Source organism: Polyodon spathula, chromosome 3 (assembly GCF_017654505.1).
Source record: "Polyodon spathula isolate WHYD16114869_AA chromosome 3, ASM1765450v1, whole genome shotgun sequence".
Taxonomy (NCBI): Eukaryota; Metazoa; Chordata; class Actinopteri; order Acipenseriformes; family Polyodontidae; genus Polyodon; species Polyodon spathula.
This window is the reverse complement of record NC_054536.1, coordinates 44,978,025-45,099,920: the sequence shown is the minus strand read 5'-3', so window position 1 is coordinate 45,099,920 and position 121,896 is coordinate 44,978,025. Positions and strand designations below refer to the sequence as shown.

The 121,896-nt window shown below is 39.6% G+C and overlaps 1 protein-coding gene across 1 annotated transcript; it reads right to left on the bottom strand.

Annotated features, from left to right (window-relative positions):
- Window positions 1–2,546: 2,546 nt before the first annotated feature.
- On the bottom strand, window positions 2,547–100,338 carry dnaaf11 (dynein axonemal assembly factor 11). The gene is made up of 12 exons (XM_041245310.1): window positions 100,264–100,338; window positions 98,944–99,111; window positions 91,555–91,632; window positions 90,119–90,291; window positions 89,653–89,888; window positions 88,947–89,129; window positions 81,119–81,193; window positions 75,729–75,794; window positions 57,205–57,274; window positions 38,719–38,814; window positions 23,793–23,875; window positions 2,547–2,946 (listed from the first exon to the last, which is right to left on the bottom strand). The coding sequence occupies exons 1-12, from the start codon at window positions 100,271–100,273 to the stop codon at window positions 2,757–2,759; spliced, it is 1,428 nt and encodes a 475-aa protein (XP_041101244.1). The 5' UTR covers window positions 100,274–100,338; the 3' UTR covers window positions 2,547–2,756.
- Window positions 100,339–121,896: the final 21,558 nt, after the last annotated feature.

Below are 121,896 nucleotides of genomic sequence, written 5' to 3'. Positions count from 1 at the left end.
CATACCTGATGCTCCTGAGAGAACCTGCCTGTTGTGTGTGATTGCAGGCTGTGGGATCCTAATCAGCAGTTAGGTGTTCCAGCAGGGCGTCAGCTATAAAAAGGTGCCAATTATACACTTCAGGACTGCTGCAAAGCCAAAGCCAACAGGCTGAACATAGTCCATGCTACCCAGACAAAGAGACGTAAACACCTTGCTGAAAGCCTCAGATTGCCATGAGGGTAACCTGGGATCGCAGCCTAAACAAGAAACCGAAACTACCGACAGCTTGACAAGTAGCCAGAGTCAGGGCTTGTTTATTATGGAACATTGAAGATTAGTTCAGGGATTGCAGATTCCCTTAAAAGTACAGTGAGGTGTATAAGTGGGACAAGTTCATTTATTAAGGAGTAGTGCAAGCCGTATTCTCAGCACCTTTAAATTTATAGATTTTTTTTAGTGTTTTGTTTTGCTTTCGTAGATGCCAATATATGTGCTCTGTGAAATACCACTGCTGGTAATGTCACGTGAACAGTGTGTGTGTACAGTGGCTCTCAAAATTATTCACCCCCCCTTGGACTTTTCCACATTTTATTGTGTTACAACATGGAATCAAAATTTATTTAATTAGGAGTTTTTACCACTGATCAACACAAAAAAAGTCCATAATGTCAAAGTGAAAAATAAAATCTACAAATTGTTCTAAATTAATTACAAATATAAAACAAAGTAATTGATTGCATAAGTATTCACCCCCTTTGCTATGACACACCTAAATAAGCTCTGGTACAACCAATTGTCTTTAGAAGTCACATAATTAGTTGAATGGAGTCCATCTGTGTGCAATTAATGTGTTTCACATAATTTCAGGTTAAATACACCTGTCTCTGGGAGGTCCCACAGTTGGTTAGTACATTTCCTAACAAAAACTTCATCATGAAGACGAAGGAAAATTCAAAGCAAATCCTGAAAAAGGTTCTTCAAAAGCACCAATCAGTGGTAGGATATAACAACATTTCCAAGGCATTGAATATCCCCCGGAGCACAGTAAAGTTCATTATTAAGAAATGGAGAGAATATGGCACAACTGTGAATCTGTCTAGAACAGGCCGTCCTCAAAAAACTGAGTCACAGTGAGAGCCACTGTATATCAATAAATCCTTTTTGCCTGTGGGGCATATCAAACTCAACCTTCTGCTCATTTCAAGGCTAGCTTAATTTTAGACTTACATGTATCACATGTCTTTGGGACAGTCTTCAAAGGATTTTGGAAATATAGTACCAAGGGACAGCCTGTTGCTTCATATTTACTATTTAGCAGACTAATCTAATGCTCTCATATTTTTTAACTAAATGTTTTTAGTTCCAGATTTTACAATTTAATGCATTTTACATACTGAGAGAAAAGCTTTAAAGAAGTGTTTTATGGAAACTGCAGGTTGAATGTTCCTATTTTAAGGCAGTTTAAATTACAGTAGAGAAGACAGCATGTATGTCTCACTTTGATCGAGGGCTGATAGGAGGTCTTTTCTGTTTATTACGTGTAAACTTCTGGTTTCTGTTAAAATATTTCTTACAAATACTGTAACAGATGACATTTAAATAGAGACTATCTATCAAAAGGGTCCATTTAAGGGATATTGGAAATCACTTTATTGTAAATTGGTTGAAAAAGTTCCAGTTAAACCTTTTGAATCACAAAACGTATAAAATAAAAATGAAAAACTGCGAGTTGTCCTAGAACACAGAAACATGTATTACTACAAGTCATTTAAAGCGACTGGAACAATGGGATAATTAGCACTGGCAGAACACCACTGAATAAACCAGCAACCTCTCTTCCCCTTCTGTATTCCGGTAATTGGCAGTGCGTTATCATCCTCTGAACCCAATTCCTGGCTTTATTTTGGGGTTTCTTTAAAGAGCTAGGGTTGTCATTGCAAAGTGATGTTTACATTATCATAATCAACTTATGGGTTTGTGTCCTGACTAAGGAAAAAAAAAAAAAAAAAAAACACTAAAGAAATTAATGTAAAAGTAGTGTTGCCTTTAAATTTCTGAAAAACTTGCAGGATATATCAAATTCACCAGATCAGAAGGATCGCAATAACTAAGTGATATGTTTAAAATATGATTCAACAAAATGTAATATTTAAATATTTTATACAATCTGACTTATTAAAAGGCTAATTTATATGGCAAATATAAATATTAGGGATGTGCAAATCCTAGTAATTCCCTTATGTTTTTTTTGTTTTTTTTTTCTTGTCAGGTATTACATAAACTATGTAAAAATGTCTAAATAAGTTAATTCACAACAAGAAAAGATGTCTTTCAGTCATATATTTCCTGATCTATACAATTGATGACACACTGCCGTACCAAGTCATGAAATTAGCAATCCATCATGTAGACAGACCTACCTAATGATTTTATATCAAACAGATAAAAGAAAATTAAGACGTATTATCACAGTTATAATCAGTGGTTATATATAAAACCACACTGTCAGATTGTTATTGGTACTCAGTAATTGTGTAGACAAGTGTAAAAGAGGGAACATTTTGTTTAGTTTTGTCTAATTAACTCATTTATTTATTTTACAACTTAAAACATGTTAAAGAAAATTACTTGGATTTTTAGAATACCTGCTTAGCCCTTATAAATATAGTAGAAAAAATGCACATTGCTTTACAAGTGTAGGGAGAACGAAAGGATTACAATATGGATTGCTGGGTGTCTTCTTGGCAACACCTATAGTGTTTGCTTCAGGTCTGTCATATTAATGGTGGAACATCAGAGTCATCGTCAAAGTCTCCTGTATTGCATGAAGACTCGAACATGGCTGGGCGGTGTAACTTCAGAGGTCCTTGTGCAACTGGCTTCTCCTTTTTTACAATGTTTTCCAAGTTGATGCGTGAATGTTTGCTAGGATCAACTTCCAACCTTTCCATTTGTTTTGTCATTCTGCAACAATAATAATAACAATAAAATAAAAGATTATATGTAAATTGCTTTACATTTTTCAAAACAATGTCAGAGAGCTGCGTTAAAAAAGTTTGGATATGATGTAATGGAGGTACCAGAAAAAAATGAATTCCCCTTACTATAAGCCACTGTGCCTGTTTATTAAGGCACATGTTTAATATAGAAGGTATTTGCCATTCATATCATAGGCAAGCACTATACAACTATTAGGATAACCCTCTAGGGACTAAAGTATAATTTCAGCCTGAAGTGAGCTACTCATCCACAGATATCAACATATTCAAACAGGAATTTCCTGTCACTTTATGGGAAAGATAACGATGACATTAAGCTGATAGTACTACATGTAGAAACATAATGCTCCTTTGAGCCATAATTAGAACTATGTACTTCAAAACTTGCTGTAATTACTTTTTTTTTGTTTTGTTTTACATTTATCATCTCTGCTCTAAATGCCACAGTAATCCAACACAAACTGAATTTATATAGGATACCTTCTCATTTAGGAAACAAGTTTAGCAGAATACAATTTAATAATATGTTCACTACATAGAATTCTGAAACAGTATAGTGATTTCAGGTCAGTAATTTGGGAATATTGTGTGTGTAACTGTTTGTCTGAACAATACATTATATATCTGGACCACTGAATGTTACATAATTTAACAATAGAACATCTGAAAGATTAAAACCATTGGGATTAAAAGTAGGAAAGACCTTCAGCAAAAGAAGCTGCATACAACTGAAACAGAATTTTGTTGACTGAGTAATGCTTTAATTTAATACCCTGAATGATCCTGCCCAACTGTCTGGTGCTGTCCACATTTCATATTGCACTGTGTAAAACTAGAGTTTGTTTCTAACTGCTCAAGCCCCGTGTTTGCAAGACTTTGACAAACTGTGTTGACTAAGAATTTAAAACTACTGTACAAGATAATTCCACACTGTACAACATTAGGTTAAATCTTAACAAAACCTTTCTGAATGACTAGCAGGAAGAGATTAGTTTAGCATTATCTACATCTGTTAATGGTTAGTTTGTTTTTATACTAAACTCTCAAATTCACTCAGAAGAGAGTCTCATAATATATATATATATATATATATATATATATATATATATATATATATATATATATATATATATATATATATATATATAACTTTTTTAAAAGATATTTTTTCAACATATTTTTGACTTGTGAATTAGTCCTGCTAAAAATATCTGAGGGTTAATGTATTATACAGAAAGACAATCTAATACTTCACCTCTGAACTCCAACCCATTTGAAATATTCTGTATGGTTTGCACTTTTCAGTACAAATGAATAAGGGCGTGTCCATGTCCAAATGAGTATTTAATGAGCATGTTCATTTTCTCCTACCGTGAGTTATTTTGCTATTACTTGTTGTTTCAGAGAAGTTTGCATCTTTGTCTATCTCTAGACTTGAGATTGACAGTCGTCACTGCCTTTTTGAAGCATAGGAGCTGATTCAATGTCAAATGAGTATTCCCGTACATTTTTACTCATAAATTACTAGTATTTTGTATGACACTCAATAAAACGATATGTTTGAATCAAAGTCTCTTCTCTAGAAACAGATAGTCGTCACTGCCTTTTTATAGTATATATATATATATATATATTTGACGTCCCATGTGTTAATTTTCCGTATACTTTCTTTTCCATAAAAAATGTACACAAAAGGTTGAAAACATCTTTCTAGGATGTTTTGGGCAAAAGCCTTTCTTCAGCTGTTTAAAAAGAAAAGTAAACACAGTGCAGTAAACTTGTTATTCAACAATTGTAATTGTACAGACATCTGTGGATGGTGGCATGATTATTAGAATATAATGTTCATTCCCAGAGACTTAAAAATTCCCAGTTTGAAGATAAACTCACGTTCCTTTTGCTTCCGAGCAACATTTGTTCCATAGCACTGATTGATCACATAGACTGTGATGTCGTCAGCAGTGTGATTATCACTGTTGAAGTGATGGGCTACTGGAAATGCAGTGGTGTTAATATGAATGCTTTGTAAGTGTTCTACAAACCAGTCTGCTAAACAGCTTTTAGTTTCCCCAATACACAATTTGTTGCATTTCTTGCAGATAATGCAGTAGACTATTCCTTTAGATGTACAGTGCGGTGAAAAAGTATTTGCCCCCGTCTGATTTTCTGCATTTTTGCACATTTTACACCTTGAATTTGGTCAGATCTTTTTATGGGTCGTAGTAGTATATAGAGTGAGTCTGAGAGAAAAAATGACACCAAAGTTTGGTGTTTCTTTCATTTGTTTGGTGTGCAAGGTAATCAAACATGCAATCTTCAGGTGTGAAAAAGTTACTGCCCCCCCTACTTAACTCAACCCAATTAAAGGGTTAGTTAGGGTCAGCTTTTTGAATACTTTTGTTAACAATCAAGCCTGATTTGGGCCAATATAAATTCGACTAACTTTTGCCCTTACCGTCAGAGTGAAGTTGTCAGCACACAGGTTCTAGAAGCACATCATGCTACGATCAAAAGAAATTCCTGAAGACCTCTAGAAAAGTTGCTGACACCTATTAGTCTGGAAAGGGTTACACAGCCATTTCTAAGGCTCTGGGGCTCCAACAAACCACAGTCAGAGCCATATTGTCCAAATCGAGAAAGTTTGGGACAGTAGTGAATCTTCCCTGGAGTGGCCGTCCTGCCAAAATCTCTCCAAGAGCAAGGCGTAAAATCGTCCAGGAAGTCACAAAGAACCCTAGAACAACATCCAGGGATCTGCAGGCCTCTCTCGCCTCAGCTAAGGTCAGTGTTCCTGACTCCACCATCAGTAAGACACTGGGCAAAACTGGTACTCATGGCAGAGTAGCAAGGTGGAAACCACTTCTCACTAAGAAGAACACGAATGCTCGTCTCAAGTTTGCCAGAAAGCACCTGGATGATCCTAAAGAGATCTGGAACAATGTTCTATGGACAGACCAGTCAAAAGTGGAACTTTTTGGCCAACATGGGCCCTGTTATGTCTGGTGAAAACCAAACACTGCATTCCACAATAAGAACCTCATACCAACAGTCAAGCATGGTGGTGATAGGGTCATTATTTCGGGATCAGGACCTCGACGACTTGCCATCACTGAAGGAACCATGAATTCTGCTCTGTATCAGAGAATTCTACAGGAGAATGTCAGGCCATCCGTCCGTGAGCTGAAGCTGAAGCGCAGCTGGGTCATGGAGCAAGACAATGATCCAAAACAATGAAGCAAGTCTACATCAGAATGGTTGAAGAACAAGAAATTTAAAGTTTTAGAATGGCCTAGTCAAAGTCCAGACCTAAACCCCATTGAGATGTTGTGGCAGGACCTGAAATGAGCAGTTTATGCTCAAAAACCCACAAATGTCAATGAGTTGAAGCAGTTCTGCATGAAGAAGTGGGACAAAATTCCTACACGGTGCTGTGACAGACTGATAAATAACTACAATAGGCATCTTTGAGGTCCACCTTGGTGAACCAATTACCTGGCCTGAATTAGGGCAACTTAGCTGTTGCATTTTGAACCTCCTTTGGCTCAGAAAAGGTTGACCTGCCTGAAGTCGAGGATTGGTCTGAGGCCACCATCCCACTTGGGCATGGAGTAGAACACGTCCTCCAACTGGAGGGGATATACCATATGAATAGCCCATTCTTGCAGCACAGCTGCTACCTCCTGAGACACCACAGTGGGTCGTGACTGATGCTGCAGGTATGCCCCGAAAGGATGAAGGACCATGCTTCAACTGAAGTGAGTAGCTTGTCTGAACAGTAGTAAACACCCAGGTGTCTGTGGTGCACTGAAGCCGATACTCCAGATGGCTCCCTGAGAAGGGGCCCTGGACCTGTGGCAGCAAACCCCTAGGGTCTGTACGCTTGGAGAATGCTCACAAAACTCGCAGAAATACGGTTTACCAGTGCCTCCTTGTGTGCTGCTGCCTCATGCAGGAACAGCACCTGCTAGTCCACAGGCAGGCTGGCCATTCATATGTCACAGGGACAAAACCCAGTCATTATGCAAATAGCATGCAATATACCTTAAGAATATACAGTTGTTGCCTCAGCTTGCGAAAAACAGTAACTGGACTGTCAACAAGCCCTGCTTGGTACCAGATTGGGGACTGTAAAACCCTGGTCGGAACCAGGACTGTACAAGGTTAATTTGGCACCGGTTTGGTAGTGTACATTACTGTTGCAGTAACGCCGCTGACAATATGTTACAGGCAAAGTACTGTAAAAACAGATAAAAACAGCACAAACCGAGACTCAAAATCAGTCCGCAAGGGATGGTATCACTGTTTTGTACCACTATACCACGTTTGAACCGAGTCTGAGTGGTGATGAACCGAGGAGACAGCAAAATGAACCGAGATGAAACGATCGGTTCACAGCCGCACGGTGCCTAATCACTAGTGCTGTGCCGTACAGTACCTTGCAAGGTGCTATACTTGGTGGTGGTACACTCGGTACGGTACCATTTGGTGGTGGTACATTCGGTCCGATACCTTTGGTACGTTCCGGTTCCGTGGTACACTTGGTACGGTACGATTTGGGTCACCAGTGCAGTAACCTCATTCGCTGTTTACTACCAGGTTTTGGGTCTTTAGGAGGTAAATACCCATTCGGTAATGGTTACATTTCGTACTTGAAAGGGAATCTGCCCACAAATATAGAGTTGACATACTATCCATAAAAATGAAAATAAGATAGTACCAGCTTATATGGGTGGTACAGGAGTGATAAGTGACTTAGTCACTGTTATTACATGATGGAATGTTTGAACATGGTTTCCATGGTAATGGCGCTCTTGTCAGCGGCACTATATCAGGAATTAGTTGTTGGGTTATATACCAAATATCATGCTCATAAGACAAAGTGCACAAATCCCCTCACATTCTGAGGTTAGCCGCTCCACTATATGTATTGAAAGATGTTTGATGTTCCATAACCTTAAACAGTGGCGCTAACATCATGCTCAATATTGGAAAAGAAAGGGCAAGGCCAAAATGACCTTCAGTTCAAGCAATTTGTAGGTGGCACCAAGGCCAAAAAAAACTTAATAACTTTTTATTTGTACAGCAAATTGTGTTTTTTGGCAAAAGCTGCTTCTGTAGATTTTTTGCTGCTAGATTAACTGCCCTGTGTGTCTACTGGCTTGCTGGCATGTGGGTGACTTTTGTGCCAACATGGTCAGAAAATAAGTTTTTTAGCAAACAGCTTCAGTGTTCTGAGAAACACAGTTATCATTACCGAGACTACACAGAGAGCAATTCAGTGCTTGGCAGACAGGGAGTAGGCGTGTAACGAAATGCAGTGAGATCCCTGACCGGGAAATCAAACCTCCCCAATGGCAATCTGGCCGACTGCATTGCCGCTGGGCGGCCCCACCAGCCCGGCAACCAGCAGCCTAGATTAGATTTATGCCTACGAGGACGTAGCTCCCTGCACTGACGGCATTGGCTTTTACTGCTATGCCATGGGACCATTTTGTTCAGTTTGGATAGAATATATACTACACAATTTATTCGCTAAACTCTGAAATATTGTTCCCGCATGCAACTTACAAAATGCAGACACTGTGTTGCATTTATGGATGAACTGAACAAATATAAACATACTTTTATCATAAGATGGACAAACCATGATAATAAACACTAATACAAATGTAGAAAAGTATTTCCTACCATCTTGGTTTCATTGTGGTAAAAAAAGTTAATTAAAATAAGGTGAAACTGCCATTGAACCATGTTCGAGTGAGTTACAGTAAATCTGTTTTGTTTTTTTTTAATCTGGAAGAAACTTCCAAGTGATTATCTTAAACATTTCTAAATTACTGACTTGAAAAAAATGTGCAAGGTCTTTTTTCTTTTTTGAGATTATTACGTGCAGAAGCAATCCACGTGCTTGTTTGTTGTTTTGCGGCCATAATTGCTGTGAATAGATATATTTTGATGGGCATTGGGGCAATTGAGAAGGGCACCCACGGCAATTGCAACATGGCTGCAGTTAATTTCGAGCTCTGTAATCCCAGCGTTCCCTCTAAGCTTTTTAGGTACTGAGAAACTTACTGGTTTAAGTGAGAAAGGGTAAATTATCAGTGAGAAACCTTTGGCCGTGCATTAACCCTTTTAATATTTACTTTTGTTGCGTTATACAATTTTGAAACAATATTGCCAACACAAGTATCTCAACAATTTGATAATTTGCTTTAAATCTGACTCATCCTGATTATGAAGAGTATATTTAGCCTGTCTGAGATCTTATCATAAATGCAGCCTTGTCAGTTGTTATCATAGATATAAACTGCATGCTTAACTGGTGACCTGCATATAATTGCTTTATACTACTGTATATAACACTGCCATGTGCACTGCCTTCAATTGCAACCATCTTTAGGGCTACTCATTTTTACATTTTTGTGAATAGCAAATTCCATTTTTTCTCCCCATGTTTTACCAAGGATTTAATAATTAAACATGGCATTTGAACATAAATATAATGTTGATAAAATCCTCTACGGTCCAATACTTATGGTCTTTTGCAAACCTCAGCCTTGCTCTTCTTTGCTTCTCATTGATGAAGGGCTTTTTTTCTAGCTTTGCACGACTTCAGCCCTGCCCCTAGGAGCCTGTTTCGAACCGTCCTCGCCATGCACTTCACCCCAGCTGCCGTTTGCCATTCTTTTTGTAGGTCACTTGATGTCATCCTACCGTTGCTGAGTGACATTCGAATGAGTTGGCGGTCATCCTGGTCAATGGAGAGTCATTTTTGCCCTCTGCCGGTCTGTAGCTTTGTTGTCCCCAATGTGTGCTGCTTGACCTTGTTCTTATGAACTGCCGTCTTTGAAATTTTAAGGATGGATGCAACCCGACGCTCACTGTATCCCTCTGCCTGTAAAGCCAGAATTTAACCCTTCTTTTCCTCACTCACACACAAAACTTTCCTTTTCAACTCTTTGGGCATGGTCAATAGTTATTTTTTGATTCCAATTACTTTTGAGGTACTACTAGCACTATTTTGCCATCTAGCTGGTCCTATTGCAAGAGCATAGTGATGACCACCGGAGTGGTTTTTATACTTTTCCTCATTAAATAAGATTTGGTTCAGGTGATCCCCTAATCAGTACCTCATTCAGTAGAATAAGGTGTGCCTGTGTTGGAATTCAACAGACACTGGAATGGAATGGCTGCCATACATATAGAGATGCTGATTTAAGAAAAATTTGCAGTGGTCTCTTAATTTTTTCCAGATCTGTATGTTACATTAGGCGGGCCTATATAATAAACAAATGATAACTTGAAATTTGTTTTCGTAACAGTGCCAGTAGCTGAGAGACTACAAACTCCGGGTGAGATTTTGTGCAAACAACAGACCCCACAAGAAAATAGTTTGAAAACAAAGTAGGCTATAGTAATACAGGGTTTTATTTCATTCACACTTCTCTCATGCAGTGGTCATTTGAAAGGTAGTTTTACTTTAATTTGTAAATTCAGTGATGTGAATACATTTTAATTAAGATGAATATTTGTTCCAGTGCTATAAAGAAAACAATTGTGTTTTGTTCGGTTTTGCCAAGATCATAATATTGCTACTGTATCCATCATATAGATCAGATGCATTTTCTACCACAGAATAGAATAAGTTAAAAAAAAATGCATGAGATAAGTGGCTTATGAACAGTAAGTGCAAAACGTTTTATTATTATATTAAATTATATTAAATTAAGGCTGCCAAATGTTAAATTCATATGTTTTTACATATCATGTATCAAACTGTACCAAGTTTTGTTTTATTTGCTTTTATTAGCTATTCACTGTGTTCTCAGTACAATTGCAGATGTGTAATGTGAAAGGGAAGTGTTCTCGGGCACTTGAAAAGATGGAAGTGAACTCAGTACATTTCCAAGTGTACACATTCAGGCTGAAAGAGAAACGATCCGAGGAGGTTTCCACTGAAAAGCGCCAAGCACACTCGTAAGTGTACCGTACTTGGCACACTTACAAGTGTTCCCAGCGTGAAAAGGCGGTTAGTTCCTTTTCAATTTGAAGACGACCACCAACCAATACTTGGGATATGCCTGCCACAGGTCAGGTATTTAGTGAGCATTTTATGTCAGAGCTGCCGATAGGCCCCCTCGGGGAGTGATGTCCTTGGTCCCGCCCCGCGAGAGAACAGTCACTCCACGGAGCTCACTTCCTCTTTTGCTTCTCACATCAGGTAGGTAAGGTAGGTATACTAACCTCTCCAGTTGCTGTGATTAAGTCTGTGTGAATGAGCTCTCACTCGAGTTTTTCTGGAGTTCCCCTGCAATATTTATATTGTGGAAGTCAGCTTGCCACTCCCCCGGAATCAGAAACTTGGCATTTGTGAACTGAGCTATAAACAATGCGTAACGGCGCTTTGTTAAATATTTCTCTGTCTTTTCAACAGCCTGCATCACTTTGTAATTGTAGTCCGCTTTCTAATGCCGCGGCTCTGTGTATTTTTTCTCCTGCTTGCAGCAAAAAAAAAAAAAAATCTGGCTCTGTCTCTTCCCAATGTTGAGTCGACTCTGCCGGATTTTCTCGGCCTGCCTGCTCGGTGAGCTTGGCTAAAAATAAAAAAAATAAAACAAACATTTTCACAGTTCTCCCATCTGGCATGGTGACTGTTCTACCCCACAGTTTGCTGTTGTATGTGTGTTTTTTTACTTTACTTCTCTTGCGTAAATAAAAAATAAGTCACAAGCAGTACATTCTCTCTACTCTAACACAGCTCTTCAGCCTGTGCTCCACCCCAGTTGTGTATGACTGCACGCGGTCCAAATCATTTGCACATGCTGTGCTTTTCTGTACTGCTCTCCTGTGCCTAACCACAGCCACTCAAGCATGTGTATTCACCTCAGTGTATGCTATGTGTTACTCCGGGTTGTGTGACTGCACGCGGTTAAGGCTAAGCACCTCCACAGTTCCCTCTGTGCTTACGCACTCGGTGCCCTCGGTGCCCCACACCCCAGCACATCGATAACCACCTGCACTCTGTGCCGCAATACTTCAGTCCACCAGTGTTGTATTCCCAGGTTCCTCAGTGCTTGGTGAACTTGGCGCCCTTGCTTCTTCGGTGCATCGGCTTCTTGGTGCCCTAGAGCCTAGCTGCACTCAGTGTCCTCGGTGCTTCTGTACCCTTGGTGCCCATGTGCTTTAATATTTGTTTCTTGCTGCTTGCTGCTTTGGCGCCCCTATACCTCAGTAACGACACCCTGTTTCCATCGTCCCCAACACTCATACTCATGCCGATTTATTATTATTTTTTATTATGAATATTGTTTTTAATAGTGTTCATTATTGGGATTAGAGATGGGAATTTCAAATAGTTTCCTATTTGAATGCACAGGGTGCAATATTTTCATGTATTCGATTACCTGAACTCTGGTCCCTTACGCTAAAAGGCAAATGCATGTGTACAAGCAGACAGCAACAGTGTAAGCCGGTAATGTTTAGCTGGGTTCGCAAAGTGTACAAACAAAATCCAAGAAGAGATTTCTTCGTTCAATATCATATTTCCTTAGGCACAAGTTTTTCCTTTTGTTTACTGAATTAAAATACAGAACTCAATGAGCAGCAACGTCACAGCGCATATCTCTTCCAATTAAAGCAACAGTAGCATAATATTGCGCAAACCACCAAATAATAATTTTTGCTGTAGTGTATTCAGAATAAAATAACACCTATCATATAGCAACTTAAATATTCTACATCTGTTTTAATTCTAACAAATAATATTTATCAAATAATCTTAATAGTGCAAATATTGTAACCTGGCCAAAACAACAGAAAATACATTCCAACATTACAACAGTTTAGCACTTAGTATCTTTTTCAGACACATTATCATCCTCCTTGTTGTATTCCCTCCAGCCCAGTTAAATGAAGCACCAACATCATAATCTTGCATTAAACCCACTTAAAATTGTAGACAAGGAAGTGTAATCAATACATTTACATCATTTAAAGGAGCACTAGCCAAGGCTTTTAAATCATTTTTTTCGTCTCTTATTTTTTCTTGTTCTTTGCTTATACGCTATAGATCAAAAGTTGCAGCAGCTTCCTGGTAACAACAGTAATCACCTTGATGTGTTATAATTCAAACTCACTCCAGTGGCCTAGCTGCAATCAGATCATATGACCTTCAGCAGTTTATCAAAAGTTGTATTTGAAATTGTTTCATATTTTGAATATAAAGAATCTCAGCATAGTAAAATGAGAACCAATAATGTTTGTAAAATCTAAGGATACATTACAGCTCAAGACATAATCAATACTTTTATGTGTCTTCAACTATGCAGAACTATATAATCTGGTCAGGAAATCTGAATCCAGTATTTAAAAGGCGGATGTATTTTAACACTAGGACTGCCATGCGGGTCAGTTTGACCCATTTCACATTTAAAATGTTAATTACTCTTCCGTTGTAAATCATATGTGTATGTCCATTTTTCACTTTTCCTAAATATATGAATTAAATATCCTGACGGTGTTTGATAAACAAAATCGTAAAATGATAACGTTATAAACAATTTTACCTGGAACTGCCACGTGGGTCAATATGACTCAGGCATTACATGTCTTTCTTTTATATAATGTAAGATATTCTATTTTTTTTTGTAAATGCAGCAGACAAGACACGCCTCCTCCTCCTTGAACACGTTTTTATTTTTTTTATCTTTCTTTGTTTGTAGACTGTGAGACAGAGATTGCTATGACTGAAAGCTTAGTTGCTTACTTTTCAATATACCTGGGAGACAATAATCCTTTGTTTTGTTCAAGAACTGCAACTGGGAATATAGCAGAAGGAAATATTTAATCTTGAAAGTAGTCATTTTGATTGGAATACGGCAAGTTGCACTCAGATCCATTCAGCAAAATGAAATGACAGGTAGGATAGATAACAACTTATCTGCCTAATATGAAATGTATGTTATATATACTTTTTTATATATTACTTCTAGAAAAAAAAAAACATGTTGGTTTTGAAGGTTTGTATGTGCCAGTTTACATGTGTTTACACAATAGTGTTCAATGGAACTGTGTCTGCTTACAACTCCTGGATGCAGGCACAGTCAGCTGGCAGACGCGTACGCTCCTCCACAGAGTACAATACAGCCGTCATATCAGAAGTAGTGTTAAATTTTCTTTTTATGTAGTATTAGAAATAATGATTTACCTGTACACGGGTATATGTACATACCCATTTCTTTTGAAATGTGTATTTTATCATATTTTTTCAGTTTGTAGATGTGCTGTATATGCGCTCATTTTAAAAATAAAGCCTTTTATGTTTAATTTGCCATTTAAATACAGTGTTTCTGTGATGCAAATATTATATATGATGTTCATGAATAAAACAGTCGTATCCGACAGTATGCCTTTCATTTTCATAACAAAGCAGTTTAAAAATGTATGAGTCAAAGTGACCCCAAGTGGCGGTTCTAGGTAGTTCGAAAAGCTGGCGGTTCTAGTTAAAGTATGGTTGTGTTCCTGTTTACACGAAGCCTTTCATAACCAGATGTTTTTAGGTGTACACAGGTTCATTGAGTTGTTCCTCACATTTTTTTTTTTTATTTTATGGTGCGTTTACTCTGGCCATTTTTAGGATGGCTTTGGGCAGTCTCAGGTCTTTTTTTTGCAGTGAAAAGCACGCTGCCTACTCGCAGCTGTCCTAAAAAAGGCCAACTAAAAACATGGCTCAGCACCAGCTTGGGTCCATCCGGAAGATAGTGTAAACTCACCCGACTTTAGAACAGCTCACACACGACGTGAGTGCCACTCGGTTTTTCCCACACGGAATCTAAACAGGAATAAGCTGCAGTGTCATTGCAGCTTCACAAAAAAGAGAACGACTTGATACACAAGTGTCCTGAATATCTGAATTTATTAACTGTTTACATTGGGGAGTATCTGTCGTCAAAAGTGTACATACCCCAAATAACCATATATTGAGCTATGAAAACTTTTGACGGTAACTTTTTTACTTTGTTAAACAGGTGCAGACGCCAGTGGATGTCAAAGAAACAAAAGTGTAACATTTGAGTATATCGGTGAGAATTATTTTAAAAAAATGCTATCAAAAATTATTTTATACAAAAACTATCCTGGATTGTGTTTTTCCCAGTTGTTTTATTGTAAAGCACTTAGTTATTGGTTTAGTTTCAAACACGCTTTAACACACTGTCTTTTTGTTGTTTGTTTTTATTGTTATTTAAATAAATATTTTGATTGTACCAATGATTAGCTTAAAACACAGAATATTTTTTGGTGTTTTTTCAAATGTTTTTTGTTTGTTTGTTTCTGACAACCACGGCGTGAACTGGGGAGAGCAAGAAAGCGAGCTGTCATAGCAATGTGACACAAAATAAACACATATACCGAGAAATAAAGATGGTTTTAATAATTTGCGGTCCCTGTCATTTTATTTTTTTTAAAAAGGAACAACATGCTTTGAATAATTACAAACAATTTAGATAGTGTACTTATTAGCAAATATATTATTATTATTATTATTATTATTATTATTATTATTATTATTATTATTATTATTATTAATTTGCAGTAGTATTTGTACAAGGTTAATTTGAAAAAATAAAATGTGTTAACTGCAACTGTATACAGTAAATGGCTGTTTAGCCTATTTTAACTAAAAATAAAGGACTTAAGCATCATACAATTATGTATATACACAATGTGATATAATATTGGTGAAGAAACAGAATAGAGTTATTTTGAAAACAAAAGGGTCTTTATGATTACAGTAAGCACATTTACTTATCCTACTCAAGGGGAAATCCTCCACATACGGGGCAGGAACCGCTATGTTGTCTCAAACACTGTCTAAACGAATAACCATTTTTCTCGTAGACTGCAAGATAAGTATATATATTTTTAAGATGCGTCCCCACAATATGAACACAACACTGTATTGTTTGTTTGTAATAGCACTCTGCCTCTTCCACCTTTGTGGTTTGGGGAGGGGAAAACTCATCACAGATTACTAACGTTTCTTTCTTTCTTTCACAGGTCTCCAGGAAACACCACCGATACCCCCCTCCCACCGGTAAGTACACAGATTTACATATTTTTGCAAAGCATAAGCTATGGTTTAAATGTACAATTACAAATTAAAAGTACAAGCAGTTAGTACAGTTAATGTTTTATTACAGTCCTTTCAACACCGTTCAGTCCTTTTAACCAGTGTAAAATTAAGGTTTTTAGTGAGGGTTGGAATTAACACCTCCCTCACATTTCCCTCCACCTCTGGTTTCTTGCTCTCAGGAATGCGAGAAAGGTAGTCTGCTGTTTTGTTCTGTACTCCAGCCCAATATTGGACTGTAAACTTAAAAGGTTGAATTGACAAGTACTACCATGTGACACGACAGTTGGTATCTCTCATTCTGTCTAGCCACTCTAAAGCCTGATGATCCTTCTCCAGAATAAAGTCACTGCCAAGCAGGTAATCTTTTAAGGAATCTGAAGCCCATTTAATAGCCAAACATTCCTTTTCCACAGTCGAATATCGGCTTTCCCAGGGAAACAACTTTCATTTAACAAAGGCAACAGGTCTTTGCTGACCTGGTTCTCCTTGAAGTAGCACGGCTCCCAGTCCTACGACAGAAGCGTCCGTTTGGACAGTGAACAGCTTCTTAAAGTCTGGGCTCTGCAGCACAGCATCCTGACATAGCACCCCTTTTAGGTAATTCAAATCTTGTTCAAACTGCTCCATCCAGATCTTATTGGTTTTACTCTTCTTTGTTAGATCAGTTAAAACTTCAGCTCAAGCAGAGAAGTCTGGGATGAAGCGGCAATACCATCCTACAAGACCCAAGAATGATCTCACATTCTTCTTGGTCATAGGTTGAGTTTGTGTAAGATGATCAAAGCCATTGGTGCAGATACTTCTACAGGGAAGAACTGCTCTACAGGCTCTTCCTCCTCCTCACCTCAATGGCTCGCACAAACAAGTTAGTATGAAGGGGTTCCACTGGAGGCATCCATTCCTTCAACAAGTTCACATGGAATTAATGCTTTATCTTATTATGATCCGGCAAGGCCACTTCATAGGTGAGAATTCCCATTTTATGGTGGACCTCATGCAGTCTGTCAAATTGCCAGCAGCTTGCTATTTTGAGTTGGCAGAAGTAGCACCATTTTTTGGCCTGGCTCAAAAGTCAGAGATCTGGCAGATCAATCATACCATCTCTTCTGATATTTCTGGGCTTGTTGTAGGTTGTCATGTGCCAGCGCAGTCATCTGTTCCAAATGATCCCTCATCTTTAGCACATGAGCCAAGATGTTGTTATTATTTGTAGTTACTCGTGAGACTGGGTGACTATCAGCTAGTAATTATTAAATTAGCTGACAGTCACACAGGTTTATTAAACTCATGCAAAACTATGGCCAAGGGGTTAACAAGATAATTAATAGCTACTTAATCTCTTGACCATAATATAAAAGACATGCAGCTTTGGCTGCACAGGGAGAGTGTGTTCGGAGGTGGAACAAGGGTTGGGAGGTAAAGCAAAGTAAAGCTTATTAAATATAAACAATTGCTACGATACTTGTCCCAGTCAGTACCAGTCTCATTCACAAACTTTATTAGCATGTTTTTCAGAGTCTTATTGACTCGTTCAGCTAGGCCATCTGTTTGAGGGTGGTACAGGGTGATCTTTAATCCCTAGCAATTTTTAAAGCTGTCTAAAGAGGTTAGGCAAAAAGTTAGTACCTTGGTCTGTAAAAGTCTTGCGTGGTACTCCTACTCTGGAGAATAACTGAATTAGAGCATATGCCACCTGTCTAGCCTCAGGGTAGGGTACACTACTGTGACTGTTAATCACTCTATACTTATATATATATATATTATTCTATTATATATATATATATATATATATATATATATATATATATATATATATATATATATATTCCCTGACTTGCTCCTCTCCAATGGACCTACAACATCCATCCCTATCCTCTCAAAAGGTACATGAATAATGTGCAATGACTGTAAGGGTGCACGGACAGATCTCACACGAAAAGTTAACTGACAACCTGGGCAACTTTTACAAAAATCAGTGAAATTAGTATAACAACCCAGCCAATAAAACCTTTCCTGCCCCTGGTGTCCTGACCAATGTATTAAATGTCCTAAAGACATTCTGGCACAATTAATTGGTCTGTATGTCCATACCTCCGGTAAAAAATGAATCTCTCAAACCTAACCCTTCTGGCTTCTGGTTCTCTCCATCAACCATAATCAGTTTCTCAAACAACAGTTTCAAAGATGTATCATTTCTTTGCAAGCTAGCTATATCTTGAGGCATCTCCCAGTCTACTGGAAGAGGTGTGTCAGGTAATTCCAACTGTTCAACCAATTGTAACTGTACAGGTTTCTGAAATTTATCTCTACTTTCTTAGGCTTCTGGCTCCACTTCTATATTTACCCCTGAAAATGGCATTATCGCTAAACACTCATCATTCTCACTCTGCTGTTTAGCCTGGGCTCTAGTGACTACATTGCAATGTTTACTTTGGGAGAGTAATTCTTGCATGATAGGCATAACCTGGCCTAAAACTACTGGGAGTAAATAAGCCGTCCGTCGAATAACCAAATAAACATCATCAGTCAGGTAATCTTTCACATCCCCATGCGTACATCTAAGATTTAGTTTAGCCTCCTCATTCCATCTTTCCAGAGGCACCAACTGCTCGGGAAGTACCATAATCTAATAAAACTAGCACAGTCTGGCTGTTGTTCACAACACTGATTTGTTGTTCCAAGGCTTGCCTTCCTACCTCTGCATCTCTGGGTACATAACAAAAATTAGTAGCTTTAGTCTTCCTAGCTGGACACCATGGTTTTAGCTGACCTAACTGACCACAATTAAAACATCTCAGTTCACTGACCCACTAGATGGTTTGCTAGGCTAACTAGATACTGAGTTAAACTGACTTGAGATTGACCACAACCATTTTTCCCACTTTGTCACTTTTAGGCTGGTTGGGCGACCATCTGCCTAGTCGATAACTCTTGGCTCCTTTCCAGGCCGTCATGAATATTTCTGCCAATCCCACTGCTTCCTGGGCTGTTGGATTCAGCTTCCTTATCCAGACCTACAACTCAGGGCCGAGAATGCGTAGAAACTGCTTGTGAGAAAGTGCCCGCCCCTGTGTATATTATCTGTTATGTTGCGGGTGGTTTGTTAAATGTTGGTGTATAGTCATTGGTACACAGGATATAAACGGGTCTGTGTAACACGAGTGTTTAAAATGTATATTTGTATTTATGCACGGGATTGTACATCACTTCACATACATTTAAAGTAGTTAATATGTGAGCACGAGGTTGCACATAATTAATTCACGTGCTGGGATTCAAGTGAATAATTAATTAGTAATTGAATCCCAGCACAACAGTATATATAGATACACGTTTTACTCACTCGCGGTTGGGTGTTCGGTGAGTGGAGAATGGGTGAGTAGGAGAGTTTGAATTTCAATTGCTATTATACTTGCACGATACTTGTTTATTTAACTCACCATGTTTGTTTGTCAATCTGCTCACAGTATTTTTGTTTAGTATTAGTCCATTTTTGTTTGTTTGTTTATTTTGGCTACCAGTGCCGTGTCCTGTTGTTTCTGTTTATTTTACAATAAACCAGCGCAAGCAAGCGCCACCATCATTTCATTTCATCCGTCCTGTCTGTGTATTTCATTCCCCTGGTTCTGACGCCACCCACTTCGACCGTCTTTGTGACACTGCTCCATAATGATGACTTCTCCAATCTCCTTCACAATCTTTAACTGGGGTCTCATCCACTTCTCATAAAGGTGCTTCAGCCTAATATAAAGCTCTCTGGGCATCTCTCCTGTGCACTGATAAGCAACTAATTAAATGTGCGGTTGATATTGGTCATGTTCTTGTAGTGTAGATTTCTGCAGTTCTGCACAGAATCGCAGAGATGCGTTCTTCAAGGGCAGCTCTGTGACGTCACTCAACTCCAACCACAGAAATCTGCAGATTCTGTACAGCCCAGCTTTAAAAAGTTGCTGCGGGAGTGAACCAAAGTGATGATGCAGAGATCACGAGTGACCTGCTAATTGTAATGCAGATAACTACTAAATCTACTGCTGGCAAAGCGAACAACATCTTTTTATGCAATGAAGCCGTTAGCAGCCTTGTCAACACTATTGTAGTGTTTCGCAGGCAGCAGACTACAGAGAACAACGATGGTCGTCTGATTGCTTGTCGCTCCCACCTCCACCAGCAGAGGGAGAATACCTGCTGGTTCCACCTCCACCGCCATGGGAGGACTGCTTGTCACTCCTGCCTCTACCAGCAGAGGGAGTATACCTGCTGTTTCCATGCCTGCTGGTTTCCCCACTGCAGCCAGAGGGGGAGGAGCCCCTGCCACCTTTGCTGCCAGAAGGGCAGGAGCTCCTGCCGCCTTTGCCAGGAGCAGAGCAGCAGGAGCTGCCTCTGTCTCCACCACCACCACCACCAGGAGAAGAGGAGCAGGAGCTGCCTCTGTCTCCACCACCACCAGGAGGAGAGCAGCAGGAGCTGGCTCTCCCTTCAGCATTGGAGGGACCAGGGCAGGATGCTGCCGGATCTCAGCAGCCCCTGCATAGGTTGCTGAGGGGAGCACGAGGGAAAACCGCCTGGCTGCAGTGGCTGTGAAGAGGGCCAACCCCAGCACCACAGTTAGGCCTAGCTCTCCTCCCGCCGTCGCCTCCCGAGGGTCCACTGCCGCTGTAGCCTTCCGAGGGACTGGGGCAGCCTGTTGCTCCGCATCGCCTGGGGCTGCCTGTGTCTCTCTTATATCCCCTAAGGTTGCCGAGGGTACCGCTTAGCCTGCGGTTGCCGAGGGTTCCGCTTCGCCTGGGGTTGCCAAGGGTCCCACATCACCTGGGGTTGCCTGTCTCTTGTCTGCTTCTCCTAGAGTTGCTGCTGGTCCTGCTTCGCCTGGGGTTGCTGAGGGCTCTGCTTCGCCTGGGGTTGCTGCCGGCTCTGCTTCGCCTGGGGCCGCTGCCTGGATTGCGCCACCTGGGGCCGTTGCTAGTCCTGCAGGACCGCAGGAAGCACCGAGGCCGGCGCCTCAGAAAAGGTGGCTGTCAGCTACAAAGAAGGTGGGAGAAGTCAGGAGACCAGCTCCCCCAGCCGCACTTTCGTGGCAGGATGTACGGTGGCCGGAGTCCCACAAAGTCATGAAGAAGGGGGGTGGGGGGGGGGGGGCAGGAGACCAGTTCCCCCTGCTACAGTTCAGCTGGAAGCCCAGAAGAGGGAGCTACCAGCCAGGAGAAAACCTTTCAATGGCCGAGTGAGACTGATAGGAGAGGAGAGAAGCTGAAAAAAAGGGGCAGATCTGAGCAATACACATAGTCCCTGCACCACAAACATAACACGGACATAAACAAACAAGATAGCTGCTTCCACATCCGGCACTCAAAGACAATAACGGACATTTGCAGACCTTTTTGAGATGTTATAGTAAAAAAATAATGACTTGGATTGCATTATTGAGGAGTTTGGTGATCAATGTCTATAAAGAGGTATGTGAAAAATACAGCAAACATGGGGTGGGGCTTGGCTGGAGATACAGTACTGAGTGTTTTGTTGCAATTCAATGCCTTTTAAACCTGTTTAACCTGTTTTTAAAAATGTTTTTAACCCTTTGAGTAGTACAAACTTACCAGTACGTCATTGAATTAATGGTCCCCAGGGAGTACGAAAGTACTGGTATGTTCTGCAAATTATGAGCTTTGAACTTGAACTTTGAACTTGAATTACTGAGTCTACAAAACTGCTGACAATCTGATATAGCAACACTAGATGTCTTTTACATCTTGTAGTGGTCTCTTGCGCCATCTGCCAGATATTTATGGAATTACACACAACAAACCCAGTCACAAAATGTCAACAATGTCTGGAAAACGACGAGAAATGCTCTGTGGGAAGTTAGTACTAGAAATTACATTGAATTCCGATTTAAATTCTTCTACTGAGCAACAGAATGCCACAGATGTCTCAAGTTTTGAGGGAGCTTGCAATTGGCATGCTGACTGCAGGAATGTCCACCAGAGCTGTTGCCAGAGAATTGAATGTTCATTTCTCTACCATAAGCTGCCTCCAACGTCGTTGTAGAGAATTTGGTAGTACGTCCAGCTGGCCTCACAACAGCAGACCATGTGTAACCACGCCAGCCCAAGACCTCCACATTCGGCTTCTTCACCTGCGGGATCGTCTGAGACCAGCCATCTGGACAACTGATGAAACTGTGGGTTTGCACAACCGAAGAATTCTGCACAAACTGTCAGAAACTGTCTCAGGGAAGCTCATCTGCATGCTCGTCGTCCTCACCAGGGTCTTGACCTGACTGCAGTTCGGCGGCGTAACCAGCTTCAGTGGGCAAATGTTCACCTTCGATGGCCACTGGCATGCTGGAGAAGTGTGCACTTCACAGATGAATCCCGGTTTCAACTGTACCGGGCAGATGGCAGACAGTGTGTATGGAGTCGTGTGGGACAGTGGTTTGCTGATGTCAACGTTGTGAACAGTGCCCCATGGTCGCGGTGGGGTTATGGTATGGACAGGCATAAGCTACGGACAACAAACACAATTGCATTTTATCGATGGAAATTTGAATGCACAGAGATACCACGACGAGATCCTAAGGCCCATTGTCGTGCCATTCATCTGCTGCCATCACCTCATGTTTCAGCATGATAATGCACGGCCCCATGTCACAAGGATCTCCACACAATTCCTGGAAGCTGAAAATGTCCCAGTTGTTCCATGGCCTGTATACTCACCAGACATGTCACCCATTTAGCATGTCTGGGATGCTCTGGATCAACGTGTACGACAGCGTATTCCAGTTCCCATCAATATCCAGCAACTTCGAAAAGCCATTGAAGAGGAGTGGGACAACATTCCACAGGCCACAATCAACAGCCTGATCAACTTTATGCGAAGGAGATGTGTCACGCTGCATGAGGCAAATGGTGGTCACATCAGATACTGACTGGTTTGCTGATCCATGCCCCTACCTTTTTTTTTTTTTAAGGTATCTGTGACCAACAGATACATATCTGTATTCCCAGTCATGTGAAATCCATAGATTAGGGCCTAATGAATTTATTTCAGTTGACTGATTTCCTTATATGAACTGTTAACTCAATAAAATCTTTTAAAATTGTTGCATGTTGCGTTTATATTTTTGTTCAGTGTATATCGCTGAACAATATGGGACATCATTTTTTTATTTTTTTTTTGGAACCTGAGAGAACAAACATTCATCCCTGAAGTCAAAAATGTACAGCTGAAAATTACTTGTTTGTCTATGCTGTTGTCAAATGGCTGGCTTGAAACAGATTTCCATCTATGTTCTTACACTTTAGAGCCAGCAGACATGCACAGCAACTCAACATAGTAATTCTGTTTGATTTTGTGCTTTGACCCTGTGCACCGCACTATCAATAGTCTGACTCATTGCAAGGGTTAACAGGGCTCATATTCCTAGGGATAAAGGAATACTGTTTCTCCCTTGAGGAGAAAAGTACAAATATTAAAACTGCAAACGCAGAATGCATGCATGTCTAAGTATGAAGCCAATTTCTCAAAGCACTGGGTCTTTACATGTCATCTTGGTTCCTAGGGTGGTGTGATTTTGATAGTTTACAGAACAGTAGAAATTTCGCAAACTGAAATTGTTTAGCAGTTAAAAGTTGTAGAAGTGGACCTCTTCTTACAGAGATACTTAAGGTTGTGATCATTACCTTGTGTTGTCCGTTGGTGCTGTGTCAGGTGCTGATTTCACAGGTCGAGGTAACGTTGACCTTGGCCCAACAAATTCCACAGCCTTAAAAAAAAAAAAACAATAAACAATGAAAACACAAAATAAATAAAATAAATAAATAAATAAATAAATAAATAAATAAAATATTCCAGAATGGGGTACCATCTGTTTTTACCTCTTGCTCCAAGCCACCTTAACCAGTGTAGTCATTTACTGCAGAAGCCTGCCACCCTCTATTTCAGAAATACCACAGACACCAATAGAAAACTTGTTTCCTCCTTTACTGGTAATACATATTCAGGAAAACCAGTGGAATTGTGTTTATTTATTTATTATCCAAGCTTACGGTACTGTTTTTAACTTCTACACCTGGTTCCACAGAACCTGATTAGCTCTTATCATTAAAGGCTGTACCTAAAGTAAAATTTTAGTGTAGTCCAAGATAAGTGCTAATCGGGGTCTTTGAAACCAGCAAGTACACTTCCAGTAAGTATTTGCCATCTGTTCTTCAAATGTAGCACTGTTTTGGAGAACCTGATTTTGGCTGTGCCTGCACTCAAATTACCATCCTACAATTAGGCAATAATGACTGACTGTTAGTCACTGTCACTGGATAAAGAGGCTGTACATCTCCCAGATGAGTCATTTTAGTGAATTTATTTTTCCCTTTAAGTTTCCTACTGCAGCATACCTCAAGTTACCTTGTTTTGTGGTACTTGTGAGTGTTCATATATATATATATATATATATATATATATATATATATATATATATATATATATATATATATATATATATATACACACACACACACACACACACACACACACACACACACAGTACTGTGCAAAAGTTTTAGGCAGGTGTGAAAAAATTGCTGTAAAGTAAGAATGCTTTCAAAAATAGACATGTTAATAGTTTATATTTATCAATTAACAAAATGCAAAGTGAGTGAACAGAAGAAAAATCTATATCAAATCAATATTTGGTGTGACCACCCTTTGCCTTCAAAACAGCATCAATTCTTCTAGGTACACTTGCACACAGTTTTTGAAGGAACTCGGCAGGTAGGTTGGCCCAAACATCTTGGAGAACTAACCACAGTTCTTCTGTGGATTTAGGCAGCCTCAGTTGCTTCTCTCTCTTCATGTAATCCCAGACAGACTCGATGATGTTGAGATCAGGGCTCTGTGGGGGCCATACCATCACTTCCAGGACTCCTTGTTCTTCTTTACGCTGAAGATAGTTCTTAATGACTTTCGCTGTATGTTTGGGGTCATTGTCATGCTGCAGAATAAATTTGGGGCCAATCAGATGCCTCCCTGATGGTATTGCATGATGGATAAGTATCTGCCTGTACTTCTCAGCATTGAGGAGACCATTAATTCTGACCAAATCCCCAACTCCATTTGCAGAAATGCAGCCCCAAACTTGCAAGGAACCTCCACCATGCTTCACTGTTGCCTGCAGACACTCATTCGTGTACCGCTCTCCAGCCCTTCGGCGAACAAACTGCCTTCTGCTACAGCCAAATATTTCAAATTTTGACTCATCAGTCCAGAGCACCTGCTGCCATTTTTCTGCACCCCAGTTCCTGTGTTTTCGTGCATAGTTGAGTCGCTTGGCCTTGTTTCCACGTCGGAGGTATGGCTTTTTGGCCGCAAGTCTTCCATGAAGGCCACTTCTGACCAGACTTCTCCAGACAGTAGATGGGTGTACCAGGGTCCCACTGTTTTCTGCCAATTCTGAGCTGATGGCATTGCTGGACATCTTCCGATTGCGAAGGGAAGTAAGCATGATGTGTCTTTCATCTGCTGCAGTAAGTTTCCTTGGCCGACCACTGCGTCTACGGTCCTCAACGTTGCCTGTTTCTTTGTGCTTCTTCAAAAGAGCTTGGACAGCACATCTGGAAACCCCTGTCTGCCTTGAAATTTCTGCCTGGGAGAGACCTTGCTGATGCAGTATAACTACCTTGTGTCTTGTTGCTGTGCTCAGTCTTGCCATGGTGTATGACTTTTGACAGTAAACTGTCTTCAGCAACCTCACCTTGTTAGCTGAGTTTGGCTGTTCCTCACCCAGTTTTATTCCTCCTACACAGCTGTTTCTGTTTCAGTTAATGATTGTGTTTCAACCTACATATTGAATTGATGATCATTAGCACCTGTTTGGTATAATTGTTTAATCATACACCTGACTATATGCCTACAAAATCCCTGACTTTGTGCAAGTGTACCTAGAAGAATTGATGCTGTTTTGAAGGCAAAGGGTGGTCACACCAAATATTGATTTGATGTAGATTTTTCTTCTGTTCACTCACTTTGCATTTTGTTAATTGATAAATATAATCTATTAACATGTCTATTTTTTAAAGCATTCTTACTTTACAGCATTTTTTCACACCTGCCTAAAACTTTTGCACAGTACTGTATATATATATATATATATATATATATATATATATATATATATATATATATATATATATATATATATATATATATATATATATATATATATTGGATTATCACGTGAGGTAAAATGGACGGGGATCAGGACAGGCGACATGTCCGCTGTACGTTATTTTACATCTAAGTTATAATGTAATGATATAAGTATATATTTATAACGATTACAGTCTAGTATTTGATATATCATATGAGTTTGTTTATCATATAAAATAATGAAGGTCTTTATGTATTCGTATTGTATGTCATAGTATATACAGCCTTTTCTGTATGCACGATATACTGTATGTCCTGTCCGCACCGAGCCGACGTAGACCGTCAGTCGCCGTGCGGCGTCAAAACTTGTGTAAAAGTGTAAACAGTTCGCAGAGTCAAAAGTACGAGAAATTTTAATATTAAACCAAATGTGAAACTTGTCAAGTTATAAACCATACTCCACACTGTTAAGGGGAACAAAAGTTTTTATTGAGAAAAAAATATATATGTTAAAAATACAAAACTGAAAGATCACAATTGGACAAGTCTCCACCCCCTGAGTTAATACTTGGTGGAAGCACCTTTGGCAGCAATTATAGCTGTGAGTCTGTTTGAATAGGTCTCTACCAACTTTGTACACCTAGATTTGGCAATATTTGACCATTCTTCTGTACAAAACTGTTTAAGCTCTACTAAGTTCCTTGGGGAGCGTTGACAGACAGTAATCTTGAAGTCATGCCACAAATTTTCGATTGGATTTAGGCCAGGGCTCTGACTGGGCCACTCAAGGACATTTCTCTTTTTGTTACTTAGCCACTCCAGTGTAGCTTTGGCTGTGTGCTGTGGGTTTCAGCTTTCTTGCAGAGGGCAGCAGGTTTTCCTCAAGGACTTCTCTGTACTTTGCTCCATTCATTTTCTCTTCTATCCTGATAAGTGCCCCAGTCCCTGCCGATGAGAAACATCCCCATAACATGATGCTGCCACAACCATGCTTCACAGTAGGGATGGTGTTCTTTGTAAGATGCACTGTGTTGTGTTTGTGCCAAACAAAACGCTTTGCTTTTAGGCCAAAAAGTTCCATTTTAGTTTCGTTAGACCACAAAACATTTTGCCACATGGCTACAGAATATCCTGAGTGTTTTTTTTTGTTTTTTTTTACATACTTTAAACGGGATTCAAGGTGGGCTTTCTTGAGTAATGGCTTCCTTCTTGCCACCCTACCATACAGGCCAGATTTGTGGAGTGTTTGGGATATTGTTGTCACATGCACACTTTGACCAGTCTTGGCCATAAAAGCTTATAGCTCTTGCAAAGTTGCCATTGGCCTCTCTGATCAGTCACGATCTTCTTGCTCGGTTATCCAGTTTGGAGGGACGGCCTGATCTAGGCAGGGTCTTGGTGGTGCCATACACCTTCCACTTCTTAATAATCATCTTGACAGTGCTCCAAGGGATAGTCAAGGCCTTTGATATTTTTTTATACCCATTCCCTGATCTGTGCCTTTCAACAACTTTGTGCCGGAGTTCTTTTTGAAAGCGCCTTGGTGCTCATGGAGTTTTTGCTTTGAAATGCACTACCCAGCAAAGAGAACCTACAGGAATTGCTGAATTTATCCTGAAATCATGTGAATCACTACAATTTAACATAGGTGGAGGCCACTTAACTTGGTGTTTTTGAAGGCGATTGGATACACCTCAGCTAATTTAGGATTGCTATTACAAGAGGGATGGACACTTATCCAACCAAGCAAGTTCAGTTTTTATTTTTAATTAATCTTCTACAAATTTCTAGAATTTTTTTTTCACTTGGAAGTTGTGGGGCAGGATGTGTAGATGAATGAAAAAAAAAAACTATTTTAATGCATTTAACCTGAAATCATGTGAATGTGAAAACTATTTTAATGCATTTTATCCTGAAATCATATGAATCACTACAGTTTAACACAGGTTACACCTGTGTTCATTTAGAATTATTACAAGGGGGGGTGGACACTTACTTTAATACAAAATTGCTATTACAAGGGCGGTGGACATTAATTTTCTACAAATTTCTAGAATATTTTTTTCAATTGGAAGTTTAGATAAACAGGATGTGTAGATAAATGAAAAATTTTTTAATTCCAGGCTATAAGGCAACAAAAGCTGAAAATTTTGAAAAGTGGTGTAGATATATATACACACACACACACACACACACACAACTGGTCAAAAGCTTTAGAACACCCCAATTTTTCCAGTTTTTATTGAAATTTAAGCAATTCAAGTCCAGTAAATAACCTGAAATGGTGCAAAGGTAAGCGGTAAACTGCCAGAGGTTAAAAAAAAAGTTTAGGTTATCAAAAACTGAAAAATAATGTACATTTCAGAGTTATACAAAAAGGCCTTTTTCAGGGAACAAGTAACGGGTTAACAACTTACAGCTGTTCTGCAGCAATGGAAGTAAATTCAGCTTTGAAAGTTGATGCTAACAATTCCTACAGGTGTCCCAACTTTTGTTGATTACTTACAAACCCTCTGTCTGTATAAAAGCAGTGTTGGAACAGACTGTCTTACTACACCCTCTTAAGCATTATTTGGACAGTACTGTACTGCAGGAAGTAGTATATTGCTATCATAATGGCGAGAAAAGGGAAATTAACAAAGGAAGACAGACAGACCATTATAACCCTTAAAAGTGTAGGTCTTTCCTTTAGAGAAATTGCAAAGAAAGCCAAGGTGTCAGAGTACAATTTCCTACACCATCAAAAGGCACTTAGAAACTGGAGGAAACTGACAGGAAGAGGTCTGGAAGACCCAAAGCCACAACAGAATCAGAAGATAAGTTTCCGAGAGTCAACAGCTTGCGTGATAGGCGGCTCACAGAACAACAGCTTCAAGCACAGCTTAACACTGGTCATAGTAAGCAAGTCTCAGTTTCAACTGTGAAGAGAAGACTTCGAGCTGCAGGTTTGACAGGTCGAGTGGCAGTAAGAAAGCCATTGCTAAGATGGCAAAATAAGAAAAAAGGGCTTGCCCTGGGCCATGAAGCACCGCCAGTGGACTACTGAAGACTGAAAAAAGGTCTGAAATCTTCGGTTCATCATGCAGGGTTTTTGTACGCCGTTGAGTAGGCGAAAGGATGGTTCCTTGGTGTGTGACACCAACTATCAAACATGGAGGAGGAAGCGTGATGGTCTGGGGCTCTTTTGCTGGATCCAGAGTCGCCGATTTTCACAGAGTGAGTGGCACCCTGAACCAAAACGGCTACCACAGCATTTTCCAGCGCCATGCAATACCCTCTGGTACACGCCTAGTTGGTCAGGGGTTCATCCTACAGCAAGATAATGACCCAAAACATACCACAAGGCTATGTCAGAACTACCTTTGAAGAAAAGAACAAGAAGGTAGGCTTCAAATCATGGAATGGCCAGCACAGTCTCCACATTTAAACCAAAAACAAAGCAAACTACAAGTGCAACACATTTATGGGAACTTCTGTAACAGTGTTGGGAAGAACCTTCTGAACAATATTTGATTTCCACTGTAGAAAGAATGCCACAAGTGTGTTCGGCTGTTATATCTGCAAAAGGTGGCTACTTTGATGAGTCAAAAACTTAGATTAAATTTTGTTAAACAAAACGATTCCATGATTTCTTTTTTTATCTCCAACTGTTTATTTGTTCTATGCTTTAATTTAAGAGTACATTGAAACATTAAACTGCGTAAATTTCAATAAAAACTGGAAAACTGAGGTTTTCTAAAACTTAGCTGTGTGTCCAACGTTGGTTGTTTAATCTACCATTACAGCTACGTACTTGGCTTACTGTACTTATGCATCTAGCAGAACCAGAGGCACCGAAGGGATTAAGCCGTTCTGAATGTTGTGAGGGGTACCTGAGAATACTATAGCTATTGACAAGTGATTGCATACCATGCTGTCATAGTCAGAAATCAGAGAAAGTAATTCCACATAATTACCTCTATTTGAGGAATTTGTGCCTTTATCCTGCCCTTCTTGCTAGCCAAGGTAAACAACAGAATCAAATCAAGCATTTAAGAACCTCATGATTTTTTATTACTTGTTCATTATGATGTGTTCTAGCCTTACATTTCTGCTCATCAATCTGGGCTTGTCCAACGGTTTCGAGTGTAATAGTGGCTTGCAAGTGACTGTGGGAATGCTAATGTTTTAGTGCTGACTTCTTTAAGTATCCTAGAGACTGCTTTAGCTAGTACTGTTCCATATCGCCTTTTTTGTACTGAACAAAAACACAGTTCCAGCTGTATGCTTTATTTAACTGACAGCTACTGTTAAGCCATGGATACCTTTCATAATTGGAATTTTGGAAGTGGCGAGTATATCCCTTCCCTTCCTGTGGCAGTTTGGGTATTTGTGGCATAAAAGAGAAACTGAGAAAGTTCTTGTTGAAATGTCTCCATTGTCTGATGACAATTTTTTTTTTTTTTTATTATGTAAAAAGAAATTCTAAATATTACTTCAACATTCTAATATAATTCTCAATAATGGTCTCTATAATAAACAAAATTGCGTGAAATTCTACTATTTTTACACTGTTTACCCTGGCATATTTATATCCTACCTCTGTTCACTAATGATTGGACAGTAGTAAAACCAGAGCAGACCTTTGAATTTCCCATTGGTTAAAGGGTACATCAGCACTACACGAAAAATAAAACAAACTATCCGACCTTGCTGTTCCGAATGTACTTGGTCATTGTATAATAATCTTTATGCGTCCAAACATAGGCATAATGCCACACTGCCAATGTCCAAAATCATTCTTCTGGAGCATCACTTCTGGGCTGAAAAACTTGACTTCCGCGTGTACTGTCAAATGTACTGGTGCATGCTCAATGAAGCGTGTGTAAGCTATATTATCTCAGCGTGGAAACACACTAGTGTGTGACAAACATGGTCCGTCTAAAGGAAGGAACTTCTACTTTCTTTTGTTTTGTGTAGTAGACATCTTTCACACTGTACATGTTTCCTTCGCATGTTGTATTTTGATGTATTAACCCTTTGTGGTCCTATGTCGGACCAGGTCCGACATTACAATTTTTCCTTTCCAGTCCGATATCGGACCTTATCCAACATCATCAAAAAGGCGTCATACACAGGTCCATAGTCGGTTTTTCTCTGGAAAAAGCAGAGAAAAGCTTTCAATGGCTGAGAGAGGCCAATAGAAGCCGAAAAAAAAAAAAAAACTGATCTGAGAAATATGCATAGTCCCTTCACCACAGACATAACATGGACATAAACAAACAAGATATCTGTTCTGCATGCAGCGATTAAAGAAAATCACAGACATTTGCCACACTTTTTGAGATGTTACAGTAATAAAATAATGAATATGCAACATTGTAAATAATAATGTAGCATTATTGAGGAGTTTGGTGATAAATCGAGTGATCAGGAGATGATTTATCGGTATGCACTACTATGAAGAGATATGTGATAAATACAGTGAACAACAATTGGGGCATTTATTTTGATCTAAAATCACAGACATTTTTTTTTTACTGACTGGCCTTAAATGTTGGACGGTTGCCAGCCTTAAGTCAAATGTAGTTTAACGTGGCTTACTTCTTTTCTCAATTGCCAATACAGCAAAGGCAGTGAGCTTTTCTTTACTGTTGATTGAAGCTGGTTTTTGACACTCTTTTTTAAAGAAAATGCTCTTTCTCCAAGTATTTGGCAGCTTGGGGCTTTCAGCACCAATTTGTAAAAATATTTCTAATGCTTCCCTGTGTTGCTTGCATTCTTCTTCCCGTTTCTTGTGTTTATGCTTTGCTGACCCCAAAGGAGACATTGTTTGGTGTATTCAAGCAAAATCCAACTGACTGAACTGGAATGTACTTGTGCCACCTCACAAAAGTGAGTGAGAGTAAGTTCCGGTTCAGACAGTTTGATTTTGTGTGAAACACCAGAGAATGTGACCAGAGCAGAGGATGCCAAAATTCATCTCGCCGCTCTTTCTTTCATTCCACTCCACTACTTGTGATTCCCGCTCTGCTCCCCTGCTCCAGACAAAATAGGCATACCCCACCTCACATTGTATTAAAAAAAAATACAATAATAAAATATAAACTAGCCATTACCCCACCCCACCCCACCCTTTCTGCATCTGTATTTGTCATCTTGTTTTATAACTTTTGAGCAAACTCCATGGCCGACAATGTATTTAAGAAAAATAAAAACCATGGTCAGGTCTTCAGTGTGAGCGGGTCGGAAATGTCCAATCCACTCCCCTACTCCATACAAAATAGGCTCGCTCATTGTTGGACTTTACAATTTCTGACTATACCATAGAAATCTCTAAGGAAATTATTTACCTGTTCTTTTGTAATTAATTTAAAGTCATACTTTTTTCAGAAGCCAGTCATTGTTTTGTGGTATTCATTTATTTTCTATTTTTTTTCTATCACGTCAATGTTACGTTTTTGTACCTCAGCGTGATGGATCAACTTTCTCTTCTTCAGTTTTGGGGGAGCTGCTTTTATGAATTGATGCAGAGTTGCTTTGTAACCATTCTTTAATTGTCATAGGAGCAAACAGTTCAAAAGTGATGTCTTGAGTAAATTCCATGACAGCAGGTGTTTTGAGAGGTGTTTTCTTTGATTTTGCATGGTGCAGTGATACAATAGTTAGAAACAAATGCAGTGATTTGTCTTTGTTCCTAATTGTGACATTGTGCTGGATATTGTAACGGCTTGGAACACTGATGGATCAATCAGCATGCAGCACTCTAACACTCGGTTTTATAATTAATAATAATAATAATCTTTATTTTATATAGCGCCTTTCATCATGGATCATCAGCTGCAGAGTCACTTACAACAACGTCTCACCCCAAAAAAGGAGCACAAGGAGGTTAAGTGACTTGCTCAGGGTCACACAATGAGTCAGTGGCTGAGGATTTGGGATTTGAACCAGAGAACTCCTGGTTACAAGCCTATTTCTTTAACCACTGGACCATACAGCCTTATTAAGCAATAAGGCATGAATGGGCATGGGTTGTGCTGGATACTGTCACTTCTTTGTATGTTGTTAGGTACAATGGCGCAGCTTAGTGCATGCAATCAGCCAAGAAGTGACAATATCCAGCACAACCTATGCCCAATAAGTGCCTTATTGCCTTTATAATAATATATAACAAATGTATAAACATTTTATAAAAAATAAGAAAGGAGAAATATGTTTAACATTTTGAGGATAACCTTCCACAACAGAAAATAGTCCCTGTGAACTAAAAATAATATTCAGGTAAAACATTTTCATTTTTAGTTTTTTGTTTCAGTAAATGTAATTATTATTTTGTTTTGTAATGACTATAAAAACCTTGTTTAGATGTGTTTCAGTTCATTTTTCTGACTTTGAATAACACCTTGCTTTGTTGTATATCTCTCAGGTGCCTGCCTTCCTGCATAGTAACATTGTTGCTGTGTAACTCTTTCCCACTGGCTCTAGCATATACCAAACAGCACAAGAGTTTAAGGTGCTTTGTTGTAAAGAAGATTATTAATTATTAAGTCATTCATTTAAAGTCAGTCATTTAAGCATTTAAGACTAATTTGTTTGTTTTGTGGTATTCATTTCATTTTGAGTTTTTCTAGCAGGTCAATGTTACATTTTTGTACCTGTAAAGACAGTGAGTGCATGGTACTAAAGGAGAAGAGAGATAGAAGGCAAGAGTCGGATGGTTACTAGTACATCGCGTGTAGTAATGTAAATATTGTCAAAATATAAAAATGAATGAAGTCAGTTTCACAAAACAACAGCTGAAACCAGCTAAAGGTGGAAAATAAGAACATCTGACAACTAGATCTGACCAAAGTCAGAGAAAATGACTGGTATATTCTACAAATAAAATACCAAAATAGTGTCTTGTTTAAAATAGTAAACTGATTTGTAGCACAAATTGATACAAACTGTAATATATGAAAAGACACCTTCATATCTTCAGTAGCTACACTGACAGCAGGTATTTTGACAGGTGCTTTCTTTGATTTTGGTGACACAGTGATACGTGGTTAGCACTGGTGGAGTGATTTGACTCTGTTCCCAAGTAGTTCCTAATCGAGACATTGTGCTGGATATTGTAATGGCTTACACCCCGTTCACACTTACTGAGTCGGCCTTGGGCCGTCTCTGGTCCGCCTCAAAATTTCTGTTCACAGTCAGGTTTTAGGAGGCCTAAGTGTGTTCACATATGTGGCTTAAAAAGAAGCCTAAATTACGGCAAAGTGGTTGTCGGGAATGTAAACAGTGACTTAAACACCGCATTCCCAGAAGTCAACATAAGAGATTGAGCTGGAAAATTTGCAGACCTAAATATGTCAATCCTATTTTATGCAACACTGTTGGTACTGTACTTATTGCATAAGATACAATAAAGGCGAGTGTTGACAGTGCAGTCGTTTACTGTGGAAAGAAGCAATCATGTTGGATCATGCGTAAATGCAGCAAACAAGGACGTGTACATTAGACACAATACAGATTATTATATTAATGGTGACTGAATATGCAACATTGTATGCATTATTTACCAATATTGACATTTACAATCTTAGCTACAATCTGAAATGTGTGTGTGTGTGTGTGTGTGTGTGTGTATATATATATATATATATATATATATATATATATATATATATATATATATATATATATATATATATATATATAGACATACAGTGCCTTGCAAAAGTATTCAGACCCCTGACCAATTCTCTCATATTACTGAATTACAAATGGTACATTGAAATTTCGTTCTGTTCGATATTTTTTTTTTAAAAACACACTTAAACTCAAAATCAATTATTGTAAGGTGACATTGGTTTTATGTTGGGAAATATATTTAAGAAAAATAAAAAACTGAAATATCTTGCTTGCATAAGTATTCAACCCCCACACATTAATATTTGGTAGAGCCACCTTTCTTTTGGGGTAAGTATGTACCAGCTTTGCACACAGTGTCGGAGTGATTTTGGCCCATTCTTCTTGGCAGATTTGCTCCAGGTTGTTCAGGTTGGTTGGACGACGCTTGTGGACCACAATTTTCAAATAGTGCCACAGATTCTCAATGGGATTGAGATCAGGACTTTGACTGGGCCACTGTAGGACATTCACCTTTTTGTTCTTGAGCCACTCCAATGTTGCTTTGGCCTTGTGCTTGGGATCATTGTCCTGCTGAAAGGTGAATTTCCTCCCAAGCTTCAGTTTTTTAGCAGACTGAAGCAGATTCTCTTGCAGTATTTTCCTGTATTTTGCTCCATCCATTCTTCCTTCAATTGTAACAAATGCCCAGATGAGGGAAGCATCCCCACAGCATGATGCTGCCACCACCATACTTCACTGTAGGGATGGTGTGTCTTGAGGCATGGGCAGTGTTAGGTTTGCGCCACACATAGCACTTTGAGTTTTGGCCAAAAAGATCTATCTTGGTCTCATCTGACCACAAAACCTTTTCCCACATCGCAGCTGGGTCACTCTCATGCTTTCTGGCAAACTCCAGACGTGCTTTCAGATGGTACTTTTTGAGTAACGGCTTCTTTCTTGCCACCCTCCCATACAGGCCAGTGTTATGCAGAGCTCTTGATATGGTTGACTGGTGCACCATTACTCCACTCCCAGCCACTGAACTCTGTAGCTCCTTCAGAGTGATTGTTGGTCTCTCTGTGGCTTCTCTCACAAGTCTCCTTCTTGTTTGAGCGCTGAGTTTTGAGGGACGGCCTTTTCTTGGCAGTGCCTGGGTGGTGTGATGCAGCTTCCACTTCCTGATTATTGAATTGAACTGTGCTCACTGGGATATCCAAACACTTGGATATTATTTTGTATCCTTTCCCTAATCTACGCATTTGTATTACTTTATCTCGAACTTCTGTAGAATGCTCTTTGGTCTTCATTTTCCTTCAGATTCACAGCCTTACCAATGATCCTTCACCAGTGGGGTTTTTATCCAGAAAATGTGACAGCAACGGTTGTGGTTGGTTCACAGGTGGAGGCCAATGGTAAGGTAATTGTGTCCTCGTTAGGGCAATTTCTTTCATTGGTGCAAACTGGGAGCTTCCACAGCACAGGGGTTGAATACTTATGCAAGCAAGATTTTCAGTTTTTTATTTTTCTTAAAAATATTTCCCAACATAAAACCAATGTCACCTTACAAGAATTGATTTTGAGTTTAAGTGTTTAAAAATAAAATATCAAACAGAATGAAATTTCAATGTACCATTTGTAATTCAGTAATATGAGAGAATTGGTCAGGGGTCTGAATACTTTTGCAAGCCACTCACACACACGTCCTCTCTACAGCGAGCAAAATAAGTTTTTATCGTTTTAATGAAAACTGTAGATGAAGAAATACTTCATGACTGGGTCAGTCATGACATTCATGAATGACCCAGCATCATCATCATCAAAAGTGTCGGTGTATTCAGTGCATTCCCCATTGCTATTTAACGGGTTGGAGATCGCTGTAGGTTCCATAAAATCCAAGATCCGTGGTGGGTGTATTTCTGGCCTGCTGCTCAGTATTTCCCAGAGTTCTCGGACAAACTTGCAGGTTTTCACCAGAGACAACATGGACATGAAGGAGATAGCTGCTTCTGCATCCAGCGCTCAAAGAATATCACGGAAATTTTGAGATATTATATTAATAAAATAATGACTTGGATCACATTATTGAGGAGTTTGGTGATAAAATGAGTGATTGGGAGAGTATCTACATCTATAAAGAGGTATGTGAAAAATACAGCGAACAAGGGGTGGGGTTTGGCTGGAGATGCAGGACTGTCCTTTTGCGATTCAATACCTTTTAAACCTGCTTTACTCTGGGAAAAAAAAATATTTAAAACAGCGTGTGTGAAAATAAATTGGATCTGACACGCCTGACAAGCGATGAATAAATGGACAGCTAAGGGTTAATTTCTGCACTGTCCCAGCAAACTACCCCTTAAAACCGACATTGGTATGAGCTACTAAGCTCGACCTAGTAGGGGAGTGGTTTGAGCTACATCACCGCTCTGACGCGTTAAGGCCGGCCCAGGGCCTGCATTGGGTTCACACATGCAGGCATTGTGGTACTTTAGGCCACATCAAAAACCTGGTCTAAATTTCAACGGCCCAGGGCTGCCTTTTCATTTTTCGAGCATTCACACATGAAATAAGGCGGCCCTGGGCTGGCCTAAACCGCACGTGTGAATGGGGTATTGGACACCGAAGGATCAGTCAGCGTGCAGCATTCTAACACTCCATTTTATAATTAAAATCATGGAATTTAAAGAACTACAAAACGATATCACTTAAGTCTACCGGAAGCCATAATATTAGTACAGTATTTCATGCTTTTGAAATGTCACATTTTTTATCTGGTCAGTTTTTCGTTAAGTATGTAGAAATTACAAAACAGTTTGTAATTCAATATGTTAACATTATTCAGCAGGTTTAATCTGACTTTATGAAGCAAAATGTGTCAAATCTATAGGGTGATACAACACTTTTGGCCATAGCTATTATAAACTCTGTACTACTTTGTTGAGACATAGCTCTGAAGTGGCCTTTTGTTTTTATGTAAAACCTTCCCTAGCAACAAAAACTTTAATATTTAACTTATTTTTCAGTGTCAACAATCATCTGTCTGTAAAGTATCAGATGGTAAAGGAGACCATTACAACATCATTTCTGATTACTCTCGCCAACCCTCTATTTAATATTGATTTTTAAACAAAAAAAGGTACCACATACATTATTTACAGTAATTTAAAATGAGAAGATTTCATTCCAATACCTTGGGTTTGACCTAATTACTACTTCTTAAACTCAGAAATAGTTGTACTGATAATTCAGTAAGAGTAGATGGGCTAAGCTACGCAGTGCAATAAAACCACAAGCCACATCCCTAACTGTCTAAAAATGCAGAAAGCATTGCATAGCCCACTGTAATGTATTTGCTGTTAATCAACTCTCTTGTCTCTAAACCTTATTATTATTAGACAACCTTGGTCTGACTGTTACGGTGTGGTATTCATGAATATTGTCATTAAGTGAAATATTCTGTAATTGCACTGAATAAAAAAATGCAAGATGTATTTTTAGGAAATATATCTTGTAAAAATATTTTGTGCTGAAGGAAAAATCAATATGCTAACTATGATTCAGTTAACATTCAAGAGATATATATGGTTATGTCCTACACAGACTGAAAATTAATTAAAAATGGCTGGCGAATGTATCAAAAAAATATAATGTAAACTCTCCATTACTATATTTAGCGTTTAAAATTGAAATTAATCAAAACTTGTTACAAAGCTGCCTTTGTTTATGTTGCTGTCTTCTAGACCCTGGAATATTCTCCAAATCAGTAATAATGGGCAAAATGTACTCAAGAACGGCTTATCAAAATATCTAAAAAAAAAACATATCCCTGTGCAAGAGTAGTAGCACTAATACAAAGCTAATGTTACACACCTTTGGCATAGTGACGACCAAGTGTCCAGTGATTTGGGACCTTTTAGCGGTACTGCTGTCAGGTTTCACTTCAGTGGGAAGTACAAGCTGGAATGTCTGCAAAAAAAGCAAAACAAACGATTTTAGCAAATACACTTTTTTTCTGTTTTATTTCCGCATTTCATAATAACAATAAAAAAGTGTGTATTTTTAAAAAAAATAAGGCAAAAAATTGTTTTGAAAACTGTCCAAATTGCTTATTTGTGTTGTGCCGGAATTGTCCGAAATTTGAAAACGTCCTTTTGCGCGTCACAGTCCATTCTGTGCTGTGCAGAAATAAAATGTATGCATAGTGCAATATGGGCGGAGCAGCCGACAATATACGCGATCCTGGTATATTCGAAGGTATGTGTCTAGCACAAAACCAGTTTTGCGAGGCACAAAATAACGCTTTTAAAAACCGAGTCTTAACTCGGCGCACATCCCTCCAGCACTGAACTGCAGGAGCTTTCCAAGGTACCACTGTGGAAAACACCATCACATCTACAATAGACATTTATGTAATGATTATAGGACAGGAATTCAAAAGAATGATAGCTGCTTCACTATTTAAAAATACATGTTTAAAAAATAAAAGCAGCAGGAAGCTGCTATCTCGACCGTTCTTTCAGACCGAAACATTAGGCTATTTACTTTCCGATCAAAAAGTAGTATCTCCGTTCGAAACAAAAATATGTGGTTCAGTCCAATCAAAAAAGTAGTACCTCCCTTTATTGCATTGCTATTTGCATTACAACAGCTTCCCAGTAGCAGGGTACTCACGCATCCAGAGGTATTCTTGTCCTCCGATCCGCCAGGCAACTCCACAAGCTGGATTTCAATCAATATAGTTTGCATTTCTGTACCTTGATATTTACATTGATTTTAATATTAGGCTGTGGAAGGGTGGTGGGTAATTCACTGACACAGGAGACAGGCAGGTGAATTTGGCAACACCGCACAGGTGCCCAGTTTTATTTCAGGGTGCTGTTTTTTCTTTAATCCCACAGATGGCGCTGTGGGTCCGTGGTCTGATTTACCAATGATGGTAAACAGAACCACGGGCATACCAAGCGATGGTACACAATACCGGCGCCCTTGCAGGTGCTTCGAAACAATAATTCAAAACAGAAGGCACAAAGAAACAGGGAAAATAAAACAGTAACAAAAACTACAAAGAAAAAGTGCTGCACTTTGCATCGATATCCCAGTCGCCGCTGCCTGTGCGACCCGGATCACCGTCCTACACTGCCGGCTCACTAGCCTGCTCTGATATACTAATCAGGGGTCTGCCCAAGGGTTCCCCGCCCTCAATGTCTCGCTCTGAACCTCCGTTTCTTTCTCTCCCACTGGTTCTCGGTCGTTGACCAGCGCTTCCGCACTCTTGGCGCGTTTAAAAGGACAGACCTGAGGAAACAGCAGAGCGTTATTTTATAGGACCAACAATCTCCCAAGACTAGCCTCTCAGCCATTCAGAGAGGGGGAAAGTCCACACACCCACTTTCCCACCTCCCTGTGTCACTGCCATGACTGACAGGCGGTTGTTGGGAGACTGCCGTCCTCTTCCTGCAGCCCGTGAACACGCCAGCAGAGTCAGCACAGATCTCTCCCTGCTACACAGGCATACAGCAGGCTATATTGATTACTGATTTGGGATTTGTCGGGAGGGGCTTCATTCATTCCACTGCTCATTCAACCCGTTTTATTTGATTCAAATGAATTGCGTTTTATATATATTGATATATATATATATATATATATATATATATATATATATATATATATATACACACACACACACACACACACACTAAATCGGTCAAAAGTTTTAGAACACCTCTATTTTTCCAGTTTTTATTGAAATTTACGCAGTTTAATGTCTCAATGTACTCTAAAATTAAAGCATAGAACAAAAACATTGGAGATAAAAAAAGAAATCATGGAATCGTTTTGTTTAACAAAATTTAATCTAAATTTTTTACTCAAAGTAGCCACCTTTTGCAGATATAACAGCAGAACACACTCGTGGCATTCTTTCTACAATGGAAATCAAATATTGTTCAGAAAGTTATTCCCAACACTGTTGCAGAAGTTCCCACAAATGTGTTGCACTTGTAGTTTGCTTTGCTTTCACCCTTCTGTCCAGTTCATCCCAAACCAGCTCAATGGGGTTTAGGTTTGGAGAATGTGCTGGACATTCCATGCTTTGAAGCCTACAGTTTTGTTCTCCTAAGGTAGTTCTGACATAGCCTGGTGGTATGTCTTGGGTCATTATCTTGCTGTAGGATGAACCACTGACCAACTAGGCGTATACCAGAGGGTACTGCATGGCGCTGCAAAATGTTGTGGTAGCCATTTTGGTTCAGGGTGCCACTCGCCGACTCTGGATCCATGTTTGACAGTTGGTGTCACATACCGAGGAACCATCCTTTCGCCATCCTTAAGCCTCTTTTTCTTATTTTGCCATCTTAGCAATGGCTTTCTTACTGCCACTCGACCTGTCAAACCTGCAGCTCGAAGTTGCTTACTTTGATCAGTGTTAAGCTGTGCTTGAAGCTGTTGTCCTGTGAGCCGCCTACCACGCAAGCTGTTGACTCTCAGAAACTTGTCTTCTGATTCTGTTGTGGCTTTGGGTCTGCCAGACCTCTTCCTGTCAGAGTTTCCCCCAGTTTCAAAGTGCCTTTTGATGATGTAGGAAACTGTACTCACTGACACCTTGGCTTTCTTTGCAATTTCTCGAAAGGAAAGACCTACATTTTTAAGGGTTATAATGGTCCGTCTGTCTTCCTTTGTTAATTGCCTTTTTCTCACCATTATGATAGCAATATACTACTTCCTGCAGTACAATACTGTCCAAATAATGCTTAAGAGGGTGTAGTAATAGTCTGTTCCAGAACTGCTTTTATACAGACAGAGGGTTTGTAAGTAATCAACAAAAGTTGGGACTTGTTAGCATCAACTTTCAAGGCTGCAGAACAGCTGTAAGTTGTTAACCCATTACTTGTTCCCTGAAAAAGGCCTTTTTGTATAACTCTGAAATGTACATTATTTTTCAGTTTTTGTTAACCTAAACTTTTTTTTTAACCTCTGGCAGTTTACCGCTTACCCTTGTACCATTTCAGGTTATTCACTGGACTGCTTAAATTTCAATAAAAACTGGAAAAATGGGGGTGTTCTAAAACTTTTGACCGGTAGTGTATATAAATACAATTCATTTGAATCAAATACAATGGGTTATACTGTGTGTGTGTGTGTGTGTCTGTATATATATATATATATATATATATATATATATATATATATATATATATATATATATATATATATATATATACAGTGCCTTGCAAAAGTATTCAGACCCCTGACCAATTCTCTCATATTACTGAATTACAACTGGTACATTAAATTTCGTTCTGTTTGATATTTTATTTTTAAACACTTAAACTCAAAATCAATTATTGTAAGGTGACATTGGTTTTATGTTGGGAAATATTTTTAAGAAAAATAAAAAACTGAAATATCTTGCTTGCATAAGTATTCAACCCCTGTGCTGTGGAAGCTCCCAGTTTGCACCAATGAAAGAAATTGCCCTAACGAGGACACAATTACCTTACCATTGGCCTCCACCTGTTAACTATTAAAGTTTCTGTCACATTTTCTGGATAAAAACCCCACTGTTGAAGGATCATTGGTAAGGCTGTGAATCTGAAGGAAAATGAAGACCAAAAAGCATTCTACAGAAGTTCGAGATAAAGTAATACAAATGCATAGATTAGGGAAAGGGTACAAAATAATATCCAAGTATTTGGATATCCCAGTGAGCACAGTTGGATCAATAATCAGGAAGTGGAAGTTGCATCACACCACCCAGGCAATGCCAAGAAAAGGCCGTCCTTCAAAACTCAGCGCTCAAACAGGAAGGAGACTTGTGAGAGAAGCCACAGAGAGGCCAACAATTACTCTGAAGGAGCTACAGAGTTCAGTGGCTGGGAGTGGAGTAATGGTGCACCAGTCAACCATATCAAGAGCTCTGCATAACACTGGCCTGTATGGGAGGGTGGCAAGAAAGAAGCCGTTACTCAAAAAGTACCATCTGAAAGCACGTCTGGAGTTTGCCAGAAAGCATGAGAGTGACCCAGCTGCGATGTGGGAAAAAGTTTTGTGGTCAGTTGAGACTAAGATAGAGCTTTTTGGCCAAAACTCAAAGCGCTATGTGTGGCGCAAACCTAACACTGCCCATGCCTCAAGACACACCATCCCTACAGTGAAGTATGCTGGTGAGCATCATGCTGTGGGGATGCTTCTCATCAGCAGGGACTGTTGTTATAATTGAAGGAAGCATGGGAAAATACTGCAAGAGAATCTGCTTCAGCTTGGGAGGAAAGTCATCTTTCAGCAGGACAATGATCCCAAGCGCAAGGCCAAAGCAACATTGGAGTGGCTCAAGAACAAAAACTGAATGTCCTACAGTGGCCCAGTCAAAGTCCTGATCTCAATCCCATTGAGAATCTGTGGCACTATTTGAAAATTGTGGTCCACAAGCGTCATCCAACCAACCTGAACAACCTGGAGCAAATCTGCCAAGAAGAATGGGCCAAAATCACTCCAACACTGTGTGCAAAGCTGGTACATACTTACCCCAAAAGAGAGGTGGCTCTACCAAATATTAATGTGTGGGGGTTGAATACTTATGCAAGCAAGATATTTCAGTTTTTTTATTTTTCTTAAAAATATTTCCCAACATAAAACACACTTATAAAAAGGTGATTCCAGGACTACCATTATTGTTGTTGTTAGGTATATGTGTTTTGTTTTTTTAGCCAACGCTCTTATAGAGGTGTGATTTATAGTTAAAACACACACACACCCACACACACACATCATAAAAATCAATTAACAGCTATTTCAGTTAGACTATAATATTAATCCTAACAAAAACAACAAGCTTCCCAGCTATCAGCATGGAAGCAAAATTAAGTCAAATCAGACTAATAACGACTGCAAAATGGAATGCGTAAATCAGTTTAAGGGAAGTTTAAATAAAAGCAGTTGCAATACATTAATATAGTTATATTTAAGATCAAAGTTGGATACGAGCGAGTAGTAACTGCAGTACAGTATTTAATTATGGATGGACAAAACACGCAGATGGCCACTGGTACATTTTACAGTAAAAAAAAAAAAAAAAAAAAACAGATCGTAACAGAAAACTAAAAAGTAAAAAACACTGCATTGATTAATTGAATAGGTGAAATGTAGCCTACTCATATTTGTGAGACACCTGTCAAAATTAAGAAGACAAAATCAGAGGCATCGTTAATTCACCTCTCTTCTTAGGAAACAGGCTCAGGTAAATCTGTGAAGGCCCTTTAAATATTGCCTACGATAATGATAAACATTAGATACAAATTTATGCATGTGGACAAATGTCATATGCATTTGTGCTAAATGATTTGAATTACGAAAGGATAAATCTGAACGAATATGGCAAAGTTTGCGAGGATCATTAGGGTTTTGCAGTGCGCAGAATGATTCCATAAAATGCGCATATTGCTAAATGCCTATCCTCAGCAACATTAGTTTTGGAAAAGAGCTGTGTAGTTTACATCGCAGTGCTCTCGGGGCTCAACCAAAGGCTCCCTTTACTTTTCAAGCCCCTCACCCAGAAATTCTACAAGATATAAGGACACAGCTGACTGTTGATTTTATTTTTTAATAGTGTTATTTATTTCTTATTAATATCAGAAGTAGTTCTACCGGTGTACATGCTTTATATGCATTCCATGCCATTGCCTGTACTGTGCCATGATATGGGCAGGGGGCATGGTGAGGCAGGGCAGTTGGAAGGGGAAGACTTTCAAGAGGAAAATGATTAAGGGATACATGTGCAGATCGGGGCTTTCAAATGGATGAGTGTTGTCGGCATCGTGGATTTGTTTTACAGGCTATACTTCTATAAATATGTGTACTGTATAGTGTTGACGGCCACGACAGCAGGTTAGTGAAGAGAGACGGGGCACGTTTGTATACAGCGTAATTCTGAGCTACTAAAAAAGCAGACTCCTTCTTGTTGACATATTTTATTAGCAAGTCACTGCAACATATTTAAGTTATATTTTGAATAAATACTGTATTCTAATGCTGCAGTTCGGGGGTGCCAATGCTACTGATATGTGTTGAGGGTTGATTCTGCATTCCGTGTGCAGGTTATTTTTGTGTGGAGAATAGGGTATGACATAATATGAATATTAAGTCTTGTACAATAATGGTAACGGTCTATCGTTCTGCATTCTCGCTTGGCTGTTGTGTGCAGTTGTTATATTGGTAGTGACTGCGCAGACGGTTTTGCGAGGAACAAACAGATTTGCTAATTGCACAAAAAAACTGCTATATTCCAATGTCGAGCAACTGCTTTGTGCTGTATTGGAATATCTCTCTTTTTGTGCAGAGTGGTATTTATTTGCAAAAATTTAGCAAGGAGATTGCACGAAGATCAAAGATTAGACCCAAAGACTATTATATCTGTCCTGGTTGAGGGACTATAAAATGAACAAACGTTAGGTTATTATTCCTGAAATAGAAATGGAACCATTACCTCATTGGTATTCATCGTTTGACACCGTCTAACCCAGTGGTCCTCAAAGTAATTTGGGCACGGGCATAAACTGATCTTACTTTGTGGGCAAGCTGACTATTTCATAGGTTCTTATCTTAAACACTGCCTTCGAGACATACACAAAGTGTGTGTGTAATATATATATATATATATATATCATATATATATATATATATATATATATATATATATATATATATATACACACACACACACACACATACAGTATTGTGCAAAAGTTTTAGGCAGGTGTGAAAAAATGCTGTAAAGTAAGAATGCTTTCAAAAATAGACATGTTATATGTTTAAGTGTGACATGTTTAAGTTTATATTTATCAATTAACTAAATGCAAAGTGAGTGAACAGAAGAAAAATCTAAATCAAATCAATATTTGGTGTGACCACCCTTTGCCTTCAAAACAGCATCAATTCTTCTAGGTACACTTGCACACAGTTTTTGAAGGAAGTCGGCAGGTAGGTTGGTCCAATCTTGGAGAACTAACCACATTTCTTCTGTAGATTTAGGCAGCCTCAGTTGCTTCTCTCTCCTCATGTAATCCCAGACAGACTCGATGACGTTGAGATCAGGGCTCTATGGGGGCCATACCATCACTTCCAGGACTCCTTGTTCTTCTTTACGATGAAGATAGTTCTTAATGACTTTCGCTGTATGTTTGGGGTCATTGTCATGCTGCAGAATAAATTTGGGCCTCCATGATGGATAAGTATCTGCCTGTACTTCTCAGCATTGAGAAGACCATTAATTCTGACCAAATCCCCAACTCCTTATGCAGAAATGCAGCCCCAAACTTGCAAGGAACCTCCATCATGCTTCACTGTTTGCTGCAGACACTCATTTGTGTACCGCTCTCCAGCCCTTCGGCGAACAAACTGCCTTCTGCTACAGCCAAATATTTCAAATTTTGACTCATCAGTCCAGATGCCATTTTTCAGTTCCTGTGTTTTCATGCATAGTTAAGTCGCTTGGCCTTGTTTCCACGTCGGAGGTATGGCTTTTTGGCCGCAAGTCTTTCATGAAGGCCACTTCTGACCAGACTTCTCCGGACAGTAGATGGGTGTACCAGGGTCCCACTGTTTTTATCCAATTCTGAGCTGATGGCACTGCTGGACATCTTCCGATCGCGAAGGGAAGTAAGCATGATGTGTCTTTCATCTGCTGCAGTAAGTTTCCTTGGCCAACCACTGCATCTACGGTCCTCAACGTTGCCCGTTTCTTTGTGCTTCTTCAAAAGAACTTGGACATCTGGAAACCCCTGTCTGCCTTGAAATTTCTGCCTGGGAGAGACCTTGCTGATGCAATATAACCACCTTGTGTCTTATTGCTGTGCTCAGTCTTGCCATGGTGTATGACTTTTGACAGTAAACTGTCTTCAGCAACCTCACCTTGTTAGCTGAGTTTGGCTGCTCCTCACCCAGTTTTATTCCTCCAACACAGCTGTTTCTGTTTCAGTTAATGATTGTGTTTCAACCTACATATTGAATTGATGATCATTAGCGCCTGTCTGTTATAATTGTTTAATCATACACCTGACTATATGCCTACAAAATCCCTGACTTTGTGGAAGTGTACCTAGAAGAATTGATGCTGTTTTGAAGACAAAGGGTGGTCACACCAAATATGGATTTGATTTAGATTTTTCTTCTGTTCACTCACTTTGTATTTAGTTAATTGATAAATATAATCTATTAACATGTCTATTTTTTAAAGCATTCTTACTTTCCAGAATTTTTTCACACCTGCCTAAAACTTTTGCACAGTTCGGTACAGTACAGTACTTTTGCACAGGAGTTATTCTTGGCTCACTCTGATAAGGCCAAGTCTCAGGTAGTAATTGTGCGTGCTGCGCCTATTCTTTAAATAATTTACATAAAATGTGCAATTCAAACATTTTTTAAAAAGCATGTTTACACAGATAACCGTGAATAAACTAAAAAGAGGACAGATAGCATCTTGCTTTGTTTCAATTTGACAAATTTGTCAACACTATTTTAAAGATCGCTCATCTCCAGTACAATTATTCAGAAAAATTCGATTTGTAACTAAATATACTGTGGTGTTTCCCTTGTCTGGTGAAAAAAAATATAAAATACAGAGAGAAAATTAAATTCTACATACTGAAATTTATTAATTTTCTCAATAACAGTTGGCGAAATTAGGTGCTTATCTGGCATATTAATACCCGCCTCTGCTCACGAATGATTGGACAATTGTCAGATCTTTTTCTTTCCCACTGGCTACTGACTCGCCTTCAAATTTCATGCAGAATACCATGAACGGCCTCTGCTTACATATATTTGGACAGCTGAGTAAAACTTGGCAGATATTTAACTCTCCTATTGGTTAAACTTACTGTCAATACCTGTAACTGAAACAGACACAGTTTATGTCCCACCCAACTAACTTATGATTGGGCTACTGCAGAGGCAATGCAGATATTCAATTGGTTGATCGTAACGCAGAAGCCCTTTGGGAAAAAGAAAAAGAAAATGTCAAGTACGTAGAAGCACAGCATAAGTGAGCAGCACTGTCAGGCTGAATGCTACGGTGCTTTTGTTGGAAAACGTGTTAAAGCTTTCTTTATTTTACTAAGCTACTACCCACCAGAAATATGTTCACAACCCATAATTTAAGAACAGCTGCCGCGGGCACGATGGCCTGGCTTCGTGGGCACAAATTTTCCCGCGGGCACCACTTTGAGGACCACTCGTCTAACCAGATGTTCCAAAGCTACATGTAGTGCCCCTGACGCAGTCATGCCCGCCCCCAAGAGCATAAGAGACTGCAGTCACTCAAAACATCACCATTTTTCCCTCAAGACTGCTGCAAGACGCAGCGACCTTGAAGATTAACGGTTATCCTTCTATTTCAGGGAACCAGGGTTATGATAATAACCTAACATTCCCTTTCAAGTAGGAAATGTAACCATTACCTCATGGGTAGTGTGGCAGGCTGGCGAGTGGATAGAGGCCCAGAGACAGTCTGCAGTTCAAAAAAATAACAATTTTATTATAAATTAACAAAAATAAAGTGCACAAGGGCAAAATAACAGATACTCAAACACAAATAAAGCAAAAACAAAACTCACAAAAATAAAGTTTCCAGGCTGGGCAATGCCTTCACTGGATTTAGAAAATTCAAAAACCACAAAACAAACACCAACCTGCTTCCTCAGCTCCCTCCTCCCAAATGAGAAGCAGAGGCCTCCTTTTATATCAGGTGGCTGGGCGCTGATTGATCGTTAATCAACCTAATCAACTAATCAACCCCAGCCACCTGAACATAATAAACCCAGGCAGGCAGGGGAAGTTAACCCCATCCCTGCCAATTTAAAAGGGCAGAGCTTTGCTCTGCCACAGGTAGACATACCAAAGCTGTTGCATCGGATATTGTAGACCAAGTGAAAAGCTACAAGGCCCGGCCAAGGCCACCTTGCGCATTACCATGAGGAACCTAGTACAAGTAACAGGGCTTAAAAAATGTGGGGAGCTCAACTCCAATTTTATGCTGTAAGGGTCAAGCTCGAGGCCGCACTTAACACTACCCAGGTTTTGTGGCTCCACAACATTCAGCCGATAGAACCGCGTAAAAGTGTGGGGCGTAGCCCACACCGCTGCATTGCAAATGTCTTTAACAGTTGCATACTGGAATAAAGCCCATGAAGTTGCCATGCCTCTGGTAGAAAGGGCGATGAGCTCATCTGGAGGGGGCAAACTGGCTTGATCATATGCAGTCTGAACCGTATCTGTGATCCATCTTGACAGCCTCTGTTTAGAGCTTTCCAATGGGACTTAGCCCCATAACAGATAAAAGAACAACTGTTCAGACCTCCTCCAACTTTTGGTCTTGTCCACATAATATGCTAGTGTTCGCATCACATTTGAAACACACTTGTACACACCTAAGTATAGTCGAGTAGGCTGTGTCAACCAGGATAGTGCCTGCAGACAGTGGCGATACACTGTTAGTAGACGGCTGCGGTTCAATGTGGCTTGAAATACCCTGCTGTTGAACCAGCCTTGGAGAGGGCACATGTGCAGAAGACCCAAGGAGATGGTCTGGAAAGCTGCTGCCATCAAGCACAGAAGCCGCTGAAACGTCACTACTGCGAGCTTCTCGCTAGGCTGAAAAAGCTTCAGATAAGCGGCTATTCTCTGCACTCTGTCCTCTGACAGAATGGACAACAGTCCTGGAATCCAGACACACTCCTAAATAGGAGTCTGTGAAGTTGCAAGCTGGCTCTTTGCTTAGTTCACAAACAGACCTAACCGGAACAGGTGATCTGTGACAAGTTTCGTGTGAGCCCCTGGCTGCGCTGGAGATTGAGCACAAATGAGCCAGTCATCCAGGTAACTGAGCACTGTGATGCCCCAGAGTCTCAGTGGGGCCAGAATAGCTTCCATATACTTTGAAAATACACAGGGGGCTAAAGACAGGCTGATTGGTAGAAACTTCCTGTGCCCTGATTTTATTGGGATGTAAGCGTCTTAAATCCACCGTGGTGAACCAGTCGCCTAGCCTTATTGACTGTAACAACTGCTGCATGGTTAATATTTTGAACCTCCTTCAACTCAGATAAGGGTTGACCTGTCTGACATAGAGGATTGGTCCTTCTTCCAAGTGAAGAGGATGAACTGTGCAAATAGCCCACTTCTGCAGCAGGGCTGTCACCTCCTGAGACAATACCAAAGCGTCTCATGGGTCCATGACTAATGTTGTAGTCACGCCCTGAAATGGAGGAGGACCATGTTTGAATTGCAGAACTTATTGAATTTCCCCCTTTGCGCAGCTGCGGATCAGTTGTGAAAACCCCCTCTGGCTGTGCCAGTCTCTGAGGCTGCTGGAACCTTGGTCTCCAGTTTGGCATGGTCTACGTACTGGAGGCAGCATCTTTGGAAGCAGATGCACCAGTTCCTTCGTTGACTTCTGCACCCGATGAGAGCACTAAAGCATGTCATCTACCGCAGGACCAAAAGTCCTGGAGTAATCACCATCTGCAATGCGCGTCTGAGACAGCCAGAGCTGACGTCTTGCAGCTACTAAAATACGGAGCAGGTTCTTAATCACCAGCTGCAGTTCCTCAAGCTGCTGTGGTGTTGGTCTGTGACTCTAAGAAAGAGACATCAACAAACAGCTCTGGTAAGCCACCAAGATGGTGATAAAATTACCCAATCGCACAGAAAAAGAGCCAGTTGAGTAAGCCTTTAAGTATAATTTCAGAAACCCTGCACTGCTTATTTGGGCAGATAGCATCTTTATTAAAAAGCACTAGCTTTGGGACTTGCACCAATAATGCGATAGTGGCATCTACTGGTGGAAAATCAGCCAAGCTGAGTTTTTCTGCCTCACGCAGACTGTACAGCACTCCCAAAGAACGTGAAGCAGCAGGTGCTGTAGCCGGGTCACCTCAGGATGAAAGCACTTCAAATAGGAAATCCGGGTGTACTGGAGGAGACACCAAAGAGAGAAGAGGATCATTCTAAAAAATTGAGCGCTTCATTTGTCATTTTTTATCAGTGGCCAAAGCTCAGCTAATAATGACACATGCGCAACTAGTGTTGCGCCACCTGAGTCACCCTCCTCAGAGGGGAAATCTTGTTCAACTGCCTCCTCAAAAGCAGCGATAGATGTTAAACCAATGTGTGGTTCAGGGGGTGATACTAGGCCCATGCGCCCTATCATCTTCCACCAATTACATCTATTCTATTTAAACCTTAGTCTCCTCCTCCTAGTTGTCTTGCGGTTTTTTGTTCTGGTGTAAATCAAAGAGGACTGCAAAACCCTTTTTTTTTTTGTTAAACTAGCTAAGAACAAAATGGATTACTTACAGCATCTCTCTTCAGATTCAGAGGACTCCCAGGATTTTGTATCTATAGCAGATCATTCCCCTGTGTCTGAAGCATTATGCTGGATACTGCTCAATGCCTACCATGTTCCATTTCTGCTTCACCTGCTTAATGATTTTTTATTGATCTCCCCTCCATCTGATCCCCCAGCGGAAGCAATTACTAAACTCAAGAGTTTGTTTTTAGAAGTTGGCGTCCCGCTCTCAGAGGAAAAAGCAATCGCCCCCTTCATTCTCTGGAATTTCTTGGAATCATTCTGGACACAGAAAAATTCAAAGCCAGCCTCCCTGAGTCCAAACTCAAAATCACATTCGATTTCTTATTCAGAACTTTCAGATTAGTAAAACAATCAGAAAACGTGCTCTGCTTTCATTGCTGGGTCACTTCAATTTTGCAATTCACATTATTCCCCAAGGGAGGACATTTATATCTCGTCTACTTGCTCTTGAATCAACAGCAAAAAATTTGGACTCTTACATTAATATTTCATCAGAAGAGGGGAAAGATATTAAAATCTAGTCTGCTCTTATTCAGCATTGGAACGGCTTATCCATGTTTTATGACAATTTCATCTCAGCACCGCACGACATGGCTTTGTTAACAGACGCATCATCTCTTGGATTCTGAGGTATTTTAAAGAATGATTTTCCAGTATATGGCCCCTGGAAATTGAAAACCTATCTCCACAGCTAAAGTCCACTGCTCTTCTTGAGATTTATCCAATAGTTGCAGCAGTCCAGCTATGGGGTCACCTCTGGTTCAAGAAATCAATCTTATTTTATTGCGATAATGTAGCTACAGTTCATATTATAAATAAAGGCCCTTGCAGTTCCCCTCTTATCATGCTATTACTGCAGCAGCTAGTTTGGATTTCAGTATCCAACAATTTTCTAATACAAGCTCGCTATCTACCGGGCATATGTAATATTGCAGCTGATGCTCTCTCTCGTTTACAGATAGCCAAATTTCACAGATTGATTTCTACAGCTCTGCCATTCCCAGCAGCAACTCCTCAGTTCAACCAGCTAATTTTCAACTGAATCCAACCATCAATAATCTACTTAATTCAGCTCAAGATCACATGGTTTCAGCACTTGCTGCTCCTACCAGATCTTCTTACTCCCTACAGGTTGGGCTTGTTATGTAACCTTCTGCTCTACTCCCTACTCTTTTAATCCTACTTCTTTTAATCAGAATTGGATCATGGCTTTTATAGTTCATGCAAAGGATTATCTGCATCTGGCACCAGTTTCTTTCTGCATTTTTTGGTTTTTGAGATGATCTGAATAAACAGTCCCTTCTATTTCCATTTCTCCCACACTGGGTATTCGCTACTGCGACCTTACTCATATTCTGGATTCTCATTTTATTTTCTTTCTTTGCATTTCAAAAACTGATCAGCTTCGGCAAGGACAATGTATTCAACTTTCAAAAATTGAGTCTCCTCTATGCCCATTTTCTTTCATGCTAAAATACATTACAGAACATAAACCTAAATCTCCTTCCGATTCATCAATGCAAGCGGGTCTGTTGTTTCAAGGTATTGGTTTTCTTCTCAGCTCTCCGCTTTGGTTTCCAGAGCAGGTCTTACCTCGCAATTCTACACTCCACATTCATTCAAAATCAGGGCAGCCACTTCAGCAGCAGGTGCAAAGATTAACCAGCAACATATCACCATCAAAAATATGGGTCGCTGGACCTCATCAGCATTCGAAGCTTACATTCGTTCTTCACCAGCCGAAATAGCATCTGCTCATCAGTCCATTGCTAGTATGTCCGGAGCAGGGACGGCCTTTCTGCCTGGACTGCCGAAGGTTTCCTCTTTTAAAATAAAATAAATTAAAATAATATAAAATTAAATAAAATAAAGGTTTTTTTTCCTTCCCACTGTGCAGAGGGTCTTCACATAGTCAGTAGGGTACAGTTACTAACCCCAGTGTCATGTTAAGCCTTTTTCTTTCTTGTTAAATGTTTTCTTTCTTTTTTCTTTTTATATGCGTTGGTGGTTCTCTTTTTTCTTCCTATAAATGTTTTCAGCGGGGAGCCGGGGGTCCATTTTTTGGGGGGTTAGTGATTCTACTTTCTCCAACCCTTTGTTAAGTGTCGCTTTATTGACCTCATAGAGGAATGTTCGCCGTGAGTCAGAGGGGACCCCCGGCCAAACCCCTTCTTAGCATGCATAATCCTTTGTCTACTTCTCTTTCAGGCTCTGATGCCTCTATTCATGTAGGACCCCAAACGGCGGAACCCCTCCTGTTTGTCGGGTCTGGAACCCCCCTTCTATTATGTTCGGCTTTTGAAGAGGCGGAACACCAGCTCTGTGTGTATTAACATCTTCTAACTTTGTTTTCTTTCCGGTTTGCAAGCCTTTTCGTATGTTGGGTAATCTCAAAGACGGTGCCCTTCTTTGTATGTCGGGTCACCTCTAAGATGGTGGCTCCCCTCCTGTATGTCGGGTATCCTCAGAGACAGAACCCCCCAACTGTATATGTTGCGCCACTGAAGAGTCGGAACCACTTTTATGTGTTAATATTACTAATCAATGTTTTTCTTTCTGGTTCATAAGCCTCTTCGTTTGTCGGGACATCTCATAGACGGTGACCCCCCTCCTGTTTGTCGGGTTTCCTCAATGACGGAACCCCTCTTATATGTGTAGGGCCTCTGAATGACAGAGCCTCTCTTTTATATGTTATTCGTTACTAACTTTGTCCTAAAACATCTCAGCGGGTGGCCATGAAACAGCAGATCCTCTTGCTGCCACTCTGCATGTAGTCCTGTAACTGTAATGGTGCAGAGGGAGCAGGTGTAGCAGTGCGGTCGCGCAACAGCTCAGCTAACATGTTTCCCTGTTGGGAGACCGTCTCCAACAGCTTAACCAGCTGCTCAGAGCTCTCCGATCTATGAGACCTTCCTTTTCTTAAGAAGGGAAACCGGAAGAAGAACCGGGGAAGGATTCTATGAGGAAGACCGTGAAGCCAGCCTCCTACGTGATGGTCTCCTACCTTCCCTAGGCACAGAGTTCTCATGAGAGGATACAGCTCTCTCCTTCTGAGCTAAGGAAGGGGACCCTCGTCCAAGTGGAACGGACAGAGAGCGCTCTCTAGAACTGTGCAAAACTCATTTTTCTAATGTACACATAGAGAAGGATGCACAAAACAATAATTGCTGTCAGTGAGTGCCTCTTTATCGTGCTCCGGACCCAGACAGGCAGCCTATCTGCCATGCCTGTCCTCTGTGGGGAGACCCCTCTTGCATATGTCACAAGAATGAAAACCCAGCATAATGTAGCCGCAGTAGCATGTAATGCAAGCAATCTTTAACTTTAATCGCTATAACAGTACTGCATATATTACTAGTACCAAAAGAGAATGCTGAGCATGTACGCAGCAACGCTGCTATGCAGCTGGCAGTGTGACAACAGTAGTAAATGACTCTAACCAGTGCTGATTAGATCAAAGATGGTACTGTTTGTATCGAATGTTTAACATCCGCACTGTTTACTATAGTACAACGTACGGTACACACAGAACATGTCTATAGTGTACAAGCACAGTACAGTATAGTGCAACAGTATGGTACAGGGTACACACCTCGTTTGCGGAGAGCACATTTAGGCAGCTCTCATGGGCAGCACACGTGGGCAACACGTCTTTTGAAAGTCACGTGGCTGGTTTTGTTGTCCTGACTTCCACCCTATGATTGGTTATTTTGGGTTGTGCCCGAGTCCACATGGGGTGTTTCTCACTGGTTGCTTTCGTTCAGAAACAGCCTATTGTTCTCAATTTGTCCATGGTTTTCGACCCCTAACGGCTCTATTTAAGAGGGGTACTGTTCACTGTCTGAGGTGTCAAAACATACTTAAAATTGTCTGGCTTGGCTTCTGCAAGATACTGCTGGCGCATAAATGATTAATTCAATGATAGGTAAAGCTAAAACACTTGTCCAGCAGTTAGTTTACGATTCTTTATAAAAGCATTCTTTGTCAGTGGGGGACAGGTGTTTACCACTGTTTTCAGTAAAGTCTTCCTCTCATTCTGGCTTAAAGCTGTATACTTGAATTTATTACTTGTGGATGGTTTGCTCAATGTCATTGTCTCCACGAAACGAACAAGCACTTAATTCTAAATTATGAAATTTACTTTCAACTGCACAGCCGCTTTCAGTCGGTGATCGAAATACCCATGTGCCAGCGAGCAGTATCGAAAGTCAACAAGTGACAAAATATCCTTACAGGATTTTCTTTCTCAAAAGAAACAGGAGACAGATAGAACAAGAGCGAAATAGAAGAAAGAATAATTAACATGAATTAACAGAGAACACAAATAATAAGCTTGTGTATTTTTACTTTCTCTTTTGTTTGTTATTCTTTCTTCAGTTCATTTGAGCCGCAAAGTGTACGTCAACCAGCATTTCACCGGGAGCCGCTGTTTGGCCACTTCTGTTAAAGCTGCCACACACTAGTCGCAATGCGATTTTTTAATTGCCGACGAAATACTTTCACAGCGACATGACTACACACACCAGAAGTCACACAGAGGCGATATGACAGGTTTGAAAACTGCCAGATCTATACAACAGTTTAAAATTGCTATTGACAAAACTATGATCAAGACTGGTACATATTCATCAACATGATTTGGAAATTATGAGTGTCTTCTCTGACAGTATTTCAACATATATGGCAATAAATCATACATACCAGGCTTATCCAGTTCCTTCGAAATGGTTGGTTCATTTTGGTTGTATTCATTTTATTGCACCACTGCACAGTTTCACTTGCCACATCTCGTCTGGTGGGTAGCAGCCTTTATAGTGCTACAGCAAGGCGATTTATTATATTTTTTTTGCATTAGTGCAGTATCGGTAAAAATTGGTAATATTATTTTTGCCATCTTGGAAAGGGAGAGCACATGACACTGAGAAAGGAAGATTGACAGAAAGCTCTATCTATTCCTGATTCACTCTCTTTTTTTTAAAATTCTGCTTCAAATTCTCTCACTCTAAATCTAACTGTAATATAGCTTTAAATCCTGCAAACTAACCTATTGTAATCTCATGTTAAATCTTGCAAGCAGAGCCTCCAATAGAAATGTAAGAATTTGCTCCCACTGAGTAGTTGGGGTGGGTTAAAATATTCATAACTAATCAATGAAAGATACGAGTCAGGAAGAAGGGACATTTCCCAACTGCACTGGGAAAGATTTTTTTTTTTGTCGTAGCAGTAGGTTTGTTTTCTTTTTTTAAATTGGAAAAGGGTGAAGTCAACATGGATTGAGTAACCATTTCCAGTGTTTCCAGCCCTATATATATAATGCATTTTAAATTGCTCTAATGCAAAACAACTTTCCAGTGGGGATTAATATATAAGGAATAAACAAACACCTACCAGAACACTGTCAACCATGGTTCGCACTAATTCGACATGATTGGTCATACCGCTACCGCTCGCTGGCACATGGGTATTTCGATCACCAACTGAAAGCGGCTGTGTAGTTGAAAGTAAATTTCATAATTTAGAAATAAGTGCTTGTTCGTTTCGTGGAGACAATGACATTGAGCAAACCATCCACAAGTAATAAATTCAAGTATACAGCTTTAAGCCAGAATGAGAGGAAGACTTGGCTGAAAACATTGGTAAACACCTGTTCCCCACTGACAAATAATGCTTTTATAAAGAGTCGTAAACTAACTGCTGGACAAGTGTTTTAGCTTTACCTATCATTGAATTAATCATTTATGAATATTTCTTCAGGGAAGTCCCCAGTTTCACTTTTTAAACTGTTCTCCGGAATGCATAAAAAAAATTTGATTCTCAAGACCTTCTTAACCATGTGGCCACTATTAATCCTCTATCTGGCCGGCTCCTATATCCACTGTGCATTAGGGAATTGCCACTCTTATTTGTCGTAGAATACATTTAAATAGCACATGATTAATGTGAGGGATAATTAATTTGTACAGTCTGTAAAGCCTGTACAGAGCATATACCTTTCCTTTTACAATTACTCTGATGTATGTTGTTTGCACGTCAACATCTAGTTGAGATGTGTCCAAATGCCTACAGAAAAAAAAAAAAAAAAAAAAAAAGAAGAAATTAGTAAATATAACCTAAACTAGTTATATTTGGAAAGTGGAGAAGTACCTAATATTCAACCTTGACACTTGGTAACCTGGTGATATAAGCATGTTAATCACTTATTTTCACCTGGTATTTATGGATGGTTTCTACAGCAGCAAACATTTAGCTCACATAGAAGGTGGAATAAGATGCAAATGCAACCTACACACAAATGTAGTTAACTTATAAATTAAAAGAAAAAATATGCAAAACATGGATTTATAAGCACATGAACAGTTTTTGTACTGATCAAAAACTGTTCAGTGTCACTCGCTCACAATTCTACACAAAAAAATAGAAAAATATAATATTAATAAAATAACATGGCAGTTATGCAAATAAATGATAAATATAACGAAACAAAGAACTGTTTGGTGTATTAAGTATGCAATGATGATAGAAAATGCACTAAAATCATGCAAGCAAGCACAAAAAAATTAAGCAGAGAGCAGAGCAATGTCTATGATCTGTCTAATGACTACTATTATTTTCTATAAAATAATAATAATAATAACAATAATAATAATAATAATAATAATAATAATAATAATAATAATAATAACAACAATAATAATAATACATTTGCTGGGTGATTATCAAAAATAATATTATACTATTGTGGAAAGCCACACTGAACTTTGTTACTTTCCTGACAGCTCTCCTTGAATAAAGTTGACAATAGGCCATGTTACATGAGCGTTTGACTTTTCACGAGACATATGTTTCTTGTGAAATAAACGTGGACATGGTGCCTTTTTGTGTTTATATGTAAAGCCTCTCATTTCCCTTTGGAATTCCTACTTTTCCCTGAACGCTATGCAAATAAAGGAGAAGGGGTTCAGATTTAAATTAGCCATGCTGTCAGCCCATTTAGATTCTCATGCAGTTAACTGTGAAAGTCCCCAAAATACTGACTTTTCGGGGTTTTATTTTTAATTACTTTTTGAATATTTCTTTAATTGTTCTTTCACATTGAAAGTGTAGATGATGACGTGTAGATCAGTGAAACAAACTCCTACTTTGATGCATTTTGAATTTTATTTTTTAGGCAGTAGAATGTGACAAATGTTCAAGGGTGTGAAGACTTTTTCAAGGCATTGTATATAGTGGCTCTCAAAAGTATTCACCCACCTTGGACTTTTCCACATTTTATTGTGTTACAACATGGAATCAAAATTGATTTAATTAGGATTTTTTGCCACTGATCAACACAAAAAAGTCCATAAGGTCAAAGTGAAAAAGAAAATCTACAAATTGTTATAAATTAATTACAAATACAAAACAGAAAATAATTGATTGCACAAGTATTCACCCCCTTGAATCAATATTTGGTAGAGGCACCTTTGGCAGCAATTACAGCCATGACTATTTGGATAAGTCTCTACCAGCTTTGCACATCTGGATACTGTAATTTTTGCCCATTATTCTTTGCAAAATTGCTCAAGCTCTGTCATGTTGGATGGGGACCTTTAGTGAACAGCAATTTTCAAATCTTTCCACATATTCTCAATTGGATTGAGGTCCAGGCTTTGACTAGGCCACTCCAGACCTTTTTGGTTTTAAGTCACTCCAGTGTGGCTTTGGCTGTATGTTTGGGGTCATTGTCCTGCTGGAAGATTAATCTTCTCCCAAGTCCAAGGTCTCTTGCAGACATCAGCAGGTTTTCCTCCAGGATTTCTCTGTACTTTGCTGCATCCATTTTGCCCTCTATCTTCACAAGCTTTCCAGGCCCTGACGCAGAGAAGAATCCCCATAGCATGATGTTGCCACCACCATGCTTCACGGTAGGGATGGTGTTCTCAGGATGTTGTGTGATGTTAGGCTTGCGCCAAACATAGCGCTTAGCATTGACACCAAAAAGCTCTAGTTTGGTCTCATCAGACCATAGAATCTTCTTCCTCTTGGTCTCTCTACCACATGCCTTCTGGCAAACTCTAGCCGAGATTTGATGTGAGTTTTTTTTTAACAATGGCTTTCATTTTGCCACTCTCCCATAAAAGCCAGTTTTGCGAAGCACCCGGGCTATTGTTGCCATATGCTCAGTGTCTCCCAGCTCAGCCGTGGAGGACTGTAACTCCTTTAGAGATGCCATAGGCCTCTTGGTGGCCTCCAGACTAGTGCCCGTCTCATCCGGCTCTGTTCTAGACAGATTCACAGTTGTGCCATATTCTCTCCAATTTTTAATAATGGACTTTACTGTGCTCCGGGGGATATTCAATGCCTTGGAAATGTTGTTATATCCTACCCTTGATTGGTGCTTTTGAAGAACCTTATTCTAGATTTGCTTTGAATGTTCCTTCGTCTTCATGAAGTAGTTTTTGTTAGGAAATGTACTAACCAACTATGGGACCTCCCAGAGACAGGTGTATTTAACCTGAAATCATGTGAATCACCTTAATTGCACACAGGTGGTCTCCATTCAACTAATTATGTGACTTCTAAAGACAATTGGTTGCACCAGAGCTTATTCAGGTATGTCATAGCAAATGGGGCGAATACTTATGCAATCAATTATTTTCTGTTTTGTATTTGTAATTAATTTAGAACAATTTGTAGATTTTAATTTTTACTTTGACATTATGGACTTTTTTGTGTTGATCAGTGGCAAACACTCCTAATTAAATCGATCCTGATTCCATGTTGTAGCAAAATAAAATGTGGAAAAGTCCAAGGGGGGGTGAATACTTTTGAGAGACACTGTGTGTAATTTATATATACACATACACACACATATACACACACACACACACAAATACAGTACTGTGCAAAAGTTTTAGGCAGGTGTGAAAAAATGCTGTAAAGTAAGAATGCTTTAAAAAAATAGACATGTTAATAGATTATATTTATCAATTAACTAAATGCAAAGTGAGTGAACAGAAGAAAAATCTAAATCAAATCCATATTTGGTGTGACCTCCCTTTGCCTTTGAAACAGCATCAATTCTTGCTTGGTCCAGCAGCTCAGCTTCCGCCAGCTGGCTTGTTTTGTCTTAAAGGGGGCAGCCCGAGGGCACACAGAGCGTAATCTTTATAGGGCCAGCAATCCCCCAAGGCCAGCCTCTCAGCCACTCGGAGAGAGGGACAGCCACACACACCCTCTCTCCCACCTCTCCGTGTCACTGGCATGACTGACAGGCGAATATTGTAAGGCTGCTGCCCTCTTGCTGCAGCACTATGAATGCGCCCGGAGAGTCAGCGCAGGTCTCCCCTGTTACAGAAGGGTTTAGATACAAAATGCGATATACGCTATTTGCACAAAAACTGAGCTAAAAGCAGGATCATTCATTTCACAGTGCCTACTTTCTGATGGTCAATGTCCTTTGTCCTCAAAACACTATATACACCATGTTAAATACAACTGAAATGATCATTTCTTTCCATAACTCGCTATGCGCCAGGCTTCTAATTTAGCAAAATCTGAAATATCCACTGAGCCAATCGGCGTACAATATCACAGTCGTGTGACCCTATTATGACAGCACCCAGTACAGTAGCGGATTTAATCTTGTAAATTGTGATTTTATAATTAAACGATGAATAATTTTGTAACATGTTGTAGCAATGGTGAATAAGCATTTACAAATAATGTTTAGAAAACTGTCACTCGATCGGAACTGTTAAACCTCCCGTCATCTCCCTTGCAATGCCAACCCCACTTAATGGTGTTTTCAGTTTACGTTCTCCTTCTGCTTCAGTTTATCATTTCAATTTACTGAAACGCATTGCATCTTTAGAAATAAGTGTAAAGTCATTTTACAAAAATGTGGAGATTTATACTTGGTTATGACCCTGACTGAAGATGTCACTAGCAAAGGTGGCCGGTTGTACTAATGAGGTCAAACAATAGGTCACGTTTTACTAAACATTTTAAAACTAATAAACAGTGAACATAATAAACACTATTGTAGTATGCTGCATAAAACATAATAACACAATATTCATAATAAAGTTCTTAAACTTAAAGAGTTCTTAATTATAAACAGTAACACATTTAAAGCTTGGGACTCCCTGTCTGTAGCTTGGTGTTGTTTACATTATCTTCAGCATATTTTAAGTGATTGAAAGCTGAAATTACTTTTTTAAAAACACACTTTTCTTATACCAATACAGTATTTAAGCGATAATCAGTTTGTTTGAAAACCAGCCTTTAATCACTGATAATAGGTGCACAGGCGGCAATTCCGTGAGTGTTGCGGGGCTCAAGCACCAATGGGAGAAAATAAGGTCCTGCACAGTGCAAATAAATCACCTGTTCTGTCAAATTATAATGTGGATGCTTCACAAGCAGAACTGTTATTGCAGCATTTAAAAATATTCTACTGGCAGATTCTACTGGACTTGCTGAAGTGGTTTTCTCCCACTGCTAATTAAAAAAGAAATAGCCACCTAGCTATTTCATCCTGAGGGCTCAACCTACGTCATGCCTAATGTAGATGCCTGTAACCAGATCTAGACTGCCGTGCTTGATCGTATGCCTGGAGAGGACATTCACCTTATGGACTGTAACTTTCAGAGAAATGTACTGAAAAAAATGAATTCCTACAAGGCTGACTGCAGTTGTACAGCTGGACTGGAAACTACCATACAAGTCAAAATAGGCTGCAAACTGGTGCTTCGCAAGAACATTGACATTGCCACTGGTCTCATCAATGGGGCAATATGGAAGCTTCTAACTGTTTCCTACTATCTGGAAAACACACGTATGGTCAAAACCATAACCATCTAATTTAAAAATGGAGTGACCCATACCTTTGAACGTTTACACTCAAAGTTTGAAATCATGGACAGAGTCTACATTGTTCGAGAGTAGATCATTCATTGGTGCTCATTCAATCACTATTCACAAATGCCAGGGTAAGACTCTAAAAACAGTTAGGATGGATCTTGGTAACTCCATTTCCTTCTATGTACAACGTTTCATTGCACTTTCCAGAGTTACATCCTTAAGCGGTGTCCATCTTATCAACTTTTTGACCCCACCTGCATTTAGGCACCTCAAACTGCAGTTGCAGAGTACAATAGGCTCAGAGGGATCTATTGCCCTAAGTTGATAAGCTTGAAGGAGACCAACATGCACAAGGGACACAAGGTAAAAGATAGAGTACATTTCATTCATCGAGCCATCACTAATGTTCAGAAAAAGCAAAAGCCTCAATCTTCTAAAAGAACATTTTCAGTTACACTATTATCACAATTATCTATTCACAGGCTTGACCAACCCTAATTTCACTTCATGCTATGCAAATGCAACATTGCAGTTCCTTCTTCACTTGCAGCCTCTGATGGATTCATTAAAACACAGTCAACAAGAGGCTATCAGGAGCTTTCCATCCAGAAGCCAAGTTAGAAGCAACAACTGTGTGAATGTTGGGCCCCAGCACCTTTCCAATTGTGCCTATTTGCTTGATGTTTGACAAGGTTGCCCCCAGTTGCTTCTCTTAACTTGGGCTTTTGTGTTTGATATCATCACTTGTTTTACACTGACATTTTTTACATTGTTATAGACCTAATTTACAACACAAGTGCTTGCTGGTTGAAAACCCCAAAACATGTGACATATGCTGTTTGTATTCAAAGTCTGACAGGATCATCTCAAATGGAAAACTTATTTGGCCATTCCATCTCTTACACACAATGTTGTAAGTAGAAACTTCCATGGCTGAAAAGCAGTTTACACTCAAGGAAAAAGGAGTATTTCCCCCTGCCAGGGGTCTTGGACAGGATAAGATTCAATGCTGGATTGAAGAAGCACAACGTACCTCTACACAGTGTTGTTGGCTATTGTTAAGTGGTGGATACTTCTCCAACAGAAGTTTCTGTGGTGTGCACCCTCAAATGCTCAGGTTATGTCTGGTGAACTGGGCCATGATGATGTTGTGCTTTTTAATGAATAAATGCAGAGATTCATCTGGAAGGACCCAAACATTGTCATCTGGAAGAATTCAAGCATTTTGTGCCTTGCATGGGAGGTTTTCACATACATTGTATCCTACTTGCTGTAATAGGGAAACGCTTTGCAGATGCTGGACTCAGGGACATCTTTCTAGAACTAGAAATCATTAGAACGGGATCTATCAATAAAGTGCTAGAAGGCCGTCATTACAACAGAACAGTTTGCCTACATAAAGTTATGATGGAAGCCCTAATGAGAGTTTAGTAGGAAACATTTAGACAATGGCTTGAGGAATACAACCACGATGACACAGAATTTCAGCCATTAGTAAATGCTATTATGGTCATTCAAGGACAGTTCACAAAGGATACTGCTGGAGTTTTGTTTCAAATGCCCAAGTTTGAAGCTTTGAATAAGTTATTCCTCCAATTCTACAAGATTGACAATGGCCCAATGGCAGAATTCTGGAGCTCAAACATAGAAATGGTAACTCTGCTTTTGTCATTTATTAGGGTGTAACAGGGCGAGCAGCCATGTTCAGTTTGTTTATTTTTAGAACGGGGTTACCCCCATCACCCCTGTGTTATTTTGTATTTGTTAATTATTTATTTATTGTATTGTGTTTATTTTGTATATATAAGACGGCGGAACGCCGTGTGTTTTGTTATTGTTTTGACAGCGGGGCCATATTTTGTTTTTGTATTTATGTTGCAGCGTGGATGGGAAGCCCATCCACATTAATTGAAAAAAACCTTGTGCAGAAGGTGGCCATCTCCCGAATTAAGTGATTAATTTGTTGCTAATCGGGAGATGGTCACCTGCATATAAACCTGCATCTCTCTGCACGCGGGGTGTGGTGTTCAAGAGACCGAACGAGATCGAGGAGCGAGAGAGAGAAATAAAAAAAAAAAAGATATAGGAACAGTGAAGGCAATCGCCCAGCCTGACCTATATTTGTATATAAGTGTTCAAGACTTTCAAGACAGAGTTTTTGTTTGAACTTTTATTTTTGCTTTATCAGCAGTGTTTATTTTTGTTCAAATATTTTATTTATTTTTGTTGTATTTAAATAAACGGCACCACACGTCTCTTGTTGCAACTGCAGTACCTGTGTGCTTCCTCATTCTGGCCTGACGTCACTGCAACGTCATCTTGTCACATAGAGCAACTCAAGAAGGCAACTGGGAAGCATATTTGGACTGTGTGAAAGATATCCTTCCCTGTCACACTCCTACAACAGGAACAATTATGCACGCTACTTGTCTATGTATTGGTCTCAGATGGTGACACTAGAAGACAGCCACCCTGATGCTTACAATCATCTGAAAATTTGTGAATTTCCTGTTCATAGATTTTCTTCAATGCCATTTGCACATGATCTGTTCAATCGCCATTGAACAGACCATCATGCCAGCCTTCTCTTTGTTTGACCATCTTGCCATCAAGCTCTCCTCTACCATGTCCCTTCCCCTTGCTGTTATCTATCGTCCACCTAAGAATAACTTTGCTTTTATTGCTAAGGTCTCGCAATTCCTCTCCCTAATCTGCACTTCAACTGATAAAATTCTACTCCTAGGTGATTTCAACATCCATATCGATCTGCCTTCTTCCCCTTTAGTGACCGACTTTGTCATACTCCTGAAATGTCTTGGACTCTCTCAATCTGTCAACGTTCCTACTCACATCCATGGACACACCTTGGATCTGCTCATCACCAGGGGTCTTGATATTGCCAATCTCTCAGTCTCAGATATCGCTCTCTCTGACAATTTTTTAATCACTGCCAATATTAATCTTCCCACACCTTCAGCTACTACTGATACTGTTATTTCCTTCCATCCCAAAAATCTGCTAAATCCTATAATACTCTCGGAATGTGTTTCTTTTTCCCCTCTGACCGGTACTCTCCACAGTTGCCCCGCTTACAACCAGAACGGTGAAGAAACATTGCAACTGTCCATGGTATACCCTTGAACTTCGATTGCTTAAGTCTGCCTGCCGCAAGTTTGAGCACAAATAGAGGTCGTCTGCTGCCAGGGTGAAGTAAGTCATGGAAATCATATCTATGGGACACAGTAAACCAAATATTCTCTTCAAAACCATTGCTCAAATCCTGCATCCAGCCATCGATAAATCCACCTCCCATTCATCCTCCCCTCTTAGCTGCAATGATTTCTCCTCTTTCTTTCGGAACAAAATCGACACCATTTATTCTAAACTCTCCTGCCACAAGCCCAGCATAGTACTTGACCACCTTGACTCCCATCCGACTGCCCCTCCTGCTCTCTTTCTTCTCCATTACTGATGTCTCCAGTCTCTCTCCATCACTGATGTCTCCAGCCTATTGTTGAAATCAACTACTGTCATGTGGCCCTGGGAATACTGGCCAACAAAACTTGTCCATCTCTGTGCTTCTGACCTTGCTCCTTCCATTACGCACACTCTCAACATGTCCCTGGTTTCTGCTGCCCTCAAGACCTGAGTGTCTTATCTAACTTCCGTCCCATATCCAATCTTCCATTTCTCTCCAAAACTCTTGAAAGGGCTGTAGCCAGCTGATGAAACATTTCACAAATAACAATCTGCTTGAATCTCTGCAGTCTGGCTTCTGGCCGCATCACAGTACCGAAACTGCTCTGGTCCGATTGTAAATGATCTTCTGCTTAATGCTGATGCTGCTGCTCCCTCTTATTGTCCTCCTTGACCAAACTACTGTTTTTGATACCATAGATCATAAGAACATAAGAAAGTTTACAAACGAGAGGAGGCCATTTGGCCCATCTTGCTCGTTTGGTTGTTAGTAGCTTATTGATCCCAAAATCTCATCAAGCAGCTTCTTGAAAGATCCCAGGGTGTCAGCTTCAACAACATTACTGGGGAGTTGATTCCAGACCCTCACAATTCTCTGTGTAAAAAAGTGCCTCCTATTTTCTGTTCTGAATGCCCCTTTGTCTAATCTCCATTTGTGACCCCTGGTCCTTGTTTCTTTTTTCAGGCTGAAAAAGTCCCTTGGGTCGACACTGTCAATACCTTTTAGAATTTTGAATGCTTGAATTAGGTCGCCACGTAGTCTTCTTTGTTCAAGACTGAACAGATTCAATTCTTTTAGCCTGTCTGCATATGACATGCCTTTTAAGCCCAGAATAATTCTGGTCGCTCTTCTTTGCACTCTTTCTAGAGCAGCAATATCTTTTTTATAGCGAGGTGACCAGAACTGAACACAATATTCAAGATGAGGTCTTACTAGTGCATTGTACAGTTTTAACATTACTTCCCTTGATTTAAATTCAACACTTTTCACAATGTATCCGAGCATCTTGTTAGCCTTTTGATAGCTTCCCCACATTGTCTAGATGAACACATTTCTGAGTCAACAAAAACTCCTAGGTCTTTTTCATAGATTCCTTCTCCAATTTCAGGATCTCCCATATGATATTTATAATGTACATTTTTATTTCCTGCATGCAGTACCTTACACTTTTCTCTATTAAATGTCATTTGCCATGTGTCTGCCCAGTTCTGAATCTTGTCTAGATCATTTTGAATGATCTTTGCTGCTGCAACAGTGTTTGCCACTCCTAGCATTCTTCTTGACCGCCTTCAAAAGTATGCTGGGATCTCTGGAACCTGTCTCTCCTCTTACCTATCTGGACGCATGCAGTCTGTTTTCTATGATGGAAGCACTGCTGATGCAAACCTGGTCAATTGTGGTGTCCCTCAAGAGTCTGTTCTTGCTCTTCTTCTCTTCAACATCTACATACTTCCCTTAGGTCACCTCATCTGCCAACATAGCCTCATGTTTCACTACAAGGCAGAAGACACCCAGCTCTACCTAAAAAACTAGACCCTGGATGTCCCTCTGCTATGGTCCAGCTCTCAGCTTCCATCCAAGACATCGAGGCCTGGATGTCAGCCAACTTCCTTCAGCTCAACACTAATAAAACTGAACTTCTAGTAGGGTCAAAAATTCAACTCAAGAATCTCAATATTGCTACCTTGAACATCGGAAATTGTCTGCTGCTGCCTTCTACTCTACAAAGCCTTGGTGTATTTCTGGATAGTAACCTCTCCTTTAATGCCCAATTCTCCTCCTACCACCTTTGAAACATCTCAAAGGTCTGTTCCTACCTTTCCTTCCTGGATGCGGAGATACTCTTTCATGCATTCATCTCCTCTCGACTACTACAACTCTGTCTATGGTCGTCTTCCGTCACGCGCCATAAACAGATTACAGCTGGTTCAAAATGCAGCTGATAGGATCTTTACCAAACATGACCACATTACCCCCTGTCTTGCCCATCTGCACTGGATACCTGTAAAGTTCAGGATAACTTTCAAAATTCTCCTGCTTGCCTACAAAACCCTTCATCACACAGGTCCAGAGTATCTCTCCAATCTGCTGACCGGCTATGTCCCTGCACGCAAGCGGAGGTCCTCTGCACCACACTCGGACAGCCCGTTTATCTTCCTGCCCGTTTATCAGTCTCTGGAACTCTCTCCCAACTTTAGTGCGTCTGGCTCGCTCACATAAAATGATGACTTGGATCACATTATTGAGGAGTTTGATGATAAAAATGAGTTTATTAGGAGAGGATTTATCAGTATGCACGACTAAGGTATGTGAAAAATAGAGCAAACAAGGGGTGGGGCTTGGCTGGAGATGCAGTGCTGAGTGTCCTTATGCTATGCAGTGCCTTTTAAAACTGTTTTACTCAAAAAAAATATTTTAAACAGCGCATATGAAAATAAATTGGACTTGACACGCCTGACAAGCACTGAATAAATGGACCACTAAGGGTTAATGTATTTGCATTGTGTTTTACTATTTGTATTTAATGTACTACGCTCTGTATTTCACTGAATTTATTATATTATCCATTGTTCCTCACTATCTTGTAAAGCGCTTTGTGATGGTGGTTCAGTATGAAAGGCATTGTAGGTTTCAGTCTGTGAAAAGCAGCATGGGCCAATGGATGCTGACAGCAGATGAACTGGCAACCATGGAACATGTCACAAAAAATTACAATGAAAGCTACACAACACATAAAGAGGAAAGCCAAACAAGGCTGAAGCGTGACAATGACGATTAATTTTGTCAACCCCTATGAAAGTTTGGAAGAACGTTTTAGTCTTACATCTGGGATAAAGAAAGACCCTCAAGTCTCAGCATATTTACTAAAAGCACACAAAGGGCAAGGAAGCCTCGTCTCAGTTTTTAAAGAGGCAACTGACAAATAAAACTTCCTTTCATGATGTTGAAATTCTTTGCCGATTTACAAAAAGCAGCCAAAGCTAGTCACTGGGCAAGTAGTCATCCTCAAAGATGATCGGAACTTCTTTGCACAAATAGTGGTAATTCCTCTGACAGATGGATCTATGAAATGTGGTAAAACATGCGCTTGGACTTGTTCCTTGGGCAGCTTGTAAGCTGGGTGATTTGATTGAAAAGGGCGTCAACCCTCTGATGTAATTTCAGACCAGGCTGTGTGAATCATCGATCTGGTGGCTTTGCTGCAACCCATTTCTTGCCTGGAGACTTTTGCTGACCTTGTCATGGTAGTTCTGGATAAGGCCTTACGGTTCTCCAAGGGATCATCTCAAGTGTATATTGTTGCTGATGAATACAGAGAAAACTCCATCAAAGCCACTGAGAGTAATTATCATGCTACCAGTGGTGAATGCGTGATTAAAGTCAGCAATAGTACCCAAAAAGTTCAGAAGCAATGGAAGTTCCTATCTCATGACGTCAACAAGACAGCTCTTACTTAATTCTTCCTTCATGAGTGGTCCAAAGACAAATATGCAGAAATATTTCGTAGCCATGAGATGATTTCCATTACATGAGAGTACATGTTAAACTTCATGCTGCTACACTACTACATTATTCTATAAAATTAAAACTTCATGCTGATTTGAACTCGGCTCTCGCCAAGGTAAGCACCAACTAAGATGTAGCTTTACAGTAAACTAATGTGATCCATCTGCATCTCCATCCATTTGTGTTGCTTTCCATCTGATGATGTAGATATCCTTCTGTCTGGTGTTGATTGATGAAGTGTAATGCTGGCTCCAGAGATCAGCTTATCTTGCCTCCCCAGCACACCAGCATGACAAGCGTCTGGATTGAGCTAAGTACGGTACATCTCTGGGGTCTTCAAGTGGGCATCTTCCGTCCTCTGTGTTTTGTAGACTAGCCCACGACACCTCAAGAGGGCTCAACAGTGATTCTGGTATCCCAGCATCAACCCCCTCCATCCCCCACTCAGCTCAGCCCAGCTTACTTACCCGTAAATCAGCGTTGCTTTCTTCCTATTGTGCTTGAGATCCCCAGACAGAATCTTTCCGTCTCAACCACAGCCAGTTGCTGCTGCTTTTTGCTGCTTCAGATGAGTTACGTTGCACAGTGAAGAACTTTTGGCCACTGAACCCGACATCTCTGAGAAACCGGGCGGTAGAGTGTGCCACAAATCCTCGACAACCCACCTCCACTGGGTAAACTCGGACTCTCCATCCTCGCTGTTCCGCTTCAGCAACTAGTTGAGCATACTGAAGTTTCTTCCTCTCATAAGCCTCATACACAGCATCCTCCCATGGCACTGTTAACTCTACCAGATGAACAAGGCATGCTAATCCAGACCACAAGACAATGTCTGGTCGAAGGTTAGTGGTGGCAATCTCAGGTGGAAAAATAAGCCATTGACCAACATCTGCCACCATCTTCCAGTCTCTTGCAGCTTCCAGTTTTCCTGGGCGAGGCTTGGTTTTAACACCTTTTCTTGGTGGTTGCTCTCCTGGACAGAGGAATATTGTCTTTTGTGTGTAATGCTTTGATGGAACTGGTGGCAAGTTATTGGTCAGGTTATGCTTGTCTTCCATTGCTAAGGCCAAACATCGCAGCACCTGGTCATGGCGCCAAGTAAACCGTTCTTGGCTAAGACCCACCTTACACCCTGTCAAAATGTGCCTTAATGTTGCAGGTGATGAACACAAAGGACATGAGGGATCCTCACCCACCCAGAGGTTTAGGTTCTGTGGCGATGGGAGAACATCGTATGTTGATCTAATGATGAAACTGATCCTGCTCTGTTCCATTGTCCGTAGGTCTTGCCAGCCGATCTTGCACTGTTCCACACTCTCCCATCTTGTCCATTCTCCCTGCTTGGCCTGGGAAACAGCCTTTACACACCCTATCCTCCCCTCTTGCTTTTGCACCTCGTTGATTACCAGTTTCCTCCGTTAAGCTGGGGTTGCCTTGTGCCACGTAGGAGGAGCTGAACTGAGACCAAGATCTCCTCTTCCATGCTGAACTTGCCCCATAATATTTTTGTAACTTTTGCAGGTATAACAGCCGAACACACTCGTGGCATTCTTTCTACAATGGAAATCAAATATTTTTCAGAAAGTTCTTCCCAACACTGTTGCAGAAGTTCCCACAAATGTGTTGCACTTGTAGGTTGCTTTGCTTTCACCCTTCTGTCCAGTTCATCCCAAACCAGCTCAATGGGGTTTAGGTTTGGAGAATGTGCTGGACATTCCATGATTTGAAGCCTACAGTTTTGTTCTCCTAAGGTAGTTCTGACATAGCCTGGAGGTATGTCCTGGGTCATTATCTTGCTGTAGGATGAACCACTGACCAACTAGGCGTATACCAGAGGGTATTGCATGGCGCTGCAAAATGCTGTGGTAGCCGTTTTGGTTCAGGGTGCCACTCACTCTGTGCAAGTCGCTGACTCAGGATCCAGCAAAAGAGCTCCAGACCATCACGCTTCCTCCTCCATGTTTGACAGTTGGTGTCACACACCGAGGAACCATCCTTTCGCCTACTCGACGCTGTACAAAAACCCTGCGTGGTGAGCCGAAGATTTCAAATTTTGATTCATCGGTCCATAAGACCTTCTTCCAGTCTTCAGTAGTCCACTGGCGGTGCTTCATGGCCCAGGGCAAGCCTCTTTTCTTATTTTACCATCTTAGCAATGGCTTTCTTACTGCCACTCGACCTGTCAAACCTGCAGCTCGAAGTCTTCTCTTCACAGTTGAAACTGAGACTTGCTTACTTCGACCAGTGTTAAGCTGTGCATGAAGCTGTTGTCCTGTGAGCCGCCTATCATGAAAGCTGTTGACTCTCAGAAACTTGTCTTCTGATTCTGTTGTGGCTGTGGGTCTGGTTTCCCCTAGTTTCCAAGTGCCTTTTGATGGTGTAGGAAACTGTACTCACTGACACCTTGGCTTTCTTTGCAGTTTCTCTAGGAAAGACCTACACTTTTAAGGGTTATAATGATCTGTCTGTCTTCCTTTGTTAATTGCCTTTTTCTCGCCATTATGATAGCAAAATACTACTTCCTGCAGTACAATACAGTCCAAATAATGCTTAAGAGGGTGTAGTAACACAGTCTGTTCCAACACTGCTTTTATACAGACAGAGGGTTTGTAAGTAATGAACAGAATTTGGGACACCTGTAGGAATTGTTAGTATCAACTTTCAAGGCTTAATTTACTTCCATTACTGCAGAACAGCTGTAAGTTTTTAACCCATTACTTGTTCCCTGAAAAAGGCCTTTTTGTATAACTCTGAAATGTACATTATTTTTTAGTTTTTGGTAACCTAAACTTTTTTTTTTTTTTTTTACCTCTGGCAGTTTACCGCTTACCTTTGTACCATTTCAGGTTATTCACTGGACTTGAACTGCTTAAATTTAAAAAAAAAACTGGAAAAATGGGGGTGTTCTAAAACTTTTGACCAGTAGTGTACGTTACCAGACAGTTAACACAGTTACGGAGCTGTCACCAGGGGCCGGATAATACTGCACCTTTGTCACAAATATAAAACTGTATCACCCACCACAAGAATTACTGCACGCACCAAGGACTGGTGACCATGTTTGTATTATTGTGGGACAGATATTTGTTTATTATTTGGGACTGTTCTTGTTACATACCCCGTGCTGTACACATTGGTGTATACTGCTGGGGAACTATTGTTTGGTCGCCAGACCTGGAAATACAATAAAAACATTTCTAAAACTGGATTATCTGTCTGCTTCTTTCACGCACTGCATCACCCCTGCACCTCTCTACAATAAACCACTTTGCCACAGTGCCATTAAACTGCAGCAGAAATCTTTAGAGCAACGAGTTACCACCATGAAGAGCTGCCTTAAAGAAGTACATACAAAGGGCAAACTATCAGGCTGCCATATAGAGACATGCACTGGAAGCCAAACCAACTATACAGGACGCTGTAGGACGTGGGTGAACTGTGGTTGAAGGGGATCTCACTTGGATGGATATCTTGCTTACTCCAAATGCCCTCACTGAGTTTGTCAACTGTGGCTGTTCAGCGACATGTAATGGAGTCTGTTGCTCCTTGTGATAGAGAAAGAAAGAATCAATGTTGTAAATCTCCCTCCCAACGAGAAAGGGTGCCGTGTAAGGACAGTGGTATGCTGCTTCCTAGATGGACCGACTTGATGGTAGTTGGAAACCGGAAGGTGACCATATTAGGAGGGGAGCGTAGTTGCAAGTACCTGGAACGGCACAATTGCAAGCAGCTGCGGGACAGCCCTCTATTGGAGAAACCATGGCGACAGGTTGTTTGCAGAGAGGAGTGTATGGGTACAAAGGGGAAGCAGCTACGTCAGTACGCTGCCTTGCACTGAAAAGTGAAACTGACGGCCAGAGCTGTGTTTGTTGTTTTCGCTATTACATGTTTGTTTTTGTTGTTGCAGAGGAGCAGTGAGAGCAAGGGGCTGCAGCCACGGAGCCAGTCCACTTCCCTCACAACACAACATCAGCACGCACCACAGACCCAATTTTGAAGAGCACACTTTCGTGCACCGGACGTGGGAATAAAATTGTTGTTTTTTTGCTTTTGGAGTGTGAACGCTCGCCGTGTATCCCCAGATACCATTGCTTGTAGAGGGGCGGCTTTTTTTGTGTTGTTTATTAAAAACACTGACGTTTTTGGGAGAAACTCACTGTCTTGACTGTCTTTGTATTCACTACACCACTCTCACTTGTCACAGTTGGTGACCAGAGGTGGGATCCAGGATAGACGCAGCCACATTCAGAGCGATATTGGAGACACAGGAGCGAAGACACCAGGAGGGGATGGCGACCATGATGGAGCGGATGCACGCCATGTTCCTGTAAGCCAATCGGGGGAGGGAACTGACAACTGAACCAACGGTGCACTTTCCAAAGATAAGGGTGATAAAAATGTCGCTGGAGGATGATGTCTGGAGTGGTGGGCTACCCAGCTGGGCCCCAATTTGATCGGGAAAGCCCAGGCAGCCTACCAAGCCCTGACCAACAAAGACGCTCTCAATTACGACCAGGTGAAGCAAGCCATTCTCCAGCGACTAGATATCACGGAGGAGAGACACTGTCGCCGGTTCCGTGAATACCAGCGACCCCCCCAGGACTGCTAACTCGCGTGGAGGCGCAACAACTCGCGGACCACGTGACCCGGTGGCTCTGCTCCAGCACCAACGACGCCGAAAAAATAACGGAACTGATAGCCATTGAACAGTTCATAAAGGTGCTGGGGCCACACACACAAAACTGGGTCAGCCGCCACCATCCCACCACGCTGAACGCAGCAGTCAGATTGGCTGAAGGGTAAGAGAATGCCCTGCCCACCCCTCCAGTGGTTGCCACATCTGCTCCTGCCTCCAACAAGCCACAACTGGCGGGACCAACACAACGCTTCACCCCCACTACCCACGGACCAGCACTGCACCGTCACCCCATGGGCGGCCTCCCTCCAGCACAATGGAGATCAAGGGCGACCCCCAGCATGGTAAGAGCAGAGCATCCCTCCCTGCTGTCGAACCAGCAGCGGGACACGCAAGCTCCGTGGGCGCCCTTTCGCCCCACTTGTTACCAGTGCCAGGAGATCAGCCACCTTGCCAGGAATTGCCTGGCGGCAATGGAATGTGGTGTGACCTCCCATTATGTCCTGACAGTACCAGGTAAGTCCAGGGGTAATGATTGGGAGGGATATTTGTATTGTTAATGTATGGGTTGGTGATGTGAGCACCTACACATTAGTGGACTCAGGATGTGGGCAAACTTTAATTAAAAAAGCTCTATTGGCGGGGGTACCTTGGTGGTCACGTGGGGTTGGGGTCATTTCCTGTATCCATGGAGATAACAAGGACTACCCCCTCACTAAATTAGTTTTGACGATTGGATGTCAAACCCACTGCGTAATCGTGACTTTAGCTGAAAAGTTGCCATATCCAGTTATTTTAGGTCGAGACTGGCCACATTTTGATAGTATGATTAATAAAACGGTAAAGCCAGTCTCTGGTAAGACCTTGGGAGCAGCGGGGGAAACTACTGGGGATATTTTCCGCTACACACTGATTTGTTTCATTCCCGATTTCGCCCAAGAAAAACAAAAAGAGAGCGAAGGGTTGGAAAATGGGAAGGAACGTTAATGAAACAAGGCTGGGGTTTGATTGGGGAAGCTTCAGAATCTGTCAAATGTAAGGGAAAGGGGATCAGGACTCAGTGTGACATGCGGGGTTGGGCTACTGAGACCCCCAGTGCTGAGGCTACTTTAGCTCAGCTCGATATCCTGAAATTGTGGGACCGAGATGTGGACCTAGCATTGGAACAAAAGAACGACCCTTCGCTGGCACACATCTGGGGGCAAGTTCGGTCTATTGAGGGGAAGGACGTAAAGGATAACTGGCCGCTGACATATCCTCACCACATTTTTGTCGGGCATTTACTGTATAAAGTATCCCAAGCCACTAGCACAAGTCAGATTGTAACACAATTACTCATTCTCCAGTCTTTTCGACGTGAGATCATGCGGTTGGCTCACGATGTCCCATGTTCGGGCCACTTAGGTAGCGATAAGACTTGGGAACGAATATTGGCTATTGGGATTACACAGTAATCCCCAGCTGAGAAACAGGGAGTGTGTATAGTCTACCTACCCCCCCCCCCCCACCCCACTCACATACACACTGCCTCACTCTCTCTTGTATAAAAAGAAGATTCACAGTTCATCAGTTCAGTGTTGATTTGGAACAGGAGGACAACAGTCCTTTAAATCGATTGTGACTTCTTTATTTATTTTGACATTTATCTTGCCTTAAAAAGACCAGATTGTTTAAATTAATGTATCATTATTAACAGCTTTATTAATGAGAGTACACATTTTTTTGGTTTAAAACCATAGACTGACCAGCATCCTGCATTTACCATCTTTACTTACCAACCAACTACAGTATTTAACCCTAAATGCAATTAATACAGCATAAAAAAACACTAAAATCAGGATAAGTAGTATTAAGTTTATAAACATGATAAATAACACTTTTCTAAGTAAACTGATACTGATCTTGTAGAAGTTCCAATTAAGTAGGAGCGGTGAAACTAAACTCATCACAGAAAACTAAATTGTAATAACACCCAATGTCAGCCTGCACATGTGTGGGGCAATTAGACAATATTTTAGTGGACTGGTGAATAATAAAAACTGTTTTACCTGTAAACGGCTAGATCCAGCACAATCTGGTTGTTGTCTTCATCGTCAGACAAAGAGAAATCAAGTCTGTTAAAGAAAATTGGAATATTAATATAAACACCTGTGTTCCACCTTGGTGCTGTATTACCAACTTTTGACTGAAAATGCTGCTGGCAACTATTCAAGGTCTCTTGAGTTTTAACTGATACAGTAGGTAATTTGAAATGATGTTTAACATGATTGCATTTACTTTCTACTGGACACCACATGTAATGGAACTTTAGTTGGTACACAACTGTATTCTATGGTTCTTTCCTTGATGTATCAAAGCATGCTGTCTGTATCATTGATCAAGCCAGAAGGTTATTTTAAGTAAAATCAGAACTTCACAAACAGTAACTTGGTGTACTGTCTCAGTACAGAAGAAACGTGTTCACTTGACCTCAACATGGATGCCATATTAAGTTAGAAGTTACTGCCATGGTCACCAACACATTCAGTATTCAGGGTATATATATCCCTGCCAATACAAGTCACTACCTCTAATGGCTTCTGGCGATATGAGCCCTGCAGCACCTTTTAAAATGATCTGGTATGAAAGGGTTAATTTGTCATGTGCAACACCACAGCCGAACCTGGCCAAGTGAATCACAGAATATATATGTACACCAAGCGTATGAATCCAATATCTCAAACCGTTAGGTCTTTATCATCCAGAAAGCAAAAATCACATGACTTCTATATGTCAACCATTTTAGATCACAGGTCAAAGTGAAGGGTCCCACCAGAACTGCCACCAGAAGATTTGCAAATACATACAAGCTCGCCTCACAGACGCTTAACAAGAACTGCAATACAGACACTAAAACATATCTGAGGCCCATTGCACAAATACAGTTACTTCTCTTTGAAGCAAAAAAAAAAAAAGCACAGCATAATAAATCACCTAGTAACATGTTTTAAAAAAAAATATGCTTTGCCTTGATTCAATGAACTATGTCAACCTATACTGTATTATCAAACTCATCATCTACATTAAAGCTAACACAGGAAAACTATTGTGTTCTACTTTTCTATCTATCACCATCTCCAATATTCTGTGAAATGGTTTGACAATGACTTGTCAAGTAGTGGAAGGCTACCTCTATTGGCTTCACAAAACAAATATGCAGATATATAACAAGCCTGAGAGAGATCTGATTGTGGAACCATGTAGAGCCAAGCAAAGAAATTTGTTACCTAGATGAATACACAAGCAGCGGTAGGGAAGTTTATTTTTTTTTTTAAATAGGAGAGACTGACCTTGGTGTAGAAAAGGGTTAACTGCAGTAACATCTCAAAATAACATTCCATAACACTTGAAATTTTAAATGTGAATTTAAAATTATAAAGCCAATCCTCCTCCACATATTTATAAACATCCATATTTATTCCCACCTGACCACAGTGTCACTTTTAAAGGAATTACTTAGCCATTTGAAAGGACTTTCACTACCAAGAAAAAAAAAGCATAGAGGACAAAACTGCTCTACCTTCAGGTAAAATGGCAACATATATAGATCTTTAAACCATCCTGAGAATGTAAGTCTGGGATGCTTCTAGTACTGGATCAGTCATTTGGCACCTGAAGAGTAAAAAAGTTTTGTGGTGCGGGAGTTGCAGTTGGAAAAAACAGCAAGGTTAAAAGGTATTATGCAACAGTACATAAAGATTTAGAAAAAATATTTCCTACAGGACGCAATCTCTGAGTGAACTAAAGTCGACTTTGCAGAAAGTCATTTTTTACCAAGCCAGTGAAAAAAGCAAATGCTGTAATAGAAGCCTCTTTCTAAATTGCTTACTTTCTAGCAAAAAACAAGTCAGCTTTTACAGATGGTACATTGGTATAGGGTGCAATGACTGTCATAGCCGAATCGTTATTCAAAGATTTTAAAAAAATAAGTAAAAAATGTCTGCTATAACTGATGTGCAAATGAAAGTTAACAGTAGCAAGGAGAGTATCAGCATAATATGTCTGTGAACAGTTAGACCGGATTTTATGCTGTTGTCAGTGGTTTTCAATACAGTGTGATGACTGTTGACTCAAGCGACACTGCTCAGTTTTGCTGGTTATGAGGACTTTAGTGTGAAAGAATAGTTTTTGACATTATTGCAATTAAAAGCTAAAACCAGAGGGGTAGACATCTATAATGACATTAAAAATAATTTTGCTAGAGAGAACATACCACTTTTAAAGCTTGTGTCAGTAACAACGAATGGAGCCCCCGCAGTGACTGGATGTCACATGGGCTTCATAGCATGTTGCAAGACAGGCCCTGATCTCCCTGTTTCTCTCAATTACCACTGTATTTTACATCAACAGGCACTTTGCAGCAAAGTAATGGTATTTGACCACGTTGTAACTCCTTAATTCAAGCTAGAGCCCTAACACAGTCTGTTTCAAACACTACTTGATGAAGTTTCCACAGTATGGCGATCTTTTGCTTCACTCTGAAATAAGGTGACTTAGCAGAAGGAGAGTAATGCACCGATTTCTTTCTCTTGTGTCAGAAATTACAACTTTCTCAGTCAAGAAACAAAAGTTGAGCACAGTTGACTGATGCGTTGGCTGCTTGACTTGGCATTTTCACAGAGAAAGGAAACAGTCTGAACTGTAAATTGCATTTTTTATTTTATTTTTTTTTAATTGCACACATGATGATTAGTGCTGCAAAGGCGTTCAAATCAAAGTTGGATTATTGGGTGCAACAGCTGTAGAAGGAAAAAAAGAAGAAAAAAAAACAGCATTTCCAGTTGTGCAAGAAACGAAGGGAAATGAAGCTGCTGCAAAACTTTTGGACACCAATAAAATACTGTGATCTCTTGGCCAGCCTTAGCAAGAATTTAATGATTTTCAGCAGCTGGAACATTACATAATGTTTGCTTTGAATCCCTTTATGGATGTGGATGTAAGTAACATTTCTGAACAATTACTTGGATAAATTAAATGCTGTGACTGACTTAACGAGATACATTACTGTGCGGTAAGAATTGTCTTACCGCATGGCTATGACATCATAGACCAACTTACTTACCTGATCTAGTAATATTACCACACCTAAATAGTAACAATTACCTAAACAGTGTGCTGTAGGCAGAAATGTCAACATACAACTGAAGCAGCATTGAAATCGCCAAACAAGTGTTTTTTTTTTTTTTTTTTTTTTCATCTCTGTCGTTAAGAATTATAGAAAATATTGCAAATATACTGTGCTATTTAGCCAGAGAGCAGAACAAAGAAAACTCTGAGGTAAGCAGTAGCAGTAACATTATATTCAAAAGCCATCTGAGAAATCACCATGCAAGTCTCACTCAGCATGTATATATGCAGCAGTGGCATCTACTTATTAAACTAAATATCGCCTTATAAAACAGACTAGTGAGTATGCAATGTTTAAACTCGACACAACAGATACATCTCACCACTACCCTCTGATTTCAGAAACACATTTAAAACAAAATTAAAATCTTTCCTGCTCTCTTTTGACACAACCATTGGGCTTTCAAACAAAGTCAGGTTTGGCATAGAATTCTATTGTGCTCGCCACGGATGGGAAGGACTGCAGCACAGCACAGACAGACACGGAAGTCGTTTAGTCCACATATCATCTAATGCTGGTTTACAATCTAGGGACATTATGCTGGTTACCCGCCATCCATGTAAAATTACTGGTCAGCTTCTCTTGAACACCGCAAAAAAGTTATTGGTCAGCTTCTCTTGAACACCTGAAAGCTTCTCCCTTAATGTCAAGTGCCAGTGCAGTGAATCCTCCCTCAGATGTGGGAAATTTGTCTGCTTTCAATTCCCAAATGCCATTTGTTCAATGTAATGTTTATGGCAAATATAAGTACAAAATATATGTATTCATGTACTATTGCTTTTTCAGTAGAAGGATACACAACACATTTCTATTTTTTTCCTTAAAAAAAAAAGCTAGTTTGTGTAATTATTAAAATAATTTATATATAGCCATTTTACGAGCAAAATATCCCATTCCAGGACATGTGGTAAGAACTGGAAATTGAAAATTGAGATTCTTAATCTTCAAAACAATATTCAGCTGAAAGCAAAATACCCAGTGGTGTCCTTATTTGGTTCCACTTACTTACGTGAATCTGCCTTTTCAGACATGAACTTTATCATATCAAAATTTCGAACCCTCCTGAGTAACGAGCATCTGAATGACTCCATCAGGGTTGCACTTTCTAATTACAAGCAAGGATTTGCTGGGCTGGTAGCCAGGATATTCTGTTAGTGTTTGTTAGCGTTAGTCTTTATCCTGGCATTGTAGGCAGATGCCCTCCTTTCACCAATATATCAGGTTTATATCACACAGAAGCTGTGCAAGTTTCTCAACACACCGAAATCTGTGTGGTTTTACTTTACAATGGTAGGACACCCGGTCACAAGAAACGAGTCTGAGTTCCAGATTAATTTGTTTTGCATAATCCCCCAACCAACCGTTTTAAAATGATCAACTGACCTGGGCTCGGCTAAAACTGGTAACGTAACAGTGGCATCATATTTTGCTTCCAGCATGGGCCACACCTACAGAAGTATATTCTGACCTTACCAGTATAGTGCAGAATGTTACTTACAGTATCTGATCTTTATAAATCATTGTGCGGAAACCTTTTTTAAAAGTAGATTAGTGAAAATGCTTTGCTGAATGAAGGCAACCATTAGAAGTATACTATAACATAAGATAAGAAGTAATCAGTCTTTGCTTTATGTCATGTTAAATATCTGTTTCGCAGTAATATAATTTAAAAAGGGTTAGGTTTGAAGCGAAGATCATACAAATGAATGTAATATGAAATACCGGTAATCTGAAAATAACCGTAATTACCGATTGGATAGTACTAGTGGCAAACAGAAATAACAATAATAGTTTTCAAAATGTGAGGTTTGTTCATAGTGATGGGTAGCATATACCTCAAATACTCTTAACTTTCTTAAGAATGTCCTTATCAAGCAAATACATGTGTATTACATACAGGCATGCAATTGGGAATAAAGATTCCTTATATAACCCAAGGAGAGCATTGGATAACTTGTGCTAAAGAAAGTCCTTATCAGGTTTCTTCATAACTGGACAAGAGGTTCTCTAGATATGTGCACAACTCTAAAATGTGACAAACAAACTGTATGTGTACACTGTATCCTCCAGCAGAAAGTATGTCAGTATCTTAGTTATTTTTTTTCAGCTGTTAGACTTGAGTACTGGGGTGTGATTCTTCCAAAATGGGTAACTCCGTGAAAAAGCACATGCTGTACTGTATAAATACTGCTTATGCAAGACATTTTATAGCTGCCCCATCATTTTAAAATTCTAAATTTTACTAATTTAAATCATAATATTTTTACTTACTTCGGTTCATTCACATTCAGCACACGTCCTTCTGCAGTGATCAGTTTCCTTGGTGGCTTTTGTTTTTCTGTTTCCCTAAAATTAAGTTAAAAGTCATAACTTTAATGTTGACAACCAATGAACTGCCTCTTCCAATCAGAGTGATAACCTGGCATTGAGTTGCATTTGTGGGTAAAATGGGTAAATTTTATTTTTTTAACTAGTTGTTGTACTGTAGACAGGAAGTATTTTCAAATAATAGACAAATATTCATATACAGTTTTCACGTTGCTAGTACTTACAGGGAACCATCAAGTAGTAAACCGTATGGGAAATAACTTCTTGTAACAAATTTGATCAAATTCAGTAAAGTAGTTTCCAAGATACAACCTCAAGTGTATGATAAGGAATGCCCACACTAACATATATTTGGTGACTGAAAAGAACACAAAATTGTATGGTTTAGGATTGAATTCTAGCACTAGTATATTTGTATTCGGGCAGAGATCTCTAAACCATAAAACTGGAAGACATTCCAGTAGGCAGTGTGTAAATCACCAAATAGGACAGCATAAGTTATTCTAAATGACAGAGCAGTTTTACAAATGTACCATACTTAATCAGTCATTGCAATGGTACAGAAATACCTAATTTCAAGACTCCAGTCCTTAATTAACACAGTTGATTAGCCAGTGACTTGGGCCATCATTCATCAATGAAGGCTTAACTATTAATAGATTCAGCCAGCAGTTCATAATTGCCGTTAATAGGGATGTTTCAGCAAAAATCTTTGATCATTTCCTAAGCATCAGGTGATTGGACACGATGAGACATATGTATATACTATATACTATACAGCAATTTGCTCCATTTACTTCTTATATATATTGTTTTGACCTACATAAACCTATATATATATATATATATATATAGAATATATATATATATATATATATATATATATATATATATATATATATATATTTTCTTTTTTTTTTTTTTTTTTAATTGAAGAGTAGGTACCTCAGAGTAAACGGTAGAGAAAACAGCACAGTAAAGTTAATCTGCTTTCACCACAGCAGAGTAAGCTTACAAAAAAAGTAAATAAGAGAGTAAATTAAACCTTGGTTAAGGCTGGTTTCGCAGTAGAGTAGGCTAATCTTATATTTTTTATTTATTAGATTTTGACCAAATACTGGATACTAAAGTGTGAACAAGACCTGAAGGAGTATTTAGAAATTTGACTAATCCTCTTGACATACTGTGAAGAATTTTTTTGTATTTAATTTTATTTATTTTTTTTAAAGATGAGTTTTCTCTTTAATCTATTCAATGTCGGGATCATGACTGCTTGTATGGGTACTGTGAAGTAAACCCTAACCCTAACCGTAACCACCCTCTGAAAGAGCAACTGATCTTATGATGCCAGGTCGTGACGAATCCAGCACTGCCCCCCCCACTCATCAAGGGGACTGCCTGCATTAAGGTGGAAGTCCAGGTGGAAGTTATCTGAGCAATACACATAGCCCCTGCACCACAGAGATAACACGGACACAAACAAAGGTGATAGCTGCTTCCACTTCCATCGCTCAAAGAATATTACAGACATTTGCAGAGCTTTTTGAGATGTCGTTATAGTAATAAAATAATGACTAGATTGCATTATTGAGGAGTTTAGTGATAAAACGAGTGATCAGTAGAGAATTTAACAGTATACATCGCTATAAAGAGTTATGTGAAAAATACAGTGAACAAGGGGTGGGGCTTGGCTGGAGATGCAGTACTGATGTATTTTTGCTATGCAGGGCCTTTTAAACCTGTTTTACTTTTTTTATATATATATATATATATATATATATATATATATATATATATATATATATATTTATTTTTTTTTTTTTTTTTTAAACAGCGTGTGTAAAATAAACAGCGCATGTGAAAATAAATTGGACCTGGTGCACCTGACAAGCACTGAATAAATAGACCGCAAGGGGTTAAGTACGGTGTTTGCATTATTTTGAGATATGTTTTTACCATAAAAAATAAAAAAAAATCTAATTTATAATACCGAAAGGTCACATTTGAACCACGGAGATGAATAAATAATAGCGTAAGTAATAACATTGACAATTCAATGAAACACTGATACATGCAGATATCTCAAAATAATGCAAAATTTGTCAGTGTGCAAAATGTGGATTTAATACACAATCAATGTAATAAAATGGTTAAAGAATACTTTCGTGTGTGGCGTTTCTTTGCTTACGAGACCATCAATGATTGGTATGTATGGGGCTTATTGTATCATAATATAAAATAAACTTGATTATACTGTTTGTATTTTAGCAGTATTAACAATAAAAAGTATATTTCTGTGATTTAACCCTTTGCGGTCCTATGTCAGATTAGGTCTAACATTACAATTTTCCCTTTCCTGTCTGACATCATCAAAAAGACATAGCACAGGACTCTAGTCATTTTTTCTCCTGAAAAAGCCAAGCAAACCTTTCAATGGCTGAGTGAGACCAATAAGGCCGAATGAAGCCGAAAGTGCAGTTCCGGCTTGTGCTGGCCCAGAAGCACATCTTTTTTTTTTTTTTGCAAATGGATGCATTTCTGTTTCAAAACCATAGTCTCATTCGCTCTTAAGCAGCTGCAATAGGACAGTGAGACAAGCCGATTCTGGACCAAACCGTTCAATATACAAGAAGGGGGAGTGGATGAGTGTTACGCATAGGATTAATAATAATAATAATAATAATCATTTGTGTATTAGTGTATGAAACTGGTTGTGAAAATATGTACAATATTTATGTATATTTATCTTTAATATAAATAGCTGTAAGTGTAGTTGCTTTACAAGGATACCTTATCTGAATTTGTAATCAATCGGTACACTTGTTAGCCCTTTCAAATACTGTAACTACTTGTAATACGCGGTTCCCTTTCAAGTGGAATGATAATCATTACCGAATGGGAAGAGACTCTCTGATCCGTCAATCACTGAGCACATATAAAAAAGCTGCCCTATCAGGGCCCTGCTGTGAGGGGGAAGTTCCTCCCACCTTCTGCTGAAGAAGGATGTCCTCACAGTAGCATATCACCATTTTCTCTCTCACCTCACTGAGACAACACATGGATCGCTTTGCACTCTCCTTGTCTGAAATTTGGCTCTTTTTGCATGGCGAAAACTCAGGATCGAGGCTCTAGCCTGCAAAACTGATCAATACTGTAAGATTCTACATATGTACAAGTATATGAGATTGCTAGTTGCCATAGTCTCCTCAGGTATATTCTAATGAATAGAGCTGGTTTCGACCCCTCTATAGAGATTGGCACTAAGCTTTTTTTTATTCTTTCTTAGATCATTAGTACTTGCTGTGCCTGATCGCCGACCCTGACACCGATTGACATGGCGCGGACCACGCTCTTCCTCGGCGACGACACTAACTGCGATTGCCGCGTCCCCACCTTGGAGCCGACACGACGCTGATTACTCGGCGCTCTGCAGGGTCCTCTGCTGGTTTTCACCAGTGTGAAGCGAAGCTCCCAAAGCAGGATGGGCACACTCACTGTGTCCTGTGTTTGGGACCGGATCATGCAGCCAAGGCGCTGACAGGAGAGTCGGACTGCTCTCCTTGTCGACGGTTCACTAAAGAGAACCAGGCGCAGGAAGGCTGCCCTCTCCCCATCGGATTCCCATTCCTCGGGGCATGAAAGGGTACTCTCTACTGCAGGCCAGGGCCCTTCTAAAAGGACCTCCGGAACCCTGCCTACTAAAGTGGTGAGGGAGCACCCCCATACTCCTGGGTTCACCCTCTCTTACCCCACCACAGTACGGAGGCATAAACACCCCTCTATGGAATCGCGGTGGACACCGCCTAGGTGGCACCGTTCGAGAGGGCGCTCACCTGGCGGTAGACTCTCACCGAGGAGTGAGTGGAAAAAAATACTGATACCAGCTACCGTAAACTTTCAAGCACATTAACAGACAAAAAAATAAATGATGTTACCACCCTGATCATTTGTCCATCAAATATCTATGAGTATCTATGACCAGCGCAAGCGTGTGCTTTGGCCCTATAGTCTGGGCTTCAGTTTTGCGGTTTTTATTATTTTCATTTTTTGGTGCTTATTTTTAGCTATTTTCTTTGTTTTATGTAAATTTTTGGGGCTGTCCCTTTTTATATATTGTATGAAATTATTGTTTTCGTTTTTTTTTTTTTTTCTGTCACAATATGTATAGTAACTCGACAGTACTGTTTCTAATTGTAATCTCTTTTTAAAACTTTTAAAACAAGCACCTTACAATCCTCCAATAGAAATGTAGGAATTTGCTGCCACTCGGCAAAGAATAAATCTATGAGATACAAGTCAGGAAGAAGGGATATTGCCCAACTCCACGCAGAATTTTTTGTTGTTTTTTTCTTTTCTTTTGAGGCTATAACATTTTTTCAAAGGGAAAGGGGTAAAATCAACATGAACTCAGTAACTATTTCCAGAGTTTTTTTCTGGTGCTTATTGAAAATCAGAAGCCCTACCTATAGTATTGTAACCACTGTTTCTTACAAATGTGACTATATATTTATGACATCTTTTTTAACCCTTTGCGGTCCATTTATTCAGCGACTGTCAGGAACGTCAGGTCCAATTTATTTTCACACGTGCTGTTTAAAAGTAATTTTAATTCACAGTAAAACAGGTTTAAAAGGCACTACATATCAACAGGACACATCTGCACCTCCAGCCCTGCTCCACTCCTTGTTCACTGTATTTATCACATATCTCTTCATGGTAGTGCATACTGATAAAACAACTCCTTGCTTTATCACTAAACTCCTCAATAATGCTATCCAAGTCATTATTTTATTACTAATACTTCTCAAAAAGCTTGGCAAATGTCAGTGATATTCTCTGAGCGCTGGGTGTGGAAGCAGCTACAGTATCTTGTTTATTTATGTCCGTGTTACGTCTGTGGTGAAGGGACTATGCTCATTGCTCAAATACACCTCCTCCTTTTTTTTTTTTTGTTGGCTCCCATTGGCCTCACTCGGCCATTGGAAGCTTTTCTCAGAGAAAAAACAACTAGAGTTATGTGCTTGACGTCTTTTTGATGTCGGACCCTGTCTGACATTGGGCTGCAAGGGGCTAAACTTCCCTTTAATTTTTTTTTTTTTTTCTGGTCACTTGCAGGCTTTATTCATAGTAGCACAAATGATGCTAAATTAGCTAGGCTGCCTTACTTTGCAGTGTAGTCAGTGACAGCTTAACTCAATACTTTGCCACATTGCAAGCATATTTTTAAAAAACTGCAAAACAGCAAAAATAAAAGCAAAAGGACGACCTGCACAATACTCCAATTTTTTTTCTTCATAAAAGCAGAGGTTAATTGTTTTGTTCAATGCAGCATACCAGCACATTACAGTCGTAAAGCAAGTTGTTATAAGCAAACAACACGTTACAAATAACTGCAAACTGTACCACAGAGGAAGCACACAATAGGCCAGTTTACATGTGTGATTATTTCAAGTGAATCGACAATACATGTGAAACTTGGCAGGGGAAGCTTGTGAAAGTGTCCCTGTGGCAGAGCAGAGCTCTGCCCTTTATAAATTGGCAGGGATGGAGTTAAATTCCCCTACCTGCCTGGGTTTATTGTGTTCAGGTGGCTGGGGTTGATTAGAGTAATTAAGGATCAATTAGCACCCAGCCACCTGACATAAAAGGAGGCCTCAGCTTCCCATTAGGGAGAGGAGGGAGCTGAGGAAGCAAGCGGGTGGTTGTGCTTGCTATTTTTTTTGGTTTGCTGTTTTGTGAATCTTCTGGTCCAGTGAAGGCATTGCCCAGCTTGGAAACCTTTATTTTGTAAGTTTTGCTTTGTTATACGTGTTTGAATATCTTTGTTTTGGCCCTTGTGCCCTTTTATTTTGTGTTTATTTATAATAAAAATATTATTATTTTGAACTGCAGTCTGTCACTGGGCCTCTATCCACTCGCCAGCCTGTCACAGTCCCACAAAACAGTCTCAATATTTTATCGTGAAAGTCTCCATTTCTTGTTAGATTCCAGAAAAAGCTAGTGAAATCAGCCAATTACACATGTAAACACAAGTTTCTTGTAAAAATGTTAATTAGTAGTCCTTTCCTAAAGCCACTCTAAAATTACATGGGAATACATAAGTTACCATGGTCCAAAGATGGCAGCAGGGAAATTAATATCATACATATCAAATGAAGTATCCTACAGATTGTATTTACAAAGTTTCTGTTTAAAACTATTACTAAAAATGTTTGATAAACTACATTTTGGGCTTGTGAATTCAGGTGGTTACAGCTATTGTACAGTACTTCAGAATACACATGCAAATAGCTTTCAAAACAACTGTCAAAACGTCTTTATTGTAAAGTACTAGTACTATGTTTAAATGTGTATAACTATACTCCAATGCAATTTTTCCTAGTTACTTATGTCTGAACAAAACCTGTGTCCATCCTCCACTTACATCCACTGGAGCAATGAAGAGACTTGGGTGTTACTATCCATAAGGGAAGTGGATATGATGAGGCAGCCTGAAACAATGCACATCACGAACTTTCTTGGGAATCAACAATACTACTCAATATTCCAATTCTTTATTAAGCAGAAGCAGTCATACAAGTACGGTGCTAATGAGGATCATATATATATATATATATATATATATATATATATATATATATATATATATATATATATATATAATTATATATAAGAGATACAAAACAAGCTAATGAAACAAAATTGTGATACAAAACAAAAGTACACCATCAGGTTACAAAAATAAAGATAGCCGTGCATCTCTAAAGCCCTCTTCATATCAGTGTTTTACAATTCTTGCTGGAGGCTGAAGTAGCGGTTTCTCTGCTTGCCTGAACACCTCCTTACAGTCCAGGCACAGATTGTGCAGGATACAGCTGGATGTCATAATTTTGTGAATAAGCGAGTGGTTCACTTCAATAGGTTCAACAGGCCAAAGGGAAATAAGAGGCTTTACATGTAAACACAAAAAGACACCATGTCCATGTTTATTTCACGAGAAACAGTCTCTCTCGAAAAACAAACACTCATGCAACGTGGCCTAAAGACAGTCTTGTTTTACTTTAAATATTTTCTAAAAGTATGTAAAACCTACTGTAGCAGGACTAAAGCCTTGCACATGTAAAGTGTTTTGTTTTGTGTTGAATTGTGTAAATGCAAATAATTATTAGAGAACCTGACACTTAGTCTGGGGCATCTTACCTTGCTGTGTTTGGTTGCGGGTAAATATTAGGTAAGAAATATTATATTAATATTATACATTAAGTTATACATTGCTGTCTCTACCATAATGTATGATGGAATATTGGAAAGGCAGGGGACAGACCTTATCATTGTTATATGTCTTTACCAATACACAGGAGCAGCTAGTCCTGAACAGCTGCTAAACCAACATGTACTTTTATCAGACATAGTGGGGACATCCTAATTGTTTATTTTTCAAATCCAGTAATCGCAAACTACAGACTACTGGTCTCTAGTTTATTCTATGGAAATTTAAAAAATATGAAGATGGAAGCCAACAGCCTTGCCACAAATAGTGTTAGCTATTTTACAACCAGAACACTGTTAAATCACAGTTGTATAAATCTTATTTCATAACATAAATGCTATTACAAGTTTAATATCAATGATTTTCTGCTACAAATTAATATATTAATTTAAAAACAGCAAAAACAGATGTTTTTTGCTCAAATGTTATGCAAGTATTTTAATTAATATTTGAAATGACAATTAGTATTCTGCCATTTGGTGGTAAATCTGAATAAAGTACCTTTTGGCATCGTTTGCTTTGCGCTTCTCCTCCAGGTGCCTGTGCGTCTCCAATCGTGATTCCGGGGTGAAGAGAGTTGGCTCCTCCCAGAATTTCTTGTCAACTTCATCTTCAGCTGAACCATTATGTTTCTCTGTTCCTTGTGTTCCATGCACACACTCTTTGTTTTCTTCACAATCAAGACTATATGGATAGAACAGTTTTGACAATTTGAATATTATTGTATTTAAACTTCTACAACACAATACTGTGAATTTGACTGGTACCGATATAGTCATTGCTTGTCATGTGCACAGGGAAATTAACCTTTATGTAATACAATGTCCCTTCATCATAATGCAGTAGTTAGTAGTCGCAGTATATATATATATATATATATATATATATATATATATATATATATATATATATATATACACACACTCACACACACACACACACACACACACACAGTATATTTCTTATGACTAAAAATAAAAATGAGCTTTTTGATAAAGACACATCTTGAACTATTCTGGGAAAATATATATGGAAGACATTTTCATAAAGAATGTAGACCCCCTAGTAGAACATTTTAGATAAAAAGCAGTCCCCCTTTTCCTGTAAGTTTGAAACCACTGGACTTTATCACAGATCAACCAAGACCTGCAATCGCAGAGGCTGGCTCTCACTGTTTTCTTTAACAGGGACTTAAATTTTTACATACATGGTATTGCTGATGTCTGTGTACCAACGGCCATCAAATCCAGGCTTACTTTCCTTGGCCTCCGATTTCTCCTTCTTTTGGTTTTGATTCTCTAGTTTCTTTTTAGCCTCCTGTTTCTCCTTGTCTCTCTTCTTTAAGTAAGCCTGTTCCTGCTCTCTGATTTGAAGCTGAACCTGACGCAGGTCTTGCATTGCCTTGATTCGGTCTGATCTCTCAATTTCTTTGCCATCTAACCACTGTTGAAGAGAAAGCAAATCACAAATATAATCAGAATACCTAATGGACATATACATGATTTGCCACCATGGGCTTTAAAAAAAAAAAAAAACTTTTTGTTTTGTCTTTGATATCATTTATAATGGAACTTGGAGTGTATAAAGTTTAACATTCACCTGTTTTACCTACCAAATTTGCAGAAATGCTGAATATTTAAATATGGATAGTCTTGGACATGTGTAAATTTTACCTTTAGCTGAGGTAATGTAGCCACCACAAACTCCCTGTATCCTTCAAATTCCGTGCAAGGGTTTCCCACGAGAAAGAGCTCCCGCAAGTGAATGTTTTGTTTCAGAGACTCTACGCTGCTCAACTCTCCAATGAAATTTACTGTGAAGTCCAGCTTCTGTAAACTCTCACATCCTGAAAATACAGTTTAGGGGGAGTGTGACAAACCAGGAGTGCTAACTAAATGCTTCAGTTCTAAACTATACCAGGCAGCTAAGCTGTTTACCAATCCATCACAAGAACCCATATACTTTTGCAAGTGAATCAAAACACTGTACCTTCTCTTTGTTCCAGCTCCCTGGTAGTCTACCTCTAACAGAGCTTTGGGTTCTCTTTGAATAGGATGTGGCCATTCCCAATTAACACCAATTATACCATTTAGGAAAAGCCACATTCTCACGTTTCTGGCAGGGACAGGAATTAACCCCATCCCTAAGCTCCACAAAAATACATCCAAACACCAACACTATTTATAGGCAGGGCTCTTGCTCTGCCATAGTGAGAAAGAAAATGTATGCTATGAAGATAGAAGTTTATAAATATAGCATTTTGTAAATTCAAACTTGTCTGTAAAAAGGAAGTTTAGTTGCTTGAGCATTTGCCTCCACTCCATATAACAGGTTTTTAAATTATTTTGTTTATCTATGTTGGAAATGCTCCATAAAAAAATAGATTTAAACAAAGGTCTCATCTAGTTAATGGATCCTGCATGGTCATGTACAAAACAATAGCAACAAAATGTGGTACTACAGTATGTATTAATAAATAAAATACACAAGAACTATAGGATGCAGATCTCAGAGTTCAGGTGATGAAACAATTATTTTAAGTTGTAACTAACACTTGGACTACCCGCTGCATTTTGGTAGACTGAATGGCTGCAAAGGGCTGAAATTCACTATTCCTTTTTAGTAATTAATATTTTTTTTTTATATTTTGCAACTTGGTTACAGAAGTTGATATATTTTAGTATTTCCCTTACTGCTGGGTCACTTGCTGGAGGGCAACCCTGGGATTTCAATCCTATAGGAATCCTTAATGGTTAATGAATGTCTTAAATTGAAATGAGGCGGGTGAAAATTCTTTCTGGAGCACTGCCATGGCACAGTCCTTCTAATGAAGATTATAAGGTATAATAGGTACAAGATATATATATATATATTATAGTATATATATATATATATATATATCTATATATATATATAATATAAAGTTTCTGAATATATAATACCTTGCCTTTTCAAAGACTAAATATTATGTGACGGAATGGAGCAAAACTAAGGCCTCTGTCAGCTGGTTGTCAGGTTTAACCTCTTGTCCATTTGCCAGGCAAGTTTTGAAATACCCTGTCACCCCTGTCAAATTGAAGTAAATCATGCAGATATAAAAAGATTTTACCTTCCAAATTTTCAATTCTTTCAATGTTGTTCAAAGCTAGATTTAGGTATTCCAACTTCTTTAGTTTATTAACATTTTCTGTAAAAGAAAAGATGATATGAACTACATGAATCCTAGAAAACAGTTTGAGTTATGTTGCTGGAAATGTTAGTGTTCTGCTCAATAATCACAACATTTCCCTTATTATTTTATTATATTTGTGGTTGCAGGTTTTGAAACTACTTATTCTTTTAAAATTACCATATGCAGAAAATACAGTGGGGGGAGCTACCGTATACATAGCTGTGAAATGTTATATCTGTCCTATATGTGCTTTAATGTGCTTCACTTACATGTTCGTGTTTTATCTGTCTGCATGGCTAAACTTATAGTTACTTTTCTTCCTACACAGCTGAAGAACGGCTTTTGTCTGAAACATTCTGATTATATATAGATAGATAGATATACACAAACACAGTGCCAATAGAAAGTCTACACCCTCTCGAACTTTTTTCACATTTTGTTGTGTCAGTGCCTCAAGTTTTATACATTTAAATGAGGATTTTTTCCCACTTACCTACACACCATACTCCACACTGTTAAGGGGAAAAAAGTTTTTATTAAGAAAAATATTATATATTAAAAATACAAAACTGAATGAAAGATCATAATTGGATAAGTCTCCGCCCCCCTAAGTTAATACTTGGTGAAAGCACCTTTGGCAGCAATTACAGCTGTGAGTCTGTTGGGATAGGTCTCTACAAGCTTTGCACACCTACATTTGGCAATATTTGACCACTCTTCTTTACAAAACTGTTCAATCTCTGTCAAGTTCCTTGCGGAGCGTTGATGGACAGCAATCTTCAAGTCATGCCACAAATTTTCAATTGGATTTAGGTCAAGGCTCTGACTGGGCCACTCAAGGACATTTACCTTTTTGTTCCTTAGCCACTCCAGTGTAGCTTTGGCTGTGTGCTTTGGGTCGTTGTCAGCTTTCTTGTAGAGGGCAGCAGGTTTTCCTCAAGGACTTCTCTGTAGTTTGCTCCATTCATTTTCCCTTCTACCCTGACAAGTGCCTATGGCAAAGTACCCTGCTCCTGGGCTATTTATTTATGTTGTACATTGCGTGTAGTGTGTTAATGTTGGTGTATAGGTATTGGTGCATGGGATATAAATGGGTCTGTGTAGCACAAGTGTTTAAAATGTATATTTGTATTTAGGCATGAGGATTGCACAGCACTTCACATGCAGGTAAAATGTAATAATATGTGAGCATGTGAAACTGCGCTTCATTAATTCACGTGCAGTTGTACCAAGACTCCAATTAAATTATTGATTAGCATCGAGTCTTCATACAGCTGCATAAAAGCAGCATGTTTTCACTCACTCTGGGTTGTGTGTTCAGGGCGAAAGAACGGGAGAAAGTGAGGAGATTAAAGTAAGCTAAAAACGATACTAAGCAATTGCTACGTCGTGCTGGAGGACCACTACGGTACTTGTTTGTTTAGTGTTCGTTCCCTGTTTGTTAGTATCTGTGCATTTTGTTTGTCTATTTATTTTTTGCTCAAGTGCCGTGTTCTGTTTTGTTCACCATCTTAATTTTCTGTTTGTTCATTTATTAAACGCTGAGTGCAATCAAGCACTCAGCTTCAACAAAACTCCACATCGCCTGTCCTGTGTATTGTGTCGCTTCTTCCTGGTCCGTGACATCACCACGCACCTGCGCACTGCGACCACCCTACCACAGTGCCCCAGTCCCTGCTGATGAGAAACATCCCCACAACATGATGCTGACACCACCATGCATCACAGTAGGGATGGTGCTCTTTGGGTGATGCGCCATGTTGGGTTTGTGCCAAACATAACGCTTTGCATTTAGGCCAAAAAGTTCCATTTTAGTTTCATCAGACCACAAAACTGTTTGCCACATGGCTACAGAATATCCTGAGTGTTTTTTTGCATGCTTCAAATGGGATTCAAGGTGGGCTTTCTTGAGTAACGGCTTTCTTCTTGCCACCCTACCATACAGGCCAGATTTGTGGAATGCTTGGGATATTGTTGTCATATGCACTTTGACCAGTCTTGGCCATAAAAGCCTGTAGCTCTTGCAAAGTTGTCATTGGCCTCTTGGCAGCCTCTCTGATCAGTCTTCTTCTTGCTCTGTCATCCAGTCTGGTGGGACGGACTGACCTAGATAAGGTCTTGGTGGTGCCATACACATTCCACTTCTTAATAATCGTCTTGACAGTGCTCCAAGGGATATTCAGGGCCTTTGATATATATATATATATATATATATATATATATATATATATATATATATATATATATATATATATATATATATATATTTATATTTTTTTTTTTATACCTATCCCCTGATCTGTGCCTTTCAACAACTTTGTACAGTTCTTTTGAAAGCGCCTTCATGCTCATGGTTGAGTCTTTGCTTTGAAATGCACTACCCAGCAGAGGGATCCTACAGGAATTGCTGAATTTATCCTGAAATCATGTGAATCACTACAATTTAACACAGGTGGAGTCCACTTAACTTGGTGTGTGATTTTGAAGGCGATTGGTTATAGCTAATTTAGGATTGTTATTACAAGGGGGGTGGACACTTATCCAACCAAGCTATTTCAGTTTTTACTTTTTATTAATATTCTACATATTTCTAGAATATTTTTTTCACTTGGAAGTTGTGGGGTAGGATGTGTAGATAAATGAAAAAAAAAAAAACTTTTAATGCATTTTAATTCCAGGCTATAAGGCAACAAAATTGTTCAAGCTCTGTCAAGTTGGATGGGGATCGTTAGTGGACAGCAATCTTCAAGTCCTGCCACAGATTCTCAATCAGATTCAAGTCTGGGCTTTGACTGGGCCACTCTAGGACATTCACTTTATTGTTTTTAAGCCACTCCAGTGTCACTTTAGCTGTGTGCTTGGGCTCATTGTCTTGCTGAAAGGTAAAAATCGCAAGAGTTGAATTGACAACAGAACTGGCAGATGACACAGGTGTCGTTGTCCATCCATCAACAGTCCAAAGCACCTTTGACCATTGTTCCATAGTCCAATTTCTGTGTTCCTGTGCATATTTTAACCTTTTAGTCTTGTTCCCCTTTCTTAACAGAGGTATTCTTACTGCAAAACATCATTTAAGTTGATTTCAAGAGTGACCTTCGTACTGTTGATTTGATGGACAGTGACACCTGTGCCTTCTGCCAGTTCTGTTGTCAATTCAACGCTTGTCTTCTTTCTATTCCTTAAGGATACTATCTTCAAGCATTGCGCATACTTGTTAGATGGGTTTTGGGGTCTTCCAGTCCTGGGTTTGTCAATTACAGATGATGTTTATCTGTACTTGTTGATTATGCTTTGGATACCTCACCTTGAAAATCAAGTGATGTAAGCTATTTCACTCAATTTTTTTCCTTCTTAATGAAAGTCAAGGTTGTTATAATAGTAGAAAATACTGGTGGAGGTTTTAAGTAAATTGTTGATGCTCATAATGCATCAGAGTAGAAAAATGCAACATGTGTACTTTTGCACAGCAGTGTATGTCTGTGTGTATATGTGTGTGTGTGTGTGTGTGTGTGTGTATATATATCTATACAGTGGCTTGCAAAAGTATTCACACCCCTGACCAATTCTCTCATATTACTGAATTACAAATGATACATTGAAATTTCATTCTGTTCGATATTTTATTTTAAAACACTTAAACTCAAAATCAATTCTTGTAAGGTGACATTGGTTTTATGTTGGGGAAATATTTTTAAGAAAAATAAAAAACTGAAATATCTTGCTTGCATAAGTATTCAACCCCCACACATTAATATTTGGTAGAGCCACCTTTCACTGCAATAACAGCTTTAAGTCTTCTGGGGTAGTATGTACCAGCTTTGCACACAGTGTCGGAGTGATTTTGGCCCATTCTTCTTGGCAGATTTGCTCCAGGTTGTTCAGGACGACGTTTGTGGACCGCAATTTTCAAATAGCGCCACAGATTCTCAATGGGATTGAGATCAGGACTTTGACTGGACCACTGTAGGACATTCACCTTTTTGTTCTTGAGCCACTCCAATGTTGCTTTGGCCTTGTGCTTGGGATCATTGTCCTGCTGAAAGGTGAATTTCCTCCCAAGCTGTGTGTACTGACACATTAATAAAAATATTATCTCAAGTTTAAATTTTAAAAAAATAATAACAACGGAATGTTCGAAAATTCACAGACATTTTATTTTAGAAAAATGACTGCAAATGCTTTGATAATAAATCCCATTATCCTATTAAAATAATATGTGTATTAATGAAGTTCTACTGACTGGGCATATCATTTTGACTACAGTATATATTATATATACAGGCAGTCCTCACACTTACGAAACAGTTGGTTCCCGAAAGTCACATTGTAAATCGAAGCGTTGTAAGTCGAAGCACATTTTCCCGTAGGAACAATGTTATAAATTGGGGTTACGTTCCTGACTCTTCAACCAGATAAGAAGATAAGAACATAAGAAAGTTTACAAAAGAGAGGAGGCCATTTGGCCCATCTTGCTCGTTTGGTTGTTAGTAGCTTATTGATCCCAGAATCTCATCAAGCAGCTTCTTGAAAGATCCCAGGGTGTCAGCTTCAACAACATTACAGGGGAGTTGATTCCAGACCCTCACTATTCTCTGTGTAAAAAAACGCCTCCTATTTTCTGTTCTGAATGCCCCTTTGTCTAATCTCTATTTGTGAACCCTGGTCCTTGTTTCATTTTTCAGGTCGAAAAAGTCCCTTGGGTCGACATTGTCAATACCTTTTAGAATTCTGAATGCTTGAATTAGGTCGCCACGTAGTCTTCTTTGTTTAAGACTGAACAGATTCAATTCTTTTAGCCTGTCTGCATATGACATGCCTTTTAAACCTGGAATAATTCTGGTCGCTCTTCTTTGCACTCTTTCTAGAGCAGCAATATCTTTTTTGTAGTGAGGTGACCAGAACTGAACACAATATTCAAGATGAGGTCTTACTAATGCATTGTACAGTTTTAACATTATTTCCCTCGATTTAAATTCAACACTTTTCACAATGTATCAGAGCATCTTGTTAGCCTTTTTTATAGTTTCCCCACATTGTCTAGATAATATAGTTTTACAAAAATAACCCATTATATTGTCCTCATGCAAATATTTATTTAAATCTTTACACTTAGCCTGGTGGCTATGCGCATATTACTCAGACACCTACCTGGCTTGTTTAAAATACAGACTCAAAACAAAAAGTTACATGCATAAAAAAAAAGCGCTAGACTAAGTCGGGGCAACCACAGCAGGTACTGAAGTTCGGACACCGAGTATGTACACGACGCATGGCTCAGCTCTCGCCGTGTCGTAAATGCCGTATCAATGTTGTAAAGTTGAAGCAGGGTAATAATGCAAAAGAGTCATAAGTGCCGTGAGTCGCTAATCGTCTTAAGTCGAGGATTGCCTGTGTGTGTCACACACACACACACACACACACACACGTTAATCAATGATTCCTTAAGTTTAATAAATATTGTATATTAAACTAGTCTTCAATATAATAATTGGTAAATAAGTATAGTTTCATAAATAATATTCATTAAACTAAACAGATTTGGTCTACAAAATAACGGACGAGGTCCCATCGGTTTTCCAAGCAATTAAAGCTTTTGGAAAGAAATTTGAACTTGATTTGGAAAATTTATCACCCCTCAAAGAATTTGTTTGTTAGTTGTACAACTAAAGTGGGCAAGATGTAAACCTTGTTAGGAACAATATCTTTTGCCAGTGCTTAAAAATGTTACTGCACTTCCCCCAAACGAGGACGCATTACTGTTACACCTGAAACATGCAAACTATCAGGCAGCAATTTACTGCCGGAGCCTTCTCCCACAATGGTTGGAAAGTGGAAGTTGGGAAACTGATCATCCACTGGATGGAAGGAAAGCCAGCTTGTGAGGATATTTTAGAAATAGTCCACTATGGATGCAAAAAATCAGCATGTGATGGCAAGAGCAGGTGTTCTTATAGGAGACAGACTCTTCCATGCACAGACCTGTGTGGTTGCACAAACTGTACAAATTTACCAACACAGAAAAAAGCAGTGGCAGAGAGTGGAAGTGATAGTAATGAAGATTAATATTGCATGTTTTTTTGTTTGTTTTTGTTTGTTTTTAAAATAAGCAATTATTTTTTTCTCCATTTTTATAACCAATATGGAATATGCAATTATTATTCAACCCAGTTCACCGCTGCAACACCCACAGTAACTATACAGAAAATATTTTAAGTTTCCAAATTGAAAACTATTGTAAATGACCACAAACAGGGTGATTTTCAAATTAGGTAAAATAAGGGCTGAATCACAAAGTGATTTTTAAAGCAATATTTCTTTAACCAAATCACTATATTTATACATTTAAAGGTTGAACAAGTTGGTACATGACTCATTTTATATAAGCTCATTGAAACCTATACACTCAGTGAGCCAAATCAGGTTTTCAAAATCACTTTGTGACCTGGTTCTTATTTTGCGCCTTTTGAAAATCAGTCTGAAAAGTGTCAAAATCTGATCCCTTGTCTCTAATTAATGTGCAACTTTTGTAAAACCTAAATAGGTAAAAAAAATAATTTTAGGTACCTCAACAGAAAAAAAGAAGTAACAAAATTGCATGCATGCATGCACCTGATTTATTTAAAAAGAGCAATTTCTAGGCCCTTTTGAGCTTTTGGCAACTGCCTAGATGTTATGATCCACTATTCCTTTCTATTTAAACCTTCAGGTATCATGGTATAGAGTAGTTATCAATGTATTGTCCTTTATTCTTCTGTATTGTCTTATCTCATTGCATTTCTTCTAAAACTACAAATTCATGTTATATTCTTTTTTTGTAAATTGTTGAACTATTGGTTCATTTACTTTTTTTTATGTTTTGTATTTGATGGGTGACTGTGTAATATTGCACGTGTAATAAATAATTTCAACAATCAGGACTGAGAATTGGAATTGTTGTCAAATCTGAATATTGGAGGTGTCAAATTGTTTCCAATTATTCAAGAAAACTGGAGATGAATTTCACCCATGAGATGGAGGCCCATACTATAATTATGGATATTTTGTATGATGTCTATATCTTGATCCAGTTGTGATAAGATTTTTTTAATAAATTCTGGCATCTGGTTAGACTAATAAAGGCTATATTAGGATAAGTGATCCCAGGGGAAGAAGTGATGTAGGAGTTGAGACCTGGAGCAACGTCCATTCAGAATGCTCAGAACTTTTGAGAGTGTTTGGTGTGGAACACCCCAAATGATTTGTGCAACTCTATCATACCAATACTACCATAATATGCATTCAAACATAAAGACTTGACAGTATTAATGAATTAAAACAAAGACTCACCAATCTTAGAAATTATATTATTCTGCAGATAAAGAATTTTCAGCTCTCTGCACCATCTGTCAATGTATTCTATCCTTTCAATTTCTTGCTGATGTAAAGAGATTTCTTCCAAAGAGAAGATTTCACAGTTGTTATGTTCTGCACGCCGCCTAATCAAATCTTCTGTGACTGTTGGAAATAAATTATTAGTTATTCATTTAAACATTAGAATAAATTTACAAGAATTAATTTAATTCTAGAAAAACTAAAAACTTGCATGAATACTTCAGGGACACGTGTGTGTGTGTGTGTGTGTGTGTGTGTGTGTGTGTGTGTGTGTGTGTGTGTGTGTGTGTGTGTGTGTGTGTGTGTGTGTGTGTGTGTGTGTGTGTGTGTGTGTGTGTGTGTGTGTGTGTGTAGTGCTGGCTGGGTCAAAAAAGTCTCAGGCCAAGTCATTGTAATGTTTAAACAGATATTAAACAGTCATTATTGTTTTATAAAACAAACTAATAGTGCTCAAGTATTTTGTTTGTTGTTGACCCTGTGTGGAGTTTTGTTTGAGTGGAATAGTAAATAAAATTATAGTGAGTCAATGCAAATTCCTCAAAAACCATATAATCAAACGTGCAAGTGCATGTGTGTGTAACAGGTATGAAAGACAGGGGCTTTGCTGAAATGGAAAATAAATAAATAAATAAAATGAAAATAATTTCACTGAGAATCAAGTGAAGTATGTCTGTCTGACTTAACTTACAATAAGGTATCAAAATCTAAAACAGCTTAATATTGTTTATGTTTGTTTGTTTGTTTTTGTTTTTACAATTCGTCGTTATGGTATAGGGGTGTGCTTTCTTTCTTTAGTGTGTTTTTTTTTACTCACATCCTTAAAACAAATTAAGTAAATACCATAATAAGTAAGTTTCGTTACACAATAACCTTGAAAATTATTACATTTCATTTAACTGAACTGTACCGGATCATGGCGGGTTTGTGTTTGCATTAATATACTACGGTGTTTTGGACGGTATAACACAGGGATCCAAACCGTTCACATAGGAATACCAAGTAAATTAACAAACTCGCTATATTTTTTAGAACACAGAAATGCGCCATTATCAAGTAACAACTGGAAATAGCCTAAAAACTGCATACACGTTACAAATGCAGTCGTAAAATGTACTCATGTTTCCACACAGCCACGGCCACGGGGCAACTGCCAACTGAAAAACTGTTTGAAATATACCAGTCGTTTTATTTTGCCGATTGGATAGCTTAATTAGATTGGTTTCATGTTATTTAATGCTCTTGATATAAACTTTTAGAAACAAATATATAACTTACTCAGCACCATGGTTCAAATCTTATCTTTTCAATTCTGCAAAACAACTGAGCCAGCAAACCTCCACTTCCACAATGCTTCACCGGTAACTATAGAAACAGAGTGACGGTAACTGAGAAGGTCCAAACTACTTGCAACATAAATTAGAGTTAGATTAAACGTACGATATTTACTATTCAAAGGGGTAGCCTCTTTATGTGTAAAATTCCAAGTGGGTTATAGTTACTCAACATCAGTGTTTCTCTGTTGTAATACTTTAGATAAGACTTACGACTGTAAAAACTAAATTTAATTGTTGCGTTTTACATACCGACTGACCAGAAAACACTGGATTTTAGAAAGATTAATTATGATTTCCAGAGTGCAGTTAAATAATCTATAACGTTTAACGAAGTACCACCGTAAGTACACTAACTCAGTGTCTATAATATATGATAATTGTGTGTGGGATTTTTGCTGATGTACAAATGTGTTTCTCACATAAAACATTTGAACAATGTTTTTTTTTTTTTTTTTTTTTTATTGTTTGCATTTTTGTGGTATTGCATCTTTCATATTAATACAAACTATTATTATTATTATTATTATTATTATTATTATTATTATATTATTATTATTATTATTATTATTATTATTTCACTTAAAGCTTGTTACTGTTGGCCCACAAGATGGAGTGTTTGCCCAACTGAACACATACCGTGGAGATTGGATTTCCGGGGCTTGATAAAAAATTAGAAACGCTGCCATATGTAGTTCAGGCTATTAATGATGTAATCATATACATCTTCCCTTGCAACGTGTAAATCTATGAATACCATGATGTAGGAGATTGACAGAATGTTATGTCACAAAAAAGTGACAACTGTTAACAGATACTATGTGCTTTATTAGTGCATTATACCACCAATTTATATTGCAGCGTCGGAAAAAAGTTTGAGTAAACAGCGTAAGTTAATACAGTTTTTGCTGACCGGTTAAAGACGTCAGACACAAAAATCAATGTGACAGTGTGTTTAAAACTAGTTGAAATAATGTTGTTTTGTATTGCATCATAAGTATTACACTTCTAAGCCTCATTTACATTTACAACTCAAGACTTAAACCGGTGAAGCAAGAGAAACTGCACCCCATGAGATAGTTCGGCCCTGGCTTCAACGCGTTGACTTTACCATGCATGCGCACGTTGCGAGACGTACAAGGATTCACTATAGCAGCTATACCTACGAAAAACAGCATCCTGTGCACCCCTACTTTACTATATTAATATTCACATTTAGCTGTTTATATGTAATTGTCAGCGTTGTAAAACGCCGACATTTTTTTTCTCTGCTTCTTTCTTCTTATTCCATGTTTCTGACCGATTTTTGGAACCTGTCTCCTCCTACAGCTTTGAACTGATCAACTCGAAACTTGGCATAACTATTGCTCTCTATCTGACTTGAGTTCCTATTACTTTTGGTGCCGATCGGACTTATGGATTTGGGGGTAACAGGTCATGACCCCCAAAACTTAAACAGCTTATGTCCTTACAGGGACAAGATAGGGTTTTAGTTACTATTCAACATGTATAGGAACCCACTGGTTCTCTATTTGACTAATGTTTTTTTTTTTTTTTTTTTTTTTTTTCCATTGACCTATGACCTTCCTAGACCAAGATAATGGACATTTGGCTAATTAAAAAATGACCACCAAAACTGAACAGCTCATAACTCCTGAAAGAGGGAAGATAGGCCCACAATTTGTACTGAACATGTATAGGAACCATTGCATACAAAAAATATGCCCTTGCCTGTGACCTATGACCTTTGACCTCTCTTTCATGGTAAAACTGGACAATAGACTTTTAACAGCTTCTATCTCCATAAATACTGCAGATAGGCTTATCTGTACTATTGGGCACTTTTAGGAAACCAACTAAGAGCTATCTAAAAATGTCATGGACTTTGATCTTTGACCTTTCGTTCACAGTAAAACTGGACAATAGACTGTTTAACAGCTCATATCACCTTACAGATTGCAGGTAGACTCATATTTACTATTGAACTGATTTCCAGGTGGCGCACAAGTTTGTCCAAATTTGACACTCCCATCCGAATAGCAAGCAGGCGCTTATATGTGCATCTGCAAAATTTAGCACGTCTTTTTTAACGTGCTTCAGTTAATAAGTTGACAGAGTATTGTTGCCTGAAATTCTCATTTTCACCGGCAGATCGCAGCAGTCCCTAAGAAATGTGCTTGCGGTTCCAAGTCATGGCATAAATTTATGACAAGAATCTGTCAACACATCTCCTCCTACAGTTTTTAACAATTCAATGTGAAACTTTGCACAGCTATTGTACTATATCTGTAGTTAGTTGCTATTACGGTTGGTGGCGATCAAACTTATGGATTTGAGTGCCTCAGGCTGTGACCCACAAAAACTGTAATGGCTGTAACTCAGGAACCATGTTGTGTAGAACTCTTCTGTGTGTGCATGTAGCTACCTCTCAACTAGCTCTGTATAATGGTATAATCTACACTATTGTGTATACTTGATGTAAAACCTTTATTTTGAACTTTGACCTCTCATTCATGGTCAAACTCGACAATTAATTGCTTTGACAGCTTACAGTGGCTCTCAAAAGTATCCCCCCCCCCCCCCTTGGACTTTACCACATTTTATTGTGTTACAACATGGAATCAGAATGGATTTAATTAGGAGTTTTTGCCACTGATCAACACAAAAAAGACCATAATGTCAAAGTGAAAAATAAAATCTACAAATTGTTCTAAATTAATTACAAATACAAAACAGAAAATAATTGATTGTATAACTATTCACCCATTTGAGTAAATATTTGGTAGGGGCACCTTTGGCAGCAATTCCAGCCATGAGTCTATTTGGATAAGTCTCTATCAGTTTTGCACATCTGGACACTGCAATGTTTGCCCATTCTTCTATGCAAAATTGCTCAAGCTCCGACAAGTTGGATGGGGACCTTTGGTGAACAACAATTTTCAACTGTTTCCACATATTCTCAATTAGATTGAGGTCCGTTTTGACTGGGCCACTCCAGGACATTGACCTTTTGTTTTTAAGCCAATCTAGTGTGGCTTTGACTGTATGTTTGGGGTCATTGTCCTGCTGGAAGATAAAACTTCTCCCAAGTCCCAGGTCTCTTGCAGACTTCAGCAGGTTTTCCTCCAGGATTTCTCTGTACTTTGCTGCATCCATTTTGCCCTCTATCTTCACGAGCTTTCCAGGCCCTGACGCAGAGAAGCATCCCCACAGCATGATGCTGCCACCACCATGCTTCACGGCAGGGATGGTGTTCTCAGGATGATGTGCGGTGTTAGGCTTGCGCCAAACATAGCGCTTAGCGTTGAGGCCAAAAAGCTCTTTTTTGGTCTCATCAGACCATACAGTCTTCTTCGACTTAGTCTCAGAGTCTCCCACATACCTTCTGGCAAACTGTAACCAAGATTTGATGTGAGTTTTTTCAACAATGGCTTTCTTTTTGCCACTCTCCCATAAAGGCCAGTTTTGTGAAGCACCCGGGCTATTGTTGCCTTATGCACATTGTCTCCCAGCTCAGCCGTGGAAGACTGTAACTCCTTTAGAGTTGCCATAGGTCTCTTGGTGGTCTCCCTGACTAGTGCCCTTCTCGCTCGGATACTCATTTTTTGAGGAGGGCCTGTTCTAGACAGATTCACAGTTGTGCCATATTCTCTCCATTTCTTAATAATGGCCGTTACTGTGCTCCAGGGGATATTCAATGCCTTGGAAATGTTCTTATATCCTACCCCTGATTGGTGCTTTGAAGACTCTTATTCCGGATTTGCTTTGAATGTTCCTTCGTTATCATGATGTAGTTTTTGTTAGAAAATTTACTAAGCAACTGTGGGACCTCCCAGAGACAGGTGTATTTAACCTGAAATCATGTGAAACACCTTAATTGCACGCAGGTGGACTTCATTCAACTAATTATGTGACTTCTAAAGACAATTGGTTGCACCAGAGCTTATTTAGGTGTGCCATAGCAAGTGGGGTGAATACTTATGCAATCAATTATTTTCTGTTTTATACTTGTTATTAATTTAGAACACTTTGTAGACTTTATTTTTCACTTTGACATTATGGACTTTTTTGTGTTGATCAGTGGCAAAAACTCCTAATTAAATCAATTTTGATTCCATGTTGTAACACAATAAAATGTGGAAAAGTCCAAGGGGAGGTGAATACTTTTGAGAGCCACTGTAAGCTGTTAAAGCAGTGAATTGTCGAGTTTGACCATGAACGAGAGGTCAAAGTTCAAAATAAAGGTTTTACATCAAGTATACACAATAGTGTAGATTATACCATTATACAAAGTTAGTTGAGAGGTACCTACATGCACAAACAGAAGAGTTCTACACAACATGTTTCCTGAGTTATAGCCATTACAGTTTTTGTGGGTCACAGTCTGAGACCCCTGAGACATTTTGATTCCATGTTGTAACAATAAAATGTGGAAAAGTCCAAGGGGGGTGAATACTTTTGAAAGCCACTGTATATCTCCTTATACACTGCAGATAGTTTCATGGTTACTATCGAACATGTATAGAAACTAAAAATGTCTTCCACTTTGACCTTTGACCTTTTGTTACTGGTCAAACTGCACAACTAAATGCTATAGTACCTTAAATCTCCTTAAAAACTGCAGATACACTCATATTTACTATTGAGCACGTATGACCTTCCTAAACCAAGATAATGGACATTTGGCTAATTAAATGACCACTAAAACTGAACAGCTCATAACTCCTGAAAGAGGGAAGATAGGCCCACAATTTGTATTGAATACGTATAGGAACCATTGTATGCGCTACAAAAAATATGCTTTTGCCTGTGACCTATGACCTTTGACCTCTTTCATGGTCAAACTGGACAATAGACTGTTTTAACAGCTTCTATCTCCATAAATACTGCAGATAGGCTTATATGTACTATTGGGCACTATGGCAGAGCAAAGCTCTGCCCTTTATAAATTGGCAGGGATGGGGTTAAATTCCCTTACCTGCCTGAGTTTATTGTGTTCAGGTGGCTGGGGTTGATTAGTTGATTAGCTTAATTAACAATCAATCAGCGCCTAGCCACCTGACATAAAAGGAGGCCTCTGCTTCCCATTAAGAGGAGGGAGCTGAGGAAGCAGGTTGGTGGTTTTTGGTTTTTGTTTTTTTTGAATCCAGTGAAGGCATTGCCCAGCCTGGAAACCTTTATTTTTGTAAGTTTTGCTTTTTGTTTTATTATTTGTGTTTAAATCCCTTTATTTTTGACCTTGTGCCCTTTTATTTATTTATAATAAAATAATTATTTTTGAACTGCAGTCTGTCTCTGGGCCTCTATCTTCTCGCCAGCTTGTCACAGGCACTTATAGAAAACCAACCAAGAGCTTTCTAAAAATGTATTGGACTTTGACCTCTGGTTCAAGATCAATTGACAAGTGACTGTTTTGACAGCTTATAATTCCTTTAAAAAAAAAAAAAACTTGATTATGGCCTTTGAATTCACTTGTAATACACTTTTAAAGCAACCAGTTGAATAGGCAAACAACGTCAATGCTCACGTTTTACAACACAGACAAGGTTTCCCCAGAAATTTCCATTCTAGTAAAATATGTTTTATTAATAAATAGGTTGATCCGCTTCCTGTTTTTTTCACACTGTTAGTAATGCAAACAATTCACGTGATTTTACATTGAATGTATTTTTATGCCTTAATTTTTATTTTTTTTAGGGTTGTTCTTGTTTCAAAGATGCTACTTAAAGGTTGAGTAAATTCTGTTTGTTTACTTTTTTACAACTGACCTTGCAATGCAAACTGCATGTTTGACAAAACAAATATATACTTTTTAAAAAGAACACAATTGTAAAATAGTAATACTAATATACATATATTTCATTAGCTATTCAGTATGATTAGAATAAAGCTTTACTAGTGTTGCCAGCGATTACATGAAAAGAGGAGAAGACAGGAGAGACCATGAATAAAACCTTGCAGCGTGCCAGATTTTTGTCCCCTTGATAGTTCAATTGCGATGGTCTATTTAAACCGGTTTAATTGAGTTTTAGATCTGGAAACGAGTCTTCTAAAAGACGGGACAAAAAGGTTTTTTCAATTTCAACCTGCCAGTAGGGGCTCATGTTGCAGTCAGTACATCCAGCACCATGTTTAACTGTGGTTTTTCCAAGCTCAGATAAAATTATATATATATATATATATATATATATATATATATATATATATATATATATATATATATATATATATATATATAAGTAGATTCTTATATTGTTACAGGTTGTGACGTCCCTCCCTCAATTATAGGAGGGACGGTTTTTGTACCTCTTACGTGTAAACAACAATTCACAATTAACACAATTAATCATGAATAGGGGACGGGGACCACTAATGACATTTAAACTCGGTTCACGTCCCATAAATTTCTTTCGTATGACTGGTCAGGAAATATGTGCCAAGTAGCAGGGAGAATGACACATTGTAACAAAGTCACACAGTGTTTGTGACCAGGACAGTGATATTTTGAAATTTACCTATTTTCCAGAACATTCCAGATAGATTCAGTGCTGAGTAAACTTGGAGTAACTTCTAGAACTTTCCAGTAATATAAATAGTAGTATAAATACAGGGGCCTTAAGCCCACCAGTTTAGTTCCAGCTGCCTAAGTGGATACATATCTGCATTTTTCTGAGATGGCATCAAGAGGCTGCAATGGTGGCATTCCTGATGGGTCTCCAAGGCGGTTTTACCAAGTTTCCCTGCTATCTTTGCCTTTGGGACAGCAGGGACACCAAGGCACACTACCACAGGCGGGACTGGCCACAGCGGACCGAGTTCTCTGTGGGGAGGAACAACGTCAAGTGGGAGCCACTGGTGGACCCCCGGAAGGTGCTGATGCCACCACTGCACATCAAATTGGGCCTTATGAAACAATTTGTCAGAGCTCTAGATAAGGAGTCAGCAGCCTTCAAGTACCTTCAAGACTTCTTCCCTAAGCTGTCTGAGGCAAAGGTCAAAGCCGGTGTCTTCGTCGGACCACAGATAAAGAAGATCCTGGAGTGCAATGAATTCCCCAAGAAGCTCACTAGTAAGGAGAAAGCGGCTTGGAACAGCTTTGTCGCAGTGGTTCGGGGCTTCCTGGGCAATCACAAGGCCGAAAACTATGTGGAGCTGGTTGAGACTCTGGTGAAGAACTACGGCACAATGGGCTGTAGGATGTCCTTCAAAGTCCATATCCTTGATGCTCATCTTGATAAATTCAAGGAGAACATGGGAGCGTACTCGGAGGAGCAAGGCAAGTGCTTCCACCAGGATATACTGGACTTTGAACGCCGCTACCAAGGACAGTATAACGAGAACATGATGGGAGACTACATTTGGGGGCTGATTCGTGAAAGTGATTTACAGTATAATCGTAAATCTCAAAAAACTACTCCCTTCTAAATCTTTTGTAGTCATTTTTGTATTACTTTAGTATAAATACATGTTAATTTGGATTCATATGTTGTTTTTTTTCTGACTTTATGTGAACGAAAAGATCGTTTTCTCATTGGAAATAGGTACATTTCAAAATATCACTGTCCTGGCAAATTTTGTTGGGAATAATAGCCATTTTCTATACTTTTGAGGCATAAGCAATTAGGAAATAACACTTACTGCCCAGTAACAAAAATTGTGTTGCACAGTGATCTGTCCTGCACGTTAGTCAGGGACCTGATATGTTTAGTTAGTGCTTCGAGGGAGCTAGGTGTTTGTTTGATTTATAATTGAATAAAAGTGCGCGAAAGCGCTTAAAATTTTTTTTTTATTTATTTCTGGGTCACGTTTTTAAAGGGGCACGAACCTGAGCTACGGCCATCCTGTTCAACGTATATAATGTATATATATATATAATATATATATATATATATATATATATATATATATATATATATATATATATATATATATATATATGAAATATATATATATATACCTATATATTATATAATATACAAAAATTTATTAATAACAACGTCAAACTTTGTAAACTACATATTATTGAAGTAACGTTTGGGTGGTTAAATAACTATTGCAAACAACAGGTACTGCAGCTCATGCTGTGCCTTAAACTATGTCATTGTAGATCATTGTATTGTGCACTGATTTTTACTTTCGTGAATATGGTTTTCATCTATTTTCTGTTTAATTTGATATTGTAATATTTGTTTTCTGTAACATGTATCAATTGTTCATTTATTTACTGCATTCTTCAATAAAATAAAAGGTGTTTTTATAGCTATGAGATACTGTACCCCCTCAGAAAATGTGTTTTCATAGCTATGAGATACTGCACCCCCTCAGAAAATGTGTTTTCATAGCTATGAGATACTGCACCACCCCCCCTTATAAATCCTTCTTCTAAATCGAAATTTTTGATGAGGATAACCTAAATAACAGACTGGTTTGGCCAGTGATTGTGAACACGTGTAGCGGTGATGCAGTGCAGAAGAAATCACAAACAATTGTAATCCGGTAGGAAAAGGGTTTTTTAATTATAATCTGGGTCTGGTGACCAAAAAGAAAATGCCCCAACAAAACAATGTGTAATGCGTGGAGCCAAACAAATGGGTTTATAGTCACAAACAATAAGCGAGATTGGCGCTAAGCTTTTACTCTCTTTCATTATCTCGTGTAGTTCTTACTGTGCTTGAGTCGCGTGAGCTATTGTGGCAGCTGCTGTAAGGTGACCCAGCTGTTACATGGTGCCGTCCCCGACTCCGATTGACTCGGCTCCAGCTACCTTCCAGCTCGGGCCTACCGTGCCCTTCTCAGCCTCTAGACTCTGTTAGTGCTTACCATGCTCCTCCTTGGCACTGACACCGACGCAGATTGACTTGGCTACTACAGCTTAGCCCCGACTGTGCACTTTCCTGGCGTGGACCCTGACACCGATTGACTCGGCACAGACTGCGCTCTTCTTCAGAGCCGATTGACTCGGCACCAACCACAACAGCTCAGCACCAACCATGCTCTTCCTCAGCACCGACACCAACATCAATTGCTGCATCCCCACCTCGGCGCTGACACGATGGTCACTGAGGCCGACAGCTCGGCACCGAAGTCTACTACTCATTACCGACGCCCGAGCACCATGTCAGTGTGCTGTGCAGGGTCCTTCGCTGGTTTTCAGGAGTGTGACCAGTGTGCAGTGCTAGGGACTGGATCACACAGCCAGAGCTCTGACAGGAGAGTCGGACTGTTCCCCTGCTGACAGTTCTCTAATAGAACCAGGCGCTGAAGGGCAGCCCTCTCCCCAATGGATTCCCATTCCTCGGGGCAGGGAAACATACGGTCCGTTCAGGGCCCTTCCCAAAGAACCTCCAGAACCCCGCCTACTACAGTGGCGAGGGAGCACCCCCATACCCCTGGTTCACCCTCCCCTACCCCACAACCAATGCGGAGGTGGAAGCGCCCCTCTGCGGAATTGCGGTGGACACCACTGAGGCCGCACCACTCGAGAGGGCGCTCACAGAGAGGTAGGCGATCACCACAGAGGTACCACTCTCCTTCCCCTCGCAGATGCAGCCGCTCCCCTGCCGCGTCTCCGGAGAAATGCTAGAGCTCTGTGGAGTGCCGTTTTGAGGTCAGGCTGTGAGAGCCCAGCAGGCAATGTTGGACACCTTGCTGCAGGCTCAGGGGAGACTGCCCCCTGCTACCGGGCAACCCCGGCTCTCCCACTCACGCTTTCCGTCTCCGGCCCCACCTAGACCTCCAAGCCCTAGCAGGCTGTTCACAGCCTCAAGGCCGGATGTATCCGATCTCGCCAGTTCAGTCAGGCAGGCCAAAGCTGGCAGCTCCACACCGTCCCTCCCGCATACCTCTCACAGGGAGGAGTTCCACACCCTGATGCAGCACACAGCTGCTGCATCGGATGTTCCCTGGCCTGTGGAGCAGGAGGGAAAGGGGAATCTATTCCTCAAGCAAGAAGGGCACCCACAACATGCCATTCCTCTCTGTGAGGACTTTGTGGAGCTGGTTCGCACTTCCTGGAACCACTCAGCATCTGCTCTCTCTGACTCAAGAAAAGCGGAGTCCCCGCTGCACACCACCACAGTGGGGACATGATCATTGTGCAGGGTCCACCTTCACCAAAAGGGATAAAGACCCTACATGCCCATCCAAGCCATGCAGGACAACTGACGCAATTCTAAATAAAGCATATGTTTCAATGGCGCTGTCGGTGAGGGCGGCGGATGCCATGTTCATCTTGGTGCTCTACCAGTTGCAGTTGACGGCAAGATTGCAGGAGCAGGCAACGGATACAGACGCAGGGAAGCTTCAAGCGATGACAGGAGTGATGACTGACCTGATGGGGGAGCTAGGTCAGGCATCAGGGAGACCTCTGGCAGTGCTAGTGGCTGCCCATCGACATCTTTGGCTGACCCAAGCTAAAGTGGTGGAGACAGAGAAGGCTGTGTTGCTGGATGCCCCTATAACACCGGGGCAGACATTTGGAGCGACTGTGGATGTGAGCCTTGAGAGGTCCCACAAGGCGACGGAGGTCGCTTCAAAGTTCTTGCGCCTTCCTGCATATCGCCAGCGCCCCATGTGGCCTTCCTATCCTGCTGGGGCAGCTAGGCCTGAACGCCACCCTCCACCTCAGGTTAAACAGGCAGGCAGAGGAAAAGCTGGCAGCAAGGGACCACCGCCGACCAGGGGTAACCAGTTCTCCAGCTGGACTTTGAGACGACTATGAGACGCTGTTACGCTTTACAATTCAGCTTAGGCCCCCCACCCTTCAAGGGTGTGCTCTGTACCACCGTCGGACCAGCATGCGTGATTCTCCTCCAACAGAGATCGCCAATCTTCAACAAAAGCACGCTGTGCACCTGGTAAATTCAAGCGATGCCCTCAGCGGGTTCTACTCCGGGTACTTCCTGGTGCCCATGAGGGACGGCAGTTCCGACCTATTCTGGCTGGGTCCTCAACATGTTCCTCAAACAAAGGATGTTCAACATGTTGACCGCACAGCGTATCTTCCAGTCCATCCACCCAGGTGAGTGGTTCAAATCGATCGACCTGCAAGACGCCTATTTCCATGTCCCGATCCGTCCCGCGCACAGAAAATATCTACGCTTCGCCTTTCAACTTAGCGCGTACGAATTCTGCGTTCTGCCATTTGGCCTCTCGCTCGCCCCGCACATTTTCCAAGTGCATGGATGCAGAACTGGCTCCACTCAGGCTGTGGGGTATTCGAATCTTGAACTATCTTGACGATTGGCTAGATTGCGCGCATTCCAAAGCATGTGCCGAGGCGCACACAAAACAGGTCATAGATCATGTGACGAAGTTAAGGCTCTCCATATGTCAACAGAAGAGCAACTTCTTACGGTCTCAGTCCACAGTGTTCCTGGGGATCAAATTGAACTCTGTGAGCATGCTTGCCTCACTGTCGGAAGACAGAATTCGGTCTTTGGAAGTCACGCTCTCCCAATTCAGGGATGATGCTCATCTATAGGTCAGAACGTTTTAAAGGTTGTTGGGGCTGATGGCAGCCGCCTCGAGAATCCTTCCTCTAGGGCTGCTGAAAATGTGCCCGCTTCAAGCTTGTGTGAATGGGCTCAAGGTGCACCAGGTCCACGATCGTCACCAGCTGGTGCGAGTTTTGCCGGAAGACACTGGAGTGGTGGCTCCGCCCCGGCAATCTGTGTCTCGGATCTCCCCTCGGCTCCCCTCACAGAAGGGAAGTTGTCACTATGGACGCCTCCAGCCTGGGCTGGGGAGTGGTCTGGAATGGGATGGGAATACGAGGTCAGTGGATGGGACCTTGGCAGCAAGTGCATATAAATGCCCAAGAACTGCAAGCAGTAGCCATGCTACATGGTCAGGTAGTCAGACATTTGCAACAATTTTACCGCCTTGATGTTGCAAACCGAGCGAGGCCCTCTCTGGGCTTTAGGGTGTTGCAGGCGGCATGCCCTTAGGCGTCATGAGGGTTCTGAGGCTATCGCCGTGGGGCTGTACTAGCGGTAATCTGGAGCCACGACAGCTTTGGTACAGCTTCCCATTCGGTAATGGTTGTCATTCCACTTGAAAGGGAACATTAGGTTATTACCATAACCCTGGTTCTCTGAAAAGAATGACAACCATTACCCTTCGAGGTCGTGTCGCTGACCTTCGATTTCGAAAATGGTGATATGATACAGTGAGGATGTCCCTTTTCAGCAGGAGGTGGGAGGGACTTCCTCCTCACAGCAGGGCCCTGATAGGGCAGCTTTTTTATATATGCTCAGTGATTGACGGGTCAAAGAGGCTCTTCCCATTCGGTAATGGTTGTCATTCCTTCAGGGAACCAGGGTTATAGTAATAACCTAACGTTTAGTTTACCCATTTATTTATACAGCTTAATTTCCGTTAGTCTGTGTTTAGTTTTCAGATCTAATTTAGTAGTCAAATGCATTTCCTTTTCTTTTGAAGTCAATTTTGTTTGATTTTAGACACTAACGCAGCTTTTACTAACTTTGTTTTGGTGAATAAGTTTACTGTTTATTTTGCTACTTTCTTTACCAGTTGTGGCTCAGTTTGTTGTTTTTTTCTTTTGATACTTTGTATTCCTTGTTATGAATTTTGGAATGCTTTTTTCCTTCAATGGTGGATTACAGCGCTTTTCTCCATCAAAGGAGCAACCACATAGCGGCCAGCTTACAGACCGGGTGAGATCTATCCAATTGTTCTTTGTTTTTTTTTTTCCAATCTGCTGCTGGATTATATATATATATTTTTGTGTTAAATGGTCATTCAGGTTTTTTTTTTTTTTTTTTTTTCAGAAAATATTTTTGTTTTTTTTTTGTGAGGAAACTCGGGACTAGGCATTTAGTTTGAACTTGTTGGGGTTATTTTTCAATGTGCTTTACAGAACTGTATTGTTTATTTTTGTGTTTGTTTATTTTATCACTGTGTGATGTTGAGTGTTAAGTGTATTAATTCTGCTGCTAGCTTTAATATTACAGTTTCAAGATATACCTATTTGTTTCATTGGGTCTATTGAAATACTATTTGAGTAGTTAAAGATTGTTTAAAATCATTGACTTCTTTTCAGTATGGTACACTATAGTGTGTTTTTTATATACTATAGTTAAAATTGACCGGTTACTTTGGGGATCAGCCTATTCTACTATATTACACAGTGATGTTTTGTTTAGTTATATTTATTTATCTGATGAGTGTTGTTGAAACAATAATCAAATAGAGGGTATTCAATTACAGTATATGCCTGTTGATGATTATTGTAGTAGGAAGCAAATAGTGTCACTGGCATTTACTAAATTTAAATGTTTTCTTTATTGCTGTACCTGGTTACTTTATTTATTAAGATTAAGTAATCTGTTACAAACAGACAGTTAACCTACAAGACCATCCATGCAAAATGATGTGCCTGTCCATTTAACTGGGTCGAAATTATTAAAGTGAAAAAAACCATGGTGTTTAACAATAAAGAGCCTGCTCAACCCTGTGGTGGTACCAACGCCTCTATAATTAACAGTTCAAATTATGCTGTATACCCCACACACTCAGTTGTATTTAGAGTAGTATTTAATCTGAGTAGAAGTGCAGCAAATCAGTTTACATTTTTATAAATGCAGCAGAAATGTAAATTACAGAAATGTGTAAATCAGCTAAAACACAAAATTTGATAACCAATATTGTAAATGTGCCTCCATGTTGACTAAGATTATCAAATTCAGACTACCGAACATCAACACATACAGACTAAAATTATTTGATTTAATAAGGTATCTTACTGGTCCTGATTTCTTTGTCCTCTGGTTGTCTGAATGTGTGAGTGTTGTTAATTTAACAGACAAGGTTAAGTGTTTTGAAAAAAGAAACCACACTTAGTTGTCTTGTCTTCAATCAACAGCAGTTTTAATATGCAGGGTATCTCTCTCCAGGTAGACCGAATAGCGCACCAAGTATTCACAGCTCACATGATATTAAATACATCCCACACTAAGGCTTTTCTCCTCCCTTGCCCCTAACACTTAACCAGTGGTAAAGGGACAATGCCTTGTGGATACAACTCTTTCTTGGTACTATGTGCAATGTTTTTGTGTTGTGTGCAAAAGATGTGACTATGTCAGGTGCTGAGGTAGCCTTGAATTGCTTGTCAGTAGAAAATTACTGTTTCTAACTTGTTATATTTTGTATGTTATCTAGCTACTGTTGTGTTATCTTGTATGTTTCAGTTTCCCCAGCTATAGAATATGCAACTTTAGATGATTTTCCCCACTGCTCCCACTTCCTCTGCTAATCTTTCTGAACTAACAGTGTAGAAATGTGATAGAGAGCAAATTAATCCTAGTCAACAATCTCCCTCCCGATCTGTGAGGGTGCTGTTTAACAGGAACAGGGTGCCTCGTACTGGTTGGTCTGGCAGTTCATTCCAGGGTCAGTCGAAAGTCAGCCAGCCAGGAAGGGGGTGAAGTCACAATGCCCAAAGTCCTTGCCCTAAAGTGGTATGGGATGTGTCAGTCATGGATTGGAGGAGAAGTGACTGAACTAGTTATCGCAGGGGGGGCGTGACTAAGGGTATAATTGGGGATGTGACGATGTAATCTGTTCCTTTTGATGTGGTTACGAAACTGACCGATAAAGGAAACTGACTGTGTAAACCTATCATGTTTTGTTTATTTGTGGAATTTAACTGTCTGTTTGTCACTACTAGATGGCTAACACGAGCCGGGAAGATGTCGCTACAGACCATCATCAAGCCTGTGTATGTTGTGTGTTGTTTGTGTTTATTATTTCAGGACCGAACCTTGTGGTTTAAAACTGGCAATGCTCATTGATGTGTACAGCCAGCTATTTGTTATTTAACGGTATAAGCAGACAAAAAAGGAGAAATAAAATAACTGTTTTGAACCGTGAACTTTGTGTTTGTTAAAGCACCTGCATCACCTGTACACTGCAACCCACACATTCCCAAGATCTGGAAGTTTTAGCCACTTCCAAGTGCATAACATTTCCACTGTAAAACAAAGTATGTGTTATTATTTTTCTTTTCCATGTTACAACAGTGAGTTCTTTAATGTCTCACTGCCTTTCTGTTCCTGTAGTCTGCACTACTGAATGCACAAGTTATTTCCAACCAGCGAATAAAAAAAGGTCCTGCACAAGAATCCCGGGAGTAGGACAGCCAGCTTGTTATCCTTTTGATCAGCTTGGTATGCTTTCCAGTAGCTTTAAAAAACATTATTTCAACACCTGAATAGATGACTCTTCTGTACTGCTGTGTACCAGTAACTGAGAGAGTTAAATTAACTTAATATTCTCCTCAGGAGTCATTTACTTGCCTAGTGCCGGTAGGGTTCCAACTACCATTCATCTATTTTTTTTTTTTTTTTTTTTTTTTTTTGCATATTCAGATTCCGTGGACGCCCATTAAAGTAATACATTTAAGCAAATCAACTATAACCAAAAATACTCCACGTTTACTTCAACCAAAGCATGCAGGGAGTGGGATATAAAGAGAGCTTGGCATAAAAAATATATATTGAGTCAATTGAGCCATGTCAAATTTTGTAAAGTTTTACAGATTTTTGCTACTGTATGATAAAAAAATAATGCATCAAACTTTTGAAATAAATTTAATTTATATCCAAGGTCTCTTGTAAATACAGCAACATTGACAAATTATAACACTACAGTTTGTAATTATTATGAAAAATGCAATTTCCTAGCACAGTCCCTTTGTGGTGTGTGCGCAAAAATACAGAGTAACAGCACAGCCATTCTACTTTTGGCACATCATTCGGAAGGGTAAAAGTGTCATTAATTTGCCTATTTTGCTGTTTTCTTCAAGAGAGCTTGGGGAAAAGTGAAACTTACTTCAAAAGTGATAGATTTTTTAACATAGAAAATTGCAGCAAAAAAAAAGAGAGAGAGACTGCCAATCTCCATCTCCAGGTCCCGGAGAGCATACGCTTTCACTTTAAGTAATCCAGAGCCACGAGGACCAAACAGTTCCCCCGGTCAGAGCCTGGAAAGAGGCCCAAGATGCCAACCCATACATGCTTCATGGGACTCCCTGCTGGAAACTGCTGGAGGAGGTCATGCAACTAGTCTGAGGAGCTGCACGGTGGCAGAAGTCCTCCACAGAACCAGAAACAGGACTGGCTGAGTTGCCCAAGTGTTTTGGCCAACAGGTGGGTCCGGCCTGCTTCTTCCGGCTTAGTTTTTTGAACTCCACAATATTTTTGTGGTTTCAGTAGTAAACTTCAGAAATTAAGTATACTTTTACTATAAAAAAATATTATTATATTATATATTATATATATTATATATATATATAAGATATATATATATATATATATATTTGTCATTGCTATGCTGCAGTATGTCTCTTATGGAAACTTAGTATTTATTTGTTCCTTTTTAATCTGTAGCATTTGCTACATTCTGCAGAACAAGAAACGTACTGTCTGCCGCACTGGTTCTCAATAAATAGCTAGATAACTAAGGACATTCTATGAAATAAGTCATGTGTTTTTAAATGACATGGTCAAGGATAATTATTCCACTTATCAAACACTTTAAGTGCCATTGAGTTATGGGTTTCTCTATATTGGTTCTCTGAAGTCACTTATTGAATAGGTTAAGTTGGCCCTAACATTAATCCTGTTAAGTAAATCGAAAACAGGAAGTGTTCATGAAGCTCCAATGTTTTTTTTTTTTTTATATCTATTATCTAAACTGGTGTCAAGCCATGACACATTAAATATGCTGTGGTAACAGCTCGACAGCGCTGCAGTGAGTGTACTCTGATTCACGACAATATTAACACAACCTACTATTGCCATAACATAAATAACTAGGCTAACCAGCTAAACTTGAAGAAAGAAAAAAACACCTTCTAAAACTAGTGTAAGAGGTGCACACTAGGACAGAATATTTTAGAAAACAGGCCCTTTTATTTTTAACAATTTTATTGCCTGACCTAGTCTTTTGCTTGAACGGTACTGCAGATGATTGTGTGTCAGGTTCATTCTGGCTTTTCCCAAGACATGCAGTAATCATTCTTACTTTACCACAGTACATTTGCACTGTTTTTTACTTTTGTGAATATAGTATGGATTTACCATAGTTTACCATGATTTACTATATATTTGCAATGCACATATCTTTGCTGTAACATTCTTTTGCAATACTTTTACTATGGTATACTTTTTATAAGGCCAATCTGTTCTGTTTTGCAGTGTTTGAACTTTTAATCAGTTTGAAGAATGTCTCAATAAAATATGTGCCAGTTCATCTCTGTAATTTTCATTAACACGTACTGGAGGAAATATTCTGCATTATTAAAATCAGAGATTTTCTTAGAACTAATCTATTCATCTCAAAGACATGGTGACTAAATCTATAATGCACCATTTATCACATTTTTCATTTAGCAAAAGTGGCTGCAGGCTGATGTCTATGTACAGTATTATATAATAAAGGACATCAATTATGATTGGAGTAGCGAATAATGATTTTGGTACCTAATCTTGCTAGCATGCATTTCAGTATTTAATTAATTTCAGTATCAATTCATTTTTTTTTTTTTTTTTTTTTTTTTAATTTTATTTATTGTTTTATAGCTTGGGGACAGTTAAGATAAGTAACTGTCTACTAAACCTGGTCTTAATGATGTTCAGGATATAATGCAGGTATTTGTATATGCTATATTCTGAATTCACTCGGAGTGAATACGCAGTGCTTGCTAGGATAACCACATCTCTGCTTTACTCTGTAAGTTAAATATAGGAAAATGTATTTCTATCAGAGTTGTAATGACGAGTCAATGACTCGACTCAACTGTGAATCAAGTCGCAATTTTTCGTGACTCAAAAGACGTGACTCAATTCAAGCAAAAAAAGTCTCCATCTGACTCAAGTCACCGTCTTTTATGATAAAATCAATAACAAACTTATTTCATTTTCAGTACATGCAGCCCCTATCTAAACACACGCAGTCATCTAGGCATTTCGCACATAAACAGGTCCCTGCCATGATTGTTAAGACCATTGCTAAGGAACTAGAAAACGCCTTTCTAGCCTATAGCACCGTTAGGTGATCATAACGTCACAAGCAGCAGGGAGCCCCGGAATCAGAAATCTGTAGTAGGAAGCAAAGGCAGATTTCTGATCCATGATCACAGAAAATCCTGAGGAAAATAGTGATTTTTGAGTTTTGTCACAGACATGAAAAAAAAAAAAAAAAAAAAAAAAAACACAGCAACAACATGGAAAGTACACTAAAAGTACATCCGGTGGTGGAGTTCGCTTTTAATAATTATACAGTCGACCGGGTGAGAAACAAGCAGGCTGCATCCTGCCGGCACTGTAAAGAGACAATATTAATAAACTGCATTCAAAACATAGCATCAGTAACTGCCACCAATTTATGCCGGTAGGTTTATAGTTTTTTTTTTTTTTTTTTTTTTTCAACGGCTAAAATGAGAATCTGAATTAATTAAAAACTGAGGCACAATGCAACACCGGTATTTTTTCAAAATGAGTAGGTAGTCGATACTTAAAAAATAAATAAAAATAATGCCAGAGCAAATTAAACAACACAGCAGAAAAAAGCACTGATTAAGAGTTATTTTTCAGGTTTTGTTAGCACACGAATAAAGGTAATGAATGCATATACGTTTCTAATAAGTAAAATTTTGCCTAGTGAAAGCTTGAAAAGTAAATAATTTAGAAAGTATTTGATGCTCACTATTCTCTTTCTTTAATGTATGTATGTATGTATTGCCGTTGTGCCGAAATTGTGTCAAGTTGCTATATTTGAAACGTCCGTTTGAGCGTCACAATCCATTCTGCGCTGTGCAGAAATAAAATGTATGCACAATATGGGGGGAGTGGCTGACAATGTGCGTGATCCTGGTATATTCGAAGGTATGCACCAAGCACAAAACCAGGTTTGTGACGCGCAGAATAAGGATTATAAAAGAACTGCGTTAACTCACGATCCGTACATCTGGCATCAGTCCAAACCCTATAGTGCATTTTAGTCTGGACACATCCCGAATGCATTCCTCCTTGGTAAGCAGGCAACACTGGTCTATTTTAATGATCAGTCACTGAGTTTACATGCAGGTAGGATTCCACTTGTATTCAGAATAGTGGGAAATTTGAATAGCTATTCCATGCTATGTAAACAGGGTATTCCGAATGTGTCCGTCTATATTCTGGATACCAGTATTCCGAAAATGTGATACCGAATACCCACATAGTATTAGGATACTATCGGAATGCTAGCCCTTCTAGACACCATATTCAGAAAACCAGTTTCTTTTTAGACAGACGAGTCGTCGTTTTACAACATTGTGTAACATTTTTTTTTTTTTTTTTGGTTCCTAGGTAGTAAGTGTTATTTCCTAATTGCTTATGCCTCAAAAGTATAGAAAATGGCTATTATTCCCCACAGACTTTGCTTTTGTGACCAGGACAGTGATATTTTGAAATTTACCTATTTTCCAGAACATTCCAGATAGATTCAGTGCTGAGTAAACTTGGAGTAACTTCTAGAACTTTATAAAACTTTCCAGTAATATAAATAGTAGTATAAATTCAGGGGCCTTAAGCTCACCAGTTCAGTTTAGTTCCAGCTGCCTAAGTGGATACATATCTGCATTTTTCTGAGATGGCATCAAGAGGCTGCAAGCATCCGGCAGACGCATTTTGCTATGTCTGTGGCCAATTTATCAAGACAAGAGCGAAAAAGTACTCAGTGGAAGCATCTGCTAAGATGTGTAAGGCCTACAAGGCATATTTCGGTATGCCTGTCGGGGATCAAGACAAACCCTGGGCACCTCATTTCACCTGCGAGCACTGCAAAAAAACTCTGGAAGGTAAGATGGACAATTGTTGCTCGGAATTTTATGTTATAAAATTTTTTAAAATTTTTAAAATTGTAAAAGTTTTTAATTTTAAAATGTTTTACAATTTTCAGTGTTATTGCAAAATTGTATTTTTGTAGGATGGTACAGAGGAGAAAAGAGAGCCATGAAGTTCGCTATCCCAAGAATTTGGCAGGAACCCATTGACCACTCAAGCAACCGCTACTTCTGCATGGTGGACCCTTCCAAACGTCGGACTGGCAAGAATGCACCTGCTATCACGTATCCGGACCTTCCTTCATCCATCGCCCCAGTGCCACACTGCCATGAGCTCCCCGTAACCACTCCTCCGGAGCGAGAGCAGCCGTCTTTAGAAGAGAGCAGCAAGTCAGAGAGTGAGGAAGACGTTGTAGATCCAGATGACAATTTCAGAGGTGGAGCTGAGGAGAGAAACCCATACTACCCCAACCAAAAAGACCTCAACGACTTGATTAGAGATCTTGGTCTCACCAGGTCCAATGCTGAGCTTTTGATGTCTAGGCTCAAGCAGTGGAACTTGTTGGATGAAAGTGTGCAAGTCGCAGATCAGAGGAAGCGTCACTAACCTTTTTCCAGCTTCTTCACCCGTCAAGATGGGCTCTGCTTCTGCCACAATGTGACCAGTCTGTTCAAGGCAATCGGAATCGCCTGTAACCAGAATGAGTGGCGCCTCTTTATTGACAGCTCATCCAGGAGCCTCAAAGCCGTGCTGCTCCATAATGGTAACAAGTACCCGTCTCTTCCCCTGGCTCACTCGGTGCACCTCAAAGAGAGACCTTGCTGGACGCCTTGAAGTATGATGAGTACGGCTGGGAGGTCATAGGAGACTTCAAAATGGTGGCATTCCTGATGGGTCTCCAAGGCGGTTTTACCAAGTTTCCCTGCTATCTTTGCCTTTGGGACAGCAGGGACACCAAGGCGCACTACCACAGGTGGGACTGGTCACAGCGGACTGAGTTCTTTGTGGGGAGGAACAACGTCAAGTGGGAGCCACTGGTGGACCCCCGGAAGGTGCTGATGCCACCACTGCACATCAAATTGGGCCTTATGAAACAATTTGCCAGAGCTCTAGATAAGGAGTCGGCAGCCTTCAATTACCTTCAAGACTTCTTCCCTAAGCTGTCTGAGGCAAAGGTCATAGCCGGTGTCTTCGTCGGACCACAGATAAAGAAGATCCTGGAGTGCAATGAATTCCCCAAGAAGCTCACTAGTAAGGAGAAAGCGGCTTGGAACAGCTTTGTTGCAGTGGTTCAGGGCTTCCTGGGCAATCACAAGGCCGAAAACTATGTGGAGCTGGTTGAGACTCTGGTCAAGAACTACGGCACAATGGGCTGTAGGATGTCCCTCAAAGTCCATATCCTTGATGCTCATCTTGATAAATTCAAGGAGAACATGGGCGCATACTCGGAGGAGCAAGGCGAGCGCTTCCACCAGGATATACTAGACTTTGAATGCTGCTACCAAGTATAACGAGAACATGATGGGAGACTACATTTGGGGGCTGATTCGTGAAAGTGATTTACAGTATAATCGTAAATCTCGAAAAACTACTCACTTCTAAATCTTTTGTAGTAATTTTTGTATTACTTTAGTATAAATACATGTTAATTTGGATTCATATGTTGTTTTTTTCTGACTTTATGTGAACGAAAAGACAAAAATTCGCCTGTTTTCTCATTGGAAATA

Bases quoted from the DNA above. Each gene is read 5' to 3' on its own strand.
- dnaaf11 (XM_041245310.1), bottom strand. The intron at 75,795-81,118 runs GTAAGTAAAAAT...TTTCTTTAACAG, and splicing joins CTGAATGTGAATGAACCGAA to ACTTGATTTCTCTTTGTCTG. The intron at 2,947-23,792 runs GTAATGATCACA...TTATTGTTGCAG, and splicing joins GCACCAACGGACAACACAAG to AATGACAAAACAAATGGAAA.